This window comes from Atractosteus spatula, chromosome 1, assembly GCF_055471065.1.
Source record: "Atractosteus spatula isolate fAtrSpa1 chromosome 1, fAtrSpa1.hap1, whole genome shotgun sequence".
In the NCBI taxonomy this organism is placed as follows: Eukaryota; Metazoa; Chordata; class Actinopteri; order Semionotiformes; family Lepisosteidae; genus Atractosteus; species Atractosteus spatula.
This window is the reverse complement of record NC_142706.1, coordinates 57,712,719-57,851,954: the sequence shown is the minus strand read 5'-3', so window position 1 is coordinate 57,851,954 and position 139,236 is coordinate 57,712,719. Positions and strand designations below refer to the sequence as shown.

General features: G+C 46.0%; 7 protein-coding genes and 1 long non-coding RNA gene across 13 annotated transcripts; 5 read left to right on the top strand and 3 right to left on the bottom strand.

Moving 5' to 3' along the window:
• Positions 1 to 5,740: 5,740 nt before the first annotated feature.
• On the bottom strand, positions 5,741 to 11,810 carry wnt1 (wingless-type MMTV integration site family, member 1). The gene is made up of 4 exons (XM_088912240.1): positions 11,710 to 11,810; positions 7,979 to 8,232; positions 6,675 to 6,940; positions 5,741 to 6,232 (listed from the first exon to the last, which is right to left on the bottom strand). The coding sequence occupies exons 1-4, from the start codon at positions 11,808 to 11,810 to the stop codon at positions 5,741 to 5,743; spliced, it is 1,113 nt and encodes a 370-aa protein (XP_088768366.1).
• An 8,050-nt stretch (positions 11,811 to 19,860) lies between these two features.
• Positions 19,861 to 30,573, top strand: wnt10b (wingless-type MMTV integration site family, member 10b). Its single transcript, XM_088912229.1, has 4 exons — positions 19,861 to 19,934; positions 24,889 to 25,151; positions 26,393 to 26,802; positions 27,594 to 30,573. The coding sequence occupies exons 1-4, from the start codon at positions 19,861 to 19,863 to the stop codon at positions 28,062 to 28,064; spliced, it is 1,218 nt and encodes a 405-aa protein (XP_088768355.1). The 3' UTR covers positions 28,065 to 30,573.
• Positions 30,574 to 39,808: 9,235 nt separating this feature from the next.
• Positions 39,809 to 50,347, top strand: LOC148841348 (ADP-ribosylation factor 3). The gene is made up of 5 exons (XM_088912276.1): positions 39,809 to 40,276; positions 42,712 to 42,968; positions 44,420 to 44,530; positions 44,656 to 44,780; positions 45,363 to 50,347. The coding sequence occupies exons 2-5, from the start codon at positions 42,821 to 42,823 to the stop codon at positions 45,522 to 45,524; spliced, it is 546 nt and encodes a 181-aa protein (XP_088768402.1). The 5' UTR covers positions 39,809 to 40,276; positions 42,712 to 42,820; the 3' UTR covers positions 45,525 to 50,347.
• A 12,598-nt stretch (positions 50,348 to 62,945) lies between these two features.
• On the top strand, positions 62,946 to 77,896 carry LOC148841347 (5-aminolevulinate synthase, non-specific, mitochondrial-like). 2 transcript variants are annotated; one of them, XM_088912178.1, is made up of 11 exons: positions 62,946 to 63,053; positions 63,220 to 63,308; positions 66,694 to 66,853; positions 68,096 to 68,206; positions 68,393 to 68,615; positions 69,784 to 69,968; positions 70,066 to 70,245; positions 70,880 to 71,044; positions 73,082 to 73,350; positions 75,875 to 76,037; positions 76,601 to 77,896. In XM_088912178.1, exons 3-11 carry the CDS (start codon positions 66,718 to 66,720, stop codon positions 76,657 to 76,659), a joined length of 1,491 nt encoding a protein of 496 aa, XP_088768304.1. In that variant the 5' UTR covers positions 62,946 to 63,053; positions 63,220 to 63,308; positions 66,694 to 66,717; the 3' UTR covers positions 76,660 to 77,896. The 2 variants fall into 2 exon arrangements, with proteins under 2 accessions (XP_088768304.1, XP_088768313.1); XM_088912187.1 differs by lacking the exon at positions 62,946 to 63,053 and having other exon boundaries at positions 63,062 to 63,308.
• Positions 77,897 to 80,643: 2,747 nt separating this feature from the next.
• On the top strand, positions 80,644 to 99,628 carry LOC148841346 (butyrophilin subfamily 2 member A1-like). Its single transcript, XM_088912168.1, has 10 exons — positions 80,644 to 80,951; positions 82,281 to 82,354; positions 84,484 to 84,831; positions 84,928 to 85,209; positions 86,505 to 86,612; positions 88,150 to 88,176; positions 90,054 to 90,092; positions 92,077 to 92,103; positions 92,212 to 92,238; positions 93,225 to 99,628. The coding sequence occupies exons 2-10, from the start codon at positions 82,285 to 82,287 to the stop codon at positions 93,809 to 93,811; spliced, it is 1,515 nt and encodes a 504-aa protein (XP_088768294.1). The 5' UTR covers positions 80,644 to 80,951; positions 82,281 to 82,284; the 3' UTR covers positions 93,812 to 99,628.
• LOC148841345 (uncharacterized) lies at positions 97,536 to 107,290 on the bottom strand. The gene is made up of 7 exons (XR_016090882.1): positions 107,120 to 107,290; positions 104,061 to 104,141; positions 101,835 to 101,885; positions 100,391 to 100,796; positions 98,960 to 99,229; positions 97,943 to 97,993; positions 97,536 to 97,832 (listed from the first exon to the last, which is right to left on the bottom strand). It is a non-coding gene; the product is annotated as an uncharacterized LOC148841345 (long non-coding RNA).
• Positions 107,291 to 109,576: 2,286 nt separating this feature from the next.
• On the top strand, positions 109,577 to 122,500 carry LOC148841344 (uncharacterized). Of its 3 annotated transcripts, none has more exons than XR_016090880.1 (5): positions 109,577 to 109,653; positions 115,950 to 116,297; positions 118,713 to 118,823; positions 121,379 to 121,446; positions 122,047 to 122,500. XR_016090880.1 is itself a non-coding variant. In XM_088912254.1 (5 exons), the coding sequence occupies exons 1-5, from the start codon at positions 111,800 to 111,802 to the stop codon at positions 122,062 to 122,064; spliced, it is 576 nt and encodes a 191-aa protein (XP_088768380.1). In that variant the 5' UTR covers positions 111,686 to 111,799; the 3' UTR covers positions 122,065 to 122,500. The 3 variants fall into 3 exon arrangements, 2 of the variants coding, with proteins under 2 accessions (XP_088768380.1, XP_088768388.1); XM_088912254.1 differs by lacking the exon at positions 109,577 to 109,653 and adding an exon at positions 111,686 to 111,830; XM_088912262.1 differs by lacking the exons at positions 109,577 to 109,653; positions 118,713 to 118,823 and adding an exon at positions 111,686 to 111,830.
• A 3,744-nt stretch (positions 122,501 to 126,244) lies between these two features.
• LOC148841343 (uncharacterized) lies at positions 126,245 to 138,431 on the bottom strand. 3 transcript variants are annotated; one of them, XM_088912217.1, is made up of 12 exons: positions 138,367 to 138,431; positions 137,722 to 137,767; positions 136,216 to 136,275; positions 135,977 to 136,026; positions 134,742 to 135,074; positions 133,169 to 133,453; positions 132,034 to 132,321; positions 131,451 to 131,723; positions 130,369 to 130,401; positions 129,132 to 129,164; positions 127,470 to 127,592; positions 126,245 to 127,200 (listed from the first exon to the last, which is right to left on the bottom strand). In XM_088912217.1, exons 4-12 carry the CDS (start codon positions 136,014 to 136,016, stop codon positions 127,187 to 127,189), a joined length of 1,422 nt encoding a protein of 473 aa, XP_088768343.1. In that variant the 5' UTR covers positions 136,017 to 136,026; positions 136,216 to 136,275; positions 137,722 to 137,767; positions 138,367 to 138,431; the 3' UTR covers positions 126,245 to 127,186. The 3 variants fall into 3 exon arrangements, with proteins under 3 accessions (XP_088768343.1, XP_088768326.1, XP_088768335.1); XM_088912200.1 differs by having other exon boundaries at positions 126,245 to 127,592; XM_088912209.1 differs by having other exon boundaries at positions 126,245 to 127,592; positions 137,667 to 137,767; positions 138,367 to 138,430.
• Positions 138,432 to 139,236: the final 805 nt, after the last annotated feature.

The following is a 139,236-nucleotide window of genomic DNA, read 5'->3' as shown; positions in this document are numbered from 1 at the left end:
TCTCCCACCTCCGCGTTGCCCAGGAGTGATGGGACGTCCCAGATCGGAATGCGAGAGGGGGCGGGAGGGGAGGAGAGGACAAGCTGAGGTGCTTCTGCCCAGCATAGTGTCGGCCGCGGAGAGTTAATTACGAGAGATTGAGGGGGCTTGTGGGCAGACAATAGCTGCCACCCCAGCGGAGCCCAGATTGCTTCCGCGGATTATTTTATTTCACTGAAGAGGCTGGGGATTTTTTTTTGGGGGGGGGGGTGTCTTAGTTGGGTTCCTGGACAGAGCGGCTCTGGGCCTGTGTTCCCACAGCCTGATGACGCCCACCTTTGACACCCCGACTGCCAGGCAAGGCTGGGAACCGCTGGAGGACAGGACTGGGACCTGGGACCAGGCTCAGGACACGCCGGCAGCACGAGGAGAGAGGGAGAGAGGACCTGCTCTTACCAGCTTCCTGCACGAGAGCGCACACACAAGATACACACACTGGGCATGCATAAAAACACAAAGTTTGCATGCGAAATACGTCTAAAAACACAGAGCACACAAACAACATATGCAGACACACAGAGCACGCACACAAAATACGCAGACGCACAGAGGATGCACACAAAATATGCACAAACACAACATGCACACAAAATACTTACAACACACACAGAGCATGAGCCGATTCTCCTCAGCCCCGTGTCTCCATTAGGCTGTCCCGTCGTCTGCTATTACATTTTCATTTCCTCTCATAACTCAATTCCGAAATTCCATCTCTCATATTTCCAGGAACGTCCAGCGGTCTCTCCGATTCTGCTTCGCTGTAGTTGTCCAGTTCAGTAGGACCTGAACTACTACAAGGTTTCATGGTGTTGCCAGTTACACAAAATGTCATCTTTGAAGGTCTCAGTCCTCTTATGACAGACCACACCTCTCAGTGTGTCTTACTCTACTTTTACCATAGTCTTATCGGTCTTTACTGCACTGTACTCTGCTTTTACCCTGATCTCACTGGGCTTTACTGCACTGTACTGTGTGTTTACCCTGATCTCACTGGGCTCTACTGCACTGTACTGTGTGTTTACCCTGATCTCACTGGGCTCTACTGCACTGTACTGTGTGTTTACCCTGATCTCACTGGGCTCTACTGCACTGTACTGTGTGTTTACCCTGATCTCACTGGGCTTGATCCTCTGTGCCATTGCTTGTCAGTGTCTCCCCCACTGACTCCAGTCACACACAGGTCCCCTGGCTCACGGGCAGAGCAGGGCGCTCAGTCTTTCAGCAAATTCAAACTAAATGAGCTTTTGTGGCCCGGCCGATGAGTTATTTTGGTGCCAAAGCAATAACACTTAGCCAATATTTAGAGACATTTACAACAAAAACTTGATTATTTGAGAGACTCTGCGTCCCTCAGGCTGTGACTGGGCTGCAGCTCTGTTGAGGCTGATCCTCCAGTAGGACTGGAGACTGCTCTGATTTTGGCAGGAGTGGGAATTCTGGGCATAGATCACTTATTTTAGGTTTATTGACATTGTTTAGAGATTGTTTTTGTTATGTAAGGTTTGTATAATCCCAGCGGTTTTCTCCCAGTGCGGCAGAGTGCATCTCTGTCTCTGCTTCTCCCTGGCCCCTGGTCTGTCTGTGTCCAGTTCCTATGTCCAGCCTCTGGTCATACCCAGGTCTGTCTGTGTCCAGTTCCTATGTCCAGTCTCTGGTCATATCCAGGTCTGTCTGTGTCCAGTTCCTATCTCCAGTCTGTGGTCATACCCAGGTCTGTCTGTGTCCAGTTCCTATGTCCAGTCTGTGGTCATACCCAGGTCTGTCTGTGTCCAGTTTCTATGTCCAGGCTGTCCTCTTTGAGCCTCCTTCATGGAAACCAGCAGGGGGCAGAATAGGGGCTGTTGCACAGTTCAGAATCGTCTAAGAAGACACTTTGCTAACAAAGTGAGAAAGAGGGAAAGAAATATTGAAATATACACATTTCGCTTTATTGTGTTGGTTATGTGGATCTTTGCTGATTGATCGCTGATGGAGTTTCTCCTTGTGGCCAATCTGCTGGGTATTTCCTGCCCTTAGCCCTTTCCACAGTCATTATTATTCTTGAGCACACCTAATAATGGTCATAATTACATTTATCACTTTTCATCCCACAGGATACCAAAGCCCTTCACACACAGGAGGGGACCCAGTTCCTCCCCAGTGAGGAGCAGCCCCTCCTGGGAGACAGACTGCAGCCCCTCTGCACAGCAGCTCAGGGCAGGAGAGAGACACTGCTGCTCCAGGGGGTGAAGGGAGGACAGACTGTACAGGAGCAGAGTGGAGTCGCACGTGGGTGGAGTATAGAATAATAAACACAAACAGAAGGCGAGTCAATGGGAGGTCCTCACACAGACAGAGATGTGTAAGTGTGAGTCAGTGTGTGTGAATTAGTAGGTATGTGTGAGTGTGTGTGCATGTGTATTTTGATGTGTGAAAATATGAGTGTGAGTATGAGTACCTGTGTGTGCATGTAGATTATGAATATGTGTGTGTGTCTGCCTGTGTAAATGTGTGCATGTGTATTATTATGAGTGTGTGTGTGCGTGCATGTGTATTATGAGTATGTGTACCAGTGTGTGTGCATGCGTATTATCATGAGTATGTGTGTGAGTGTGTCTACCTGTGTAAGTGTGTGCATGTAGATTATGAGCATGTGTATGAGTGTGTGGATATGTGAGTGTGAGATACTATAAGTGTGTGTGCATTTGTATTATGATGATTATGAGTATACAGTGTGTATGCGTGAGTGTGTTTGTATGTGTGAGTGTATATGCATGTACAGTATGGGTCTGTGTTCATCTGTTCTTCTGCACATATCCTCGTGCACGAGCTTGTGTGTGCATGCACACCTGTGGGCACTTGTGTGCGTGGGAGCGTTTGTGTGCCTCTCTCTGCTCCCCTGCGGCCGCTGTGCCTGCCATCCTGGCTGACCCCGCGTGGCCGCAGCACGGCGCACTGAGCAGGGTGAGGCCGGAACTCTGCCAGACTGCTGTGGCTGCTGCTGTCAGCCAGAGAGCTTTCTTTCTGCATTAAATAAATTAGAGAGAGAGGCCTGGAGTTATGCTGGGTGTTGTAGAAAAACAGTTTGCAGTGTCCAGGACTCTGCTGGCGTATGCCAGTATATGCTGGAGTTTATTGGTGTTTTAGTGGAATGTTCTGGGTATATAGGCATTAACTGGCATTTAAGTGGAATATTCTGGGGTATATAGGTGTTTGCTAGTGGTTTAGTGGAATATTCTGGGTACATTGGCATTAACAGTCGTTTAAGTAGAATATTCAGGGGTATATGGGTGTTTACTGCTGTTTTAGTAGAATATTCAGGGATGTATAGGTGTTTACTCAGGTTTTAGTATAATATTCCCTGGTATACAGATTTGTGATGGTGTTTTAGTAGGGTAGTTGAGTTAACTGCAATATATTTAATGTTTCTGAAACTTGGATTAAGTGTAATTTACTGAAGCTTACTAGCATTTCCTAGTACACACTGGGGTTTCCTGAAATATCCTAGGTCTACCAAACTGTTCTATGGTTTGTCGGCGTATATTGTGGTTACTGGAATAAATTGAAATTAATTAGCTACAAATATTGTTTTTCACTGATTCGGTCAAACCCCAATCCAGGCAGAGCAGAGATGAGGCGTGATTTGAATGGCAAGCCTTGTTGGGGTCCGACAAACCTCAACCTCCGAGTGAGGAGAACGACGGTCCGCCAGCAAAGAGGGGGGCCGTCACCCCACTTGCCCCACCCTTGCAGGAAGCTGCTGGTGAAGTTGAGATGGAGTCGGGGGGCAGGATGGGGTGCAGGAATGAAAGAGGAAGAGTCAGCAAGGGTGGGATATGACTAGATAGGCCGCAGAAGTGGGGGAGATCAGAGGTTCTGGGTAAAACGCCATCGCATCCCACGGAGAAGAGTCCAGCTCATTTAAATGCTTTAAATTTAGCTCCTGGACATAGACAATAAGGCCACTGAAACTGCTGATTCATATAAATATGTTGGCACTGTTTCTGATTCCACACTTACATGGAATGCAAATCTAGATTTTATTCACGAGACAAAAAACTGTTCTGCTTGTGTCAAGTGAGGCCATTTAAAACTGACAAAGCTGCTGCGACTTTGTTTTATAAGATGATCACACAGCACCTTAACTTCAAACATTGAAATGGTGCATATGGGGTTACTGGTTCATGCTAGGGTTACTGGCATTAATGGGATATGCAGGAGTTATTGGTGCAAATTGGTGTTACTGGAATATACTGGAAATATTAGGATATACTAGGGTTACTGGGACTCATATGAAATATGAATGCAAAATAGATCAAGGAACAAAAATGAACCCAAACGACTGATGAAGGGAGAAGACAAGACTCTTTGAAAATATAAATTTTATTGCTCTTTAACACTATAAAAACAACTTTTATTTTTTAAAGGACAACAGAAAAAAAAACTAGAGTATTTAATTTTCATAACACTGCTCCAATCTACCATAACATACAAAATCATAATAAATATTTTTTGTTTTGTATTTACAGAAATGATAATCCCTTTAACACATCAGTGCATGTTGTATACAGACAGTCCGGGGACAGAGTGCAGTGTGTGTGCATGATGGAGTGTGTGCTCAGTGTGTGATGCGGTGTGTAGTGCATGATCAGTGTGTGATGCAGTGTGCAGTGTGTGCTCAGTGTGCGATGCAGTGTGCAGTGCGTGATCAGTGTGTGGTACAGTGTGCAGTGTGTGCTCAGTGTGCAATGCAGTGTGCAGTGCGTGATCAGTGTGTGGTGCAGTGTGCAGTGTGTGATCAGTGTGTGGTGCAGTGTGCAGTGTGTGATCAGTGTGTGATGCACTGTGTAGTGTGTGGTGCAGTGTGTGCTCAGTGTGTGGTGCAGTATGCAGTGTGTGATCAGTGTGTGGTGCAGTGTGCAGTGTGTGGTGCAGTGTGCAGTGTGTACTCAGTATGTTGTGCAGTGTGTGCTCAGTGTGTGATGCAGTGTGTGCTCACACTATATATGGCAGTGTGCAGTGTGTGCTCAGTATGTTGTGCAGTGTGTGCTCAGCGTGTGCTTGTAGTGATAACTCAGACATGTATTTTTGGTTTCGGCAGCGCAGCCTGAGACACAGTTCAGTTCTGGAACCCCAGCGGCCGGCGGTCATGGTGGAGACGCTCCATGTTGCCTGTCACAGCCTGAGCCCGGTCTCCTGGTCCAGGGCGAGGGACAGGAGGGAGCAGGAGAGAGGCTGCAGTGGGCCCTGCTGGAGCGCCCTTCATCTTCCTGTGCTGCTCCTGGTTCCTCACTTGTGTCCCTCCCTTCTTATCCCACCTCCCCCCGTCTCTTTCCTCTCCTCCTCCCTTTCCCCCTCTCCTCTCCTTCCTCTCTCCTCCCCTCTCTCCCTCTCCCTCTCTTCCTCTCACGTTCCCTCTCTCTCTCCTCCCCCTCTCTCCTCTCCCCCTCTCTCTCCTTTCTCCTCACACCTCTCTCTTCTCTCTCTGTTCTCACTCCCCTCTCCCCCTCTCCTCTCTCTCCTCACTCCCCTCTCCCCCTCTCCTCTCTCCTCTCTCTCCTCACTCCTCTCTCCCCCTAACCTCTCTCTCCTCTCTCCCCCTCTCCTCTCTCTCCTCACTCCCCTCTCCCCCTCTCCTCTCTCTCCTCTCACCCTCTCTCCCTCTCTCCCTCTCTCCCTCTCTCTCCTCTCCCCCTTTCCTCTCTCTCCTCTCTCCTCTCTCTCACAAGCACTGGTGCAGGGTCTGTGTGCTGGTGCAGTTCAGGCAGCTCACATGGCAGCACCAGTGGAAGGTGCAGTTGCACCGCTCAGTGACCCGCTCGGTTCTGGTCCGGTACCCCCGGCCGCAGCACAGCAGCTCGCACCCATCCAGCGCCGGGGACGAGCTGTTGCAGTTCCTCCCGACGGTGCCGGGCGTGCCTGTCTTCCCGTTGTAGGAGCAGAAGTTGGGTGACTTCTCGAAGTAGACCAGGTCGCGGACGGAGGGCGGCTTGTGCGCGGGGTTCTCGGGCTCCAGGTGGCGGGGGTCCGCCCTCCGCGAGGCCCGGTTGCTGCCCTTGTTGCTGTAGACGACGCGCGAGGCCCCGTCGAAGCGGTCCTTCAGGAAGTCGCCCACTGCGCGGAAACTGGGCAGCCGCATCCAGCAGGTCCGCACGGTGCAGGAGCCCGACATGCCGTGACACTTGCACTCCTGCCTCATCTCCGAAAACACCGTCTGGGAGGGAGAGATGGGATCGTTATGGATCCACTGGAAGACCAGGAGACAGGGGGCGGAGACGGGGAAAAGGGAGATGCAGGGCAGACAGCATGGTGGCTCAGTGGTCAGCATTGCTGCCTCGCAGAGCTGGGGCCCTGGGTTCTGGACCTGGGCTGCAGTCTGTGTGGAGTTTGCACGTTCTCTCTGTGTTTGTGTTGGTGTCCGCCCACAGTCCAGAGACATGCTAGCGGGTTAATTGGCTTCTGAGAAAAGTGGAACTGGTTTGTGTGTATCTGTGTGTGTCTATGTGCCCTGTGATGGACTGGTGTCCTGTCCAGAGTTTACCCAGCTTTGTGCCTGTTGCTTGCTGGGATAGCCTCTGGCTCCCCCGCGAGCCTGAATTGGAAGGAGTGAGGAACCAGGAGGAAGAGGGAGAGGAGGGGAGGGGACAGCTGCTCACCGTCCTGCCGGCCTCGTTGTTGTGCAGGTTGATGAGGAAGCGCAGGTCGCGCCCCCTCTCGCTGGAGTCCACGAACTCGCGCCCGAAGGCGCGCCCGAAGTCGATGTTGTCGCTGCAGCCCCCCCAGTGCCAGTCGGGCCCCCCGGGGCCGCGCCGGCGGTAGTCGCAGGTGCACGACTCGATGGAGCCCTCGGAGCAGGAGCGCGCCACCGCGTGGGTGACCCCCGCACTCGTGATGGCGAAAATGAAGGCCGTCTCCCGGCAGCCTGCGGACAGCCACACGTTAATGAGTCCCGTTCAAGTCCTGTTCGTTTTTAAACCTCGAGCTACTGGCTGCTTTTCTCAGAGTGCCGATGAGAATACACTGAGGAAACTGGGGTTTATTCTAGATATGAAACAATCGAGAAAGTGTGATAAAATTTCAGCTATTTAACTCATGTCATTTTCATACTTTCTAAACAGTGACACGCAACCCATATTTTAAAGACCCCCATTGACAATGCATGGAGAAAACTTTTTTTTTCTTTGCATAAGTCAGTCAGTGGAGGCACTCTGAAATGAACAACTGTCTCACTGCAGTGTGTGGCCGATGGTGCTGGAGAACTGGAGCTGCACACCTGCAGATCTGCAGGAAAACCCCCAGCACCAGAGCCAGGGCTGGGGGGAGGACCAGCACCGCTCCGGCTGAGAGCATCGCAGGTGCTCAGGCCCCTGTTGTCAGGTTCTGACGTGTGTGCGTGTGTGAGGGGTAGTCACACAGCGTAAAGCCTACATCATGATGAATTCTCTGCATGTGAAACCTGTCATGAGGAATATTTGCAGAAAACCTAAGTGACGTTTCAGGGCTACTTTAGGATGAGGACATGCCTTTGTACCCTATATGGTAATATTTATGTTGACCTTAAATGTTAAACTGAAATATATACTGCTCCTAAAATGTGTGCTCGATAAGCGTCCAGATAACTGAGATTTATGGTAACGGAGAGCTGCTGTTAAAGGTCTACCTCCAGAGCAGGTAGGGAGAGATAATTGTACATCTCTGTTTCCTCTGGTCTCCAAAGAGTCATTGACATAACAGCTTCAAACTGCCCACTTCAAACCTTCGCTGAGCTGCGCTGGGACTTTTCGCAGGCCTGCACTACCCAGTCCAGCCACCGGTGGGCGCAGCTGCACAGCAAGCCCAGATTGATTGGATGATTGGCTGCAGACCCCCTCCCTTTACTGAGCCTGCGCTCTCTGGAGCCCCGGGCCCAGGCGGCCCTGTGACCCGGCAGCGGGTCCCGAGCCCTGCCCCGGACACGCACCGCGGTTGACGATCTTGCCGAAGACGTTGGGGCTCTGCGTGGTGGGGCAGTTCCAGCGCCGGCTGCGGAACTGCCACTTGCACTCCTTGATGGCGGCGTGCAGCCCCCCCGCGATGGCGTGCAGCACCCCGGGGTTCTGGCGGATCAGGCGCCGCTGCCGCCGGCTCAGCAGCTGCAGGCTGGGGTCCAGGACCAGCTGCACGTTCCGGGAGTCCGTCAGCAGGTTGGCCGAAGAGGCCACGTTCACGATCCCCCTGTCAGCACGAGTACAGCAGAGCCCCGGGTCAGCCAGGGGGAGAGGGAGGGAGAGAGGGGGAGTGTGATTGTGTGGGAGTGAGTGTGAGGGAGAGTGAGAGTGTGGGGGAGTGAGTGTGAGGGGGAGTGTGAGTGTGGGGAGTGTGAGAGTGTGAGTGTGTGGGAGTGTGAGGGGGAGTGTGATTGTGTGGGAGTGAGTGTGAGAGAGTGTGAGAGTGTGAGGGAGAGTGTGGGAGTGGGTGGGGAGTGTGTAAGTGTGAGGAGGAGAGTGGGAGTGTGAGAGTGTGAGGCGGAGTGTGGGAGTGTGAGGGGGAGTGTGGGAGTGAGGGAGAGTGTCAGGGGGAGTGTGGGAGTGTCAGGGGAGTGTGAGAGTGTGAGGGAGAGTGTAAGTGGGAGTGGGAGTGTGTGGGAGTGAGTGTGAGGGAGAGTGGGAGTGTGGGAGTGTGAGGGAGAGTGTGGGAGTGGGTGGGGAGTGTGTAAGTGTGAAGGGGAGTGTGGGAGTGGGTGGGGAGTGTGTAAGTGTGAGGAGGAGAGTGGGAGTGTGAGAGTGTGAGGGGAAGTGTGGGGGTGTGTGGGAGTGAGGGAGAGTGTCAGGGGGAGTGTGGGAGAGTCAGGGGGAGTGTGGGAGTGAGGGAGAGTGTGAGGGGGGAGTGTGGGAGTGTGAGGGGGAGTGTGGGAGTGGGTGGGGAGTGTGTAAGTGTAAGGAGGAGTGTGGGAGTGGGTGGGGAGTGTGAGAATGAGGGAGAGTGTGAGGGGGGAGTGTGGGAGTGTGAGAGTGTGAGGGAGAGTGTCAAGGGGAGAGTGTGAGTGGGAGTGTGAGTGGGAGTGTGAGGGGGAGTGTGGGAGTGGGTGGGGAGTGTGTAAGTGTCAGGGGGAGTGTGGGAGTGTGAGGGAGAGTGTCAAGGGGAGAGTGTGAGTGTGAGGGGGAGTGTGGGAGTGGGTGGGGAGTGAGAGAGTATGGGAGAGTGTCAAGGGGAGAGTGGGAGTATCAGGGGGAGTGTGACATACTGTAATATTTATTCTGCCCCCTGTATGAAAGCCCCCAGCCCGGTAGCAGGCGCGCTGGCCTGGCTGTGCAGCAGCAGCGCTGGTAGCGAGGTCTCAGGAGACAGACATTAATAATTATCCACTCTTTTTCAGCGGCTCCTGCCAGCCCTGGCTTTCTGGGAACTTTTTCTTCTTTTTCTTGGCCATGGTGGCGGGAGTAAATGAGTCTCGCATGTCAGCTCCCTGAGCAAGTGGAAGAGTTTTAACCAGCGAGGGGCTGGGACCCTAAACTCCCAGTTATGGCCCACTCTCCCTGCCACATTAAAATGAGCACCCTCTCCGAAAACAAATTCCGAACAGTGAGCTGTTACAATTTTCATGCTGCCCAGCACCGACGCAGAGCATAGGAGCTCAGCTGCTCTCCTGTTTTCTCCTGCTTTTTCCTCCGTGGCCGTTGATTTTAACCTCTAATCAGTTTATCGTGGTTAATTGCGCGACCGTCTCTCACTTCTTTTAACTTTGAATTAGTAAAAGTACCCCCGAATATGATCGGTTTACAAATAAAGCGGCGTTGTACTGAATAACCACGGCACAGCCTACGAAAAATCGAGTACAGTACTGAGCAGGCGATTTTGGTCACTGGCGCAGTTTGTCACCACCTGACCACGTTCCGTCACCCCTGCGGTGGGCTTCCTGTCGCGCGCCGCCACTGTCCCTGCAAGTCGGCAAATTGCGGGTTATGACGCCTACATTTAGTGCGGAGGGACAAAACGAAAACGAGTGCAATGCAATCCATCAAACAGACACACGTATACACGTGCATACACACATACTGTAGATAGGCAGACCTCCTTTGGTTTTACACCGGGCAATCAGGCTTTCACAGTGTGCAATTAAATAGGCACCGAATTCCAGAAAGCCCTGGATAAGCATAGTTTACGTTACACAGAATTTAGATTAAGTCAAAGTGCGCAGGCATTATAACTTCATCTAAGCTGTAACATTACGCAGTTTCACCATCCGCATAACCCCGCGAGCGACCTCGAATGGAATTGCGTTCAGCCATAAAATAAATCCGCATTTAATTTATCCCACATTGGACTGAAAAATGCTGTCCCGTGTTCAAGCCGCACTGTCGAAAGGCTGGGGCGGGGTAGGGGGGTGGGGGGGCAGGCGCGGCCCTTGAGCCTCACTGCACAGCTGCTGTAAATAAACACGGCTCGCGCAGACAGACACACTCCCGTTTCCACGTGTACTACTGCCCTGCCACGCGCAACCCACTACCGCTACTATCTCTCAGAATTGTATTACAAATCAGACCACTTTTCGTTATTTGCTCTTTTAAAGACACCTTATATATTTATTTTTCAGCAATTTGCTATAGATAGCCGAGGGACTCCCTGCTACGCGTAAAACGTCTTTTGGAATTGTATCGATAAGTGAGAAATGCCACCGGTGTAATTATGATCGAAATGTCTTGAATGAATATTTCTTATCTGAATTTAAATGCACGGCAGAATTTTTTTTTTTGGCGGAAGCAGAGCTGAATTCGGGGCAGTAAGACCGGCTCTAACGAGGTGGAGAGCGTCTCGCCCTAGCGCGCGGCTCCGCTTGCGTCAGTCCAGCGCTCCCATCGGTCCTGGTGTCCTCGCGCAGAACAGCCGCGAGGCTGCGGTTCGGCTCTGCTCAAAGCGCAGCTCGCGGCCCTCGGCGACCCTCACGCGGTGCGGCCGCGGGCGAGTCGAGACCGCCCAGCCCAGCCTGAGTCCAGCACTGCACAAGTGCTCTACCGAGCCTAGTAGTTTCAGGCGCACTGTGTGCGTGAGGCTTTTCGCTAAAACACAGTGTCAGTGAAACAGCACAGACTACATAGAGATCTGCTGCCCCGAGCGCACGGGCAGGTAACGCGAGTAATTCTGAGGCACAAGCTTGGGACCTCCGCGTGAGGAAATGACCCCACTCGAGGACAAGATCCCGCACTTCGAACAGCCTCTTAATGTGCAAATAATGGACTTGAGAAACTTCTTCAAATCAGTGGCGAACTAAAATCTTCTTTCCATTTCTTGGTCTCTTTCGTTGACCTGGGTTCCGATTAATCTTGACTTCAAACACAGTGTCACCGTATTTAGTCCGAGCTGTAACTGTCACAGTAATGAAAAGGTATAAAAAAATAATTGACCATGTTGAAATTGAGACTTAAATTTTTGGTCAAATCAAGAGACAAAATATGCACTTAAGATAAATAAAACAAACACATTGCTGTTTTGTAAATTAATTTCCGCACTAATTCACTACTGTCCGCGACTAAGCACAAATAGTTCTGCGTTTGATACAGTTCATTTGTAAAGGGCCGGGTGCCTGAATACATACATACGTCTGCAGACAGATTATCTCCATTTCGTAAACTATACATGTGGATCTTTCCAACGGGGTGTGTTTGTGCATTAATGACTAAACCGGAGAAATAATGAAGCTCGTGACCCACTCACCACCAGCGCCCGCTGTTGTTGACCGCCTCCGTGCCGGACAGCGAGGAGACCAGGAGCGCGCACACTGCCCTCACCGCCGCGAGCAGGGCGAGCACCCGCATCGTGTCGCGATGACCAAAAAGCAGCTCGTCGCTTTTCTCGCTTGGAAAAGGCAAGCCCAGCACAGCCTTGTGATAAGGCACAGAGAACAGCCCAGTGCCGCGCTTACAAAGTCTATAAAGTGACAGAGTCTGTGTTTAAATTGTATGTTCTTCTCTTCTTTTATGATTTGTTGCTTGCTTCGAGGCTAAATGGTGCTGTTAGTCTTTGGGAAATAATGTCCATATGCTTAGTAATTTATTTTAAAGAGTTGGTTTCTCCGTTCATTGAAAACAATCGGCGTGAACAGGAGACACCCGACAGTCTCCTGGCGCGTCCCAGAAAGACCTTCTCCTCCTTTCCCACTGCCCCGGTGCTCGGTAAGGGACAGGCTCAATCCGGAGCCACACTTGTGTATGGCGAGATTCTACACCAAGGTGTCAACGCGAGCCGCAGCACCGACAGAAAGAGACACGGCTCGTCCTCCTGGTCACACAGAACCTGTGTCTCTGAGCAGGTAGTTACATGCTCCGTGTGTACAGGGGGCTCTCGCGTCCCGTATTGAAATCAGCAAAAACCTCTGAAAAGTTTATTTTTTTCACAAAAATGTATTTTTCCCCCTTTTTTAAAAAAAAAAATGACTGCGCGACGGAAAAACCCAGAGCCGGAGAAAGACCGAAGTGTCCACGGCGCGAGCGTCAGCTCGTCAGTGTCCTGCCTCGAGCGCGGACGTGCTCTCCTCGAGCGCGCTGCCTCTCTGCTGGGGTGCCTCTTTGCAGACGAGCACAATAAGCGCGTGGGACAGGCGCTCAGACTTGATCCCAGCAGTGAGTGATAGGCGACACATTCTTCACTTATTGAGCGCAACGCGGGGACTCGGTGAAAAAAAAAAGGGATTTGCTACAGCTTGCTGTCCTCTGCCTTTTTGTTCGCTCTGTTGAGTGGTAGGAGGGACAGGTTAATTCCCTTCAGAGACCGCAATAAGGACTGGAGCAGAAAGAGAGGAGCGACAGATAGGCGGAAGGTAGGAAGAGAGGCTGGGAGGAAAGAACAAGGAAAGCGGGAATGAAAAGAGCCGCTTTGCGCCAATCCTACACGTGTTCCACAGTATTTTTAGGCTGGAGGCACCACATCCAAACCGCCCTGAGATTCTTCTCCTGGTTGCGAGGCTGCCTGCGTTACGCGCGCGCGACTCCCTCTGTCCTCTCTGTGTCCCTCGCGCGCTCCTGCTCTACCTTACAGCGAAGAGCAGGGGCTCCCTGAGCGTGCAGGTGGCGGTTCGGGTCCGCACTGTAGCAATGGGAGTGCATTCCCCCCCCCCACACACACCCCCAGCCTAGAAATCTACTGTACCTCGCGCCCGGAGCGCAGCGCGCTGATCTGGAACTCCGAGCGCTGCGCTGCCTATCCAAGCGGTTCAGTCTTCCTCTATCCCCCCACCTCTTCGTACTTGGATCTCCATCCCACACATTTTACGTTCTTTCCTCCGTCTGACTCCCTGGATCTTTGCCGCGGCCGCTCAGGTGTGCTTGCTGTTAGTGTGCGCGCACACAGGTGCACGCGGGGGCACACGGCCAGATTCACACTCTCTGGCACTCAAATACACGCGTGTGCACTCACAGGCACACTCGTCCCTCCGTATCCCCCCGCACCCAGAAGCCAAAATGTGAAAATATGACCCCGCCACACAAACCCCTCATTTGCACTGCAGTTACTGTTAACTGTTTGTACTGATGCAACTGATGCTAATTCTGCTCTTGCAAGAACCATGCTGCTGTTGATGCTACGACTGCTCTATTTCTGCTGATTCAACAGTTACTGCTCCACTAACAATATTGCTACTGCTACCACTACGCTTACTGCTGCCATTACTACTACTGCTACTATTTCTGCTGAATCTACTACAACTACTGCTTTACTAATACTACTTCTACTCTGCTACTACTACTGATAGTGCGGCCACTACTACTGCTCTATTTCTGCTGATTTCACTACAACTACTGCTCCACTAATACTCCTGCTACCACTACAATCACTGCTACTACTGCTGCAGCTGCCATTACTACACCCACTGCTACTGCATCTGCTGTCACCACTACTACTAGTACTGTTAGTACAACTCATACTTTTCTGCACTACAGCTGCTCTTCTATGACTGCAGTTATTAACAATATATTATTATTATTAGTAGCTGGAGGTGTAGCTACTGATGCCACAGCTGCTGATACTAGTGGACCTTCTAGTGCTTCTAGACCGTCCTGCTGCAGTCCTGCTGCTACAGCAAAAGTTGCAAGCGCTGCTACTGCCCTGTTACAACTACTATTGCAACTGCCATTACTATGGCTGATACCGGCACAGTTGCTGCTGCTGTTACTGCTAATATTGCTGTTACTACAACAACTACTGATAAAACTGTAATAACCAGTCGTTCCAATGAACTCCTCACCCTCTTTTGAAATCAGCAAGCACACGACTTCTTAATTAGCTAAGTGATGACTTGAAACGACAAGGAGACATTTTTTCGCGGTGTGAGAAACTTGAGACGCAACATTCTGGCAAGAAAATGAATAAATTATGCTGTTTAAATATTTTTTTTAAAAAAAAAGTCTTCGGCACATCTGGATCACAGGCCTCCTCCCCGCCACATCTGGCCAGTGGTGCAGCAGCCCGCGCGCCAGACCGCTCCCCTCTCTTCGCGCTCCACTGTTTATTCTGCGCTTTGGAGAGCTACCCGAGCCCGCCGCGCGGACACGGACGGACAGACCGACGGACGGACAGCTGGAAATGGCAATGTGGACATTTTCCATGCAGATTCCAAACGGTCCTGTAGTAGGGCACCCAAGGTCTAATTTCAGTTACAGGTGTTTTTCCACGGGAACTGTGATCACTCTCAGAAATAAAAATAATAATAATTATTATTATTGTAATGGTGGTGGCGGTGCAGATGACGCACTTATTCAAATGACGCACGGTGCGTGACTTATTGCCTAAAATGAACTAATGATGCGCAACTCTTTATTTCGGACAGAGAGAAATCCGAAGCTCAAACTCACAATGTTCTCAAGAAGATTAAGGCCCACCGACCCACGGAGAGAAGGAAGTCTCGTCTTTGTCTCCGTGTTTAATGGCGGCTCTCACGGCTGCTCGCTCCTCAGTGTATCGGTTTGCAAACGGTTTTGCCGGCGCATTCATGCGGTAAGGAGCAGATTAGCCGCCAATCCTGTTAAAGGCGCCTTTTATATACAAATCAACTCCAAATCACTTTTTAAGCCACTTAGTTCTACACGCCTAGGCAGAATGCTAATGCCGTGCAGCGGGGAATTAGAGCTGAAGCGAGCAGAATTGGTTGTCAGTGTGTGTAAAGCCCTGTGAGCGGAGTGTCTTTAAACTTCATTTAATTACACATCCGCTTGGAACAGAAGCCTTGGAACATGTGTATTCATATAGTGCCCGCCTGTCCACCGTCTGTCTCCCTCTGTGCATCTTTCTAGATCAGCGTGTCTTCTCGCTTCTCTGGTCTTCTGATTGACTGGAATTCACGGTTATTGTGTTCCATAAGGTAGCATGTACGTAATACAGGTTCTGTGTCAATCGAGCGTTCTGCAGGGTTGTTCGACATTTTAGTAACTTTCTACTCTACTGCTGTAGGCCTGCTTCACAGAACATTGCGGCCATGCCAGACTGAAGTAGGCGCCTTCTCCCCCTAGCCGTTGACTAATATTTCAGCAGTACTTCCTCGCCCACGCTACACACTACCAGCCCACAGCGTGAGCGTCTGTGTCAGGCCCTGCACGAGGCTTCCAGCAGTAACGCACGGGCGCGCGCGGGCATGCCCTCACGCGCTAGGCGTTGTTGTGCGCTTCGTGGACACCTGTCGGTCGCGCGACAGGTCTGTCCGCTAGTTTCCTCCTGTCTGTGGGTTTCTCCTCAGACCTGCCCTGGGAGATCACCGCGCAGGGCGCTACGCTCGCGTCGCCGCCCTGCTCTGAGGTTTTCGCCCTCCCGGCGATATCCGTGCGCTGTGGCCAGTTCTCCAGCTGCTGCGCTCCGCCTTTGCCGGGTTAGAGCACGGCACCGGGAAGAGGGGGCTCTCCAGCTTGCGTGGGGATTTTTTCTGGGAGTGGTGCGTGTGTGTCAGAGCCGCCTGCAGGGCGAGAGGGGGCAGCCCAGCCTAGCAAGTCCCGACACAACAGGAATTCACCCCGCCTGGGGGTCAACCGCTGAGAAAGGGGGAGAGAGAGAGGGAAGGAGCGGGACAGGTAAGCTGAGTGGGGGAGGAGAGGGGGCAGAGAAGGTAAGGAAGACCTGGAGTTCGAGAGCGCGGGGAATGAGGGAAGGACAGAGGTAAAATCGCGGCCGCTCAAAGCTCTGTGCACAGGTGTTCCTCCGGCTCCCTCTAGTGGCAGAACGTTGGAAACGACAGCGTGCGCCAGGTCTCCCCCGTGCTCTTCAGGCCGGTTATTCTGCAGCACTTCCAATTAGAGGCTCCATGAGAAACTACTGACTGACAGACTGACTACAATCGTTTATTTCCTTTCTGCTTGGAGAGTGCCTTTGTGAATACCAGACCTGGTAAGCGCTTGCATGACTGGCATGCACGGATATCTTTATCTGGCAGTAGGACTGATGCTGTGTTGGCGTATCCTCCATTCTGTGCATGTTGATGTGTCACAGTTGCATCGACTCTATGCCCAGGTTATGTTCTGGCATGCCTGTCTGAATACCTGTTGGGGCCTTTTTGGATATATAGTATTACATGTATAGATACATGTCTGTTTCACTGGTCAAATTGACACAGTCTATAGCTGCTAGCTGTGACTCTATGTCCTTGAGGAGGAACGGCAGACGGTTCTGTTCCCCAGCCCTGTGAAGACATGGGAGCTAACCAACGTTCACCTGTGCATAATTCGCAGCAACTGCTTGTTCTTGAAAAAACACCATAACCCCGAAGTTGTAAGAGATATATATATATAATTAATGGGGTTTGTTATTGAGCCAAGAGAAACACAAGGTAAGTCCCCACCTGTGCTGCTGACTCCAGGAGAGCTACGCTGATGATTAATGTCTGCCTCGTGCTGCAGGTGACCTGAGGTGTGGCTGGTAAGTACGCCGCTTGTCACTGCCAAGAAATTTTCATCACCACTTGGTTCCTGCCCTGGTCTGTGGTTTCAGCTGGGCTGCTTGCACACCACTGGGATGCTAGCCAGGGTGAAGGGTCCCTGCAGGTCAGGTCTGGATGGGCCATGCACTCCTGTACCCCCCTCTGGCCACTTTATTAGGACCTCTACGGAATTCTAGCACAGGGAGTTTACTGAGGAGTGCAGGGTATCAGGTACAGGGCAGCACAGGGAAGATACAGTACAGTCCATACAGCACAGGGCAGATACAGTACAGTCCATACACGGTACAGAGCAGACAAAATACAGTCCATACACAGCACACAGCAGATACAGTACAGTCCACACATACCACAAAGCAGACATAGTACAGTCCTTACACAGCACAGGGCTGATACAGTATAGTTCATACATAACACAAGACAGACTCAATACAGCACAGACCAGAAACATTATAATCCATATCTTGAAAAGAAGAGGCGCAGCACATAATTATTACTTCACAGCCAAATAATTTGTACTGAATTGTTTCTGTTATTCCGAGACTTATTTCCGATGAGACCACTGAACTTTCACACACTTCCACGCGCCAGTATGACAGACCATTTAAATAAAACCTTAAACAGAAACTTACCACGGTAAGAATCTATGATTCTAAGTTCAAAAGCTCGGTAACGCGTCAAACCTCAGCAAAAAGAGGAAGCGAAAGAGAAACCCGCGATTTTTCTCTCCTCGTCTCGGCCCGAGTCCGAACTGCTCGCTGCGGCCGCGGACCTCGCGACCGCGCCCTCGTGCTGCTGGCGCTCTGCGGGCGCGGGGCTCGCGCTCGCGCAGGTGGCCCCTGTTCGCCTTCCCGCCCTCACGAGACACCCCGAGGACTTGCGCCAAAGCCGGCTGAAGAGCCAGAGACGAGAAACCGGAGGCTGTGAGAATTCTGTCGTATGTTTGTGTAACTACAAGACTGCATACGTGCTGCCCCGCCTGGTACAGGCTTCATCCTCCAGAGTCCGTCACTGTGTCCACTCACTCGGTTGTTTTGAGGGGTGTTGCTCGCCAGCGCCGCAGTCCCAGCGGTATTGGGACGGAGTGGCATGACGGTTTGGTCGGAAAATTCTGAACTTGTAATAAAAATGGGCGGCTGTTTTGCGACAGCAGCGAAACCAGACAGGCCTGTTACTGGCACCCCCGAAGTGGCGATTTCATTCTTGGGGTGAAAGGACGGGAGAAAAGAATTCCGTTTTCTCCCTCTACCTTGTTCCCTGTCGGATCTCAGAGGCTCGGCAAGGCCGTGCCTGGGCAGTACCGAGATGCGAGACCTCCGAGGCTTGCAGCTGCAAGTGGTGGTGAGCCTGTAGGTGGCGCTCTTCAGAATTTCTGAACCAGTGAGCAGTGTGGCGATGGGGTACTCTGTGCTGTAGGAGGCGCTGTCCTTCAGATGACACATTAACCTGGTGTCCTGACTCCCTGCTCTCTGAAGATCCCAGGACCCTGCTTGTAAGAGTGGGGGTGTCACCCCGGTGTCCTGGATAAACCCCACTCTGCTCCTGTACAGTCTGTCCTCCCTTCACCCCCTGGAGCAGCAGTGTCTCTCTCCTGCCCTGAGCTGCTGTGCAGAGGGGCTGCAGTGTGTCTCCCAGGAGGGGCTGCTCCTCACTGGGGAGGAACTGGGTCCCCTCCTGTGTGAGAAGCACTGGGAGACCGTTGGGATGAAACAGGCTTTGTAAATTTTTAGTAATTATTATACTCAATAATGACAGCAACAATATAATATTAACAACACGAGGCTGCTACAACAGCTCGGTACGAAGTTTGAGCAGAATAAGTGAGACGGACGTTCTTGTTTCCCTGGCAGGTTTGTTATCGCGACGTTAGAACGTTCCCAGGATGTTTTCCACTTCCTAGTCTCGGAAAGACGAATAATCATTATTCGATACATAAAAATCGAAAAGTGAACACACCAAGAGACAATCAAATCGCAAGAACAAGAGAATTGGAAGTCATCGCTTTGATCTTTAACGCCTCCCAGCGTATATGAATGAGTGTTATATTGGAACGTGCGACCTAAGAACTGATTTGCGATTTTTAGTGGTGATGACAGATTGTCAGTTCCCTTGGAAGAAGAATAAATGAATTAACCAGAATAAATGCAGGTTAAATGAAAGGATTGTTTGTTTGGTGTGTTGGGAGGAGGTGGTGGTGGTGTGTGTGTGTGTGGGGGGGGGGGTAACAGATGACCACGCGCCTAGACTTGGGTATTGTTCCAGCACCGCGAGGAGACCCGCGCGCCTGCCTGCTGCTGCCTCCCTGTCATCCACCAAGAGCTCGCGGGAGCGTCTCTCTCGTGCTGTCGCTACCTTTGTTCACCCGCGCGATCGATCCATCCCTCAGCCGTCCCTCCGTCCGGCTCATCTGTTTCCTCGTGACCCCCGGTAACTGTCCGGAGTGACTGATTGCTGCGGAGACAGTAGGGGGGGGGAGGACGGGTGCACCGGGGGGTCATTATTTTTGTGTGTTGCCTTGTTCAGGAAAAAAGGTTTCTCACACGTGGATTTTACCATTTGAATATAGAATGTGTTCATTATTTTAATCCCCTGTTTACGGAATTCATCATTTGCACACAATAAAATCATTTCGGGGGAAACCCGTTTACTTGTTTACCAGTCTTTTTGAAGCGACCAATTAATTGCCAAGAGCTTTTTTTTCCATCTCAGCAACTTTAACAACAACCGCCTGTGGTTCTGATGTCTCTCCTCCCTCTCCCTCCCCCCTCGCTCCCTCTCTCTCTCCTGTGGAAGAGTCGTCCCGTCCTACGCAGATTTGTTCTCGCTCTCTACTTCTTTCCTGAAGCCCTCGACTTACCACAAGTGTGAGCGCACGCCTGCTCCGACACACACGTCGCTGCGCTGCCAGCCCGACCCGCTGTCGTACATGTCGCGCCGGGACAGACGCCTGGGACATGGGAATACCACACGGGCTCTCCTGGGGACGCGTCCTGATCCTCGCGGGGCTGCTGCGGTCACCTGCCTGCACGTAAGTGTGTGCCAGACGCGCGCTCCGCAGCGACCCGCGAGACAGGCTGAGACGCAGGAGGACGAGCAGTGAGGGAGGGCGGGAGAAGACGGGTGCCGTTTCGTGTCGCTCTGATCTTTGCCCTGCGGTGGGTGTGAGGAACGCGGCGACTCCCCCGCACGCGCGGAGAAGGGTTCAGTGGCCGCGGACGTTCGTGTTCGCTCCTGCACCCCTCCACACGCGCGCACAGTCGTGTTCGTACATGCGCACGTATGTGCACGTCCACACGGTCACACACTAACGCGTTCACACATGTGCACACACCATCACGCGCTAACGCTCGCCGCACACGCATGGGCACGCATGGACGCTCGCTGGCTAGTTTACACGCGCGTGTAAAACTACACAGTCTGCGATACAGCTGGCGTGCGCTTTGGAACGACAGCGTGCTTCGTAACACACAAAATGACCATAGGGAAAACAACAAATTAATTGTAATGGAAATATACTACTACTAATGAAACAGTAATGACAAGGAAATGTAATTAGTGTCATCACAGAGCTTAAAGATAAATTCGCGAACCAACAAATAATGAATCGATAACACCTGTTGTGATACTGCAGCCCACGAGAAAATCTGACACTGTGCTCGCGCTCCGCCTCAGGAAGACCAGCCCAGAAGGGGGGAATGAGGGCCGGTTCTGAAGGGGGGAGGACAGAGAGCCCGGTTCTGAAGGGGGTGACTGACAACCCGGTTCTGAAGGGGAGGACTGAGAGACCGGTTCTGAAGGGGGTGGACTGAGAGACCGGTTCCGAAGGGGGACGACTGAGATCCAGTTCTGAAGGGGGAGGACTGAGGGCCCGGTTCTGAAGGGGGAAGACTGAGAGCCGGTTTTGAAGGGGGAGGACTGAGGGCCCGGTTCTGAAGTGGGAGGACTGAGAGACCGGTTCTGAAGGGAGTGACTGAGAGCCCAGTTCTGAAGGGGGGACTGAGTGCCCGGTTCTGAAGGGGGTGACTGACAACCCGGTTCTGAAGGGGAGGACTGAGAGACAGGTTCTGAAGGGGGAGGACTGAGGCCCGGTTCCGAAGGGGGAGGACTGAGTGCTCGGTTCTGAAGGGGAGTGACTGAGAGCCCAGTTCTGAAGGGGGGGGGACTGAGTGCCCGGTTCTGAAGGCGAGGGAGGGTCCTGATCGAGCAATCACAGCTGAACCAACCAGGAGTCCGTCTGAGAATCTGTCAGCCCTGTCCGTCTGGGTGAAGAAAGCGTCTAAAAGTAGATTGAACTGACCCGAATCGATCAGATTGAGCGCAGATGTTACTCCCGATTACACCGAGTGGACGGAGCACAACGATATACTGTATGCGGAGTTTTTAAAAGGCCATTTCGCAGCGATGCCAGAAGCAATTTCCGCTAGATTGAGCGGTTCCGATCAGCGCCATAGATCAGCGGAGAAACGCTGAGCGCGGACTGCGGCTCTGGGATCTGCCCGAACCGGGTTCGACCCGCTGACCCAGTCCCTCTGTGACCGACCTCCTCTTCTTATATTCGCATCGGCCCCCTGGTTCGGTTCCTGAAAGACCGAGTCCAGATTTGCTCCTGGGCTGTCTGGTGGTGATGGGGGGAGGAGGTCTGGCGTTCACAAGTTCAAACATTTCTCCACAGTCTTTGGGTTAGAAAGGCGCGGGCTGGTGTCAAGCGCAGCCCCGGCAGGAAGAGATAGTTTCGACTTTGGGAACGAGTTACTGTGTTGCTGTCAGTCGGCGTCTGCGCAAAACGGTGTTGCTTTACTCCAGATGCGTTATTTAGCATAACCCCCCCCCCCCACCCCACCCCACCCCACTGAATCATGGAAGGCAGAATTTCCCCCAGCAGTAGGCTCTATGGGAGAAACGCTGGCCAGTCGTGCGGTCAGCCGTGTGGATCCAGCGCCGGGTCCAGTCACGGGGGTGGGATGGAGGGAGTTTCAGTCGATCCTGCCGTCCTGGATATGGAACCACGCCGGCACGTGAAGTCTGACGCGAACAGCGGAGCAGAACAAAGGGAAAGACTGACGCGAGGAGAATTCCCCTCCTCGAGGATTCCCGCAGGACACGAGCCAGCACGGGGCTCAGACGCGGCCAGGCTGACATTCGATGTGAAGGGTGCCGACACCCGAGGAAGGCTCCACAGCCGGAACGTTGTGTTTCCTCTCTTCTCTTTTCAGCCTGGAATAAACCTTACTTCTTTCTTTGCATTCAAATAAAGATTTCACCTGGACCTTGCTTATAGGATACAAAAGATGGCATTAACAGAAACATAAACCGAAATCCCACGGTCATATGGATAAGTTATATGTCAGGAACTGTTTCATTTTAAAGTGGCCCAACCTATAGAGGACTTTGTAACGCAAAGGCGATGTTTCGTTTACAATACAGGGGGTGTTCAGTTTTGATCCATGATTCTGCGAATAAGGAGTGAAATGAACAGGGAACACCTGTACCTACATTAGAGCTGTTTTGCAAATCCAGACATTTCACCTAAGTACCGCACAGGAGCATACCGAGAGCCCCAAGGCTCTGCCAGGGCGGAGAGAACATGCTGAGGGCTCTCGTGTCATTATTGGCCACCGGGACGCCGACGCCAGACTCTTCAGAAACCGCCCTGGCAGCCTGAAGCGACTGCAGAGCGAGCGAGCGAGCGAGGATTCCCTGCTTCCCCGGGGCGGGGGGCGCGCCCGCGCCCGCGCCCGCGCCCGCGCGCCCCCCGTGCCGGCCGGAGCTGCGCCCGCGCGCGCGCGCCCCCGCGCAGTGTTAGTATTCCGCCGGGGTCCGCGCGCAGGCGGCGGGGCTCATTCCTGCGCGGCTCGCGCCCAGACAGCTGGCGCTGAGCGGCGGTCCTGACGAGTGGCCTCAGTCCGACGTCGCATTGCAGGAATAAGATCCCCAGTAGTCGGTGGGGAGGAAAAGGTGGGCAAGGTCCCACCGTTCTGTGCCCCAGGCCTGGGGGCAACTTGGACTGGCCGCCGTTTTCATTTCATACCGGGGTTTCTGGCGCATCTGGGGCCGAAATGACGGCCATTGCAACCGACTCCTGGCACCACGCGCTATCAGGATCATCGTTTTTGTAACACAAGTAACCGACTACGACGTCTTCACAGTAATAAAACCTTGTTTCAAAAGTAAATGAAGGCAAAAGCTCTACCAAAAAGCGAAGAGTGAAGCCATTATTCCCTTCCGACGAAGTGCGGTGAGGAGCACGGATAGAGCCGTCACTCACGCACCCGGGAGGTATCTATTATTTACACGCAGCTCGCAAAGAGCAGGCCGACCTTCTAGATCCCGTCTCCGGGGCCTGGCGGAGGGATTGAAGTGCCTGCCAAGTCTCAATTTGATTTGCAATTCAGTAACCAAAGCTGGAGCTCTAACCCTCCGCGCTGCTACCTCGATCTCACTGTCGCCGTCAGTCCTGTACAGTTCATAGGCTGCACAAGATACCAGCGATGATTCATTCACCTGCACGGCAATTCTTAAGGCGATTCACAGGGATTATTGATGATACAGATAGGAATAATCGCCCATTTAATGTTGCCAGACTATATTGTTTTTGGAGATTGGTACTGCTATTGATACATTGATACACTGCAAATACATGCTATCGATACATCATGAAGAGAACACGCACTAGGGGACACAAGTGGAAACCGCGGGAAAGTGCATTTAAAACCGAGGACAGGAGGCAGCGCTTTACACAAAGACTGGTGGGGGTGTGGAACAAAGCCACCCACTCATTTAGCTGAAACCAATTCCCCGGCTTCTTTCAAGAAACAGTCAGATGCGGCGCTGCTCAGATCAATTAGCCAATAACTACCCGTCGGGCCTCCTTTCGCAGCCCTTCTCGTGCTCTGGTCTTCTAATACAGACCCGGTCGCGCGCCTGTCCTGTCGTCGCAGTGAGCGACCTGCCGAGGCGGCACGAGGACGAAGCTCGCGCTCGCTGCTCGCAGGAGCCCGGGGCCTCGAGGGCGACAGCGCTGCCGACACCATACCAGACAGAAAGCCCATGCTCACCTAGTTTCGAGACCGCAGAGGAACGAGTTCAGGTTTATTCCCTCCTGAAAAGAGAAGAACAGAAACACAACGTTTTGGCTGTGGAGCCTCTTCGGGTGTGATCAAGTCTGAAACGTCGTGTCTCTTATCTTTTCCTTTCAGCATGGAATATACCTTTATCCGTTCCTTTGCAGCCTACGCATGCTGACGCAGCTCCCTGCACAGTATAATCTGTGCGTATACAGCAACTGTTCTCGAGCGAAGTGTGAGTCTCCAGGTGACCCGGCCGGGCTCAGGCTGCGAGGAGCACTGGGAGCCTGCAGCCGGCAGCTTGGCGGCGGTGTGGATTTGGCTGGGTGTCAGGGCTCCTGTATGTGGTGTGTCTGGCGTGATGACGGCAGATAAGTTTATACAGAGCGCGTGGGGCGAGCTGCACAGACCTGCCTCGCAATCAGCTGCCAAATCATTGTCGTTAATCAAAGAAACCACGTCGAATGCACGTCCTCGCAGGCAGGAGACGCCACACTGCAGCGGTCTAGCTGTGTCAGGTGGCGATGAGGTGCGAGCTGCTATTATCCGACCTGTACACGGCGAAGCACTGCGTCGCCCGCAGCAGGTGAGCTAGTGTCGTCAGAATCCAGTGCGAGAACACGCTGGGATAATAATTCAGGCCAAACCTACAAGGAAACTGTTTAGAAAGTTGAATTCTCCAGATGAGTCTTTCAAACTTGCTGGACACGTGCGGTCTGTGCCCATCACGTCTGTGTAACTCCCCGTGAAACGCCCTTCACAATTTCAAGGCGCTGTACAGAGTGACAATGATAATGAGCTGACTGTGCTTGGATGTGCCGGGACCGCAGTTCTGACCCGGACGCGCGGTACTAACTCGTGCAGTCCGAGAAATCGCTCGAGCCACTGAGGGACGCATTGCGCGGCTCTTCTCCCTAGGGTGCTCGGCAACGACATCCTGGGCCTGAAGATTCCGCGCGACCCGGTCCTGACCCCCAACACGGTGTGCCTGGCGCTGCCGGGCCTCAGCAAGCGCCAGATGAGCCTCTGCGTGCGCAGCCCTGACGTCACCGCCTCCGCGCTGCAGGGCATCCGGATCGCGCTGCACGAGTGCCGGCACCAGCTGCGCGACCAGCGCTGGAACTGCTCCTCCCTGGAGAGCCAGGGCAAGCTGCCCCATCAGAGCGCCATCCTCCGGCGGGGTGAGCAGCGCTGCCTTCTCCGCCTGGGCGTGGTGGGGGTGGAGAGGGGCTGGAGATGTGCACCTGCTGTGGGGTACATACAGGAGGGAAAGAGGGGCGATGGGAAGGATTGCTGTAGGGTGCGTCATGGGGGTATTAAAAGGGTTTGGGGTAATAGAAGGGCTTCTGGCCTAGTGATGAGGAGGAGGCAGTGAGGCAATCAGGGGGAAGGGCAGAGAAGCGTGATGATGAAAGCATTCATTTCTCCATCCATCCATTCCTCCATGCATACATTCATCCATTCATCCTTCCATTCATCCTTTCATCCTTTCATTCCTCCATACATCCATTCATCCTTTCATCCTTTCATTCCTCCATCCATACATCCATTCATCCTTTCATCCTTTTATTCCTCCATCCATCCATTCATCCATTCATCCTTTCATCCTTCCATTCCTCCATTCCTCCATTCCTCCATCCATACATCCATCCATTCATCCTTTAATCCTTGCATTCCTCCATCTATCTCTCCATCCATTCCCCCATCATTCCTCCATTCAGCCATCCAGCCATGTTCAATATCCGCTTAGTCCTGGACAGGGTTGTGTCCAGAGGCTAACCTGGCTGACAGCAATGGTCGCAAGGCAGTAGGCACCATGCTCCATCGTTTAGTGCACACACACAGTCACACACGCGCACACGTGCACATGCACACACATGCACACTTATGCACACTCATGCATGCAGGGGTCAGTTTAGAGACACCATTTAAATCAGCTGGAGGAGGCTCTCTCACAGTTTTATTGCCTGTTTCATTACAGTGGGGCGTGCTGATCACACAGGCAGAGAGAGAAAGGGCAGGCATCCACTACACGCCGAGGAGGGATTCATGTTGTTTATTGTAGCTGATTACTTTAAGTCTGTGACCACTGTTATTTGTTTTAGTCAATGTTATTTTAATTAACTTAAAGCCAATGTATTGTTACTTTAATTGCCATATAAGGGAGGGTTACTTGTGTCTTTTAACCTTACAGGCTATATACCATAGTACATTATGTGACTGTATAGGGGTGGACTTGGCCATATGTGAAAGTGATTATTGGTGACGGTTCTCTGCACTGAACCCTCGTGAATGTCGAGACCCTACAGTACTGATTGACCTAACAGCCGAGAGGAACAGCAGGGGGCGGTAGAGAGCTCCAGAGAGACGGGGGCAGAGCAAGACAGGCATGTTTCTCACAGAGTGTCCCCCGGCGTCGCAGGCTTCAGAGAGAGCGCCTTCACCCTGTCCCTGCTGGCGGCAGGCGTGGCGCACTCGGTGGCCTCGGCCTGCAGCCTGGGCAAGCTGCGCGGCTGCGGGTGCGAGGCCAAGCGGCGGCTGGACGACGACAAGATCCGCCTCAAGCTCACGCAGCTGCAGCTGCAGACGCTGCAGAGGACGCCGGGCCTGCGCGGGCCGCAGCCGCCCTCCCATGTGCCCCTGCACCCCTCGGCTCTCCTCAGCCCGCTCCCGGAGGACGCCCCCTCCCTGCAGGACACCTGGGAGTGGGGGGGGTGCAGCCACGACACCCGCTTCGGCGAGCGCTTCTCCCGGGACTGGCTGGACTCGCGGGAGTCTCCGCGCGACATTCATGCCCGCATGAAGATCCACAACAACAGGGTGGGCCGGCAGGTGAGTGGCTGAGCAGCGGCCCTGAGGAGCTCGGGGCCCTGCTGTATCGGAGCGGTGCAGAGTGGACAGTAGGAAAGCACAGAGTATAGTGTGCAGTGTGTAATATAGTGTAAAGTATGCAGTGTGTAGTATTGTACAGAGCCTAGTGTATAATGTATAGTGTGTAGTAAAGTACAGTACATGGAGTATAATGTACACCATAGTGTTAGTATAGTGTATGGTATGCAGTGTGTAGTATAGTACAGAGTATATTGTGTAATGTATAGTGTGTAATATAGTACAGAGCCCAGTGTATAATGTATAGTAGTAGTATAGGAGTAGTATAGTGTATAGTGTGTGGTGTAGTACAGAGTACAGTGTGTAGAATAGTGTATTGTGTGTATTGTATAGTATAGTGTGTAGTACAGTGTATAGTGTGTAGTATAGTCCATAGTGTGTAGTACAATGTGTTGTGTGTAGTACAGTGTATAGTGTGTAGTACAATGTGTAGTGTGTAGTACAGTGTGTTGTGTGTAGTACAGTGTGTAGTGTGTAGTACACTGTGTTGTGTGTAGTACAGTGTATAGTGTGTAGTGACTGCGGACTGGCTTGTAATTCATGAAGTCTGTGATGCAGGCTCATGGACTGGCTTACTGCCAGTGGGCCGGGAGTGTCTGGACTGGGCTGCGGTCTGGGTCACTGTGCTGCTCAGAGCAAGCGGTATCCCCTGCAGTAATCCAGCCCTGCGCCTGTCGTCCCCTGCAGAGGGGTGCTGACACTGCTCCCCGCTTCTGTCTCGCCTGGCCGCGCAGGTCGTCACGGACAACATGAAGAGGAAGTGCAAGTGCCACGGCACGTCGGGCAGCTGCCAGTTCAAGACCTGCTGGTACGTCACGCCCGAGTTCCGCCTGGTGGGGGCACTGCTGCGCGAGAAGTTCCACTCGGCCGTCTTCATCAACTCGCAGAACAAGAACACGGGGGTGTTCAACCCGCGGGCACAGGGCGCGGGGGGCCGGCGGCGCGTCTCCCGCGAGCTGGTGTACTTCGAGAAGTCGCCGGACTTCTGCGAGCGCGAGCCGGCGCTGGACTCCCTGGGCACGCAGGGGCGCATCTGCAACAAGAGCAGCGGCGGCATGGACAGTTGCAGCTCGCTGTGCTGCGGCCGCGGCCACAACATCCTGAAGCAGACGCGCAGCGAGCGCTGCCACTGCCGCTTCCACTGGTGCTGCTACGTCATGTGCGAGGAGTGCCGCGTCACCGAATGGGTCAACGTCTGCAAGTGACCTCTGACCCCTGACCTCACCCTGACCCCGGGCCCCATTGCCACCTCGTTCCGCTTCCCTTCCCAGCTCGCACCAATCCTTCCCCCACTTCCATCGTCTTTTCCCAATCCTGTCAGCCATCCCTTCCCTCTTTCTCCGGTTTTCCCAGGCCGGCCTGAGCCACCGTCGTTCCCCAACTCCATTTCCTCAGCACGTCTTACTCTGGGGCACCACTTGCCCTCATGTCCTCCCTCGGTCCTGGACATTTGCCTTCCCTCCATACTGAAAGTGACGGTGTGACACTATAAAGCAGAGACTGGAAAGTCTTGGAAGGCAGAGGGCACTTAGCTGAATGATTTCTCTATTGGTCAGGTGACCCATCCCTTCTCGGACATATGATGCTGTTTCATTCCTCTGTTTGATTTTTGGACTGTCAGGATGTTGGTTCTCTCATGTGTGGGAATGCCGTCCTGTCGCTCTACAGAATGAGCAACAACAACTGCTAACAGCTCCTGCAGGAAAGAAAAGAAAGAGGAACGAGCTGGTAATTCAGACACAGAGCCCTCTGTACTGTGGACATGTTATTGTGATCACTCAGACACAGAGCCCTCTGTAGTATGGACATGTTATTGTGATCACTCAGACACAGAGCCCTCTGTACTGTGGACATGTTATTGTGATCACTCAGACACAGAGCCCTCTGTACTGTGGACATGTTATTGTGATCACTCAGACACAGAGCACTCTGTACTGTGGACATGTCATTGTGATCACTCAGACACAGAGCCCTCTGTACTGTGGACATGTCATTGTGATCACTCAGACACAGAGCCCTCTGTACTGTGGATATGTTATTGTGATAACTCAGACACAGAGCCCTCTGTACTGTGGACATGTCATTGTGATCACTCAGACACAGAGCCCTCTGTACTGTGGACATGTCATTGTGATCACTCAGACACAGAGCCCTCTGTACTGTGGACATGTTATTGTGATAACTCAGACACAGAGCCCTCTGTACTGTGGACATGTTATTGTGATCACTCAGACACAGAGCCCTCTGTAGTATGGACATGTTATTGTGATCACTCAGACACAGAGCCCTCTGTACTGTGGACATGTTATTGTGATCACTCAGACACAGAGCCCTCTGTACTGTGGACATGTTATTGTGATCACTCAGACACAGAGCACTCTGTACTGTGGACATGTCATTGTGATCACTCAGACACAGAGCCCTCTGTACTGTGGACATGTCATTGTGATCACTCAGACACAGAGCCCTCTGTACTGTGGATATGTTATTGTGATAACTCAGACACAGAGCCCTCTGTACTGTGGACATGTCATTGTGATCACTCAGACACAGAGCCCTCTGTACTGTGGACATGTCATTGTGATCACTCAGACACAGAGCCCTCTGTACTGTGGACATGTTATTGTGATAACTCAGACACAGAGCCCTCTGTACTGTGGACATGTTATTGTGATAACAGACACAGAGCCCTCTGTACTGTGGACATGTCATTGTGATCACTCAGACACAGAGCCCTCTGTATTGTGGACATGTTATTGTGATAACTCAGACACAGAGCCCTCTGTACTGTGGACATGTTATTGTGATCACTCAGACACAGAGCCCTCTGTACTGTGGACATGTCATTGTGATCACTCAGACACAGAGCCCTCTGTACTGTGGACATGTTATTGTGATCACTCAGACACAGAGCCCTCTGTACTGTGGACATGTTATTGTGATCACTCAGACACAGAGCACTCTGTACTGTGGACATGTTATTGTGATCACTCAGACACAGAGCCCTCTGTACTGTGGACATGTTATTGTGATCACTCAGACACAGAGCACTCTGTACTGTGGACATGTTATTGTGATCACTCAGACACAGAGCCCTCTGTACTGTGGACATGTTATTGTGATCACTCAGACACAGAGCCCTCTGTACTGTGGACATGTTATTGTGATCACTCAGACACAGAGCACTCTGTACTGTGGACATGTTATTGTGATCACTCAGACACAGAGCCCTCTGTACTGTGGACATGTTATTGTGATCACTCAGACACAGAGCACTCTGTACTGTGGACATGTTATTGTGATCACTCAGACACAGAGCCCCTCTGTACATGTGGTCACTGTTTTTTCAATTTTTTATGTTGCAGTTTCTTCCTGTCTCTCATGGTGCTTTGCATTCCATGACTGGATTGCCCTCCCACCCCCTCAGTCTTCCCATTTGAAATTGCCAAAATTTGGAAAACGTTTTAGGGATTGTGCTGTGGGATTATTGTTGGACTAAACCAGCATTTCTGAACTGCATGTAACTTCAGGACAACGTGCTCCTCCTCATCCTCGGATACTGTAAATCCTTCCAGTCTTTATCTCACTGTGCTGTGGACGCTGTCAGAACCAGCTGTGTAACACTCAGAAAGAGAAGAATCCACAAGGCTGCTTCATCACTGCCTGATAATCAAATGCTGCAAATAAACAAAACGACTGAAGATGAAAAAAAAAGAAGATCAGGGCTGTTAAAGAAGGCTTTGGGATAATCTGAATGGGGTTTGGTCAGAATTAAACCATCCAACGATGGGACAAGTGTGAGTAAAGGCAGCCACGCTCTCTGCAGATTGTACAGAACTGCGCATACGATTCCAGGGTCAGAGGTCAGGCTCTGCATGAACTAGACATAAAGGAACTTCTTTCTAGAAAGAAAGAGAAGGAGAAAGTGCAGGATTTATAACTGCTGTTGTGGATGTTGGTTCTCTGAGACCTTTTAAAGAACTTCTGAAGCTCTAAGCTCCCGGTTCAGTTGTGTACCACATGTTTGGAGCACCTGTCCGGGTTGAACCTAGCGTCATCTCAGTCTCTGACATTCCTCAGGCTCAGCGTTGTCTGGAAGAGCGAATGATGACTCCCTGAGGTGTTACCGTAGAAATACAAAGGACAAACATTGTCATTGTTATTGTAAATGTGATTTTGGTTAGTTGCAAGTGTGTGTGGGACATTGTTTGACACATATTTGAGCTGGACATATAGTTGCACTGCTGTGTCAACATGTAACATCTGTATATGACTTACTCTCCAATATCCCGCCCTTACCACCACTCATTTGGTCTTTATTTATCTGTGTCTGATATGTGGTCCGTATCACATGCAATAATAAAATAACACTATATGACCTGTTATTAGCACTGGGGTTTTGTAGCATGGGTCAGCCTGGGCAGTCCGTGGTCTGGTGTCAAGGCTGAGGTGTTCTGGGGTGACAGGCTGAGTCTGTGTTCGATCCTCTGAACGGTCCTGATGTGTGCAGGATCTGTGTATAAATCTGTTCTTCAGCTGTAGCTATAGGAGAGGAGGCAGATGCACATGTGCAGAACAGATTTGATCCTCACTGCTCATGGTGGTCAGTCCAGAGCAGGCAGAAACCTGATGACAACTCCTGTGAGGTACCACACGGAGGAGGCCAGGAAGAGCCACAGCACAGCAGAGCTCTGACAAGAGTTACGGCACCTTTCAGCGCATTTTTCCTCCTGTGCAAACGTAGCCCCCTTGTGCTTATTCTGAAATCCAAATAAACTAATTTAGTAAATTCAGGTTTCGAGTTAAATATAATTTCCTGTTACTGTTGCAGGACTTAGGTAGCCACATTTAGACTGGCACAAATCAGCCATCCAGCCAACAGGCATATCTGCTGTGAGGCTCCAGCATTACAGAACTATGGCTACCTCAAACACCAAGCCTAAAACAGAGCAGGCACAAACACACACTGTCTCCGGTATCTGAATACAGCCACAGATGGGCTCTCAGGGCTCTCTGGTGTCTATGCCCCAGGTGGGGAATGCGACAGGGCTCTGGGCACAGATGTGTACATGTGTCAGGGGGTGTCACTGGAGTCAAGCTCCAGTGTGTGATGCGATTTCCCCCCGAGTGTCCTGGGTTCAAGAAGAGGTCTTGCTTGTTCACCTGCCGAGTCGGTCGGGATTTGCCCGGTGCTGGAGGGCACGTCAGCTGGCGGGGGGGAGTGGGCGAATGGCCTTACAGGTGTGTGTGAACTGAGGTGTTGGTGCTCTCTGTCACAGACTCCAGAAATCACGCCGTGCCTTCCCCGCCCCACAGCGCCGCTTTGCGAGGTTCTCGTGGCCTCATTCCTTTCCTTCTTGTTCTGCTCTGCCTGCTGCCTGCAGCGCCGGCGAGGGGAATTTCCTGTAACTTGTGTCACACAGGCCGCGCGGGCTCGCGGCGGACTGCTGTGTCACTGCCGCCTGCGCACGCTCGCACGCGCACGCCGCCTAATGAGGACCAGACCCTGCACCGAGAGGGGGAGGGGGAGGGGGCGCGCAGAGGCAGGGAGAAGGTGAGAGGAAAGGGAGAAGAGGGCAGAGGGGAAGAGAGATTTGCGCGGCTCCCGTCCCTCTTGGCCAGACAGACGCTGAGGCGCTCTGGCGCGCTCCGGACTTGTGTGACACGCAGGGCGCCGCGATCCGCCAGCTCCTGGCAGAAAGAATGGAGAAGTGGGAGAAAAAAAAAATTGCACAAACACAAAACATGAAACAACATCTGTACAAACAAACAGCTGGAAACATCTGCTCACAGCCACCTCCCTGCCTTCTCCACCCCCCCTCCCTCCCCACAATTTTCTGTCCCTCTCCCCATCTCCCCAGTGATGTGGGAGAGAGGGAGATTGCTAGCAGCTAGCTACCCAGAACATCAAAGCTCTCTTCCCAACATGGAAGCCCTCATTAGTTCTGCAGCTTGAAACCACAGGCTCGTGTTTCTGCATCACTGGGGCGCAGCTTGGCAGTCACTTCAGAGCAGGGCTTCTTTCAATTAGAAACCACCCCAGCGCCCCCCTCCTTCCTCCCCCAAGGCCCAAACACGGCGCTCTCTTGCTCCCGGTCAGCCCTCTGGCCCCCGTCTCTGCTCCGCACCTTCCCAGAGGCCCACATCTGCCCCCCACGCCCTGCCTCAGCTCCCACGCACACAGCCCTGCACAGGCACAGCCCCGCACGGGCACAGAGCAGGGGCAGGAGAGCGATGGAGGGCACAGAGAGAGCAGGGGCAGGAGAGTGATGGAGGGCACAGAGAGAGCAGGGGCAGGAGAGTGATGGAGGGCACAGAGAGAGCAGGGGCAGGAGAGTGATGGAGGGCACAGAGCAGGGGCAGGAGAGTGATGGAGGGCACAGAGGGAGCAGGGGCAGGAGAGTGATGGAGGGCACAGAGAGAGCAGGGGCAGGAGAGTGATGGAGGGCACAGAGAGAGCAGAGGCAGGAGAGTGATGGAGGGCACAGAGAGAGCAGGGGCAGGAGAGTGATGGAGGATACAGAGAGCAGGGGCAGGAGAGTGATGGAGGGCACAGAGCAGGGGCAGGAGAGTGATGGAGGGCACAGAGGGAGCAGGGGCAGGAGAGTGATGGAGGGCACAGAGCAGGGGCAGGAGAGCGATGGAGGATACAGAGAGAGCAGGGGCAGGAGAGCGATGGAGGATACAGAGAGAGCAGGGGCAGGAGAGTGATGGAGGGCACAGAGAGAGCAGGGGCAGGAGAGCGATGGAGGATACAGAGAGAGCAGGGGCAGGAGAGCGATGGAGGATACAGAGAGAGCAGGGGCAGGAGAGTGATGGAGGGCACAGAGAGAGCAGGGGCAGGAGAGTGATGGAGGATACAGAGAGAGCAGGGGCAGGAGAGCGATGGAGGATACAGAGAGCAGGGGCAGGAGAGTGATGGAGGGCACAGAGCAGGGGCAGGAGAGTGATGGAGGATACAGAGAGAGCAGGGGCAGGAGAGCGATGGAGGGCACAGAGCAGGGGCAGGAGAGCGATGGAGGATACAGAGAGAGCAGGGGCAGGAGAGTGATGGAGGGCACAGAGCAGGGGCAGGAGAGTGATGGAGCATACAGAGAGAGCAGGGGCAGGAGAGTGATGGAGGGCACAGAGAGCAGGGGCAGGAGAGTGATGGAGGGCACAGAGAGAGCAGGGGCAGGAGAGTGATGGAGGATACAGAGAGAGCAGGGGCAGGAGAGCGATGGAGGATACAGAGAGCAGGGGCAGGAGAGTGATGGAGGGCACAGAGCAGGGGCAGGAGAGTGATGGAGGATACAGAGAGAGCAGGGGCAGGAGAGCGATGGAGGGCACAGAGCAGGGGCAGGAGAGCGATGGAGGATACAGAGAGAGCAGGGGCAGGAGAGCGATGGAGGATACAGAGAGAGCAGGGGCAGGAGAGTGATGGAGGGCACAGAGAGAGCAGGGGCAGGAGAGCGATGGAGGGCACAGAGAGAGCAGGGGCAGGAGAGCGATGGAGGATACAGAGAGAGCAGGGGCAGGAGAGTGATGGAGGGCACAGAGATAGCAGGGGCAGGAGAGCGATGGAGGGCACAGAGAGAGCAGGGGCAGGAGAGTGATGGAGGGCACAGAGAGAGCAGGGGCAGGAGAGTGATGGAGGATACAGAGAGCAGGGGCAGGAGAGTGATGGAGGGCACAGAGAGAGCAGGGGCAGGAGAGTGATGGAGGGCACAGAGCAGGGGCAGGAGAGCAATGGAGGATACAGAGAGAGCAGGGGCAGGAGAGCGATGGAGGGCACAGAGAGCAGGGGCAGGAGAGCGATGGAGGGCACAGAGAGCAGGGGCAGGAGAGCGATGGAGGGCACAGAGAGAGCAGGGGCAGGAGAGCGATGGAGGATACAGAGAGAGCAGGGGCAGGAGAGTGATGGAGGATACAGAGAGAGCAGGGGCAGGAGAGCGATGGAGGATACAGGGTGCAGAGAGAGAAAGCGGACGATGAGTGAGGGAGCGATGGAGGCCGAGAGACAGAGGCTGTCCAGGAGTCACAGAGGGAGAGAGAGGGATGCAGCAGTCTGTTGTTCCTGAAGCAGCTCCCGCTGCAGCCGGCCCAGTAAATGAGTTCCAGACCGTGTTTTAAGTGGCTTTCCGCAGGAAGACGTCCCATTTGGAGATCTGTCACTGCGCCGCTGTCATCCGGGGCTGCTGCCCTGTGATGTGGGCTGGCTGGGACGGGGGAGGGGCGGGTGGGGGTGGCGGCTGGATGGAATGGGACTCCTGTCAGGAAGGATGAAGGGAATGTGGCTCCCGGGCCGAGGGAGAGAGAGAGAGAGAGAACCTGCGTGGCCGGTGAGTCATGCAGAGAGAGAAGCCCAGGGACGAGAGGGAGGCCAAGGCCTGCAGATGGAGCCACTTAGTCTCGAAAGCGGACGAGCAGCTGGGGAATGTGGGGGGGGGGGTGGGGGGGCTCGTCTGAGCTCCTGTAGGGGCTGATTCACCACGAACGCAGTCCTGGAGTCCGGAGAGCTCAGCAGAAATAGAGAGCTCACACAGCAAGGCCTCACGGCCTCGTGCTCGGGTTTGTGTGAGGAATAGGGTTAGGCTTTGGGCTGGACGCCTAAATTGCTTTTGTTTGCAAAGGATGTCAAAGCTCTTCACACACAGGAGGGGACCCAGTTCCTCCCCAGTGAGGAGCAGCCCCTCCTGGGAGACACACTGCAGCCCCTCTGCACAGCAGCTCAGGGCAGGAGAGAGACACCGCTGCTCCAGGGGGTGAGTGGAGGTCACTGATGTTAACACACCTGCTCTGACAGTGTCTTTGGATCTTTAATAATCCAAATAGACCTTTGTTTAATGTCTCATCTGAAGGATGGTACTTCTTACAGCACAGTGTCCCTGGTCGTCACACTGGGGTATTGATTTAGAAATTCTGGTTTTGGTGAAACAGTGCCCCCTTCTGGGGCAATAAGTCTTGAGACAGTAAAGGAACAATAAGGAGGATCTTGTTTCTTAAGTTCCAGCTCCACTGTGAAGACATTTTTTTATAAATCCCATGTCTTGAGAATTATTCAATTACCAAAATAATTATTCACAGGTCTGATCTGCAGCAGTTTGTTTAAATCCTAATAAACATGAGAGAGAGGACATATGCAGCTCGCCTGGTTGAGGAAATACAGCGCCTTGCAAAAGTATTCACCCCCCTTGGACTTTTTCACAGTTTATTGTGTTACAACATGGAACTATGACATATTTAACTGGATTTCTTTTTTCACTTTGACATTATAGAGTACTTTGTGATGATGAGTGGCAAAATATATCAGTTAAATACATCATGGTTCCATGCTGTAACACAATAAAATGTAAAAAAGTCCAAGGGGGGTGAATACTTTTGCAAGGCGCTATAAGCAGCCTCATCAGAAGGACCGGGCTGCTCAGACCCCCCCTCAGACCGCGAGGATTGAGCCAGGGAGCTGCTGCAGGGGTGGCGGGAGGGGTACGAGAGAGATGCACTATGGGAGTGCCCCTGGGTGCGAGACTAATGTACACAGGCAAGCGGAAGTGTGCGAGATGAGGATCCAGCCTTCGTCTCAAAGTTTTGTTATAACTTTGCTATAATTCAATGTGTGACAATGGTATGTTTTTGTTTAATTGTGATTTGCAATTGCAATCCACCCATTTTTCAACCTCTTCTTCCAATACAGGGTTGCAGGAGTCTGTCCCAGCAAGCCATGGGTGCAAGGCAGGGTACATCCTGGGCAGGACGCCAGTCCGTTGTAGGGCAGACAGACACAAACAGACACATCACACCACCCAGTTTTCCCAGAAGCCAATTAACCCACCAGCATGTCTCTAGACTGTGGGCAGAAACCGGAGCACCTGGAGGAAACCCACACAAACATGGGGAGAGCATGCAGACTCCACACAGACAGCACCCTAGGAACTGAACCCAGGGCCCCAGAACTGCAAGGCAGCAATGCTGACCACTGCGCCACTCACAATGTTATCATTTCATAGAATTGCCATATTTAATACAACCTAAAGTTTTCAAACAATTTTTGATTCTCAAAAACAATTTGTAGTACTGTCTTGAGGCAAAACAGGGTTTATGACCTCTATCCTGCCACAGTGACAGACAGTGAGCTGGGAATAATCAGCATGCAGCAGACAGAACACTGTCACTTTGTTCTGTATAGCACAGCATTATATTAGAGACAGGCCAATAACTGCAAGGTCTCAGAGTACAAAAGATCCGCTTACCAACGCAGAGAACAATATTTTAATTAAACTCACCAGGGCAATAAAATCAATCAATTGCACTGAACTGGCAATACAAGTGTTTTATTTTGCACATACATTGTCTTGACCCCCAAGAAATTAACCGAAAAGTTTCTAGAGAGAACTGGGGCATTTCTAAGGAAATAGAAATAGGCCATCGCTAGGTTATTTTTGTCATGGGATTCTGGTACTAATACTAAGAGAATTAATCTTGCATGCTTGTTTTTATAATAAGGCATATTTATAATTTACAAGCACTTCAGCAACATATGTTCAAAACAGATAGGGACAGCTCTCGAGAGCAACTCATCTCTGTAGAAAGATAACCAGGAAAGAGGTTGAGGACCTGGTAGTATGGTGCCAGGACAACAACCTCTCCCTCAACATCACCAAAACTCAGGAGCTGGTTGTTGACTTCAGGAAGCAGGGTGGAGGCCACGCCCCTGTCTACATCCATGGGGCCGCTGTGGAGATGGTCAGGAGCTTCAAGTTCCTGGGCTTCAAGTTCACATCACCAACAACCTGACCTGGTCCCATCTCATGGGCGGAGAGTAATAAGCCAGCGCCTCAGGAGAATCAGGAGATTCGGCATGTCTTCACGTACACTCGGGAATGTCTACGGATGCATTATAGAATGCATTCTCACTGGATGCATTGCAGTCTGGTATGGCAGCTGCTCAGCTCATGAATGGAAAAAACAAGGTGGTGGAGACAGCTGAGGCCATCACTGGTGCAGAACCCCCTTCCATCCAGACCAGCCTCACCGCACACTGCCCCAGAACAGCGAATAATACAATCAGGGATCAGACTGCCCTGGGATGCACGTTTCTCTCTTCTTCCTCCTGGCAGAAGATTTAGGAGTATAAAAGCTTGGACCTCTAGGTTCAAAGAAAGCTTCGCCCGCACAACTGTACGACTCCTAGACTCCTAGACTCCACCTCTAAAATCCTCCCCCCACCCACTTAGACCCCAGTGCTTTCTGCACTGAGCTCAAGTTACTGTCTTTACTTGAATTCACACATCGCTGCTATCTGAATGCTGTTTAAGACGAGCTGCTACCATGTTCCTGTTTTCAACAATTTGTGTGGCATTTCTTATGTAATTTGTAATGTTAATTTCTATGTCATCAGTATATCATCTTTTATGTTATCTGTTGTGTCATTCGTCATATGAGGAAACATGCAAGTAAGCATTTCATTGTGCTCGGGTACATATGATAATAAACTTGATCTTGAACTTTAGATTCAGAGATTGAAATGCACTGGTATTGTCCCAAAGGCATGATCACAGTCAGTGTGTCTGCAGGGTGTCCAGTCCTGGTCCTGGGGGGTCAGTGTATCTGCAGAGTGGCCAGGTGTCCAGTCCTCGTCGTGTGAGATCAGTGTAGCCTTGGTTGCTGCCCTTGGAGTTCACTTCTTGAGTCTGCTTCTTGATTTAAAAGGCATAGAAGTTTTACCCTACTGCAGTTCACATCCTTAACAGCTAACTGCAATGCCTCAGACTCACTGCATGTCTGTACTATGCACCTTTTGCATGGTCTACCATATTTTTAACATATTTATTTTTCTGCTGTTATAATTTATTATGTTTGTGATGTACTATCTACATTGTGCGGTAGATGTCTGTTGTCTGTTGTACTGTTTCGTCTGCTCCACTGTGTACTGTATATCCCGAGAGATCAGCCCGAATAAGAATTCCAATGAACGAGTAACTGCTCTGCTCCACTCTCTACTCTATAAATTAAGATGAGGACTAGAGAGTTGTCTAAGACTGCAAAATCTGTTTACAATACAACACTATGGAATGTCTTGAAAAATAAGTAAACTGCTGCCCAGAGGAGTAAGCAAAAGACCACTCCTTCTGAGGAAGACGACAGCAGCTGATGACAGAAAACTTCACCCTGCCGCAACACAAGAGCTCAAAGCTTACTGCACACTTAACCAGGGAGTCGATCAGGAAGAAGGGGGACATTCGGAACTGGTCAGGTCAGTCTCCTGATCTGAATCCTGTTCAGCACACATTTTAATAGTTGAAAAGGAAACTAAAGTCAGAAAACCCCACAAAAAGCAAGAACTGTAAGAAGCTGCAGTTAAGGCTGGGCTCAGCATCTCAGCGGAACATATCACAATTCGGGTGGTGCTGATGGACCGCAGGCTTGAAGCAGCCGTTGTATGTAAGGAGTATCCATCCAAATGCTCTTTACACCGGGTGAATATGCTTGAAGGCAATTGGTCCAGGTACTGACCTGAAATAGGGGGACTGAACACAACAAACGACTGCATTCTAACATGGCTAAACAGGTGTGCAAAATAATGCCCAGAAATAAAAGCTGAAATTCCATTCGTTTTCCTCATATTAACATTTGAGCTGAAATACAAATTTGTATCAGCACACAGCAAAAATGTTAAATTATCTTCACTGTTCCAAATACTTGGATGATACACTATTCGCCACATCATTACGGGTATTATCACGGCAACAAATAATAAATATGTTTGTTATAGATAATAAATATGTTTAGATTTTTTTTATTATTCTCTAAACCTTGATAGCTGTGGCACGGTGAGCTACAGAGCAATGTGTTGAGCTACGCCAGCGTGTGAAAGGCAATCACAGCGCACCACACACCACTGTGCTGACAGCCGGGGGCGTCCGGTAAAAGCCGTATCGCTGAACAGCCCGGAGGGGGGGGGGTATCACGTGACAGGAAAAGCGCTGTCAGGCGATTGAGCTGTTTTCTGTGTTCGCCCTTACCCGGAGTTTTTTATATTAATTATTAACTCGTGGCCATGTGGCCCATAGTTGCGAGCGGTTTTTACATTTTTAAACGGGTTCTCTTGTGTTAGCTCCCGGGAAAAAAAGGGATTTATTTTCTAGGCCATATGGGTACTAGAGGAACAGACAGCGATAACAAGACAGGGAATTTTGTTTCTAAGATGAAAACCACAAAAAAAACAGACACACCCAGAGCGCACTGATGTATACGTGCCTTAAAGAATCGAAATGAGAGATTACTTTAATTCTCATAAATATTATTAAGACGGTCGTCGTCCGTGCTGCTAGTCTCGCGAGATCTCGGCATGCCTCCTCCCTCTCCCAATCAACAGGGCTGTCCAAGTCTCGCGAGAGTGCGTCTCCCTGCCTGATTTCGGCTGGTGTCACCGTCGGAGGTAAGTGCGGCTCTGCGCAAAGGGATTGAATTAAACAAAACGAAAAATATGCCCATATTTTCAAAAGCGAGGGACAGAAAATAACAGACCGCGCCCTCAGACTACCAGCTTGTTTGCGACGGCGTCCGAAAACCGAGACGGTTGTCGTGACACGGAAAGGAGCGAAGGGTTTTCACTGATCCTGTGTCGTGACTGGCGAGAGAGGAGCAGGGGAGCGGAGGGAGTTTAAGAAAATAACAATAAAAAAAAACGAACGCGGTCGGGAGAATATTTGCTTCTCATAATATCGGGTATACCGGGTTTTTTTTTTTGCGCGCGTATTAGAAATATGTTGTACATTTGCCTGCGACATACGCGGTAGGTGTGAAAACCATTCATCTATCCCCGGTAAGACAATAAGGCAGCCGGAGCTCACGGAGACGCGACAAAGGCGCACAGCTGCCTGCCCGTGGCCCGTGGCCGCGCACACGCGTGTTCGCAGCACAGCGGGGATCCGGAGCCCGGGAGCCGCTCCACCTGCGCGGTACGGCGCACCCGCCCCGCGGTGCCGCTTCGGTCACGGCAGCGGAGGACAGCGGCGCCGGTCTCCACGGCGGGAGGTTCTGACGAGCAGGGGAGTCGTGTGTAGCCCGAGGTGACAGGTGCTTTCGGAGCCTGTGCTTGGCGCACTTCACTTTCCCTGCGGAGGAGTCGGGAGTCGGGGACAGGTTTAGGCGATCCGCGGCCCGGAAGTGTTGAGTAATCCCGCAGTCTGGAGAGGTGTGAAGCTGCGCTAATGGAGACGGACAGCTCCTCGGCGTCCTGCCTGCCTGCCCGCCCGCTTCATTAAATCTTCGCAGCCTTGTTTCAGCTGGACCCGCAGCCGGCGCGGCGGCGCAGGGCCTGACGCAGATGCTCGCACAGAAGGGTGATGGGTATCGGTGGTGGCGTGGGAAAAACAAAACGGGACGGTGCTCCCTTTCTAGTGTGTGTGAGGCAGGAGTGATGGCTACTCAGTTGAAAATGCCTTCCCTCTCCCTTGTGTGGCTGAAGGTGTGAAGACTGGGGTAGTGTGTCGTGAGCGCGGAGTGGCCCAGTTGAACTTACTGTGCTCCTGTTTCAGCCCACGCAAGAGGGCGGGGTGTGGGCAGGCGCCTGCGACACCTCTGACGGCTGAGCCATCGCGGCTCGGGGGGCCGCGGGGCAGGAAGTACACTTGCTGCCGAAGAGCCCTTTGAGCTGTTTCTGGTTTTACAGAAGCACGGGGCTGAGGCGGGGCCGTGGGCAGTGCATGCCAGAGTGGGGGCTCCATTCCCGCTGGAACTGGAGTGGGGTGCCTTTAAAGAAAAGGCACCCCACTCCAGCATGCAACTCTGCTGCATGCTGGGAAGCAGGGCCTACCTGTGCCGTGACAGGCAGGGCTGCTCAGTGCCGTTCAGACCTCATTAAAAACCTGAAACGGACAACACTGCTGTGGAACAGGGGCCTCGTTTCCAGCTCCGGCTCCGTTACTGATGTTTGACTCCAGGCAGAAAACGCAGCGGGCGTTTGTAAGAGCGCTCCAGTTCTGGGGAGCAGGCTGGACAGCGTGGCCAGTTCCGCAGACGGACACCGGCAGGATGGTCTGTTCGTCTGCGGTAGTATTTTTCTTTGTGCTTGTATGTCAGCCACTGCCCAGCTAGGTTAGGCACGTGCAGTAAGACTGCGAATTGGTTCCTGCGCCGGTCCAGCACAGCCAGCTGGACCCCTGTGGGGCCAAGCGGTGCCAGTCAGCCAGCAGGAAGTCCCCAGCGAGCTGCACTGTAGCCCTCGCTCGTTCCTGCTGCAGGGTCGGGCATTGCGTCTTCAAGGGGAGTCCAGACAGGACGGCTCATCCAGCCCCCCCCCAGAGGAGCCTGGCGCTGGGACTCTGTCCTCTCCAAGAGGGACTCTTCAAGAGCCACGTCTCCCCTAGACCTCCGCGGTGCTGGGTGTGTCCCCTGCGCCTCGGGGTCCAGTGTCGATCACCTCTGTTCTCCTTGGGGGGCGGCGGCTCCCCCGAGGTCCAAGCCGTGTTCTGGGAGAGTCTCGGGAATTTTCCTTTTGGGCTCCGGACCCGGCCCTCGTGGTGGCAGAAGTCGAGCCCCAGCAGTGACTTACCCAAAATAAGGCCCTCTAATACGGTAGATGGCAAGAGCTCTCTGTTCTCTTCGGGGCCTGGTGCCATGTTGAAAGTTTGATCCACTCACACGTTGCAAAATACAGTCACAGTGCCCGGCGATCAATGTCTGTTTGACAGAGACTGATTGGTTCTGTGTTGCCGGATCCTGTTACTAAGTGCCACATGTCATTTCTGATCGAGTTTTGAATCCCTGCAGAGATCTAAGCCCAGACTTGACGTGTCGTTATATACAGCACACGCGTGAGATTCAGTGATAGTGCTCTTTCTAACTGGCCTGGTTCTGTCTCTCCCAAAGTCTGCGATCCCACTGGACGAGCCAGGCGCCGCCGTGAACCAGTCACTCATCCAGGAGCTGCCAGTGCCCACTGCTACCAGCACCGCCCGCTGAGGGAAGGACAGCCGCCATGGGGAATATTTTCGGGAACCTGCTGAAGAGCCTGATTGGGAAGAAGGAGATGCGAATCCTGATGGTGGGGCTGGACGCGGCCGGCAAGACGACCATCCTGTACAAGCTGAAGCTCGGCGAGATTGTCACCACCATCCCCACCATTGGTACAGCACGCTGTTCTCAGCCACTTCCAGCCTGCCTGGGTGTAAACCACAGTCCCTCTCGTCAGATTGTTATCTGGATTGGCTTCCTCTGTAGACCTCAGCATGTGGTTATGTGTTTTTCAAGCTTTGTTCAGTCCTTGAAACTCGCTTCAGCCTTATTATTCTGCTTGTATTTGCTTCTGGCTTAGTACAAAACGTGGATTGTGGGTGACCGTCAGGGCCGGCAGTATGGAGCTGTTCACCCATTGTAGCACCGGTGCGCCCACCTCTGTGCAGATAAATTAGCAGTGATCCAGCAAGGCTAGAGCTGGGAGCTGTCACTGCGTGGGCTGAAGGGAATCAGTAGAGGTTCCAAGGTTTCTTTTCACTGTGCAGCGAGGAATTAACTTCGGCTTGTCACCTGAAGGGAGCAGAGTCTGGGCATGGTGTTCGCGGTGTGGTGACAATTTACAGTGCTCAGTGTCAGTGCTGGCGCATCGGTGGTGCCCGGTGTCAGGGGAGAGGGCTGGCGTGTCGGTGGTGTCATGTCGGGGGAGAGGGCTGGCGTGTCGGTGGTGCCCGGTGTCGGAGGAGAGGGCTGGCGTGTCGGTGGTGTCGTGTCGGGGGAGAGGGCTGGCGTGTCGGTGGTGCCCGGTGTCGGGGGAGAGGGCTGGCGTATCGGTGGTGCCCGGTGTCGGGGGAGAGAGCTGGCGTGTCAGTGGTGCCCGGTGTCGGGGGAGAGGGCTGGCGTGTCGGTGGTGTCGTGTCGGGGGAGAGGGCTGGCGTGTCGGTGGTGTCGTGTCGGGGGAGAGGGCTGGCGTGTCGGTGGTGTCCTGTCGGGGGAGAGGGCTGGCGTGTCGGTGGTGTCCTGTCGGGAGAGAGGGCTGGCGTGTCGGTGGTGTCGTGTCGGGGGAGAGGGCTGGCGTGTCGGTGGTGCCTGGTGTCGGGGGAGAGGGCTGGCGTGTCGGTGGTGCCTGGTGTCGGGGGAGAGGGCTGGCGTGTCGGTGGTGCCTGGTGTCGGGGGAGAGGGCTGGCGTGTCGGGGGAGAGAGCTGGCTTGTCGGTGGTGTCATGTCGGGGTGTCATTTAAGTGTGTGTTTCACTGTTACGCAGTTTATAGAATCATGATTTTTTGTGGTTGGGTGGAGAATTAGTATAAAAAATCGCATTGAATAATCACTATCAATTGTTCATGTGTTGACTGTGTTACCAGTTGGTGTTTGGATTGAGACAACCAAACCATGACTGAGGAGTTAATATTACAGCCTAATATATGGGGTATCCAAATATTTCTTGTGTTACTTAATGTAAGTCAATCAGTAATCATATCCATGTTGGAGTATTTCAGCATTTGCTCGCTGTGTGCCGAGTCACGCTGAGAGTGTGGTTGCTGGAGGCTGGTGCCAAGTCGTGCCGGAGGTGTTGGGAGAAGTCGTGTGCAGCGGCTCAGGCCTGTTCTCTCGTCCGTCGCAGGGTTCAACGTGGAGACTGTGGAATACAAGAACATCAGCTTCACGGTGTGGGACGTTGGCGGGCAGGACAAGATCAGACCCCTCTGGAGACATTACTTCCAGAACACGCAAGGTGAGGCTCTGTGTTTCCCTGGATGAGGGTAAAATACCATCCGGGGCGCCAGATGTGTGTTTGAGACGGCAGGACCGAGCGCCCGTGGCGAGAGAGTGACCGATACTGTCTGCTCCGCTGCCCAGGGCTGATCTTCGTGGTGGACAGCAATGACCGGGAGCGGGTGAACGAGGCGAGGGAGGAGCTGATGAGGATGCTGGCGGAGGATGAGCTGAGGGACGCTGTTCTCCTGGTCTTTGCAAACAAGCAGGTACGCCCCCCGGCCCCTCGCTCTCTCACTGAGCCGGAGCTTGAAGTACTCTTTCGCTAATACTCTTTTCCTTATTTCTCTCCTCTCTTCCCTCCTCCTCTCTCCTCCATCTCTCTCTCCCCCCTTGTCTAACCTCCCTCTCTCTCCCCCCATCTATCCTCCTCTATTCTCTTCTCCCTCTCTCTCTCTCCTTTCCCTCCTCCTCTCTCCTCCATCTCTCTCTCCCCCCTTGTCTAACCTTCCTCTTTCCCCCCATCTATCCTCCTCTCTTCTCTCCTCCCTCTCTCTCTCTCCTCTCCCTCCTCCTCTCTCCTCCATCTCTCTCTCCCCCTTTGTCTAACCTTCCTCTCTCCCCCCCATCTATCCTCCTCTCTTCTCTCCTCCCTCTCTCTCTCCTCTCCCTCCTCCTCTCTCCTCCATCTCTCTCTCCCTCCTTGTCTAACCTCCCTCTCTCTCCCCCCCATCTATCCTCCTCTCTTCTCTCCTCCCTCTTTCTCTCCTCCCTCCTCCATCTCTCTCTCCCCCCCCATCTATCCTCCTCTCTTCTCTCCTCTCCCCCCTCCTCTCTCTCTCTGTCTCCAGGACCTGCCCAACGCGATGAACGCGGCGGAGATCACCGACAAGCTGGGCTTGCACTCGCTCCGCCACCGGAACTGGTACATCCAGGCCACCTGCGCCACCAGCGGCGACGGGCTGTACGAGGGGCTGGACTGGCTGGCCAACCAGCTCAAGAACAAGAAATGAGAGGGTGTTGTCTGGTGTGGGGGGGAGGTTGAGGGGGTTTGGAAGCATCACTGCTTCAGACCCCATCACCCCCGCCCCCGACTCCAGCCCCTCTGCCTCTCCCTCCTCGCGCTCGGCTGTCGGTGTCTGTACTCAGCCCCCCTTCTGCAGCACGGTTCTCATCTGGCCACGCCCTTGTCCCTCGGCTCCCCCTTCTCAATGACCCGGAATTCGAATCGGTACCTTGGTGTGTGTGCTTGATGGGTTGTGTCCCATCCCTTCCCCCAAACCTGTAACAACCAAGTCAGTGCTCCCGCATCAGGGATCCCCCATCTCCATCTCTTTCCCCCCTGAGCTCCGAGGAGATGGGGGCTCCCTGTGTTGAAGTGCTTTGAAAGAGAACACAGCCTGTGCTCTGTTTGAGTGGTGTGACTACACAGCCTTGCAAGCCAAGCTGTGTCAATCTGCTCTGCTTTCTGCCCACCCCGAGACAAGAATTAGGCTTGTATATGATGTCAGTGCTGCACACTGGGGAGGGGGTGAGTACAGACACTGGTCTTGAAAAGAATCAACAGCAAGAGAAATCCTCTCTTTCCACAGTCTGGGTGCAACAGGCCCAGCTCTCCTCCCCTCTCCACTTACAGATCTTATAGTCACCCAATTAACCCAACTACCACGTTAATTGTTACTTATGTCGCTGTTCCACAGTTTGCTTTCCTCTCCCTTGTGGTTACTTGTGTGTGTTTCGGTATTCTGGAGCTCTGTCTCTGAACGCTTTGAGTGTAGGGGACAGAGTTGTGAGCCGGCAGAATCCATGAAGCTGGAGCTCCCAGATTTGTCGTTTTGTCTCTAGGCTGACCTGACTCGAGGGCATTTCTGGGTGTGGTTACGGATCTCGCAGAACTGAGCTCCTTAAATTGCAGAATACACACAGACGCCAAGGGCAAGGAGACACAATTTCAGACGGGAAGCGTTGGCCTATCTGTGTCGGAAACGAGCTCATTCACGTGATCAGCTTCATGACCCCTTACAGAAAATCACACAAGTTTAATCGCTTCGCGAATGACCTTGTTTCAGATACATGGTGCTAATTCTTATGTCTGCATCTGTAAGTAAGGTTGTATATATTTTGTCTTTTCGGTAGCACGCAAGTTTAATTCAGTCATTCCCAGCCTGTGTGGAAGAGTTGCGAAAATTGTACAATTTGTCAGGAATGCGTAGTTCCTCCTCCTGCGCTGACACCCTGTAAGAATTCCTGCCCGCTTTGCAACAGGCCCGCAGCAGGAGACTGAGCCATTCCGACCCCTGAGGTCACAGAAAAGAGCCGAGCTCTTTCGCGGTAGTCCACAGCATCCCGCAGCGCCTCCGAGCTCCGAGTCACAGACTGGAGCACCTTCGTGCTGCAGCAGACCAGGACTGGGAGGGCGTTTTCTGGGAGGCCTGCTGAAGCACCGGTTCTGAGGGAACAAGTAGATTCACCATTTCTGTTTTCTTGTACACTCTGTGACTTATTGGACCATGACCACATTCACTGCAGTGTGGCATTGAAGACGTATCGGAATCGGTGACATGCTGCTGGGGGTGTATCCCGCCTTGTGCCTGTTGCTTGCTGGGATAGGCTCTGGCTCCCCCGTGACCCTGAACTGGATGAAGAGGGATGGATTAATTGGAATAGCCTCTCCCTAACGCAGGAATTTCGGTGTATCCATGTCTCCCACAATGACTTGTTCTTGTAGCCTCCCAGTAAACGAAGCTCCGGTCCTGCGTCGTGCGGCTCTGCTGCCCTGTTACTGTCTCTGTGGATTCGGGATCAAGCGGGCTGCAGTGTCCGTATCGAGGCTGTCCCTGGGGCTCTGCCTGGATTTGAACGGCACGGATAGTCTTGTCATAGGAAGAGGGACCATTCTGGATTAAAGCTCAACTAATGTCATAACGGGAAAAACAAAATCCCGATTCTCGTATAGAGCCTTCGAGATTTGACCTGTTTGACAGGGGAAGAGTGTTGAGTGTGTTGCTCATGAGATGGGGCTACACACTCCTTAAATCTCGCTGCATCGTGAATTCGGTGTGAGCGCGAGCCTCAACCCTGAAGCTGAGGAGTGTTTGTCATTGTGATGCAAGCTTTTTTTCAGCACAATGCCCGTGATTTGCATTAGATTCAATTTAAAAACATGATCTTTAACTGACGGACATAGGTTTTCCGATAGAAAAGTCTTTGCTTCAGTTGTAGTCACTGTGTGCCAAAATGAGCTACAAAGATGCCACACTAGAATTAAACAATTACTTTGGATTTGCTAGTAGTATATTCCATGTTGATGCTATGTTGAAGAGCAGGTTTGGCTGTAATTTCCGATTTCCATGGGGACAGGAAGCAGAGCTACGGAGCTGGAATCGGGCTGTTCCTGTCTCGAGTCAAGTGCTCTGCTTAGCCGACCTGTCCAATGAATTCCTCTCCATTTGTTTCCTGGGAGTGCTTTTTGTTGCGGGCAGCAGTGTGAGGTGATTCCCAAGGACGACGTTCCTTCCTCGTGTCCCGGAAAATGCTTGGAGAGCGATTCCCGAATTTCCCCAGAAAGGACCTGATGGTTACGTTGCGCATCAGCCATTAGGTGGGCTTTTTTCCCCATGTTTGATTGTAAATATTTTTCACTATGAGGCTCTACTTAGCTGATGTACTTTTTGTTACTGTTCTTTATTGATTATTGATTATTGATTTGCTGCACTGGGTCTGTTGGACAGTTATAGTCTGTAATCTTATGTCTCAAAGGCAGGGTATTTTGTTTTTTTTTAAGATGAAAAGATGAAGTTGTTTATTTTATGAAATATTCCGCCCAAAAATCAAAGAAGATTTTTTATTCCACTCGTTCCACTAACTGTCCATGGGTGTTCATGGACTCTCTCACACCACCACAGTTGTCACAGCTCTACACGAGATGTGGGTAGTGGGTCAGCAGCTTTTTTTGTGGCCTGATCGGACTTCCTCTGGGTGTTTTTTTTTTTTAATTTGCCAACCACTGCTTGTGATCCCTGGATGCTGCCTGAGCTAACACATTAGCCGGGTCTGCTGTTGCCTTCGGGAGCTTACCAGTGTCACTTGGCCACAGCCATGCTATTTGACAGGTCATGTTCCCATAGCATGGCACACTGAAGAAAAATCCTGGTTTTGCGCTCCTGTACACTCTGCAGGAATCATGGGACAACCCAAGTGCTTGGTTGTTCCTGCTGCTCTGGAGGGAACGAGTCAGTTCTATGAAACATGCCATTCTGTAGAGTTCTGCAAGGCTGAGGAAGATAAAGTTGGCTACAGTTTCTTTAGTACACTCTCTTTGGGCTTGTCCGATCCAGAGCCTGTTTTCAGCAGATCGTTTAAATGAGTGTGCCTGGTGAGAATAGGAATGGCAGACTTCTAAGGGGGAAAATGTAAGTGGCATTGGTGGACCAGTAGGTGGTGCTCTTCCATCTGGACTACAATTTACAAAATTTCCCTGTGTGATGGCAAGGGACAAGGTGCTGTCCTTGGGAAGTGATACTTAACAAAGGTCCTGGAGATGTGAGATCCCAGGACACTCTTTGTAAGAGTAGGATTGCCACCCCATGTGTCCTGGCTGGATTCCACTCTGGCCTACCTACCATTTCCCCTTCAATTTGATCACTTCTCCTCTGATCTGCAGTGTCGTGGGGCTGCTGTGGGTCACGAAGGTGGGTGGATTAAGCGGGACCCCTCCTGTATGTTAAATGCTTTAGTATCCTTTTGGATGGAAAGTGCTGAATACATCCAACAGCAATAACAGGACTGCTCCTGAGTCTGCGCTCATCTCTCTGTCGATCAGGGGCGGAGGGGATGGAAGACCCCTCTTGCTCTTGCACGGGAAGAGAGTGAAAGGAGTGCTCTCGGGACAGGGGGTTTGGAAAGGCCCTGTGCTGGACTGGCGTCCCGGCCAGGGTGAACCCCGCCTTGCACCTGTTGCTGGTAGGGATAGGCTCCGGCTCCCCTGCAACCCTGAACTGGATGAAGCAGCTAGAAAAACGGAGACGTTGGCATCTCCCAGTAAAGAGGGAGAGACGAGCGCAGACTCGATGAATGGGTCCCGGTGCGACAACAGAGGCCAAGCCTACTGGCCAGGGCTGCACAAGGCAATCGTGTTGCTTCTTCTCTGCAGACATTTTGCACTGGTAACATGAAGAGTAGCTGCATGTACAGTATGCACACACGTTAATTCCAGGGTGTACTTCCTCATGCTTCGCGAGTAACAGCCTTGAAAAGAGAGGTGAAGAATGGGCCTCTGGCCACATGACACGGCTGTTCACCCGTTGCCACGGTTACTGCCACAGACAGGGAAGCGGTTACCTGTACAGAGATCACCCAGCCGAGCCGTCACCTGGATTCGCTGGGGTCTAGAACTCGCCTGCGATTTTACATTGACACTTGTACTTTGAGCCATTTATTTGTGTGGCCTTATAGCAGTTTTGTTGATGGTATCAGTGTTTTGAGAATTTCAGCTTCTGTTTTTTTTACGTTGGTTTAAATGTGAATTATTAATGAAAAGGGATGTAGTTTCATATTTCTCTCTGTTCACTTCTAGGTTTTTATGACATTTTTGTCCTTTTGGTCAGCTGTTTTATTTATTCTTTTCTTTCTTCGGCTCCTGTGTTTTTTTCCGGGAATGTGCTTGATTATTTTGTAGTAGGGTTAGTGTTTCCAGTCAGTTTTTCGATGGATAGTGTAATATTAATGCTACGTGGAGATCTGGAAGTCACAGTTTCCCCTGTGTCGGGGTGCACTCAGTTTGTGGCTGTACGTCCTGAACGTGATCAGAATAAACCTGTTTTGCGTATGAACTGTCCCACTGCCTCGGTCTTCACTCTGTCCCCCTCCTGTCTAATTACTGGCGTCTCCAGGCCGCCTCCGGTTTGGATTTCTCACCTGAGGAGCCCGTCGGGGCTGTCGGTGTCCATCACAGCAGAGGAGAGTTGCCGTCAGGTAATACGCTCGAGCACTGTCCGAAGTATTGGGAACCCCCCAGTCTACTGAACCCACTCTCCCAGTGGGGGTGCCGGAGAGAGACTCCCGTCACCTTCCCTGGCCAGAATAGTCCCCTGACCTCACTCCCGCTGGACCTGTCCATTTCCGTCCCCACACACCACCACCCTCCTCACAACCCCAGCTGAAGGCTGTCCTGCTGAAAGTAACGGTGTCCTGTTATCTGCAGCCCTTCTGCCTTTAACAGTACCAGATCTGCTCTTGCTGGCCAAAATACTAGGAACCCCCGTTCAATAAACAGATCCCTCCAGTAGCAGACTGTGTGTGTGTGTGTGTGTGTGGTGGGGGGGGGGGTTCCTGCTGGGAACTAGTGGGACCAGTGGATCTGTGCTGTTAGGCTAAAGGTTAACACTAACGAGGTTGTGTGAGGCAGACAGGCAGCAAGTGTAGGTGATACTGCTCCAGCACATGGTGCCCTCAAGTGATGATGGGCAGATGAGAACAACTGGGATACAAGTGCAGCATCCGTCCAGAGCCCTGCCCCCTCCTGCTGAGACAGTGCTGGCTTCATCTTTAAAGATGGAAAAGATTTTTCAAGGTTTCAGAATGGGTATTTTAAATGTTTGATAAGGAAGCAAATAAGGGCATTAAAATAGGTCCTGCATGGAACTGACATTATTGTATTATTCTTGACTGTTGACTGTAACCAACAGCTGACATATAGCATCTTGATAGTTAATGCTTTATTCTAAAAAAGATACACAATGTGAACAAATCAATTAACCCACCCTTACTATCAAAGAAAACACACTTCAGAAATAATTTTAAAACCCTCCTTCCATACCACCTCCATTAATAAATGGTAGTTACTGTATCTATTCTCACAAAGCCTGAAGTTAATGTTAATTGATTGCAGATAAGAAGTTGATCCATCAGTGTTTAGACATGTTTAGAACTATCAGAATGAGGAATTACTTGCATTAACAGCAGGAGGAAGTCAGGTTCTTCTGAAGTTCTAGTCCTGTTTGTAGATCACTGGATTTCAGCCCTTGTCTTGGGGATCCCCAATACTGAGTCACCCTAAATCGCTTATTTGATTGTAAATGCTTGGCAGTTATTGATCACGTAATGTGTTAATGAAACTCTGGTCTTAAAGAGCTTAAGGGAATTCTGACAATGTTAACCAATGAGTAATGGATTACCAGCTGGAATCACTTTTGTACTATTTAAAGAATATGTTGGTTTTACGTTAGCGTAGTTAATTTCATACAAAGCACCACTGAAACGGGAGAATTACACAGCACTGAAATAACTGAGAAATCTACAATTTCTCACTGCAATGTGTGCAGTGTCAGGTTAGTCACACAGTACAGAAATAGCAGTGAGAATTATACACTGTGTGCGGCGTCAGGTCACAGAGTACAGAAATAGTGAGAATTATACAGTGTGTGGAGTTGCAGGTCTAGTCACTAGTAACTAGTCTTTCACCAGAAACACAAAACCTCACTCGAGGCTAACACTGAACTAATTTACCCCCCTGCACAGCGCAGCAGCTGCTCCTAATTCAGAGATCTACACAGCCTGCTGCCAGGATGGAGCGGATAAGGAACGATGGCCTTGGCTTCACGGATCCGGTTCTGTTTCAGGCAGGTTAAGTCATTCCCATTATCCAGGGAGCTGGCTCTGGGATCGATGGCCGTACGCTCCAGGTTTCCATCCCAAGGGGCAGCAGTTCAAGTGCCCCACCCCTGTAAACTCCATAGAGGACATCCTTGGCAAATTCCTGCAGGAATCTGGACAGGCCAGAACGTGTTCTCCCAAAAGAGGAGTCCATATTGGACTGAACCTGCAGGATTGGGAGTTTCCAGACCAGGTGGATGAATCTGCAAGTTTCGGAAGAGGTTGGGGAAAAAAAAAATTGGAAAAAGTTAAAGGCATCTTTTTGGAACAAGGATTGCCAAAGGAGGAAGATAAGCAACAGTGAACACTGGAATTTAAATCAAAGTGATTCGTGTTGGTTTATGGCTCAGAAATGTATTGCCATGGACTGCCTGTTAGAAAATGCAAAATGTACTGTCATAAACCAGTGGTGTCTAGTCCTGGTCCTGGGGGGTCAATGTGTCTGCAGGGTGTCCAGTCCTGGTCCTGAGGGGTCAGTGTGTCTGCAGGGTGTCCAGGCCTGGTCCTGGGGGGTCGGTGTGTCTGCAGGGTGTCCAGTCCTGGTCCTGGGGGGGTCAGTGTGTCTGCAGGGTGACCAGTCCTGGTCCTGGGGGGTCAGTGTATCTGCCATGCTGGGAGAAGCAGTTAAACTGGTAACCAGCTGGTTTAGCTCCGTAAGGGCTGAGATGTAATGAAAACACAGACACATCAGCCCTGCAGGACCTGGATTGTTCACTACTGGTGTAAACAGCAGTTTAAATTGTTTCAGAGATGTTACAGCTTCAATAAGGTATATTTATAAAAGAACACCATGATCTGTGTGTGGCTGAGCCTAGGTTCAGGGGTATATTAACAGTACGAGCCTGTTAATCCTGAACCATGAATAGGGTTAGAATGCCACCTAGTGGCAGAGCTGCAGATCAAACTATGAGTAAAGACCTAGAGATGTCCGAGTCCACATCAACCTTTCTGACCTACAGATATCTCTAAAAGGTGATACTCGGAAACAAAATGACTGAAATATGACTAAATTAGTATAATACATGTCATAAATAATTAATTTCATCTGCTTTTGCATACTTTTTAATAGAAAGTGTGTTGTGTCTTCAGACCTGCTCCCATGGCTGATGAATATGACAATTTTTGTATTCCCTTTTAATTACTTTGCACCCTAATTACAAGTTTTTCCAAGTATTTATTTTCTAAATTTAGCGGGACATAATTTCAGTAAGGTGAAACTGTTAAGTTGAGAGACGAGTGCAGTTACAAATCGTGGATATTGGTGAATTGGATAAAATGACAATCAGGCAACAGAGGCAGGATGGGTGTGATTGCTATAATTGCTAATTGCTTATATGTATATACCGCTATTCTGGACACTCCACTCAAAGCGCGTTACAGGTAATGGGGACCCCCCTCCACCACCAGAACCCTCACCACACATCACCTGTCAGTGGGGAGGAAAACAGAATGATGAAGCCTGCTCAGAGATGGGGATTATTAGGAGGCCATAGTTGGTAAAGGCCAATAGGAAATTTGGCCAAGACGCCAGGTAACACCCCTATTCTTTTAGAGAAACACCCTGGGATTTTTAATGACCACAGAGAGTCAGGACCTCAGTTTTACATCTCATCTAAAGGATGAGGATTTTTTTTACAGTATACTGTACCCGTCACTAAACTGGGACATTAGGACCCACACAGACTGCAGGGAGAGCACCTCCCATCCAGGTCCTGACCAGACTCACACCTGCTGAGCTGCAGTGTGTTGTCAGTTATGAGTTGCAGGGTGATGTAGCTGCTGGTGAACATGTGGACTGTCTCCCCTCATCCCACTGTGAGAACTGTCCCACTGTGCACACCTTCTCCCCTTGTCTGTCCATGGGCTCTGTCCCACTGTGAACACATATCCCTCTGTCCCAGTGTGGAGAGTATCTCGGGTCTCTTCAGAAGGTCCAGTCCTCAGTAAGTGCAAGACTGAGTTAGATGGAGTATAGAAGGACAGGAGAAAAGAGGGAACTGTCCCATCACCCTCGCCCTCGCCCTCTCTCGCTTCCTCCCTGAACGCTCTTTAGTGCCAGCAGACTTACATTTCAGAAGCTGTGGCTTGTCCGTGCTCTCCAGCATGGTCCAGGCTGTAAGAAAACAAAAGCACACAGCTCAAAATATAAATATGCTGCAAAGAGGCATGCAGAAACTCAGGAATGCCGACCACCCGTGTGGACAGCAGAAAAAAAGTCAGTTTGTATTTCAGAACCTGGGGTTCTCTGAAACAGCCCTCTGGAAATCTGGTGCTCTTGGGCTCCAAATTAAGTGTGCTGTTTTCAATGTTTAGCCAGCATCAAGTGCAATAGGTGCTTAGTTTATCAATGAACTGATAGGATCAGGATACAAGGATTTGCTGTGGTCAGATCAAGAAGATAAACTGGCATAGCAAATGCATCCAAAGCTGTCATTGGAGACACAGGCAGGGTTCGTCACCGGAAAGACACCGGGACAAAGCACACAGGGGAATCCACAAAAAAGGGTCAAAGTAACAAAGCAAAGTTCTTGGCAAGGAGAAAAACACAAGGGAGAATCCAAAGCAAAGTTAACGCAAGCCAGATCAAGTCCAGGAATAAACAACAAGCGGAGGACACTGAGATAAGAGGATGGAAATCTGTCGTCTAAGCGAGACTGTGACAAAGCCTGGTGTTAAATATCTGTTCCTAATGAGGCAAGGGAGGTCATTAATTATGCGCAGGTGGAACCGATCTTCCGTCAGATCACGTAGTAACAGCAACCGGCTGATTGACAGGACAAGTAGGACAACTCTGCCAGTTGCCATGGAGTTTCTTGTGCAGTGCTCCGATAGGAGTGAGTGTGACAGCCGGAATGAGGATTGTCCTGCTGGAATGTTGTCACTTGGACGAGCATGTAGAAAGAGCAGCAAGTCAGATTCCAGAACTTGATCCATGTAGCACCAAGCTGTCAGCTTGCCTTCGGTAGCTACAAGTGGAGCTCTGGAGCAATCAGATTCTCCGGCCCAGTCCACCACACTTGGGCCTCCTCATCAACTGGCCTGTTGTGCGCAACAGTTAGAGTATGGGTCTTCACTTCTGCAGCGCACTTGCTGATACCCGTTAGAGTGGTCGACACAAAACCTCGACTCATTGGGCTCCAGGCTGAGTGACAGTGCCCTGACCAGTGCAGAGCCCCAGACACAGGGGGCACAGAGGCATCATTCTCTGGATAAACTCAGCATATTGGTATTCTGTATTTTTCTTTCTTGAATTTTACTGCGCTTGACATTGTCTTGTGCTCTTTATTTGCACTGCAGGAAAAATCCAAAAATCAAAGCTATCTTCATGCTCTAACTGCATTTCATCAGTGTCCTCTGTTTGCCTGTGACTGTCTCTGAATGGGATTAACTGCTGTTCGGACATCATCTGTTCTTCCCGAGCTATTTTAACATTCGCTGCTGCTTTCTGTGTCCTCATCGGCAGTTCTGCTGTTACTCATCACTGCAGCTCCATCTAAAGACGAAGACAAAATGCACAAATCAGGAATCCCAGGAAGAAGCTGAAACCCCTCTATTAATGGCAGTGTGGAGCAGTGGGGGGGTTCTGGTCTTAAAACTGGAAGGTTGTGGGTTTGAATCCCTGGTTTGACCCTCCTGTTGTAGAACCACTAGAGAAAGTCAGGGGGCTTTTCAAGCAGGGAGGATATTATCAGAATCGCAAGAAGAATTTTATACCACAGTCAATAACAGTATTACCATTTAATAGCTATCACGACAAAACAGGGTACTGCAGTTTTTTAGCTGCAGTTGTGTTGTGAGGGGTAGTCTCTGTAAAACAAGAGCTTTAAAATGTGCCTTTAAGCATACAGAAGTGGCATGAAATAAACTGGTAAATTAGAATCATGTCAGTGGGATAGAACGAGAAAAGTTACTGGACAGTACTCTAATGCCTTTTGGCTGGCAGATCTACAGGGACAGGTTTTTCAACCCAAAACATAGCTAGGTACTGTCTACGTATTTTCTCATGAGGTGACTTGACTGCTTGAGGGAAAGGGACTCATTTTCTCTAAAAACGAATGTTACCCAGGTATGTCTACTTGTAGTGTAAGTGTTACAGCTCTTCCTTGATCTGTGCACAAGAGTGTGTGTGTGCACAAGAGTGTGTGTGTGGAAATGCGGAAAGTACAGTCATTTTTGCTCGTATACTCGGACTATACCCAAACCACAAGTTGTCACAAACGTGAGTGACACAGCTATGATAAAGGGATCTGAAACTGCCACAGGGTGGTGATCACAGGCCTGTCTCTTCCAGTTGGTCGAGCTCAGTGTTCAGCTGTGTGGGTCAGACATCAAGCTCTCTAGCTGCATTAGCAGTAGGAGTGTTGGTGAACTCTCACCAGACACTTAAATGAGCAGCAATAAAAGTGTACAGTATAATTTTCTGAAAAAAATCAAAACATTGACGTGGGGTAATAATAAAGGATTGTTAATTTTAAAAAGTCTGCAAAAACTGGTAGTTTTCATGGGTTGTCAGTGATAAATCTCTGCATTATCTGCAATGAATCATTGTTCATGTGCTGTGTAGGAAAGTATTAGGAAAAATTACTTATTGAAACCTTTTTCTTCAAATACCAGTTTTGTGACTAGACTACAGGTGTTGAGCATCGGTTTTCATTTTGCTTTGTATGAAAGTGTTAGATTTCAAAATCTCTGTTTCTGGAAACGCAGCTCCTGGTTTTGAATCTAAATAGAGAACCACCTGAGTGGAGTTGCATGTTCTCTCCATTAAGTAAATCAGAACGTATCTGCTTGCTGTTCTCTGGATTGATTCCAATCTTCTCTGGATTGATTCCAGACAATATCATGCTTTATAATACAGATAATTATAAAATACTCTACCTCATATTTTGATCAAGATAAAAGTTCAGAATTTAACTTTTAGTAGTCCTTCAATCACGTCAGAAAATTATTATCCTACAGTCTGTAAAAACCAGCTATTGTTAAATGCTATTTATCATAGATCGAGAAAGGATTGTTCTCTGTCTTGCTTAAAAAGAGAAGAGGCACGTTTTTATACCATTCTGGGCTGCAAGCCCTTTTTTCAAAACCTCAGAGTATCACTATTCATACTATTATTTCTGATCTGATTGATTTGCAGTGCATTTCAGGTCAAAGTTGTTACACCGCGGCTGTACATGAAGCAGAACTGCTGTGGGGTTAGGTCAGAACCCAAGGGCAAGAGACCTTCCTGAAGAGCCCGAAGAGACCTGACCGAGGGAGGATCGAGCATTCTGGAACACCAGAGGGAAGGTGATGAGGAAATTGAGATTGAAGTGAATTAATTGATCTCCGGCTGGTGGTGCTTAGATTGCCCCAGCTGGACATCATGTAGAACAGGGAGCCTGGCACTGGAGCTGACAGACCGGGCGCTCACCATCGAGATACATAATGAGCAGTGGGCAGTCGGGTTGAGTGCAGGAAGTCCAGGAAAAAGGAGGTGAAAAGTCACCCAGGTCTGGAGCTGTGCATAGTTCCAGGGCGCAGTGAGGGGCCGAGAGGTCCAGCAGGCAGGCCAGGCAGGGAGCTCAGGTCGCGGCCCCTCTGCACGGATCGCGTGCTCTTTCGGGGGTCTCCTCCCGAGCCCAGGTCAGCACGCCAGAGTCTGAGCAGACAGTGATAACTGCCGAGACCGGGTCCGAAGAGAGGTCCCGGTCTCTATTCCTCTCGCAGCAGCCTGGAATCACCCTGGACTGCACAGCTGTGGGCAGAGCTCCCAGACTGACCCCAGGAGGGAGAAAGGAACAATACAGGGTAAGCGGCGCATGAAAACCTAGGGTCTGATAGTCAAGGCAGCCCGGGAAGTGCACCAGGAAGCTGGGGTCCCAGAGGAATACAGACTACAGAGTTCTAGGACTGCGCAGAGTGACAGGTGAGTCAGCGGCTGGGTGCAGGCAGTCCAGGGAGAGCTCTAGGACTGCGCAGAGTGACAGGTGAGTCAGCAGCTGGGTGCAGGCAGTCCAGGGAGAGCTCTAGGACTGTGCAGAGTGACAGGTGAGTCAGCGGCTGGGTGCAGGCAGTCCAGGGAGAGCTCTAGGACTGCGCAGTGACAGGTGACTCAGGAGCTGGGTGCAGGCAGTCCAGGGAGAGCTCTAGGACTGCGCAGAGTGACAGGTGAGTCAGCAGCTGGGTGCAGGCAGTCCAGGGAGAGCTCTAGGACTGCACAGAGTGACAGGTGAGTCAGGAGCTGGGTGCAGGCAGTCCAGGGAGAGCTCTAGAACTGCGCAGAGTGACAGGTGAGTCAGGAGCTGGGTGCAGGCAGTCCAGGGTGAGCTCTAGGACTGCACAGAGTGACGGGTGAGTCAGGAGCTGGGTGCAGGCAGTCCAGGGAGAGCTCTAGGACTGTGCAGAGTGACAGGTGAGTCAGGAGCTGGGTGCAGGCAGTCAGGGAGAGCTCTAGGACTGTGCAGTGACAGGTAAGTCAGGAGCTGGGTGCAGGCAGTCCAGGGAGAGCTCTAGGACTGTGCAGGGTGACAGGTGAGTTGACAGCTGGGTGCAGGCAGTCCAGGGAGAGCTCTAGGACTGCACAGAGTGACAGGTGAGTCAGGAGCTGGGTGCAGGCAGTCCAGGGAGAGCTCTAGGACTGTGCAGAGTGACAGGTGAGTCAGGAGCTGGGTGCAGGCAGTCAGGGAGAGCTCTAGGACTGTGCAGAGTTCCTAGATTCTTCTCATAATCATCCTCTTTGGCACTTTGGCTTTCCAGTTTAGCAAGGAGACTCATGCTTCCTTCCTGCATCTTCTGCTATCAGCACAAAAAAATGGGTAGGAAGTTAAAGCTCTGATTTTGCCTGAGTCTGACCACAAAAAAAGTATTTTGGTTTTAATGCATGGTGAAATAATGATAAAATGTATTAATGTATTAAGTATCAAAACCATTTATAATATAGAAATCATTCATAGCTCCAAAAAATTCCCAGGGTTATGAGGAAAATGAAATAATTGCAGCATGGACACTGAGATTTTATTGAACACATATGACTTGTAAATTCACTCTGCTGCTCAGTATTTATAACTACCAGGGCTGATCAATAGGGGGCGCTCTATGAAAGTCAAAGGTGTGTGGTGTGTGTGTAGCCACAACAGGAAGAAATGCAGGCTCTACCCCTGTGACATCAGTGATTTTAGTGTGATTCTGTCCCATTCCTCTCTCAGAGCCTGGACAAGCTTGTGACTGATCTCTGGTCTCTGAGCCCACGATGTCACATGTTTGTATAACATCTGACATCTGACATCAGTTATTGCTGAAGTATTTCAATGTGCTTTACTGCTCTCAACAATCTCTTTTAAGAACAGAAGAAACGTCCTGAATAACAAACGGCCATTCAGCCCACTGGTCTTTATTGAGAACTAAATCACAGCAGAATTTCCCATCCCAAAGTTAAAGATGCCTGAATTGAGTGTGATCAGAAATCTTACTCATTAAAAGTAAGCACGCAGCATGAACAGTTTACTTCAACACACAGACTTATTGTGGGAATTTATTTTAATACTTTTGTGCCATGTCAACAGCTGATTGGAATTAACCCACTTAAAAACAACTGCCCAGATAAAAACCACAAGGACAAGAAAAACACATATTACACTTACACATACTGTACAACATATTGAGGTGCCTAATGGTCTCTGGATTTTGGAACCGAGCAGGACCACAATTGATGCTTTGAAACTCCCCAAAAGGAGAACTATAAAAAAAAACAGCTGGAAGGATGGAGGAGTGAAACCCATCTCAAAAAATTTCACCTGATACTGAACACAGGTACAGTACCAGCAGTACAGTGGGCAGATACCTGATCTTACAACTTACCTCCACATGTGTCTCTTATGTGTGGGCTTCTCCATCTCCATCTGCGGCCTTCGCAGGTCCAGACTGCTCTGACCTTTTATCAGTGCAATGCTCTAACCTCTAGTTTTCTCCAAACCCTGAGCACATGGGCAAACTACAATAGAAAATTACTGTGCAGGGAAATTTTATTTGAGAAAGTTTTTCTCTGTAAACCAAAAGAACCACCTACAGTACATTAACAACCCAACACCAACTCTCACCATGAGTCTTTTTACATATTGGCAGGCTAAAGGGCTTCTAGGAAACCTGGCCCTGGTGTGACTGTGTGTCTGTATTTATGTCCGTCTGCTCTGCGGTCTGTGATGGGCTGGTGTCCTGTCCAGAGTGTCCTCTGCCTTGCGCCTGTTGCTTGCTGGGATAGACACCAGCTCCGCTATGATCCTGTCTTGGATAACAACTTGTTAAGATGTTTACTTTTGTATTCCACCAAACTGCTCAGATTAAGATAGATTCTCACACGGCCCAGAGTCAGTATGAATACTTTTTTAAAAGCATTTTTCAGCAGTTAAAGTGTTTGCACATTGTTGTCCAATTAGTTTTTTTTGTGGTATGCATGTCCGTTTCCCGAGTTGCATCACATTCATAGCAGAAATGCTGAAGTCGCACACATCAAGCTCGACAGCTGAATCACTCCCTCTCCCTCCAGCATGGCTGCTTCTTGCTTCATAGATGACGTGACACAAGTTGATATCAGTCCTGTCTTTCTCTGAGCTCTGGGCGCCTATTTCAGAGGTGGCTGGTGACTGTCTGAAGTTCTGCTGGGTTTATAGAGCTGTCTGTGGCCCAGAGTGACTGGAATAGAGTGTGTGCTTCTGGTTCTGACTGGCTGTGAGTTCGTAACATAATAACCAGTTAACTTCCAGACAGAACAAAGGACTCACTCAGACACATGAAGGGAACTGAGTCTTTTTAGTCCATATTTTTTGACATCCTCAGAAGTACTGTCCAGGTCATTCTGGGGGGACATCTTTGATATGAACTCCTGATATGATGTCCTGAGAGAGATTCCTGCACTCCATGAGGCTCTGAGGAATGGGGCAAAGCACATCCTTCTGTAAAAGCAGAAATCACACTGCAGGCTATCTCCTCACATCCAAGCTTAGAGTTGCAGCATGTTTTTTATCAGTCTCAGCCAATAAAAGCTTTCTGAAATTGCAATGACTACAGCATCCCAGCAGAGTGCAGGAACAAACAGCTTCATTTTATTTCCGGTGTGTGATGTTGTGAAATCTGTGCAAGAGCCCGTACAGTTGTTTGTGTGTGAATCATGTTAGGTGGGTAGATCATAAATTCATTGTAACATTTATCTTACCTTGTGCAATACAGAACTCATGTCCAAATTGCTTCTTTAGTCCTGCCTTTCTCTGTGCTTGAGGGAGCTCCATCCATCTGTGCTGTAAATTTCTCCATAGCAAGGGCTAATGTAGTCTTTCTAACAGAATAATAATAATAATTGCTTATACTTATATAGCGCTTTTCTGGACACTCCACTCAAAATGCTTTACAGGTAATGGGGACTCCCCTCCACCAGCACCAATGTTGCAGAGTGATATGGCTGCTGGCTAAAATTAAAACCCATAAGATTTGAAATAAGGAAAAGGTTAACTTCTTTATTACATTCTTGCTATTATGTGGTGTCCTCCGCTGTTTCATAATGGAACTGCTAGCTGTGTTTACTCAGTCATGTTTCCACTCTGGATGCTCTGACAGCAATATCATATACAGCACCTATTATATCATCAGCTCAAGGTAGAGTTTTCAAGTGTTACAGGCTAGAGAAAAAAATGATGGCACACATCTCTGTGTTTCAGAGCACAGAAACAAGAAGAACTCTTCTCGTGGCTCATAAGACTTTCTCCCAGTCTCCCAGTCAACCTCCGATTCTATATGGCTTGCTTGTCTCTACCTCTCATCTATCAGCTCCATAGATAGCTTCAGTTTAAGGCTGTTTGGCTCTCCCACTGAGCCCCTGTATGTACATTTGCTTCCTCAGCTTCTACCTCCACATTCCTACTAGAAAGAGCAGTAGATCTGTACAGAGAAAGCTGTAGCAGCCACCTTTCGGGGTAATAACTTACAGCAGCTGAGGTCTCTCAGGCAAATACTAGCTGTCAGCCTGTCACACACAGGTTCCTGTCTATAGTCTATGGTCATCAAACATTACTTCAAGCACTTCCAAACACTTCTTCTGTTTTTAACAGCTTTGTTTTAAAATGCCAAGTTCATTGCAATGCTGACTTCCCCGAGCAGCCATCTTCAGCATCTTCTCTCTGAGCCCTCTGAATACTTACTACTCTTTGAGAATCTATTCACCCAAATTCGAATCCACATTATCCCGTACAGGGCTGTGGGGGGAGCTGGAGCCTAACCCAGCCAGCAGCAGGCACAAAGGGGTTATGCCCTGGACAGGATGTGTCTTCAAGAGTGACTGTGATTGTCATGTGTAATGAGGTAGACCATTACAAACATTGTAGTCAGTGTGCGTTTAACCCAGATGTTATTCATTCTTACCCCTGTAATCTCCAAGTGAACGATCAACTATTTGTCAGATTGAGTCAAATATTTTATTACTCTTGTTGGTTTGCTGTGCGTATTTTAGTTCGTATATTCTGAAGCAGTGTGCAGTAACTTCTAGTTATTGTATTCCATCCAGTTGATTCCTAACAGCCATCAAAAATCTTGCAATTTACTAAATGTTTCAGTAAATTAAAACTCTCACATTACTACCTGCCAAAGAGCATCTCTGAAAAACAATGAGTAAATATGTAAAATACCTAAAAAAAAGAATTCACACACGATGAGGTCCTACCCTCAGTCACTCAGTGACATCAGATATCCATGCTCATCAGTGGGTTGTGGCTCCTCTCTGAGAGACTCTAGAAGGAAGTGAGAGAGGCTGCAGCTATCGAGTGACCCTGAAGCCACAGGAGCAGAAAGGTGGTTTAGTTTGAACGCGGAACAGAGAAAGTCTGCTTACAGTTCATCACTTCAGAGCAGAAGTAACGGAAACGGTAACAACTTTGTTTGTGTTGTATACAGTGGAAAGAGCTTTTATTTTCAAAGTGGTTTAAATAAGAAACCAGCTTAGGTCTGCAACTAAAGATAAAAATGACTACATCAAGATCAATTAGGGCTCAGAAGTGATCTAATCACTATTTTGTTTAATTTCCAATGTAGTATGCATAGTTTTGGACAGGTCGGGGGCAGTTTGCCTTGAAGATTAAGAAGACACAGAGGGCACAAGTATTCCTGCTTCCAGAGCCCAGGTAAGCTCTTCCTCGCGTGTGCGGTGACAGAGGAACTGTAGAGCGACTGCACAGTTCAACGGACAGACATAGTTCCAGCTTCCTCTTAACTTTCAAAACACATTTTAGATGAGAAAAGTTAAAATAATTAAGAATCCTGTTATTGTTTTCCTCCCAAGAAATACACATTTTAAAATGGTACTGTATATGGTGGAAATGTAAGACTCTATGGTTTATTTGGGCATATTTTACTCCTCTTTATGGACCTGCATTGATTCGCATTGGACCTGCATTGATTTTTCACCTTAGAAATAATGCCTGCATTGGGCAATTTCTATCAACATCTGACGCTGAGTGCCTGATTCATGTATTTATAATATCAAGGGTTGATTTCTGCAGCTCTTTACTCTGTGGGCTCCCGAACACTCCTCTCAGTTAATGTGAACTTATATTGTTGGTGTCTGTGCTGCTCCTTGACAATCATTAGCCCACAATTTACCTAGGTACACTAAGGGAAACTTTATAATTTTCCCACCAGACCTCAGCAAACATCCTGTCTGCTTTGAAGCTACAGTAGAAGTGTTTATTCCATGTACAAGCAAATGTAGTCAGTGTGCTTGTTTCATGCCCTATATATTTAATGTGGTTTAGTAATACCAGTCCTCCCTGCAGAATTGCTTTCCTTATCATTATACCAACAGCAGCAGAGAAAACATTCCCACTTCTCTTATTCATAGGAGCAACAATGGAAAACACTCACTCCTTGGTTACACAAGAGCGTATATTCCTGTTGAAAGCTTTCAGTTTCGTTGTGTCTCAGAAGAAATGAATTTCAACAGCATCCAAAGTTACAGCAATTTCTATCAATGCCTGACAGCAGCAGAGAAAATGTTCCCACTTCTATTAGTCATAGGAGCAACAATGGAAAACACACACCCCTTGGTTACACAAGAGTGTATATTCCAGCTGAGCAACAGTTGAAAGCTTTCAGTTTCGTTGTGTCTCAGAAGAAATGAGTTTCAACAGCATCCAAAGTTACAGCAAGTTCACATGTCATGCGACTTCTTTTTCAAATTGGCTTGACTGTGGACTTTCCCCCATCAGTTGATGATCATGAGATAAAACTCAGGAGAAAAGGGAATTCACCACAGGCTAGAATACACGGGAATTCACCACGGGCTAGAATACACGGGAAATCACCACGGACTAGTATACATGGGGAGAAGGGAAAAAAGTTCTAGCCCACTAGCAATGACAGTTTTCTTGTGCTCCTAAAATCCGTAATGTAGTATGTAGAGTGATTACACAGCTAGAAGACATTCAGTGCAGTGCTCGTGCTGTAGTGTACTACAGTATGTCCGTGCCTTGTGTTATTGCACACTAATCATTCAGGTTTGGAAAACTGGGGCTGTATCATGCCAATCTCACCAGCTGCTTGTTTAATTGGAGATCTTTAATTTATTTACTAGTCCTTTAACTTCTGTCACTTACTGTACAACAGCAAGAGGGGTGGTGATGTTACTGACTTGTAAGCACAGGTTAACCAGTGACAATTTTCTTTTGTAAGACATACAGTACCAATGAGCATAGGATATGTCCCATCACTCTTCTCCAGACTGATACCAGCAGCAGTATTTTTACTGGTGCACATTCTGGGGTCCAAATTTTGTACACTCTTTAAATGAGGTCTTACTAGTGCATTGCACTATTTAACATAATATTCCCTTCATTTAAACTGTATATATTCTAACATTTTGCTGTCTGTTTAGACTTCCTCCAGGACAGGAGTCCCTAGCCCTGGTCCTGGAGATTCCACTGTCTCGTAAATCTCCTGCGAATGGCTCTTTCAAAAGACAATTTGTTTAGGGGAATTCCAGCACTTTAAGCCTGAAAGATCTTCACATTCTGATTCAATTGACCTCATAATTATGTCATAAATTCTACGTTTTGTCATTTAGTCATAATGGCATCTCTGTGGTAGACTAGGTCTGTTTCATACCGGTATACAATACAAACATACTTTGATTTTTTCACATGTATCAAGACTAATATGAAGTGGATTTGTAGTAAAAACCCCTCTGGATAAATTGATACTATTCTATCTGAATAGGCATATGCAAGAATAATTAAGAACCGTGTAGATCCAACAGGCTTCTGGCTTATCATGAATGACTGTTATTCCGGGTCTTGGGAGTAGAGTAAGGGTTGCTAAAGTAAAAATGGAAAAGCCGGACTCAAGGAAAGTAAAACTCACGTACTGGTCAACAAATCCATTGGTTCATTTGCTTTGAGAGTTTGGGGGAAAATGACCAAATCCTGTCACAGCGGAAGGCTTGGGTGCAAAGATGGTAGATTACCTGGCAAAATCCAAAGGAAGTCAGAGACACAGGGTTTCTGGAGTAAGACCGTGTAATACTATTCCCCAGGCTGCAGGATCACTGATTTCCCAGACATGGTTGTGCCAATGGAGTAGCATGGTGACACAGTGGTCAGCACTGCTGCCTCACCGTGCTGGGGCCCTGGGTCAAACTCCTGGGGTGCCGTCTGTGTGGAGTTTGTATGTTCTCCCTGTGTTTGCGTGGGCTTCCTGTGGAACACCCACAGTCCTAAGAGTGCAATTCATGAATACAATTTGTTCTTGGGTTTTGTACGATATTCAGTGTTTTTGAGGCCAAAAAAACGTAAGTAAATTTAAACAGTTGCTCATGGTTAATGGAAGCAAAATAGGTGACACTGGGGTTTTCAGGAGGTAACTAAGAGTTTTTTGTGTTTTTTAGTAGTAAAATTTGATTTAAGCATTTGTTGTTTAATTAATTTCTTACACTTAAATAGTGCTTTTCTGGACACTCCACTAAAAGCGCTTTACAGCTAATGGGGTCTCCCCTCCACCACCACCAATGTGCAGCCCTACCTGGATGATGCAACGGCAGCCATAGTGCACCAGTACACTCACCACACACACCAGCTCTCAGTGGGGAGGAGAACAGAGTGATGAAGCCAATTCATAGATGGGGATTATTAGGAGGCAATGATTAGTAAAGACCCAATGGGAACTTTGGCCAGGACGCCAGGGTTACACCCCTACTCTTTACAAGAAACACCCTGGGATTTTTAATGACCACAGAGAGTCAGGACCTCGGTTTTACATCTCATCCGAAGGACAGCACCTGTATACAGTGTAGTGTCCCCGTCACTATACTGGGGCATTAGGACCCACATAGACCACAGGGTGAGTGCCCCCTGCTGGCCCCACTAACACCTCTTCCAGCAGCAACCTTAGCTTTCCCAGGAGTCTCCCCTCCAGGTCCTGACCAGACTCACACCTGCTGAGCTGCAGTGGGCTGCTAATGGGGAGTTGCAGGGTGACATGGCTGCATATTGTTTAATTTATCTCTCATTATTTCAGCACTTTGCTATTGGACGTCTCCAGATGTTCCTCCAGAAGGCAGTCAGGTTCCTGGTGGTGTCCCCTCAAAAATGTTCTGTGTTAGTGAATCTTGCTTCCAGACCTTTTTCCTGTCCTCTGTGTACATCAGCTGCCAAGAAGATTACGCAATCTGACAATGGTGAGTAAATAATCATAACCCCCCAGTTTGAAAAGATTTTCCCGAGAATGTACCCGAGTGGTTGGTATAATTAGAGGCACGTGAATTCTTTATTCTCTGGCACAGCTTTGATGAAAAAAGTAATAATTCAGGCACACTTGGTTAAACAGATATTTATTAACAATGGCCATGCACACACTACACTACACACAACATAAACGTACAACACACAAGTTTCCTTACGTGCAAGTTTACAGACAAGGTGTTTCAGAGACCCCAAAATCCCCAGACTGCTATCAAGTATTTGACTGTTAAATAATGCCTACAGAGGCCAAAAGAAGACAGAAGCTTAACTTAACTAAGTAGAAACAACCTACAATTAAATATCTTGCTAACCCACTAAACAGGAGAGGCTGTTTTAAACCGAGGGATTCTTCACTCAGGAACTTTGAGTTCCCTAAAAGCCACAGAATAACAAGTTCACCTAGCAAGGTCTAAATACTTAGATCCAGTGGGTTATTTTCAGATGATCTTGAACAAGGACCTCTCGCCTGGAACACACTTCATGTTCTCTCCTCCTGTCTCCCTCTCTTTCCTATGGTAGGGCTTCCCCCTTGTTCTGTCCTCTGTCTTTTATCCTACACTTGGTGCTCTTAATCATGTACCCAGAGCTAAATTAACTACGCTAAAGCAGACGATTCTTTTGATCAGTGTGTCTCACACCCAGCACAACTAAGTAAACACCCCTTTGTTTGAAGCTCTAGGAAGTGGTAATATTGATACCAGTTAGGTGTTCCCATTGTGTCCTGATTCCTAGAGACCCCTTTATTGCCAATTACCTCAGCCTGTAACTTTAATACATTTTAAAGTTACATATTTGAATACATTTCTTCATTGGTAAATTGAGGCCAGTTTCTATACACCGTAAATATATTTTATTACAACTCATGTGCATGGAAGCAAATTTGTTAAAGTAGAGAACAAGAGGACTTCTTTACACAAAGAGTTGTGGGTGTCTGAAACAAGCTACCCAGCCATGCTGTTGAAGCAGACACCTTGGCTTCTCTCAAGAAACAGCTGGATGAGATCCTGAGATCAGTTATCCACTAACTCCTAGAAGAGCTAGATAGTCCCTCATTTGTAACCATGCTCTATAATTTATGCATTTAATATTTTATTAGTAGAAACCTGTCATCTAATTTTTAAGAATACTGTATATTTAACACGTCTGCACATCTTCTTTCTTCATGGGTGTAATTCCAGCTATGGTCCGCATTGCCAGAGCTGGTGGGAAGTATCAGAACTGTCTGGAGAATTTATCACAGCTGTCACCCACCAGAGTCACACACCTTCTGCAAGACAACATGACCAAAAGTAAGAAAAGAAGGCTTTATGAATACAGTATAATTTTAATCATTTTAAAGGGAAATGCTTCTGGAACATTCCAAGATAAGACCTTATCTCAAACTTTCTTTTTACACATGACTGTGAAAAGCTATTTATAAAGCTTGTGTTCCACAACGGCTATCACATTGCTTTTAATCTCATTTTGCGTTGCAGCCAGTCCTACCTTCAACTATGACAAATTCTTTCAAAAGAAGGTTGAGGATAAGAAGAGTGAGCACACGTACCGGGTGTTCAGGACGGTGAACAGGAGAGCAGAGGCCTTTCCCCTGGCTGATGAGCTCTCCGGCCTGCAGACCCCGGAGAGAGAGGTTTCCGTCTGGTGCAGCAGTGACTGCTTGGGCATGAGCTGCCACCCCCAGGTTCTTCGCTCGATCTCGTGCGTGCTTTAGTACTCTACTCTACGTATTTCCAGATGTCCAGAATGTATCATGATTCAAACCACAGGGATGCAAGAAGTCCCAGCACAGTTCAGCGAAGGTCTGAAAAGAGGTTTAATCTGTTACAGAAGCGCCTCTCCGGAGAGTGGTCTCTCCCTCTCCGGTCTCCATGCAATGCTCACAAGCAACGTCCATCCATCCAGTTTCAAACCACTTCCTCCGAAACACCCAGAGGAAAACCACAACAACACGGAGAGAACATACAAACTCCACACGGATAGCACCTCAGGGCCAGAATTGAGTCCAGGGTCCCAGCACTGCAAATCAGCAATGCTAACAACGGTACCACCACGCAAGTAGCTTATATGCTGTAAAATATCTCCATCAATTGCCGTAAATGTCAGTTAGAGAACACACATTTCAGGACCGTTCATTTAGAATGAGGGCGGCGTCAGCATGGCTGTCTCGCGGTACTGGAAAGCTGAGCGTGACTCCTGGAGTGCTATCTGTGTGCAGTCTGTATGTTCTCCTCATGTTGTCATGGGTTTCCTCCGGGTACTCGGGTTTCATCCCAGAGCTCAAAGACATACTGGTCGGATAATTGGCTCTGGTGTGAGCGTGTGTGTCTGTGTCTGTGACGGACTGCTGTCCTGTCCAGGGTGAATCCTGTCTTACGCCTGTTGCTTGCTGGTACAGGCTCTGGCTCCCATGCAGCCCTGTACTGGATAAAGTGGTTTAGGAAGTGGATGGACCTTTAGAATTAATCTTTGATCCTTTGCAGAGATTTCCATACAGTATGCCTTACTCAACTTACTCAACTGTCACAGAAGGTCTTTGTAAATACAGTACAGCTGGTGTTTGTCTCTTAGCTCCTGCCCAGCATTTTCACACCACTCAAAAAATTCCTCACACAAAAGTCTTACAAAATGTATTAAGCTATTACACACCCTTCCCTCAGTGACACCTGTCTTTCGAAACCCTCTCCATCCCTTCTCACCTCTCCTCCCCTGATCTCCCTGCCTGTAGAGCCTCTTTCTGACCTGTGAGCCCATTCTCACCTGCTCTGTCCTCCGTTCTGCTGTGCTTCATGTTCCTGCTACCTCCCTCACTCCCACACCTGAATAAATCTTTACCTGTTCCGGTATTGCACGTTATTTCTGTCTTCAGGGATGCTCTATGGCAGCACGGAGCGGGATCGGGAGGCTCGCGGAACATCTCCGGGACAAGCAGGTTCCACGTGGATCTGGAGCAGGAGCTGGCCGATCTCCACCGCAAAGACGCGGCTCTGCTTTTCTCCTCCTGTTTTGTGGCCAACGATTCCACACTTTTTACACTGGCCAAGATGCTGCCAGGTAGAACATTCAGCCTGAGCCGGCAGACCTTCAGAATTTATTCGCCGCAGGACGGGACCTTACACTCCGCTGAGTTGTTTGTGTTTTAAATCAAAAGGCTGTGAGATTTACTCAGACGCCGGGAATCACGCCTCCATGATCCAAGGGATCAGGAACAGCGGCGTGCCCAAGTTCATCTTTCGCCACAACGATGTTAATCATCTTCGAGACCTGCTGCAGAAGTCCCACCCCTCCACTCCCAAGATCGTGGCCTTTGAAACCGTTCACTCCATGGATGGTAGGCGGCCATCTTCTCCTTTCAAGACGTTGCCTGTGCTCGGTCTCCCGGTGTGTAGTGACCAAGCTCCTTGTTCCGAACCCTAACCCACCTGGCTGTGAGGATGAGGAGGCTGGGACCCCCATGCAGAATGAGGATTGACCAAGGGGGAGTGTTATGTTGGCACAGTGTTAGTTTGCGGTTCCGACGCCATTGTGTTAATGTGTTATTACACTAGGGAGTCTTGGCAGCTCGTGTCCATTTTCTGGTAGTTCTGTGAAGTGTATAACAAAGGGCAGACATAGGTGTCCACTGCAGTCCCTGCCTTTTCTGTGATACAATAGGGAGCTGCTTGGGTGGCAGTGGGGTGGAGGAGGGATGCAGAAGAGGAAAACAGTAGGAGAAAAGTGGCATTTACGGTTTTTCCAGATTTAGGAAACGATGTTGGGAATGATTACAAGTGAGAGGTGAGGCGAACGGAACTTGGCTGGCTGTCAGCTCTCCTGAACTGTCAACGTGCCCTCCAGTTAGCCCCGAAGAAATTCAAGAGCGAAGCTTTGACCACCGTCCACGTCCGAGTTTTACCAATGCCATCTCTGTTCCCGTTTCTCTGTGGTATTTGAGGTCTCAAGTGGGAGGGTGTCTTCCCGTGCAGGTGCTGTGTGTCCGCTGGAGGAAATGTGCGATGTTGCCCATGAATTTGGAGCCATCACGTTCGCTGATGAGGTCCACGCGGTTGGGTTGTATGGACCTCGAGGTGGAGGAATAGGTGACCGAGAAGGAGTCATGTATAAGACAGACATCATCTCTGGGACACTAGGTAAGGATTCCTTGCTGTAACGAAAAGTCCAAGTGGCTTTAGATCCCTTACGATATTATTACACAGGCAACAAGGATGGACGTTTTCATGAACTTATTCTAGGGCACAATAACCATGCTGTCAGTTAGTAGGGCTTAAAGGGGAACTGCAGTTCCATTTTCACAGACTGGTTATTAAATCTTGAAACTGTAGAGTCTCCATTGTTTTGCAAAGCACTGGTCTTGCCACCAGGGCAAGAGCGAGAGATTGCGTAAATTGTGATCTGAAGAGGCCTTTCCTGCTCACTAGTCACTGTAATGACTAAAGTAATGCAGTGTACGAGCGAATAAATACAGGTTGTGCAAGAGACATTTCACCGCAGAAGTGTTCCAACGTGATCTGCATGCAGAGTTAACAAGTAGGTAGTATTTGTCTTGAAGTCGAGAGTAGTATTTCTATTGGATTAAAAGAGAATTATTCACAAGCCTGCTTGTTTACAATGTCATAGAGCCGCTAAACCTCACTGGAAGTTTTGTTGCCTCGTTCTGAATCACAGACACTGAATCATGACGCTGCACATACCTGGAAATTACTTCTATTTTACGATGTAAATTGGAGGTTTTACACGTTACTGTCTACATTTTACTTTCATTGTGGTCTGAAACGCACTCATCAAAGCCGATTCTTTCAAACCCCGAAATATAGAAATAGCGTTACAGCTCCCCTTTTTAATGGCATAACTGGACCCCTAGCTAGGCTAATAACCTGAAACTGCACCCCATTCTCCTCATTCGTGGTTTCACATACTCGAGGTGTCGGCCCAGTCCTGCCCTGAGAGGCATTCCTGAAGCTTCTAGAACATTCTCAGAGGTTCCAACTGTCTTAGAAGCTCAATTCAAGATTCACATACCCAGTGTTTCCTCTTTGCTACCCACTGCATCTCTCCTGCTTCCTCGCGTCCCTCACCTCTTGCCGGCTGCTTGCTGTCATTTCCTGCCTTTTGTTCACATTTTTTTTGGCGTTTTTGGAATCTCCGACACTTACCATGAACACATCACCAGGTATATTTCTGCACATCATTGTAGTTTCATCACAGAATTCCGAAACATGCAATATTCCTTTTCAACTGTAAAATTCTTTTTGTAGTTGTATATTCTTTACTGCCGTTCAGGCATTTTTATGAGGTCAGTAATGTTAAACCTCTTGGATGTCTATGTCAAATTAGATGCAGTTTATCAAGGAAATTGATAAACATATACACTGTATATTTTGATTAAGAAAGAATGTTGGTAATTAGAGACTGGAAAATTACTAATGTGTCCACTAATTTAATTAGTTTATTCAGACTCCTGTGAAAAGCCTGATCATAACATTCCTTTTATAGCTGATTATTTGGTTTTGATGGATGAGCAATAGTCAGTGTTGTGACTCATGCCAAGCTATAACACTATAATATGTTTTTTAATGGCTATAATAATGGTTTTAATTTTTATTTCATAAATGTGACTAATTTTCATTTGAAAAGGATATTTCTAGACATTTTCTTTTTTTAAGAGTTTTATTATTAAGCTCTAGTCATGATACTGTATGTCCTTGTGTGTAGTTTACCCATTTTTCCATGACTGAGATGGCACTTGGAATATTTATTCATATCAACAACCTATAGTCAGAACTACCACAAAAAAGAAAAATGTGCAAATGATCCTTTTGTAAGTGTGGTTTAGATTTTCTCACTTTTAATAAGAGCCCCCGAGTCTGAATTTACCACACTGAACTTTCGAGGTCTTGAGCTCTGGTGGATGTTCCCCTTGCGACTGCAATAATATCCAAAAGAGAATAAACCATCAAAATGTTGCAAAATATTCCATTGTTGATGTTACTGGACAATTAATACAATTCATTTGTAATGGCAGGTATTTATCTTAATCTTTTCTGAAGAAGGTGTGTTTATGCTTCTACATCATGTCAAGAAACAGGCCTTTATAATACTTGACTTAATCTATTAGCAGGGCTCTCAAACTTAGTTCCTTAGTTCCACTTACAATGATCTCTTTTCAGGTAAAGCCTTTGGCTGTTTTGGAGGTTATATAGCCAGTACTGCCGCCCTTGTGGACACAGTACGCTCTTACGCAGCTGGCTTCATCTTCACCATTTCCCTGCCACCGATGCTCTTAGCGGGTGCCAGGAAATCCGTTCAGATACTCAAGAGCGAGGAGGGACGTACCCTGAGACAGAAGCACCAAGAAAATGTCCAACTGCTCACGCAGATGCTGATGGAGGCTGGTCTGCCTGTGGGACACTGCCCAACTCACATCATTCCAGTCAAGGTAAGTCAGAGAAATCCTGCCCAGTCCATACAAACCTGCCTAGCCGCTTCGTTCATGTTACTGGTTTCTGCACTGCCTTCTCTTGTTAGAAATTACACACAGAGAATAGGACACTAAATGTATGTCAACCCAACAAAACCATACAGTTCAAATGCCCCATAAAAGTTTCCAATGACTGACAATTTGTGGGAAATTAATAACATTAGTTGTGCCCATGTCTGAACTGTCTTCAATGCTACAGTATGCGCATGCCTGACTGTCCTCATTCCTAGAGCATGCTTATGTCTAACTGTCCTCATTACTAGAGCATGCTTATGTCTAACTGTCCTCATCACTACAGCGTGCTCATGTCTAACTGTCCACATCACTACAGCGTGCTCGTGTCTAACTGTCCACATCACTACAGCGTGCTCGTGTCTAACTGTCCTCATCACTACAGTGTGCTCGTGTCTAACTGTCCACATCACTACAGCGTGCTTGTGTCTAACTGTCCACATCACTACAGTGTGCTCGTGTCTAACTGTCCACATCACTACGGCGTGCTCGTGTCTGACCTTCCACACCACTACGGCGTGCTCGTGTCTGACCGTCCACACCACTACGGCGTGCTCGTGTCTGACTGTCCACATCACTACAGTGTGCTCGTGTCTGACCGTCCACACCACTACGGCGTGCTCGTGTCTGACCGTCCACACCACTACGGCGTGCTCGTGTCTGAACGTCCACACCACTACGGCGTGCTCGTGTCTGACTGTCCTCATCACTACAGCGTGCTCGTGTCTGACTGTCCACATCACTACGGCGTGCTCGTGTCTGACCGTCCACACCACTACGGCGTGCTCGTGTCTGACCGTCCACACCACTACGGCATGCTCGTGTCTGACTGTCCTCATTACTAGAGCATGCTTATGTCTAACTGTCCTCATCACTACAGCGTGCTCATGTCTAACTGTCCACATCACTACAGCGTGCTCGTGTCTAACTGTCCTCATCACTACAGCGTGCTCGTGTCTAACTGTCCACATCACTACAGCGTGCTTGTGTCTAACTGTCCACATCACTACAGCGTGCTCGTGTCTAACTGTCCACATCACTACAGCGTGCTCGTGTCTAACTGTCCTCATCACTACAGCGTGCTCGTGTCTAACTGTCCACATCACTACAGCGTGCTCGTGTCTAACTGTCCTCATCACTACAGCGTGCTCGTGTCTGTCCACATCACTACAGCGTGCTTGTGTCTAACTGTCCACATCACTACAGTGTGCTCGTGTCTAACTGTCCACATCACTACGGCGTGCTCGTGTCTGACCTTCCACACCACTACGGCGTGCTCGTGTCTGACCGTCCACACCACTACGGCGTGCTCGTGTCTGACTGTCCTCATCACTACGGCGTGCTCGTGTCTGACTGTCCACATCACTACAGTGTGCTCGTGTCTGACCGTCCACACCACTACGGCGTGCTCGTGTCTGACCGTCCACACCACTACGGCGTGCTCGTGTCTGAACGTCCACACCACTACGGCGTGCTCGTGTCTGACTGTCCTCATCACTACAGCGTGCTCGTGTCTGACTGTCCACATCACTACGGCGTGCTCGTGTCTGACCGTCCACACCACTACGGCGTGCTCGTGTCTGACCGTCCACACCACTACGGCATGCTCGTGTCTGACTGTCCTCATCACTACAGCGTGCTCGTGTCTGACTGTCCACATCACTACAGCGTGCTCGTGTCTGACAGTCCTCATCACTACAGCGTGCTCGTGTCTGACTGTCCACATCACTACAGCGTGCTCGTGTCTGACTGTCCACACCACTATGGCGTGCTCGTGTCTGACTGTCCACATCACTACAGCGTGCTCATGACTGACTGTCCACATCACTACAGCGTGCTCGTGTCTGACTGTCCACATCACTACAGCGTGCTCGTGTCTGACTGTCCACATCACTACAGCGTGCTCATGACTGACTGTCCACATCACTACAGCGTGCTCGTGTCTGACTGTCCACACCACTACGGCGTGCTCGTGTCTGACTGTCCTCATCACTACAGCGTGCTCGTGTCTGACTGTCCACATCACTACGGCGTGCTCGTGTCTGACTGTCCACACCACTACGGCGTGCTCGTGTCTGACTGTCCTCATCACTACAGCGTGCTCGTGTCTGACTGTCCACACCACTACAGCGTGCTCGTGTCTGACTGTCCACACCACTACGGCGTGCTCGTGTCTGACTGTCCTCATCACTACAGCGTGCTCATGACTGGCTGCCCTCAACCCTACAGCACCTGTCTCTCACGGACCAACCTGAACAGCAGAAAATACTCTTTAATAGTTCCAGGTGTTAAACTGACTTAAGAAAATTATAAGTTAGTCTATTTTTTCAGGAGAAAAAAAAGACACACATTTGCAATTATGAAAATTATAGAACGTTGAAAAAGCTCTTTAGATATTTACTCTCTACATATTAATTTCATTAAAAATGTATTCTTATCTTATTCAAATCAACTCTTTGTCTTGATTAAGGTGGCAGATGCAGCAAAGACCAATGAAGTGTGTGACATGATGATGAGGAGGCACGGCGCCTACGTGCAGGCCATTAATTACCCCACTGTCCCACTGGGGGGAGAGCTCCTTCGAATCATCCCCACCCCTCGTCACACCCCACAGATGATGAGTGACTTCACTGGTGAGACACAAAATGCAAAAGAGCTCAAATGCTGCATCTTCTTTCTATTACTTTTACCCCAGCAACGCAGGATCTTTTCTGCTGTGACACTAATATCGGCTCCTGCGCATCAAATCACTTCTGACACATTAAGTAGCTCTGCAAATGTTGTTTGGGGGCACAGTGGTACAGTGGTCAGCATTGCTGTCTCGCAGTGCTGGGGTCCCTGGGCTTAATTCCTGGGCTGCTGTCTGCGTGGAGTTTGGATGTTCTCCCTGTGTTTGCATGGATTTCCTCCTCGTGCTCCAGTTTCCCCCCACAGTCCAGAGACATGCTGTTTAATTGGATTTTTGGAAACTTGGCCCTGGTGGGTGGGTGTGTGTGTGTGTGTGTGTGTGTGTGTGTGTGTGCCCTGTGATGGACTGACGTCTTGCGCCTGTTGCATGCTGGGATAGGTTCTGACTCCTCCGTGACCCTGTACTGAATAGAGCAGTTTAGAAAATGCATTGGTGTTGTTTGGTTTGAATCAATGTTTATAGAAGATGTTGTACTATGAAGAAAATTGTTTTTCATTCTGCCCACAGAACAACTGGTGGAGATCTGGAAAGAGATTGGTCTGGACCTCCACTCTACATCTCTGTAACATTCATATGCAACTTCATGGATTAATAAGACAGAGAAAAACTGACTTTATCCGAGCAATTGGATACTTCCCAGTCCTTTACATTCTCATATTTCCCAGTGTCTGTCTCCTCTCTTCACTTCTGATCGTGTTAATAATAATAAGTAAAGCTTTGAATCATTCTAAAATTCAGAAGACAGAAGTATAACATTATTAGATTTTTGACATTATCTGTAAATCATGCTGCTATATATTTTTTTGTTTCAGTGGGGGTACGATTTAATCATGAGACTCTGAGGGCACTGTACAGTAAGTACTTTAGCTCAACGTGGCACTCTTGGTACTGTAGTTGTAGTTCTTAAACAATGAATAAAATGTATTTAGTTTTAAAAGTTACATTTTAGAGAAAATTCAGTTGTTTTAGCTGGTTGATATATAAAGTCAGAAAACTCACAATATATGAAGTTTAAAAATATAAAGTTTACATTAGCTCACAATCTAATTGCACATCTCAAGGCCGTTCTCAGAACGTCTACAACAGTGAGTATCACCTGAAGGGCTTGTCCAGCTGCAGGTGAGCTAAGAGGCAGGTACACACTAATGAACAAAGGGGACTTCTTGTGGTTTACTCTGGTTAACCATAATAAAGGATAAACACTCAACAAGGATAAAATACGCACAAATACAGAGAGAGGACAGGCCAGCAGGGAGAAACAGAGACAGAGATGCACTTCCTACTGCACTGTGACAAATACTCAGGGATTAGACAAACAACAACTCCAATCCCAGAATTCCCACTCCTGCCAGAATCAGAACTGTTTCTAATCCTACTGGGGGAGGAAACTCAACTGAGCTGCAGCCCAGTATGAGATCTTCTGTCACAGCCTGAGGGACAGAGACTGAACTTCTCTCTCAATATTGTTTTATACTGTACTTTTCTTTTGTGATACTTTTGGGCCATATCGTAGGAAGGGAGATTTAGTTCTGTTCAGGATCTGTTTATGATGCAGTTTTTTTTCTCTTTGGGAACACAGTGTTTTCAGATTACAGAGGCGGAATTGTGGGTTTCTAGGTCTATAGGAAATAGGCCTCTGAAATGCGTTGTTACTAACAGTACAGTATGTGAGTAACTATTATATGTGTTAGTGTGTCGCATTATGTAATTGTCTTAAATATTTAATAACAAAAATTGTCTATCATGTTTGACTAATTACTCTGTCACCAGAACTGTGCTGGAGAATAAAGGGAACTCGTGTCATTTCTCACAGGCCTCACATTTTTACCTAACACTTGGTTCATTTTACTTAATCACTCTCCCGGTTTGTAACAATATTATAAAATAAGCCCCGGTTGGGATGTATCCCGCTTTGCGGCCGTTGCTTGCCGGGATATGCTCCAGTTCCCCCGCGACTCTGTATTGGATAGAGCGTTTTGCAAAATATCACAAAGTCAGTAATGTTCTATGTAGATACATTAACGTTTCGGGATGGAATAGTTGTGACCTGTAGATCTGCGAGTCTTTGTCTCACTGCGAGGGAAAAGGGTGTACCGGTTCCCCCATTGTGGAAAAACTATTTACGACCAAACACAGCCGTCAGAACTGGGGATTCTGTGAAAACGTTTTAAAGCTCTACGAAAAAAATAGATAATAACTACCCTGGTCCAACAGCAAGCGTATGCTAAATATATTCGTTACAGGCTGGTGATAAATAATGAGAACGCAACTGGGATGGATAGGAAAACGGCACAATAACGCCTCATTTATTCTGTTCTTAAACAGAAAACAAAACAGACACTTAACATGTAGTTCGTCCAGGACTGTCAGTCCGGAGTCCCCCGGAGTTTTTCTCTCGGTCAGTCGAAGTTCTTTCCGAAACTGCAGATTCGGGGTGTGTCCACTGTACCTTTCCTGGCTCTCTCACACACAGGCTGGCCAGAGGCGCTCGCTTCCACAGCGAGGTCGCCTTTCATCAGGAACACGACGACTGACAGCTGGCTCCTGTCAGGCAGGAACTCACGCTGACTACTAAAAAAGTCAACTGTTGATTCTGAATTTTAAACACCACCCACGAATCTGAGTTCGGGAGAGACTGATACTAATTCATCATTATTTTACCAAAGAAAACACACAATTATGGTAACAGAGGTGATGATGATGATAAACGAAATTATCTCTAACGTAATTATATTTAAATACGAGGCACATTATGTAGAAAAAATTTAAAAATACAATTATTATTATTTTATGATAGGCAACCGCAGCCTGCACTACTTGAATGATCACCTTAGTTGTGCCTTCACAGCAGACACGGATCAAAATAAGTTACAGTAAAATGATAATATACTGTATACTTTGATAATATATTTATTTATAAATATATAAATATCATTATTTTCAGTGTCAAAACTTAAGATTCGTGGGCAAATTACCAGTTATTTAAATCTATACTAAAATAATAAAACAGGTTAATGTGATTTTTAAATTCGTGATTTTATTGCTCAGCAATAAATTAAGTTTTTTTTATCCAACTTCGTTTGTAAAAAAAGAAAGTCTAATTCAAGATTTAAGTATTGAATACGCGACCGAACAGTCCTTTCAATCTTCCGGCATGCTCCACACTTGGAACCCTTTCCCTCTTTCTGACTGCTTGGATAAAGCAGGCAAACTCCTCCGTGTCCGCCCCCTCCGTGTTACTGTTAGAGAGGGGCAGTAACACACACACACACCGTGTCTGGCTCTTCCCCTCTTCTTCGGCGCCTTCTCCGCTGCTGAAGTCCGAGGTGAAAATTACAGTCCTGCGCCGATTCACGAGCGTCTACCGGGCTCTTCAAAGGAAGCGTCACAAGCCGAGATAAAGGAGGAGGTTGTCTAATATATTTAAAGCAAATAGTGACCCACAAAACCGTAAAAGCTCTTTTTTTTTCCTCCGACATTCTCGGGAAACACAGTTTTGTGGTGATGATTGATTATCTTAATTTTTCATCATCAGAAGGTGTTTTCGGCCTCTGGTGTAGAAGTGTCGGGTGAGTACATACCCATGGAAAAACGTATTTAAAAAAATAAATATACAGTAATACAACAGTATAATAGACTATTACGGCCATATATATATTTTAGGTATGTATCGTTGCATAGCAACCAAATCAGTACACATCCTGGCCATGTGGATATATCCAAAACCTTACGTTAAAAAGTCAGGACGGACCATTAAAAATACCTGGCTAGATTAGATTAATACAACTAACACAAGAGAAGAGGGCTTCAATTTTTCACCTTAATCTCAACCGCCCTCTTTTTAACAGGTGGTATCACAGATTTTGTTACAACACTTGTTTAATGATCAATATTTGCGAGTTTTCAAGACCAGAGCTGAGTTTTCTGGGGATCTACTGTACGCTAATTCGCCAGCAGCTACATCACCCTGCAACTCCCAGCTGGCAGCCCACTGCAGCTCAGCAGGTGTGAGCCTGCTCAGTACCTGGATGGGAGACTCCTGGGAAAGCTAAGGTTGCTGCTGGAAGAGGTGATAGTGGGACCAGTAGGGGGCACTCACCCTGCGGTCTATGTCCATGTGAGTCCTAATGCCCCAGTATAGTGACAGGGACACTATACTGTAAAAAGGCGCCGTCCTTCGGATGACACGTTAAACCGAGGTCCTGACTCTCTGTGGTCATTAAAAATCCCAGGGAGTTCTTAAAAAACAATATGGGTGTCACCCCGGTGTCCTGGCTGAATTTCCCCCTGGCCTTTACCACTCAAGGCCTCCTTCATTACTCTTTAAATTGCTGAAATAAAACGCAGAACTTGTTGGATAAAAACAATAGGAGAACAAGAGAAATAGCTTAAAGCTCAAGTCTCCTCACGGACACACCCATAGCTCCACACTCCCCAGCACCAGGTGCGGACAGCAAGCGCGATCACGAGCTGGGTGTTCATGCAGAAGGAAGTGAAAGACGCTGCGGGCTGCAGCGAGCAGCGAGCCTGAGACGCCGGGAGACGCAAAGGGTGGTTTGAACTCAGAACGGGGAAATCGGCTAATAGTTCTTCACTTCAGAGTGGCAGGAGACCTTGGAAACGGTAGCAAATTCGTGCCGTATGGAAACAGTTTAAATTTTCAAGTAGGTTTAAATCAGAAACCAGCTTAGGTCTGAAACTAAATATAAGAACTACAACACGTTCACTAAGGACACAACAATACATTTATGTTGCGTTTCGAAACCGATTGCGCATAGTTTTGGACACCTGGGGGGCCGTTTGCCTTGAAGATTAAGAAGACCCAGAGGATATAAGCATTCCTGCCTCCAGAGCCCAGGTAAACTCTTCCTCATGTCCTTCCTTTGAGCTGCGATAGACCCTCAGAGTTCCCGAACAGTTACGGACACCGATATCCACGGAGGTTCTGAATTGGTACCCCTATAAAACACGTTTTGTTCAGTACAGTGAGAAAGATAAAATAATTCTTTATAACCTAATCATCGTCTTCCCGAGAAATATAAAGTAAAAAACACCTGTGGAAGAATTCTTGATTGAAAAAGGTGCATTTGTTTAAAAATAAAAGCAAATCTAGTATAAATGTACTTGTTTTACAATGTCTTGTACTACACAAAATAATATTTAATTTGGTTTAATATCTCCAGGCCTCCCGGCAAAACATTTTATTAACACGAACTGTAGAGAAAACGCCCCCCCCGATATTATTCATCAGAGCAACACTGGAAAACCCTGACTCCGTCGTTGCACAAGTGCTGACGAAAGAAAAAAACCAACACGTTTCAGCCAGTGTCCGTCGTGGTTAAGACGAGGTTCAGGAGCTGAATCCAAGCATGAACTCTGTCAGGTCGCCCAGACGGCCGAACCCGTCTCTCCTCTAAACGTTTGCTAACGGGTTTGTCCCAGTTCCAGCCGATGAGCGGCTCCACTGTTAATTAGTTGGTAATTAGTAATTCTTCCCAGCTCTGGTTGAAGAGCAGTTGCTAACTACTGTTTGTCCCGAGTGCCCCGGAAGTGGAAGTGGACCACAGGACAAGAGTAGTATACTGTAAATAGCCTACTATAAAAATGGAGTCCTTTTTTTATCTCTTCTGTGTAAAACGGGACTGCAGTGCATAACCCCCCTGTGAGGTGATTGGTGCAAATGCAAGATTATTTTCTTTTCTGGGGGGGGGGGGGAATCCTGGAAAAAGAAAAAGGAGTTTTTTTTTTTAATTCTCAAGAAAAACAAAGGCATCTTCTTTCTCTGCTGAGAAAGTGGAAGCTGATTTTTTGTTACTTTTGCAGTTTCTTTCGCTTCCCTTATTCACTGGTACTGTATAGAGAGAGTGGAGCAGGTGCTACAACAGGTCACCTGGATGTCCCCGACCCAGCACGAGGCTATCAGGGTCCAGCAGGAAGCCACGGGGGTCCAAGAGGGAGCGATCTGGCTGCATCTGGAAGATCAGCACCTCAGCCAGCAGCTAATGTGGACTGAACTGCAAAGGCTGAGCGTAGTGCTGCCAAACTTCTTAAAATAATAGCTGAAAGCCATTTACATGAACTGACTACACTTTAACGTTCGCTTCATTCCTAAATGGAGGGCTGAACACCTGCTCTGCACCTGTGAATTGTGAAGGTATTTTCAGTGATTGCTTGTTGTCTTTGACAGTGACATGGGCAGATTCCTGAAGAGGCTGTGTCTTTTCTTCCTCAGTTTCCTGCCAGTCATTCTGACACAAACAGGTGAGAGAACTGCTGGTGATTATTGCTGGCATAGTGGTGCAGTAGTGAGGATTACTGGGGCCTGGGGCCCTGGGTTCATTCCAGTCCTTGGGTGTTATCTGTGTGGAGTGTGTATGTTCTCACATTCACATGGGTTTGCTCTGGTTTCCTCCCGCAGTCCAAAAACACGCTGGTGGGTTAACTGGCTTCTGGGAAGACAGGCCCTGGTGTGAGTGTGTGTGCTCTGCAATGGACAGGCCTCCTGTCCAGGGAGAATCTTGCCTTGTGCTCGTTGCTTGCTGGTGTAGGGATGTGAGGGTTTTAATTCACCGTGACAATTAGAACTTGGAAGAGTAAATTGCGAGAGTTCTTGACAACTGTGAGGAATCAAATCTAATCATTGACACTCTCACACGCAGTATACAATTTATTGACACAACCCGAAAGCCATGATCTTTGAACTTCCCTCTGAGAAGGTGGAGCTGGCTGGGCTGGTCCCTGGTCCGACCTGGCAGCTGCTTGCTCTGTGCTGGGAGTGTCCCAGGCAGAGAGAAGAGAGAACACAGACTAGTGTTGCTGAGGACCACTCTGCTAGAAGTCACTGTCACTGTATTTTGGTTTTTAAAAACAGTTAGGCTCATTCCAGCTATAACGTTTGCTAAATATACTTGGATATTCAGGATGTTGTCAAAAAAAGAGTCCAGCTGCCTTATTTCTTTGATCAGGCGAAAATAACAGTGGGTTCACAAACACAAGATTTTCTTCTTGTGCATAAAAAATGTCTCGGTTAGGATTCTGCTTTTTACTGACTCTGTCTCAGCCCGGCATCTTGGAGAGCAGTTTAAGTCCTGACTCGGACTTCTTGCAGTCACGTGGTTGGAAAAGGCAGGTCACTAGTTCAGATGGAGAGAGACAATGAGCAGTGAGTTGAGGTGGGTGTTAGCTTTTAGGTGCGATGGCTCAGGATGCTATCATGTATAGTCCTGGTACCCACCCTGCTGGTCCCTCGTTGGTGGATCTTCCTCTGGGTGATGTACAGTGACCTTTGGCCCATTTTCTTGGGGAGAGACGGACTACAGACTGAGTGGAGCCTATCTGTGCTTTATATCATTAGATGGTTCAGTATTGGACACAGATTTTCAAGGTCTCTTATAGGAGGGTCCTCTTAGCCACATTCCTTTACATTTACACAGAGTTCCTAGCCACCACGTCAAGCAACAGAACGATTTTTAGAAATCTTAATACTTAATTCTGAGTGAATAATGTGACTTGCTGCTACAGTTGAATAGGCTCCAGCTCCCCTGCGACTCTGAATTGGATGAAGCAGAAAGAGAATGGATGTGTGTATTGATATGATTGTTTATTGATCCCTGATGCCCATAAGCAAATGTCCATTTACAAACCTGAACTCCAGCTTTGCACAGAACATTGTACTGAATCCTTTCTGGGCATTTTCAGATTTTAAGAAATATTTGATGGAAAATAAAACCATTGCTATGTCAGAGTGTTCTGTTGCATGTGCACAGTGCCTTTTTTGACAGTATTCACTCCCTTCTAATGATCTCATATTCTAATTGCAAATGATGTGCTCACTTTTGTACAGTGAATATTTGTAATTACATTCTCGAATGCTTAATATCTTTATGAGTTGCAGAACTCAAATGTCAGCGAAAACTAAAAAATACAATTTTTCAGATGCATAAGATACAAGTATATAAAGGTAAATGAGTGGCATCTTACAGAAAAAGCTGTAATACTGATAAAAATACAGGAAAATAAAAATATAACAGGAAAATTACGTGAGACAAAATGGCCAGATGTTAAAATATATCGGAGATAAACATGACTTCTAATAATAATTTTAATTTAGTCTCGTTGTATAATAAATATATTATTTGTCTCCTTGCTCTTTCTGTGCAGAGACATTGCTACTGTATAAGATGAGAACAGTCTGTATGTCAGAGGGAACCATTTAGCCTGTCTTGCACATTGGTAGTTTAGCAGTTACATCAGAGTTAAAATTTCATTCAACTGTTTCCTAAAAGTGTCCAGAGTTTAGGCTTCAAGCACCTAGCTGGGAGGCCTGTACCAGACACCCACCCCTCTTTGAGCAAAGAAGTGTTTCCTATTCTCTGCTCTGTTTCTTTCAGTCAAGAGAGTTGTCATTGGCTCTAAACAGCCCCTCCTTGCCTCTCCTGGTGGTGACGTCACCCTGCCCTGTCACATCTACCCCAGAGCCAGTGCTGTGGACATGGAGGTGAGGTGGTACCGACAGGTCATCCAGACTCCTGTCCACCTGTACGAGGATGGAAGAGACCGTACTGACGTTCAGGATAGGGATTACAGGAGTCGCACTTATCTTGATAGAGCTGGGCTGCACGATGGGGATCTGTCTCTTAAACTGAACAACCTCCAGGTCTCTGACAATGGGCTCTATAACTGCCTAGCCACTGATGGACTGTGGTATGGAAGAGGACAGGCTGAACTGGTTGTAAGAGGTCAGTATTGCCTTGATGACAATTAAAATCCAACCCGCTGGCACCCAGATGTGTGTCAATAAGTGGCAGATTAAAAAAACGGTGTGTGTCCTGCAGCTCTGGGCTCCCAGCCCACAGTGACTCTGAATGGGACCGAAGCAGAGCAGCCCCGCCTCCTGTGCCGATCTGAGGACTGGCACCCTCCGCCCGCGCTGACCTGGGCAGATGGGCACGGAAACGATGTGACGGCACTGTCCAGCACCGCAGTGGAGCGGGACAGCCGGGGGTTCCTCCGGGTCAGCAGCCACATCCCAGTCAGACCGCAGTCCGGCGTCTTCGCCTGTCTGCTGAGAAGCACAGCCCCCGAGTCTGACGGGGAGACCCAGGTCCATGTATCCAGTGAGTACTGAACAAGCTGAAATTCTGGGCAATGGCATGTACTTTACAATCTGATCATAGGTTTCTAGTTTGTTTATTACATAAGAACAAAAAATGTACATTTACTGTAAACACCAGAATCCATGTTGTATTTGAATACCATGTTATAGTTGAAAAACAGCCCTCAGTTATTAATTTACATTTTTGTTCGTAGCACTACAATCTAAAGTTGGAGCCCTGAATCCTCGAGATGTATATGGAAGTAGAGGAAGGAATGTGATAGTCGTCCAAAATATCTTGAAACGAAGGGACCATGCTTGTTTGGTAGTTTACTAGATTATCATGGGTGGGAAGCCTACTTTAGACTTTCACAACTCTTTGTATAATGTTTTTCTGTTCTCTTTCCTCAATTTCATTTCAGTTTCCATTTGTGATCCTGTGTTGTTGTTTCATCTCCTGGTGAACTAGCCCCCTCCGCAGACCCTAGATACAACCCTTTTATTATAGGATTTTATATACTTAAATCACAGATTAATTTGTGAAATTAAGAATATAAGCAAAAGAAGAAGTGGTTTTTGTGGGAGACTTCAATTTTCCACACACAGACTGGGAAATATCAGTAGCAGAAAATGAAACGGTAGATGGTTAATGACAGCTTTCTTTAATTAATAGTTCATTGGCAATATATGCTTTGCTCATCAATCATACATATGGTGGTAACGTAATTTACACTAAGGATAAGCCCATCTGAGGAAAACCGTTAACATTGCAAGATAATAAGCCAAACAATTGCATGGTATCAGTAGGTACTCATGACATCCCTCGCACAATACATTCTAAATGCTTTGATTGGACTTATCATTCTAAATATGAAGTTTATTATTTTTGTCTAAGTACAGTGAAATGCACATTGATGTCAAAGTCCAGTGTGTTTGCATTAGTTGGGCCAAGAGGAAGAAGGGAGATAATCCTGTCCTTGGGAGACATACAGTATGGACAGCAGGCCAAATCCCGATGCCAATCTGACTTAATTAAGGCATCGCAAAGCTGATTCCCCTGAATGCATCCTTCAGCACTCTTTACTGAAAAGCCCAACTATACCACTGCAAGTCAGGAACTGTCAAAACCCTAAAACCCTGGAGTGCTTTGCTTGTTTAGCCCTCTAAATAAAATTATGGTAGAACCAATGTTCAATGTTTAAAACGTGCAATGTGAACTTATTTGTAAGTTATCCTGTCTCTCCTTGATTTGTAATGAGCCGGATTACAGATCAGGAAATCCAATGACGGGAGGTTTCTTTCTCTGTGATTTTCCAGAAGATTTTTTCCCTGCAGTCTCAGGATGGGCGGTGACTCTGTTCATAATGCTGGTTCTTGCTGTGGCAGCACTCCCCCTTCTGGTGATCCAGTGGAGAAGGATGAACAGTATGTGAACCATTTATGTCCATGTATATGGCCATACCACCCAATCCTGCGGGTCCAATCTTGTCTAGTATTAACAGAGTACATCATGGTTTAGAATTGTGCTACTCTGTGATCAGAACAGTTCAGAGTACATACTAAGCACCCTGCATACTAATAATATATGAAAATGGCTTTGCCTTAGAACCGGAAGCTCAAGAGACTTCACTTGTCGGTGTGACTTGGGTCTCCTGCCCTCTCACTGTAGCAGTTGAATACTGTGATGTTCAGGGTTCAAGGAAACTCTTTGCCTCCATTAGTGAAGAAGCAGTCCTCAGCCATGCAGCTGCTACGATTTGGTTTCCGTCAGGCAAATCCACATGGTGACTTTTGACATAGACTGTTGTCACTATTCTTCACCATTATATATCTGAACTAATGTCGTTAAGATGTTGGGGACACAACTTGAGCAAGTTTGGAAAAAGTGTTGTACTTGGCGTTTCGTGTACATGGAGGTGAGCATCAGCGCTGAGACCTTTTTATGATATTTTATCTTTGCATCTGTTCAATAACTGCATTAACAATCAAGCACAACTCATCCTCTCCTCAGGGGAAGATCAAATCAGCAAGTGTCTGATTAAGATGAGTATGTTGAAAATGTTGATTAAAATGACAGTATCTTTAAAGATTCGTAAGTTAAGATAAAAGTAGGTGTAAGGATAGAGTACAAATAGGCAGGCCCAGGAAAACAGACACACGAACACAGCAGTGAGGTACAAAACCTTGTGAAACCCGTGCTCTTTATTTACAGTGCAGGGAAACGCAAACAAAACAAAAGCCCTAAGCTCCTTTTAAAACTCCTGACTGACCTCTACAGCTTCCTAACCAGCCCACCGGGCATCTAAGTGCTTACCAGCCTCAAAACAAAACACATTTTAAACTGCAGTCTCTCCCTCAGACTTTTCACAAAAACCCCCAGTCTCTCCCTGAGGCTCCCTCGTCCCCCAGACAGCAAATCAAAGCTGAGGGCTTGTGAGGCCTCTGGGCTCTGGGTGAGAGAGGCGTATGGAGGCTAGGAGCTCCAGACAGGCCTGTGAGTGAAACTACTCATTGTGCGCTGAGGAGATAAGTATCTACTCTGGGCAGAAGCTAAAGTGTGATTGAGAAATAAAACTGGGGGCTATTGAGGAGTTTATTCTAATTTCCCTCCTGAGTCCCATCTCATGTCACATGAAACCATATGAATTTCTTTTACATGATTCTCTAATCATTGGCATGTTACTATGCTGAATAATATAAGTATTAAAACCACACACCACTGTGATACCACTATTAATAATTGCTCACGCTTATATACAGTAGCACTTTTCTGGGCACTCCACTTGAAGCACTTTACAGGTAGCAAGGCCTCCCCTCCACATCTGCAGGGCATACAGAATTCACTTTTAGAAGTGAAAATGGATGGATGGAATGTGACAGGAGATATGGTTCGTTTTTTGAGAAAAAAAATGTAAATAGAAAACTAAAATGTGTACTGATACATGGCTATTTTTTCTTTCAGAGCTGGAGAAAATTTGTGAAAGAAATGGTAAGTCAGTCAATAATAAAATTCTGAGGTTGTCTCTGAATTTTGAATGTCAGATATCAGACATATTCATGGAAATTATTCCAGGCTTCTGTTCAAACCTTAAATACGTTTTTGAGCTCATTTAGAAAGTCTGTGTAAAACAAACAGTGAAATTACAGGTCCATGTGTAAGGTGTTACTCAAAAAACTGTAGATGACTAAAAATATAGATGTAGATTCACTTTTTGAGAAATGGAGAAAAAGGCTGCCTGCAGTTGAAAGATGTTGTAGTTGGAGAATGGGGAATGCTGAAATAACATGTTTAAGTTGACTTCTTTCTAGGGTCATATAATGTATTTTGCAACACAACATATTTAGTCTTAACATAAAATTTAACATGATGACCTAGTGATACAGTGGTCAGTATTGCTGACCTGCATTCAATTATAGGCCTGGGGTGCTGTCTGTGTGGAGTTTGCATGTTCATTATGCTATCTGTCGATCACGTTTTTTATTTAAATTAATCACCATAATTGTGCTGGAAAATAAAAATAACTCGTTTTCCTTTTCATTTTACTTAACCACTCTTTCAGCTTTGACACTATTTTCAAAATTAACCAAATTTACAATCATAAGAAATACAAGAAAAGAAGACCTTGAAATTTTTTAAAAACACAATACCCACCTACTGTATGTTATAACAAAGTCTTGTAAAACATTTGTATCCTAATCTTCCTGTTGGTCTGTAAAACTGGGAACTAAACTTAATGTTTTATTTTCAAAAACTGTGTGTTAATGTTGTGTGTTATAATATCACACTGGGGCAGCCTATTCGCGCAGTGGTTAGTATTGCTGTGTGGAGTTTGCATGTTCTCCCTGTGTTCATGTGGGTTTCCTCTGGGTGCTCTGGTTTCCTCCCACAGCCAAAGACTGGTGGGTTAATTGGCTTCTGGGAAAATTGGCCCTGGTGTGAGTGTCTGTGTGCTCTGTGATGGACTGAAGTCCTGTCCAGGGTGTACCCTGCCTTGTGCCCTTTGCTAGCAGGATAGGGTGTGGCTTGCCCATGACCCTGTATTAGATCAAACTCTTTTCATGCATTACTGATGACTTTTTCCTGTTGATACAGTTCTGATCTTTCATGATCTGTCCTGTAGTGACCAGCAGTCATACGATATATGAAATGTAAGCAGGGTGATAAATACAGCATTCAGCTGGGACTTGTTGGAGAAATTGTTCCGCTTCCCCTTAAAAGAGTCATTTTTTATTTTTATCTATCATGCTTCCCTGTGCAGATTGGCAGCATTCCAGCATCACGCATATCTTCCTCTTCCCTATTTGCCAAATATAATGTCTTTTAACACCATTGGTTACTTAGTTTCGTAGCCATAGCATTCCTACTGTATATAACAGACTATAGAATTTCATAGAAGTCCTTGTGTCCAGCATTCTTCCATTCCAGTGCAAACCATCTGTAAAATACTGCAGCGCCAGCAGAAAAACTGTGTACAAAGTTCACAAAGACCCTCTCAACAGACTGAAAGATAAACGGTATTTTCAGTGGGTTGTTTCAGTATCTCTGTACTCCAGAACATGTCTGTGGCTTCACACAACTGAGTGTTTTGTCATCACGTGAATGCATGTCTGGTACCCAGCTGTGTTCATTGAGCATCTTTTACCGGCCGTGTTCAGCATACAGTATGTTAAAGCAATTATTTTTAAAAACAAGAGAGTAACACCACAGCCTCCATTTTCCTTTTTAGATTTTGAATGTCTTTATTTATGGTTGCATTAAAAACTGTGCATTTTCTAAAGCTCATTCTGTGGTGTTGTTTATACTCATTTGTTAATTTTACTCTTGTTTAAGTGTGAAGGGTTTTCTAACACGTTTGGTTATTGCAGCCATGCATGCGGCCATTTTTATACTTCAGAAAGAACAGGGTAAGTGTTTTTTTAATGATTTTATTAATAATAATAAACTTTATTTTATATAGCGCCTTTAAAGGTGGCTTCTCAAAGTGCTTTACAGAATGACAACAACAACAATAAATAAAAAGAATACACAAGATAAAACACAATTACAATACACAGAGGAGACTGGGGATGGTGGTACTACAATAAGTAAAGTAGAAGCAGAGGGGTAAAGAATGGAACCAGTTAAGTAAAGGCTCTTCTAAAGAAGAAGTCTGGATTTGAAGGAGTTTAGAGAAGGTGACTCTGATATCCTTGGGCATAGAGTTCCAGAACTTGGGGGCATAACAGGAGAAGGCCCTGTCACCCATACAATGTAGACGGGCTTGGGGGACAGTTAGGAGACCAGAATTAGAAGAGCGAAGGTTGTGAGATGGGGAGCAGGGCGATAAAAGTTCAGACAGGTACTGAGGTGCCCAGCCATGCAGAGCCTCATAGGTGAGCATGAGGATTTTAAAGTCCGCACGGAATTTGACAGGAAGCCAGTGCAAGGACTCCAGGATAGGAGTAATGTGAGCACTTGCACTAGACCTGGTCAGGATTCTGGCTGCCGAATTTTGGACATATTGGAGTTTGTTCAATGTAGATTTAGATGCCCCAGTGAGCAGAGCATTACAGTAGTCAATTTGAGAGAACACAAATGTGTTGATCAGCTTTTCAGCCACAGTTAGTGATATTTCTGAGGTGAAAAAAAGATGTTTTGACAATATGCTGCACATGTGGGTCGAATGTTAAACCAGAATCGAATATCACCCCAAGGTTTTCTAATTTAGACTGAAGCTCAAGTACAGAACCATCTACAGATAGGGTTACAGGACTGGCTTTACGAAGTTGATGGGAGGTGCCAATAAGAATTACTTCAGTGTTGTCACAGTTAAGATGAAGGAAATTTTGAGTCATCAAAGTTTTTATGTCAGTGATGCAATTGGATAGAATAGAGACGCCACGTCAGTGTCAGGTTTAGTATGGATGTATATTTGAGTATCATCAGCATAGGAATGATAGCTGAGGTCATGTGATCTTAAAAGCTGATCAAGTGGAATCAAGTGGGTGGTGTATATTAAAGACCGCTAGAATAAGGATCCTTTTTAACATAAGGCATAAAAATGAGAGTAAATCCGCAAACCCACCTAAAAAGGCTTCGCTGGGTTTGGGTGGTCTATAAACTATGGCAATGATAGTTGATTGGGGGATAGAGACATTTATAACAAGGGACTCAAAAGAAGAGGGGGGAGGTATAGTAATAGGACTTAAATTGTAAAAAAGTTTGTAAATAATAATGATGCCCCCGCCTCTGCCTGAGAGACGCCGAAGATCAAACAAGCCATACCCAGGAGGGACTAGTTGGTTAAACAGCAGTCCATCGTTTTGTCTGTGCCAGGCAAATAATGGGCATTTTAAAAAATCATTGAATATTGAATCGTTTGCTTGCTAGATTCACAAATACACCTGTCTGTTCTTATCGTTATTGTTACTAGGTTTAAAGCATTGTGAATATTTGTTCCAACACATAGTAATGTTGTCATTTCATTGGAGTTCTGAAGTAAATATGCAAAAAATCCACTCTAAAGTGGGGAAAAATAGGTTCGGGGACAAACAAAATATTGAGTTTGAAGTCAATTATTTAACAGAGGTCTTTTACATTGATTTGTACAGTATGGGCACTAGTTTTTATACAGAGTTCATCCTTCAAAACTGCAGGAATCAGTTCCAATGAGTGGACTTTGGTTTACAGTATTAAAGTAATGAGTATTACAGGAGGCAGAGAGGCAGGGAGACAAAGCAGTACAGAGAGAAAGGTTTGAAAAAAAATTTATAATTTAGTGAAGAAAGCTGAAGTTGGAAAATATAGGAATAGAACGGAAAATTGTGTGCTACGATGACCTGTTAGTTTGTAACTGCTAAGTAGTTTTTAAAAAGCTCAGGTAATGATGCTTTACTTTCAATTTTACAGATGCAGTTAGACATACTCTTACATCAGGTAAGTAAACTGTGTGGAAAACGCAGCCACTGATAAAGACTAATATTTGCCATCTTATTGAGAAGCACTGAGTGCTGTGAGTTTACACGGTCCTTCTCTCTGTTCCAGAGTGGCAGTGGCTGTGCAGTGCAGCAGGTAGGACTGTTTCCTCCCTCGATGATGATGATGATGAAGACAGTCATTGCTGGTCAATTGTGGCACACGGGGGCATTTTTTCAAAGCTGGGGGTTCTGGGATTATAGAGGGCATTGCTGTGCAAGAGCAGTGTTCTAATGAAATCTGTAGTTCAGATCCACAAATGAATATGAGACGGGAGTATAGAATCTCAGCTCATGTCATTGGGTATTCTTTTACATCCATGTTTAGCCATGTTAAACAATGTCATTTATTGAGTTCAATCCTCTCATTTCAGTTGTGCATAAATGCATAGGTGCTTTTCAGTTAAACAGCTTAAGCTTTTACGAGATTAGCCAGGTTAAGACAAGTGAAATTCTTTTCATCATGATGAACTTCTTGGAGTTCCACCTGACTTTGTTGTGGATTCCATGTTTTGATTTGTCTGGCCTAGCAATCCTGGAGGAGAAACTGCAATATTTACAAATTATCACTTACATAACTCAGAGACTGATGTGTTGAGCTCAGCTTAACCCTTAATGCACAGTTCTGCATCTTTAACTACTCTGGGCTTTTTCACAAAGCAGGTTTAACTAATTCAGGATTTTCTCAAGTTATCTGGAGAGAATTAACCCAACAACTGAGCTCAGGTTAACTCAGGTTTAAGTTATCCGATTCAAGCAACAAAGGTTTAAATAATCTGACTAACTGTGCCTTTACGCCCTGCTTTAGTACACAAGGTGGGTTGAGTATCAAATCCTTCACCTGTGCCAAAGAACCCGCCTCTTAACCCAACGATCATGAAAATTAGGAAGATCTTTTGTAATAGTAAGGAGCTATACTCTAATCACTGCCGAAGCCAGAGAAGACTTCTGGCAAACAATCACTGACCAGTTGAATGTCTAAGTTAAGGATGTTAATGGTGGATGGAGGGAAGGCTGGCTGGATGAACGGCTCTTGAGTGCTGGTGTTTAGCGTCCGATGTTTCCTGGTTTTGCTCCCCACAGCTGCTGTGACTCTGGACCCCGACACAGCGCACGGCGAGCTGACCCTGTCTGAAGACGGGATGAAAATGAGAGTGGGCGGGTGGCACAGTGTCCCCGACAGTCCACACAGGTTTGATTACTGGGACTGTGCTGTGAGCAGGCAGGGCTTCACCTCAGGGAGGCACTACTGGGAGGTGGAGAGCAACAGCATGTGGACCATAGGAGTCAGCCGAGAATCTGCCGAGAGGAAAGGGATGTTCAGCTTCACTCCCCAGGAGGGCTATTGGGGTCTGGAAACGGATTCTTCTTCTTTCTGTGCTCTGACTGCCCCTCAAACCCCCCTCCCCCTCCGGCTGCTGCCCAAAACTCTGGGGGTCTGTGTAGACATGGAAGAGAGGCAGGTCTCCTTTTACAACGTGGAGTCCAGAGCTCATATCTACACCTTCGCCGCCATGGACCTGAGAGAGGGGGAGAAAATCTATCCGTTTTTCCGGACCCTGGATTGGAACAAAGACCTCGTGTTACTGTCTCCTCAGCTCTGCACATCAGACTGCCCACTGACTCCTGAGGCAGCGAGTGCCGATAATGACAAAACACTGAAAGAATAGGTATCATTTAAGTAAGCAAGTGCAATTTATTATAAAATGGAGTTTTACAATACTGTAAGTTGCGTTCTGGCGCACTATGGCTGCCGTCGTATCATCCAGGTGGATGCTGCACATTGGTGGTGGTGGAGGAGAGTCCCCATTACCTGTAAAGCGCTTTGAGTGGAGTGTCCAGAAAAACGCTATATAAGTGTAAGGAATTATTATTAATATTATTATTAAAAACCTGCACGTGGATATTGTAACAGAATGGAACATGGTCTTGTTTTAACAAGGCCTCCCTCTAAACAGATGACTCCTGAGGCACAAGCACATGAAAATCGCAATGCACAGCAAAGATATTGTGCCAAGAGGCTTTATTTAGACAAAAGCATCTATTCCCAACAGAGGAACAAGTAATAGGTTTATTCCATGCTGAAAAGAGAAGAGAGAAAACACAACGTTGCGGATGTGGAGTCACACTGGCACCCTTCCAGCCACAGGCGCAGATCCTTAGCCACAGAGCCACCGCACCGCCCTGTTACATACAGTATTACTTAAATTGAAGCAAATAGGAGATTCACCCTATATGGCTAATATGTAAAGTTTGCTTTCTGCCAGTAATTCAAACTTCTGTCTGTTTCTGTCTGTTTCCCCTTATTGTTTCTGCAAGCGGAATCCTCTCTGGTTTCATTTTTTTCCTTCGATTTCTTTACATTATTAGTTTTTTTTCTGAATTGTCTTTACCGGGCTGGCCGGCCAGCCATACCCCTTTTTTTGGTTTCGACTAGGAGCTTCATTTTCTCCACCTGCCCACATCATATCTCCCTCTCTGAATCCCCTGATCTAGCAGCAGTTTGCTGTAGTATTAGAAGCAGTAGCTCTGACAGTTTGCTGTAGTATTAGAAGCAGTAGCTCTGACAGTTTGCTGTAGTATTAGAAGCAATAGCAGTAGCTCTAACAGTTTCCTGTAGTATTAGAAGCAGTAGCTCTGACAGTTTGCTGTAGTATTAGAAGCAGTAGCTCTGACAGTTTGCTGTAGTATTAGAAGCAGTAGCACTGACAGTTTCCTGTAGTATTAGAAGCAGTAGCTCTAACAGTTTCCTGTAGTATTAGAAGCAGTAGCTCTAACAGTTTGCTGTAGTATTAGAAGCAGTAGCTCTAACAGTTTGCTGTAGTATTAGAAGCAGTAGCTCTGACAGTTTGCTGTAGTATTAGAAGCAGTAGCTCTGACAGTTTGCTGTAGTATTAGAAGCAGTAGCTCTGACAGTTTGCTGTAGTATTAGAAGCAGTAGCTCGGACAGTTTCCTGTAGTATTAGAAGCAGTAGCTCTGACAGTTTGCTGTAGTATTAGAAGCAGTAGCTCTGACAGTTTGCTGTAGTATTAGAAGCAATAGCAGTAGCTCTGACAGTTTGCTGTAGTATTAGAAGCAGTAGCTCTAACAGGTTCCTGTAGTATTAGAAGCAGTAGCTCTAACAGTTTCCTGTAGTATTAGAAGCAGTAGCTCTAACAGTTTGCTGTAGTATTAGAAGCAGTAGCTCTGACAGTTTGCTGTAGTATTAGAAGCAGTAGCTCGGACAGTTTGCTGTAGTATTAGAAGCAGTAGCTCGGACAGTTTCCTGTAGTATTAGAAGCAGTAGCTCGGACAGTTTCCTGTAGTATTAGAAGCAGTAGCTCTAACAGTTTGCTGTAGTATTAGAAGCAGTAGCTCTGACAGTTTGCTGTAGTATTAGAAGCAGTAGCTCTGACAGTTTGCTGTAGTATTAGAAGCAATAGCTCTAACAGTTTGCTGTAGTATTAGAAGCAGTAGCTCTGACAGTTTGCTGTAGTATTAGAAGCAGTAGCTCTGACAGTTTCCTGTAGTATTAGAAGCAGTAGCTTGGACAGTTTCCTGTAGTATTAGAAGCAGTAGCTCTAACAGTTTGCTGTAGTATTAGAAGCAGTAGCTCTGACAGTTTGCTGTAGTATTAGAAGCAATAGCTCTGACAGTTTGCTGTAGTATTAGAAGCAGTAGCTCTGACAGTTTGCTGTAGTATTAGAAGCAATAGCAGTAGCTCTAACAGTTTGCTATAGCAGGAGTTTGCTGTATTATTAGTAGCAGTGGTATTCGAAACAGACTGTTAACTCTGGGTGAGATGAGAGGCTAGAAGTCTGTTTACATTATTTTATTTGTTTCAATTGCTACTTTGATCTACTTCCTAGTTTTTGCTGGGCATTACAAGTAACCCTTTTAATGATGTGACAGGGTGGCACTGCCTGCTATCTGCAGTCATGTCAGTCCAGAGGCATTTCTTAATCAAATCTGCATTCAGAGATGCTCTTATACCAGTTAGGAATGATATTACTCTCACAGCCTCAGGCTTAAAGTAGTACTGTTTCAGTTTGTATAGAATAAGATCAGCATGAAGCCATAAAAGTAATATTAAAAGCGTTCACTGTTGTGGCAGGCGGGACTTTCGAGGGATTGTAATAACACCACTCTGCCACTAGAGGCCGCCAAAGCGCCTCTATTGCTTCTAAAAGCAGATGATGAGTTATTGCTGAAGGGGTTACTTTTCCCATTTGTATATTGTAAAAAAACGAAGTAAATCTACCAGGACCCATAAGCATGATTCAAGGATTCTGAGTAGATACTTTAGTTGGCAAATTCACTAATAAATCGAAGACATTCCTTTAGCTTGGTGTTGTGTGCTCGAACCTTACTTTGCAGATTGTCCAGGAAACAGATAGGCATTGGGACACTTTGTGAGGCCTTTCAGGAGTTAGAATTTTTGCATCAAGTCCCATTGTAGTCTTCTCTGCTCACAGCTTTTCTCTGGCCTAATTCCAGAGCAGTAATACCTCTTCTCTAACACGACAATCAAACGGTACACATTATTCTAAATACAGCCTAAAGAGTGCATTATACAATTTTACAATTACATCCCTCGATTTAAATTCTACACTTCTGACTAGCATCATACTTAGTTTGCCTTTTTTTATCAGGTTGTTTCAGAAGTAGTCTTTTTGAAAACGATTGAATGGCCTCTGTCCTAGTAGTGGTCCACATGATTTCAGAGTAAATACCCCTTCAGTATCTTTGTAAGTTCCCTCCATCGAGTGGTCAAGGTGAATTTCAAACAGACATTCAACCATGAAGACCAAGGACCTTTCAAAACAAAAGCAAACAGTCTGTCCTCCTCAGCTTTGATCAAATGGTTTGATCATTGATTTCCTGTAGTTTTCTATGATTTCACTGTGCTTTACTACTGTACATTGAATAGTCTATATGACAGCCTATGACAGTCTGTACCTTCAGAAACCTGATGTATTATGATGTTACAGGTTGTGAATCTTGCGAAGTGCTATTATTGGTCAGAATATTTCAGATTTCACAGATTGTTGTACGTGTGAAATGTTTCACATGTGGATGTTTGCCCATGATGCCTTACGGCATGTAGGAGCACCAACATCGTGTTGCTGTTTCCATTACATTCGTTTTTTACAGGAAAAGGTTGTTAGCCTTGTGCCCAACTTCCAACATGGAGGACCTGGCACCCGATGTGGGACACGAACCCTCTACCCTGAGATTATGAGTCTCATGCTCTACCAACGGAGCTAGTCGGGGCTCATTATTTCACATGTACAATGTTTAAAATGTAGTTGCACACAAGCATCTCACGGAAAAAGAAAATACAACAGCTAGTTGAAGTTAAAAAAGTTTTCAAAGAAGAGCAAAAAAACAAAATGGCTGAACTCAGGTAGATCAGAAAGAAAGACTATGCAACTATTTTAATTGTTTATAGATGAGCGGTTTACAGGTTTACCAGGTCCAGGTAAGTAATTGAGCTCATCAAGGTGACGAATTTCCTGGGAGAACGGTAGAAATAGTACAATGCATGTACTATTGGGGGATAGCTGATAATGTTATGGTTTCCGGCATCACCTCCCCAGAAAAGAGATGCTCTCTTCTTATTAACCAGAGACAGAGCAAGGCAATTACCAACAATAAGAAAGAGATTCCAATGATGATGCATGAAAATTCTCGAGATCGGCTATTTCTTTCTGAAAGAAAAAATACATTTTTTTACAAAGTCAGTCAGTCTCATATTGAGCAACTTTTAAAAAAAATATAGTGTTGATGTATGGCATATATTTGTTTACATGCTACTTACCTTGGTTACTTTTTGTCTCCTGAGCTTTATTATCTGAAGGCTGACCGTCACCTGCCAGTAGATCAAATCAGTTACAACTGCAGGACCTCAAGTGTTTGAGAGAAAAGTGAGCTTTGCAACACTGTGGGTCATATGTGTGGGATCACAAAACCCATATTATATAACATAAATACCACACATTTTTTGCAACATTTGATCATTTCACACAAATTAAAAGGACCAATGAAGGGGGAGTAAAGAGATAAACCTAAGACTGATCCCAGTCAGTCTTACTGTGTTTGTTAATTTTTGAAATATGAATAAAAAAAATAAAATACTTATTAGTTCAACAGTTTTCAACTTAAGATATTGCACAATATCAGTCTAAATCCCTTTATGTATTTTTCTTAATTACCCCACCTCATGCATGTTCAAAATAAGTATGAATGATTATATAATGATTAAGATGGCATGAAATATCTTGCCAAATGATTTAATGTTTATTTCCTTCATTGATAAGCCAAAGACATTTTGTTCCCTCTAAATGAGGAGTATTTCACTGACAAGGTTCAGGGCAAAGCTGCTTAAAATTGAGTTTGCTGGAGCATTCTGGGATAAAATCCCAAGAAGACCCCTCAGTTACTTCATCCCTTTGCTGGTACTACAAGATCAGTTATCAGGAAGCCTTAATGAAAATGATTACACTTACCTGACAATGAAAGAAGGAAAAGGGAAAGGTAAAGTGCATACAGGGACAAAGAATTCATACAGACAAATGTTGAGTTCTTAGGAGTGTATATATACATTTAAATTTCAATATAAGTAGACATAATTTTCTAATTATTAGGTCTCTCTTAGATCTCAAATTTGTTTGAAGAAATGGCCAGAGATCCTACTCATGAGATACAAATAAATGGACATTTTTATGTTACAATGGCATTTTATGAGCAATATCTGATCTGTGAAAGAACTGACCCACGACCCACAGTGTTATCACACCAACAATACAAGGTTTTTTGAAATACAGGGGGATCTTACCTTCCACAGTGAGTGACACAGTGTTGATTGCCTTCTGACTGTCAGAGCACTTCACTGTGTAGTTCCCTTGGTCGTTTGGCTTGACTTTGTGTAGTGTCAAGGTCTTATCCATCATGGTGAAACGCGTATTATATGGGTTAGTGCACAGATTCATCCGGTTTGTCACATTACATATGAGATTGTGGCTGAAAAACACTTTGACGTCGTCTCCTGTGAACAGATTCACAGTCAAGTCGCCTCCGCTTGGTATCTTATGGTGTTCAGATCGACCTGAAATTGAGTTAAAAGGATTAATTAGGATATGTTTAATAATTAGTATATGAGGTTTAATTATTTTAAAATTAAAATGCATTGAGCAACTTGCTAACATTACTTAAAGGGGAACTGCAGTTCCAGTTTCTCAGACCGGTTATTAAATCTCAGTAACAAAATAAACAAATTCTGAATTAAGCACAAAATTGTGAACTTTGTGAATGTACTGCATAGTCACCATTTTGTCGCAAAGTACTATGTAGTTGTGCGAGCGAGAGTTCCCATGAATTACGACGTGACGCGGCCCTTCCTGCTCGCTAGACACCGTAATGACTAATGTAATGCAATGTACGAGCTCATAAGTACAGCAACGTTATTTCACAGTATTTCTATTGGATTAAAAGAGATGTATTCACAGGCCTGCTTGTTTACAATGTCATAGAGCCACTAAACCTCACCCGACGTATTGTATCACACATAAGGCGCTGTGCTTACCTGGAGGTTTTGTCTATTTTGTGATGTAAATTGGAGGTTTTACACATTACTGTGTACATTTAACTTTTATTGTGGTTTGAAAATCATTAATACTGATTCTTTCTAACCCCAATGTATAAAAACAGCATTGCAGTTCCCCTTCAATATAGAAGTTTGCAGTCTGCTGTTTTTGAGGACATTCACTTCAAGCAGTGGAACGGAGTCATAAAACAAATCATCTTTGTGGAGTAAAGCTTTTTTATATTGAGATAAAGCATTAACACTAATACTATTAGTCTGCACATTTTCATTCGCTCTTACAAAAACTCTTCTAGGGACAGCATGAGCTAGTAATTGAACACGCTACAATATATAGTTTCAGAAGGAACCTATCACTTACTGTATAAGCATAACAAATTCACAAGGTTATTAGCAATAATATTATGAAAATGTATGAATATCCTATTGCTGTCATGTTCACACAAAGTTGAGGACGAAAGAAATCCCAGGCAAGTCTGTGGCCCTTGTTGACTGTAGAGTGATGCTTATGGACTGATGTGTCTTACTTGGATCTCCTCACTTCTGTATTCAAGTTAATAGAGCAAAGTGCTCAGTATGAGTTCTGTGTCCACCTGAGACTCCTGATACCTTACAGCCTCATCACTGCCATGTACAAATACAGAGATTAGGTTACTCTGTGCCTACCTTGGACAGTCAGTCTGATACTTGCACATTTCTTCATGTTCTCTGCTTCTGTTCTTTGTATGGAGCATTCATAGTTGCCTTCATCAGAAAACTGGACTGACTCGATGGTCACGGAAAAGTTTCCTTTCCTAAGATGTTCTTCTCCAAAGGTCAGGTTTCTTTTATTCTTGATGACACTTCCATTATAGAACGTAAAAACCTCCTCGCCACGATATTTCCATAAACTATATACATCATGCGAGGGGTGTTCTGCATCACATAACAGGGTGGCTGACTCTCCAAATTTCACGGCCGTTGTTGTGTCATATGGCTCCGAGGAGGCTAAACACAAAACGGAGACTGCGAGACAAGATGGACAGATCCTTCTCGCAAGAGAATTAAACATTGTATGGAGTGTGTAATGAACCTTTGGAAGGGATGACAACAACAAAGTTCAATCAGACTCAGCTGTCAGTAATTAGCAACACTCTTAACGTCATTTCCTCTCCTACAACACCATAAACACTATACATGATCCCCTTCTGTCCCTCGCATCCCATCCACATCTTTACATCCAGCTCATCTCCATTTGTAAGTGCCCCTTGGGCACTCCTCACTCTGCAGGGGTGTCAGGAGGTTAGCACTTAGCCAGGCACTCCAAACACTCCCTAATCCTTTCAGTACACTTAATTCCTGGGTGTTGTTATTCCTACTGAACATATATACATTCCATACTGCATACTGTATGTGTAAGACTGATAACTCAGCCTGAATTACTCTACTAAAACATTGGATATTTTAAGACATTGGGAATGAAAGCCTTATGTCTTTTTACACCACTGCAAAATTGTGAATTCCGCCAAGTGATTAGACAGTGTGGACACCAGGTTCACCAGCACTTCAACTTTTAAGAACTGACATCCACTGTTGTACTAAACTGATGCCTAACTAGCAAAAACCGACGGCATTACTAGCATATCCTACTGTCTGGAGAAGAAACAAAATAACAAGCCCTGGATTCCCATTTGATTTGAAACAAGTGACAGAAACATGTAAGAGTGAAAAGCAAAGCTATATTAATATCCAATTTCAATATCTGAGCCACCTCAGCTCAGTTGACTCTGGTTCCCATGGCGATAAGAGACCATGTGACTGCTCCCCCCTGGATGGGATACTGGTCCATTGTAGCGATGTTGGGCCCTATTTATACAGCTGGGTGGACTGGAGCAAGTGGGGTAAAGTATCTCACTCAAGGTACACCTGCAGTGTCTTCAGCTGGGACTCGAACCCACAACCCAGCCAGAGACTTACCCACCACACTATAGCACACCTCTGTTAGCATTAACACTCAATGCTAATATTAAACAAATCACATTCCAGTTATCCAGATTCCAAAGTATACTTTGTGAGCCAAACTGTGGCGAACAGTAACTTTAATTTCATTTCAGGGTTTGACAATATTTACCTGAAAAAATGAAGCTCAGCAAGATCCAGGCTAGCATTGTCCCGAAAACATCTAAAGACAAAATAATAATAATAATAATAACGGTCACCACTCTATAGAACAGATCTGAACTGGAATCTGTACAGAGAAGAGCAACCAGATACATTCCAGGGTTGATAGGAGTGTCCCACACTGACAGGTTGAAGGAACTGATTCTCTTTAGTCTGAAGGGAGTGTCCCACACTGACAGGCTGAAGGAAGTGAGTCTCTTTAGTCTGAAGGGAGTGTCCCACACTGACAGGCTGAAGGAAGTGAGTCTCTTTAGTCTGAAGGGAGTGTCCCACACTGACAGGCTGAAGGAACTGATTCTCTTTAGTCTGAAGGGAGTGTCCCACACTGACAGGCTGAAGGAAGTGAGTCTCTTTAGTCTGAAGGGAGTGTCCCACACTGACAGGCTGAAGGAACTGAGTCTCTTTAGTCTGAAGGGAGTGTCCCACACTGACAGGCTAATATTGCATACTAATATGACTCCAGATAGAAGTTGTCTAGGAAGAAGTGAGACTGAATAATAAAGTACACAGCAATAACGGACAAGAAAGTAAATCAAGTGTAAATCACTTCATCTCTCGAAAATTGATTTGTAAACAGATCTTTCTATTACTTCTTTAAATACTAACACATGTGTGAAATGAGTTAAGCTACCAAAACAGCTTTTTCCAGATTTAGAAAATAAAGGTGACAAACAAGAGGAACCATGTGGCCCATCTAACACATTTGGTACTTAGTAACTAATTGATCCCAGGATCTCATCCTGTTTCTTGAAAGAAACCACAGCACAGGCTTCAAGAACATGGCTGGGTAGCTTGCTCCACACTCCCACAACCTTTTGTGTAAAGAAGAGACTCCTCTCTCATTTTTAAGCACTTCCATATTGTTTCCACTCTTGCCCTCTGGTTTGTGTTTCAGTGTTCATTCTGAAGAAATCCACTGGGTTGACTTTGTCAGTGACTTTGAGGATTTTGAATACTTATATACTTGAAACTCAATTATCTCTGTTCAAGACTAAAATGTTTCAGTTCCTTCAGCCTATCAGTGTAGGACACCCCCTTCAGACTAAAGAGACTCAGTTCCTTCAGCCTGACAGTGCGGGACACTCCCTTCAGACTAAAGAGACTCAGTTCCTTCAGCCTGACAGTGCGGGACACTCCCTTCAGACTAAACAGACTCAGTTCCTTCAGCCTGTCAGTGTAGGACACTCCCTTCAGACTAAAGAGACTCAGTTCCTTCAACCTGTCAGTGTGGGACACTCCCTTCAGACTGAAGAGACTCAGTTCCTCCAGCCTCTCAGTGTATGGCACTCCCTTCAGACTGAAGAGACTCAGTTCCTCCAGCCTCTCAGTGTATGGCACTCCCTTCAGACTGAAGAGAATCAGTTCCTTCAGCCTGTCAGTGTGGGAGCTGGTTTGGTGAGAGAAGGGGACGAATAGCCCAGGGAGGAGGAGGAGGAATGAGGAAGAGATCTAGAGAAAGATTTAGCAGAAGGCATAGTGGGTCGCAGCAGAAGTGGGTTGAAGTAGTTCAGGTGGGTAGCTGTGTAAGCATGCGTAGGCTGTCAAGGAACAAGTAAAGGTTTTTTCCATGCTGAAAAGAGAACCTTCTTCAGGTATGACACACCTGAAGAAGGCTGCATAGCTGAATTGTTGTGTCTCTTTTCTTCTCTTTTCAGCATGGAATAAACCTTTACTTGTTCCTGTGCAGCCTACGCATGCTGACACAGCTACCCGCCTGAACTACTGATACAAGATCTCTGCTTCATGCATGTGGGCCTCCTGCAAATGAACAATATGAATTTTCCGTCCATTTTTAACTATCAACAGAGTTGCAGGGCATCCAGAGCCTATTCAGACAGGCAACGGGCGCAAGATGGGTCACACCCTGGGTGAGATGCCAGTCCATCTCAAAGGCATGCACACAGAAACACACATGCGCACGCTCACACCAGAGCCAGTTTTCCCAGAAGCAAATTAACCCACCAGCATGTCTTTGGACTGTGGGATGAAATCGGAGCACCCAGAGGAAACCCACATGATCATTGGGAGAACATACAAACTCCACACACATATTTGGAATTGAACCCAGGGCCCTGAACGGGGAATATTACTAAAAAAATTGGCTTGCATACGCAGATACGGAAAAAAAAACAGTAAACAGGTCCAAGCACTCAGTTTCAGCTTCTGATGTTCTTACCCTGCCGACTGGATAGTATTCCTCGACACCGTTGCCCAAACCTTCACCTCAGCAGGGGAGGCTGGCTGGATTCTGCAGCACCTAAGGAGCACAAGAAAACCCACAGATGTAATGAGAGCTGTGCAATACAAAGTAGTCAAGAAACACCAAAAGTCTGGTAAGCCAGTACGCAATTTTCCATTGGACATGAGAACATGAAAAGCTGGCAGGAGTCCGCCTTCCTTCCAGGGAACTTACGAATGTTTCCCGGCCTCTTATATAACCTCCTCTCCCAGAAGGCCACTCTCCCTTAAAAGAAAGTTGCCCCTTTGTGCAATAGCAGCCAAACAAACCATCCAAATATAGCAAGGTGCCGAAGCAATTAATATTTAGCATCATTTTTGACAATGCAAATGAACTATTAATTATATATGTCCTAGCAGTACCCTTTCAGCTTATGGTCAGCAGCCATTTCATCACTGCTGATGTGGCAATTTCAGTGTCCTTAAACTCTGACAGGTTATTAGGTTACTGGCAGCCATCTTAGATTCTCCACCTGGACTCAACTGGGAGACAAAACCTTTGTCTCCGGCACGACACAAAACTTCAAGGATAAAGGGAACATGGCAATGATTTGTGGAAAAAGGAAAAGGTAGCACCCATATGTCATACGTATCTCATACACGCATACAAAATTATAGGAAGGACACAGGAAAGGCCTTGAATCTCATAACAGAGAGGAGGTACACTGTCACAAGGCCTTTCAGGAAACTACATAAACATTCACATTCTTCCCATGTGTAGCTTCCATGCTCATGCAATATGTACAGTATATCTTTTTAATACCGGCATACAAAGTCACAAAGTCAAAGTCACACACCTGAAGATGGCTCCACAACCAAAACATCGTGTTTCTATTCTTCTCTTTTCAGCCTGGAATACGCCTGAACTTGTTCCTTTGCTGCCTACACATGCTGACGCAGCTCCCTGCTTGAACTTCCACAAAGTCATTTAACACTTATCAGTGTTGAATTTAAATTGCCAAATGTCAGCCCAGTCCATGATGTTTTCCAAGTCTCTTTGTATCTCCCGTGATGCTTGTTTCTGTTTGCCTCTCCCCATTTTTTATCTTCTGCAAATTCACCTAGTTCACTAACTGTGACAGAATTTAAATCAGAAGAAAAGACCGAGTAACATCCTTATAACGGACTCCTGCAGATCCCCTGCTTATATCCACCCATTCAGAGGCTATGCCCCTTCCAATGAGGATCAGTTGACTATTTGCTGACCAGTTCTCACGTAGCACGAGTGTATGTACAGTCTTTCTGCCCTGGGTTGAAAGACTTTATCGGAAGATTGCGGTACAGTACGTTGAGGTGTAAATTCTCTTCACTCCCTCCTACAGGACTTCCGTCCTGGCCTGAGCTGGCAGTGTGCTGAGCATTACTGTGTTTATCACCCTGATTTCAACTGTTCTGATCTGCACCCCCGTCTGGTCCTCCCACGCTGACCTCTCCCTCATTTCCCCTGCACAGCCAGAGAGGGTTCACAGCCACAGCAGTTTGTTATTTTAATAATGGGCAGCCCGGTGGCGCAGGGGTCAGCATTGCTGGGGCCCTGGGATCAATTGCAGACTTGGGGTGCTGTGTGTGTGGAGTTTGTATGTTCTCCCTGTGTTTGTGTGGGTTCCCTCCCACAGTCCACAGTATATACTGACAGGTTAATGTGGTGTGAGTGTGTCTGCCCTGTGATGGACTGGCATCCCATCCAGGGTGTACCCTGCCTTGCTCCCTTTGCTTAGAGAGACTTCAAGTGATTAGGAAATGAATGAATGAATGAATGTAGAATCCTATTACTCATAATAATAATAATAATAATTCTTCAAATGACTTTTTCCATCTCATTAACACGAACATCACAAAATATGATTAACTATATTGTTACAGTACCATTTTTTTAAACCACTGTCGTTACATTACCTGTGACTCAGGTACAGAATTTGCTAATCATTGATAACATGATTTGACAGAAATGCCATTAGCTGCTAATAATCATATGAGCAGAAAATACAGAACAGACTCCTTTCGTTTTTTGTGCTTCATGTATTCTTATTATTAAACAGTGCAAATGTTATCTTCAGGTTTCGAGTTCATATAACATGTTTATACAAATTCTTGCTTAAAGATAAATATTTTGAATATAAATAAATCAATATCAGCTTCTCTAATATTACAGATGTAAAACAAATATTGCAGTTCTTGAAGTTATTTTTTTAATCCGACTATTTTCATTATTTCTAATATGTTTTCTTCGATTCCCCCCACCCCATGGAAATCTAATCTTTTCCACTTTTATGCTACTTGTTACACAAACCAATATTATTTTAATAAAATAGTTATTTTCGGTTCTTTGTGACATGAACGCGTTAGTTCGAAGAAAGATTGTTGTCTTTCTTTTTAAGTGAAGTGAAGCTAAAGCACAAATGATTCTGTTTTATCATTCTTCTCCTGAAGTCCTTTCTAGAAAGTCCAGCATGTGCTTACTACGGCAAAACATCGACGCCTTCATTTTTTATCAGAGCTACTGTAGGTAAAGCTCGAGTAACGCGGGTAAAATCGGTGGTGCGATTTGTAATGACTCCAAATGAAGATTTTTCATACGTGAAATTAATAATATTATATAAGTATATATCATTTTAATACATAAGTCATTTGCCCCCACACTGATTCATCTACTTTCTTTTTCAAAAGGGAGCGGTCAGTGCCTTCACATAACTTAAACTGTACACAAAATAACATTTTAAAAATAGTACATCGTATAATGATAAACCGCGCTCAATCTGGATATACCATGTCACGTTTAACATATTTTGGCAAATCTGATCTTTGTTGGCGTTTCAAGTATAGCGAAAATAAAATAACGTGCTGTACCTTTAGGGGAAACTACAACGCCACCCAAAAGTTTAAAAGTTTTCTTGATTCATGAATTTATCTAAATATTTCCTTCATTTCACAGCCCACGCTGAAAACTAGATATCTTACATAGCATACTCTCCTCTCACTCAAAAACAAAACCCATACCGATTTTCCCATCTCTCGTCCTTGGACAGTACGTCCGGAAAAATACAGTAAATTGTCTTCTTTATGAGACTTCCATCCGGCTTTATCCTAATAAGATTTATCCTATTTCTTCTGTTTTACACTTTTATTATGCTTTCACCTTCTCCTGAGTATTTGTAAGCAGCCAGCGATCTTGTAAAATACAAAAGGAAGTAGAGATGTAAAAAATGACGAACGTATTTTAGACACCGCCGTGAGGCATTTGCAGTCTTGACTATTGACTACAACGTTAAACATTGTTATATACATAATACTATATGCCAAATATAATTTCAGTTCTGAAACAGGACACATTTCGCAGAGCGAAAAAATGTTTTCGTTGAAATTAAATATATGTTTAGGGTTAAAATAAGAGGGTAAATCGAACAGGAACGGCAGCTGCTGTAAATTGGAGTAAAAAAATAGAAATCGGGAAGCATACTGCGCTGTGATTGATGTCTTTCTTTTTAAAGAGAATTGAAGCTAAATCACCATTGATTCTGCGTTAATTACACGTACAGTAAGCGAAGCTTAAAATAAATGTATTAACCCAGGTGACAGGTAACCAGGCACAGTGGTGCCATCGTTAGCACTGCTGTCTCGCAGCACTGGGGTCCTAGATTCAATTCCTGGGCAGCCATCTGTGTGGAGTTTGTATGTTCTCCCAGTGTTCAGGTGCTCTGGTTTCTGTCTGTTGTAAAGACATGCTGGTAGGTTGATTAGCTTCTGTAAAACTGGCCCTGGTGTGAGAGTGTGTCTGTGTGTGTCCTATGATGAACTGGCGTCCCATCCAGGGTGTACCCTGCCTTGCGCCTGTTGCTTTCTGGGATAGGCTCCAGGTCTCCCGTGACCCTGTACTGGATAAAGCAGATTAGAAAATGGAGGGAGGGATGAAATCAATTTACCTTTGATTAAGATGTTGGAAATTCAGGACCACGGTTGGGAATCATTGAGTTAAGGAATGAAAGAGTTGACAATAGCTTCTTGTGAATCCGAGCTACCACCTGGTCCATAACTTCCTCCTTTGTTCTTATGCTGAATTTCTTTTGCTCAGTGAAGCACGACCCAGTCCATCCTGGCTCTGTCACGGGAGATATTCAAAGTCTTCACCCTCTTCTAGAGGTGTCTCATTTTACAAATACAGTATGTAGATGTGTGAAAAAAGTGAATTACAAATAGTGTAGACACTTTTTTTTAAAGTTAATATTTTTAATCAAAAACTTGAATTAATTGTAATAAAAAAAACCTCAGGCACTGACACTAAACTCAGCAGATTTCTTCAATATGATAGTGAAACACAAGCCGGAAGGCACACGTGGAAACTATGTGGAGGTACAGTACAATGCATTTACAGTAAAATGGAAAATGGACACATTTCTTTACCCACATCTTTCTGGAAGTATGGAGCAAGCTACTTAGCCCTGCCGTTGAAGTCAATACTGTGGCTTCTTGGCTAGATGAGTCTTAATTAACTGCTAACTGACCATCTGTCTAGACAAGTTGAATGGTCTCCTCGTGTTTCTAATCCTTCTTATGTTCTTATAATATACCTCTAACAAATTAAGCTCCCTGGGATGATGTAATAATAATAATAATAATAATAGCTTACACTTAAATAGCACTTTTCTGGACATTCCACTCAAAGCACTCTACAGATAATGGGGACTCCTCTCCACCACCACCAATGTGCAGCACCCACCTGGGTGCGGCGATGATAGCCATAGTGCACCAGAACGCTCACCACACACCAGCTATCAGTGGAGAGGAGAGGAGAGTAATGAAACCAATTCATAGATGGGGATTATTAGGAGGCCATGACTGGTAAGGGCCAATGGGAAATTTGGCCAGGATGCCGGGATTACACCCCTACTCTTTTCAAGAAACACCCTGGAATTTTTAATGGCCACAGAGAGTCAGGACCTCGGTTTTATGTCTCATCCAAAGGATGGCACCTGTTTACAGTATAGTGTCCCCCTCCCTATACTGGGGCATTAGGACCCACATAGACCACAGGGTGAGCGCCCCCTGCTGGTCCCACTATCACCTCTTCCAGCAGCAACCTTAGTTTTTCCCAGGAGGTCTCCCATCCAGGTACTGACCAGGCTCACACCTGCTGAGCTTCATTGGGTTGTCAGTTGCAAGCTGCAGAGTGATATTGTAACGAACAGTTCTTTCCGGACTCTATGCGGACGACACAATCCAGAATAGTGAGGAAGGAATACACTAGGGAAAAGAAATGCAGGAACAGGGATGAACAGGGGGGCGTGTCCATACGGTGCTGGTGATCCGGGGAGGTGTGGCCAAGGCAAATAAATCCAAATGGGGGAATCCAAAAACGAAAGCAAAAGGTCCAAGGCTGAGAAATCCGTCCGAACAGGAGATTAAAATCAGGTGCCGGGTCGGGACCGGCGGGGGGAACAAGGACAGGAGCAGGAAGTTAAAAACATGACGGAGCCAGGCACAACCAGGTCCCGGGCTCGCACGATATGGAAATCAGATGCAGAGCCACGAGTAAGGTGCGTGCCTGGCTTATAAAGGCGAACTGAACCGGAGAGAAACAAGGAACAGGTGGCGGGAGGGATGCAAATGAGGAAGGGCTGGAGCGCCCTTAAGAGGAGGGGTTTGCGATCGTGACAGATATGGCTTATGGCTTCTGGCTGCTGGCTGTAATTTTCACTCGTTCTTCTTTGCTAACTTGCTCCAGCTCAATCAAGCTTGTCTGGGGTTGTTGATGGACGTTTCAAGTTTGGTCTTCCTTGGGGTGCTTTTCGAGAACTCAAGGCTTTGGGTTCAAGCCAGGACTTTTACTGGACAGTCACTTTCTTCCTATGAACCCAATCCAATTTGGTGTTGTGATCTTGGCATTGACCTGCTGAGAAATGAGTCTTTAACAGACTGAAGCAGGTTTTCTTCGATTATTTGCCTGAACTTTGCTCCATTCATTTCCCCTTCTGTCCTGATAGGAATCCCAGCTCCATGACACCCCCGGTGCCTTTCCTGTCATTAGAGTCTGTGTTGTTGGGCTTGTGCCAAACATAACACTTTGCATGTAAAACGAAATGTTTTAATTTCGTTTCATCAAACCACAAACGCTTTTGTCATGTTTGCAGCATATTTGAAATGCTTTCTTGCAAACTGCATGTGGGATTTCAAGTGGGTTTTCAATATTCCACAAAGGTTAGCATGGAAGAGTGCCAGGGATATTGTTAGCCCATCTTCTCTCATCTCAAGCACTGAACTCTGTATCTCTTTCAACGTCAGCCTTGGCCTCGCACTGACATCAATCACCAGATTCCTCCTTACCAGGTGCTCTGGTAGGAGAGACAGACTGATATACAGTAGACTGTCTCTGGGTGCCTTCTAGTTCGTATTGATTTACATCATCATGCACAGAGATATATTCTTTGTCTTTGAAGTATTTCTACATCCTTCTCCTTATACAACTTTATCCCAGAGTTGTTTTGACAGATCCTTTGTCTTCATGGTTGAATCTCTGTTTGAGATTCGCCATCTAACTGAGACACCTTACAGAGGCCTATACAGAGTATAACAACAATACACCGTGGGGGTATCTACTTTTTAAAATTGTGCGCACAACTACTATGACAGGGCATTAACTAAATGTGTCAACGCATTGCGTGACTCATTGAAGTAATTTTGTGCTAATGTAGGTTACCCTTAGCAAAGGTGCTGAATACTTACGCAATCAGCCTGTTTTAGTTTTTGATTTACTTTGCAGTTTCTGCTGACATGTAACCTCTTTCACCCATACCTCTGCTCAGGTTTTGATGGCAATATTCACTTCACAAATGTGTGTGCTTTTGAAATACAGCAAAAATGAGACATCATTGACAGAGGGTGAATACTTTTACAAAGCACTGGGAATCACTGTTAGCAGTGATGAGTGACACTCAAAACATGATTAAAACAACTTTACAAACGAAGTAAGTCTTGTTCTTCAAACTATCAGAATGTTGTGCTTTGTGAGGAATTTTAAAACCTCACAGTACCTCTTAAAACCTCACATATGCTTTTTTAAAATTCTTCTATAGAGCACTTTAGATGGGATGCAATGTATTTCAAGAGTGTAGCAATCTACTGTAAATATGGGGATGGGTGTCTGAGATTCTTTGCAAGACCTCTAGTGACTCATGTACTGTAGGAACTCTAGAGGGTGCTACACAGTCTCTTTGATGCTAAAGGTACAGATATTTACAATAGTTTCTTTAATTGGATTTAATTGGGTTTGGTTTTGTACTTTAAAACATAAGGACAATTGAAAGGTTGAAGTAAATGATTTGCTTTGAACTATCAGGTCCCTGTTGGTTTGTTAACAGCTCAAAGAGAAAACCGCTAATATTCAGCATATTTTAGACGTTTTGGTTTCTGAGTGGTTGTGTAGTGATCAAATGAAGAGGACTTTAAATGGCATTATTCCGAAACGAAACTTAACGTGCTCTTCCTGTTTGTCATTGAAATAATATGCAGTAATAGAGCAGATTTGATTTCATATGCGCAACCAACCGATATGTTGGTAATGAACAGTTGCACCTTTTTCGCCTCATCAGCCCACCTCCCCACATTCGCTCAGTACCAGTGTCAGCACCTACTGCACCTGCCCCTGTTAGATTCGAAAGCGGAGCTTCTCTAACTTAGTCGGAAATGAAGATTGTGCTTCTTCTCTTCGTGTTTTGTAAGTTTAGTATTTTATTACGACCTTGCTTACATCTATTTCTTCGCGAAATGTTGCTTAAACTATAATAATGGATGTAAACGATTTACGGAGACCACATCTTTTTGTAAGATTCAAGATACTTTGAGACAATATGGAGTTTCTAGATCTCCCTTGATATGAAAGAAAGGAACGCGTAAAACGCTACAAATTTGCCAAAACAAAAATACCGTATCAAGTGCGGACAATGTGAGTCAGGCTGCTGCTACGAGCGAATTGAATTTCCCTGGGACAGATTAAATGACCAGAAGATCGAAATGTCTAACGTGTTCAGAAGGGAATTCCAAAGCACTCTAAAAACTGAAAATAAAGTGTTTGGTTTTTTTTTCTCCAATAATACATATACTGTATATACAGTGTACAGGTTAGTCCCCTTTTGCGTTTTTTCAGTATTAAATAAAAACTAACAACTATACAATTTATCAATAGTATGGTTGATTTATTCTTCTCGTGTGCTGTGCAATACGGTTAACTCAATATCTTGGTTATAATTATTTTGAAAAAAATATCTGGGGATTTATTGACTTTAGGAGTTCCTCAAATAAAATTAAATTAGTTGATCATTCAGAATGTACGATACTACTTTCACAATAGAGCAAAGGTCATCGTGGGATGATAGACACAGTACAAGTGAAATTCACAAGGAACCTCAAATGTAGGCACTGCTTCCCAGACAACACTTAGTTACCTCCGGATTTTATTAACATAGTAATGTCTTTTACATATAATAATGATAATTCATGCAAATATTACTATCAAATACCACCCAAAGGTACTGCAAGTATAACATGCAAACAGTATTCCCTGAGGGCTCCCATCCAAGTCCAGCAGGTTTTGAGTAACAGTATTTAATCCCCCATTGCTAAATATCTGGAACAGGTTTATTGAAGTTGAACAAGTGAGTGATTTGTTAATATAAGTTTTGTAAGGATCATTTGCAACTACAATGCGAGCACTGTTCAGCCCTCTAATCTCTTAATTGAACACAAGTCAGTAACAGTTGTTTTCAGTCGTTAGGAGCAGGTGATCAATAGGACTAATGAAATTGGGGCTCTCAAAGACCAGGGCTGGGGGATCCCCTGTGCTGAAGGGTTCCCAGTGAGTAATAATATTATATTAATCAAGGGTGTTCTGTCAATCCAGTGTAGAAATAATTAACAAATAATAAAGGGTACTTGGAGAGTGGATCCAGCTGGCCAGCCATGTTGGTGAAGCCGTTACATGGCTTCTTTCAGGAAATGGCTGGAGAAGAATCTTCAAATAATTAGCTTCAACTACCAAATGGGCTAAAAAGGTTAGAGATGAGGGGAGGCCATTTGGCCTCTTATGGGAGGTGGGCCTACACGTCAGGCAGGATGCTCATCTGTCACTGAGTAAATACAGTATAAATTATATGTAAAGGAGAGCACCACGACAGTGTGGAGGTATGAGTTCACCCAGACAGCATGCCTTTGGAATGTGAGAGGAAGAATTGAGACAAAACCTGTGTGGACTTTGGAAGAACAGGTAAACTCCACACAGAATCAAACCCAGGGCCCAGGATTGATGAGGCAGAAGCATTAACACCCATGCCTTTGTGATGATTCATGAAAGATTGTTGAGGTTTTTAAACATATACTGTACACAATGGTGCCATATGTAGCATTACTAAATTAAGCGGTAATTACAAAATGACCAAAAAACTAAACTAGAATTGTGCAACATACTGGCATGATCTGTCTTTCAGACCCCTTCAGGATTCTAGGTCTTTCACGTCAGTCCCCTTCAAGAGAAGGCTTCATGATCATCTTCCTTCTCAGTTGCTTTTACAATTTTTGATTCAACACTTTCACTGTCATGTTTGCCGAGTTACAGCTGACTTCTCATGCAGAAGAGTATAACTCCTATTAGTAGGCAATGGATAATTAACTTCATGTCACAATTGCAAAATTCTTGAAAACAACTAAGCACAGAGACCCTAGGGCACTGTAGGCATTAAGGATAAAGTAGTTTTCCGATCTTAACATTGTTCATTACAGCAGGACTTGTGTTATTCACAGAGCATCACCACTAGTTTCACACAGTAACAACTTCTGGCTGAACCTGTTTGGCCAGGAACACTGCTCTTTAATCAGACGTGATTCACTGACTGCAGCAGCCAGTTCTCTCCAATTACACATTTTAAGAGTGTGACCGTAGTGGTTCCGAATGGGCTCATGGCCTCCCTGCTCCACCCCGCCAGCTCGTCTCACAACACCTGGGCGCGAACCCAGGTCTCCAGTGTAACGCCAGAGGGAACCAGCCGAGTGAGCTAAAGGAGACTTCACTCAACCCAGGCGGCTGAGGTCCCTGCTACGCGCAGGGTGGGCAATGACGTCACCATGCTCAAACTAGCTCCGCCACACGAGCACCTGTTAATTTCAGGGATATTCAGGATTCAATCTCTTTTAGACTCCTACCAACAGTCACTTAAGAGAGGACCATACACTGCCACATGCATATAGCATAGTCCAACTACTGTACTTCAGGTCTAACATCTAGTTGTGTCATATAAGCTTCACCCTTTCCGCCTTCAGCCTCATACCCAGCCTCTACCCATCAGCCAGCTATCTGGCTCTGGCTGCTCTCAGAAGCCTCTTCATGAGCCCAAGGTGTCACTAATTCCACACAGGTCCTATCGGATCAGCTCCTTTTCCCTCATGTGGAAATTCCCTCCCTCTGAGCTCTTATTACTCAATCCGGTGACCAGGTGTTCCTGATTCCACATGGTAATCCCATTACCGGGTTGCTCCCTTATTTCTTGTATTTGCTGATATTTATGCAGCATCATACAGGCTCCACTGACACAGTAGAAGAATACCGGGTCATTAGAGCCGTCAAAGGGAGCTGTATAGATCCCGGTTTAGCATCATGACTTTCCTGGGGTGGTAAGAGTGCTTTGTATAGTCTACCATCACATTACAACATAATATAACCATACTTTTTTGTATTTGGAAGGAAACCAAATTTTTGAAAGTGAAGTTCTGAAACCATCGGGAGCATTTAGTCATTATAACATTATTGTTAGGTCACTTATGTTTCAGCAACATTGTATATCATTTATCATTTTAAAAACATGAAGTGTTCTTATGTTACAGTACACGTTCACATGGTGTTTTTCCATGCTTTCATTTTTAATAAGGGCTGAGGTAATGTTTTTGCCCACTTCCCAATTTCTTGCAATGTGCCTTAATTGGCTCACACATAGTACTTGAAAGATATTAACCGTGTTTCTAGTTCAGCGTTTCTCTTCTTGATGTCATAAATGATCTAGAGAAAGCATGAAGAAAATTAAGGAACACAGTGTTTAAACTGCAAATTAAAATTCCTGATATGCAAATGTGCATGTTTTCATGAAAGAGAAGCACATCAATAGTGTTAGCCTATTTCTATTGATCCATCTTCCTTCTGATAGATTCTAAAATTTATTTTAACTAATGTCTTCAAATGCCACTCAGCACTTGAATGTGTCTTTTGCTGATACACAGAAAAGGCTAATAAAATTCAGCTAGAAACATGGAAAATGATCTAATTTTAAACAAAGCCACTACCTCACCTGCATGAGTTTTGCTGCTTCAAACTCCTATTTTAAAACAATTTGTTTAATACTTTTCATCAATCCAACATCCAGAATATTAATTCTTCAGTATTAATAGGTATTATTATGGCAGATAAGAATTGCAAATGGTTTATATTAAAAGCAGTGTCTTTCAGGACTGACATACAAACATAAAACTGTGTTAAGCCCTAGACAACAGAAAGTATCCAAAGTATGCAAAGTTATCTTTAAACGATCAAGACATTATTTAGAGATATCTTTAAATGAACAAGAATTCATTTAAAGATATCTCTAAAAGGACTTCAGATAGATATCTTGTTTTAAAGAAATATGTTTTAAGGAAATCTCTAAAAGGCTTTGAATAGATATCTTTGATGCCATTAAATTCATTTGGGCCTACCTGTGAGTGGTACTTTGGCTTGCCATCCAAAACAACCACCAAAAATAACTCTAAACACTCATCAGTGTTCAATGTTTCCTATGTTCTCACTGTGTTCCTTCAGGTTCCAGTGTGAAGAAGATCACTGGAGCAGAGAAGCTGAGGGTCCAGCCTGGGGACACTGTCACCTTAACCTGTAACACGGAGTTCGAGGAGACAATGTGGTTTAGTCATCAGTCAGACCAGACTCCCGTCCTCATTAGTATATCCAAAATTCCTTTGACAATACGGACTATCTACCGAAACAATGACTACAGGTCTCGGTTTACTCCTGTGCTGAATTCCTCGGCTCCAACCATTGACCTGAAAATTGAGAACATAACTGAACAAGACCTGCTGAAACTATACTACTGTGGTGGGATGAAGGACATCCAGATGTATTTTGGACAGAGTTTCAGGCTTTTTGCCACAGGTGAGAAATTTATCTCATTATTTCCCTTGTACAAAACAATCAGAGACATCAGAATATGAGGGATAATATGTAATTTTACTAAACAGAAATCATTTTGATCATTACCTCCTCTAAGAAGTACAGAATCTTGCCAGCGAGCATACCATTGCGTTGCATATCATATGACATATTGTTGTTCGTGCATATTGTCACACAACCTCCTTTTTCTTCTCACGCATTAAGCTACCTCAGACACGCCATCCACTGTACTGTTTAAATGTCTCTCTTGGCAACTACTATCCTGATTAAATCGGATTAATGGAATTACCTGATTTCATGGACAACCAAAGCTGCCTCTGATTTCCTCCTCACAAGTCGCTGTGATAATTTTCTAAAGTGTGTCCAGAACTGTTTGGTGACATGTGGCCTCTTCTGTAAACTGTTCATGGTTAAGGACTGTACTCCACACATCATTTCAGAGTCGACACAGGGAACACGTGGCGATTTAGGGGTTTCTGCGTAAACCACAATGGTGGCTTGTTGACCACGGTGCTCACAAGACCCAAACTACCATTGTCTTAGACCTGCTGCTGCTTCAGACCTGCTTCAGAATTGCACCTTCCAGGTCACTGCAATACTTTATGGAGTTTATAGAGGACGTTCGGGAGGAAGCTTAGATCCTAAGCTCACACACGTCTGCTCACCTATGAATATAATTCTTGCACGACTTCCCTTTGTGTATCTCTTGCACATCTCCCCCGTCTCCCCATCTATACCCTTGAGGCAGCTCTCTAGCTCGTTCCTTTCAATAGTGAGGCGGGGTTTGGACAGTCTCATCCTGTCACATCAAATACCCTCCACACATTTCATCACCCTATCACATTCATTAGGATCCAACCCAACTACTGAAAGGCAGGGATCCAAACATTCCACTCACCTCGTCCAATGCTAGCTGCCTGCCAACAGTGAAATCACTGATACAATTTAATATATGGTAACTTCTGGGAATTCACTGGAAAACTTCTGTTTTCCTAGGTTACTTCCTGCTGCTTACAAAAAAAGGTGTTTGAGTGAGGGTAAGGAAGGACAGCTCATAATTGTGGAACGTTATCAAAGTGGATTGGGCTTAAATTGTTTGAAAAATCCAGAACTCCCATAGAACAGTAATTGGGATTCCCCAATGAGCACTGACGAATGTTGCACTGACTGAAGGAATGGCCAGAGGGAGTTCAGTGCCTTAGTTCAACTTCAAGGAGAGGTGTCAGAATCAGTTACCCACTATCAATTTATCGAGTTTTCAATAGAAGTTCAAGAGGAAGTTTAGATCCTACTCTCACCCACTTCTGCTCGCTTATGTATATAAATCTCACACTAAAGCACTTCCTTTCTCATCTCCCCTTAGCCTCCCTTTTACACTCTTGCAGCAGCTCCCTGGCTCATTCCTTGAAATAGCAGGATTGGGGGGCTGCCATTCCCTCAGCTTGGGGAGTCACTCCACCTACTTGGAACATATTTCGCCTCTCTAGCAGTCTGCACACTGATGCAGCTCCTGCACCTAGGCAATACTTTCTATCCCCACGCCAGGTTGTCGCACATGTGGGTGAATGTGCCCTGTGATGCTAGCTAGTTTATCATTCCACTGACAAGGCAGTTACAAAATGATGAAATAGGGACTGTGCTTCAACTCTAATGTTTGTCCCCACTTGCCAATACTTGAATCATACCTCACCTGAGCACAGACTGCCTCCAAACTTGGCAGATGGCCTTCTACTGACATTACAGTTAACGTGTGGAGAATTGGGATTATTGCACGAAACCCATGAGGTTCAAATCACCTCTGCCTTGTAACAGCTGCACCAGTTGACCAACTGGCAGATTTAATCAAACATGGTCCTGCTTGAGAAACGCACCTCCCATGTCCCGTACGTCCACACTGGGCTATCACCTGCTTGGCAATAGCTGTACCACCATCTTCTCTTCTTCAAAACCTGTTTGGCCAATGAGCACTAAACCCAGTGGTAACATCTAGTTTCTACTTTCATTGCTTGCAGTTAACTTACACTCTTTAAGTATGTAAGGTTTTGTTTCTGTCAGTCATTTTTAGTATTCTAAAAAGTGCATTGTACGCTTTGGCATGCATTGCAAATATGTACAGTATTATTCATATTTAATTGTACAGTATAACACTGGACAGTGTGAAAGGGTCTACATGTTCATCTAGTGGAGTCCACAAGTTTTGTTTTAACTTAACACACTGAAAACAGCCCACCTTGGAGTCCATCCACAGCCATGTCTAGGCTGAACTATTAAACTCATTTCACTTGTGAAATGAATCTACAGACCCAGGGCTCTAAAGCTAATGTACTTTTAAATGGGAAATGATTCTCTTGGTTTTCACAGTGTTTTAGAAGTAAAATTGTTCTTTTAAATTTTCAGAGGAGCAGGATGGATCCCAGTGGTTCCCTCTCGTCATGTTTCTTCTGCCAAAAGTTGCTGTATTAGGCATCCTTCTCGTGGTCTTTGTATCCTACTTCTCCTGCATAAAATGTACGTATGCTGTTTTAAAGAGGGGCTCGCACATTGCTGTGAAAGCTCAAGGAAAGTATTGAGAATTCTCAGCTTGTCACACTACTTTTATGAAAGAGTTACATAAAATTACATAAACCGCACTCCACCCAGACATGAATTACAATTCTACATCCTATGCTTGAGGTTGTTTTTGCATTTGATAAGTAACACACCAGTAACAAACAGGAAAGTGCATTCAGTGGCTCTGTAAGAGGATGAGACACTAAATGGAACAATGCAGGCTGTGGCCACTCAGCTGTTACAGGATTAGGGCTCATTACCTCCTAAGAGGGTTTATATGTTATGTCTTGACTGAATCTTTCAGGTGAAGAATTATACTTATATATGTAACAGTGAGATAAACTATTTTGGAAAATTGCACAGGTTCCATTAACACTCTTCACATCAAATGCAAATTCAATAATATTTAATATCATTCAAATAGTAACATTTAAAACATTGTTGGAAGGTAACGAAAATGAAAAATGATTCAATAATTCTTGTCACAGAGTGCGTGAACGGTCCTGTCAATCTGTTTTCAAATTGGCAGTTCAGTAATATTTATTACACAGTATATCATATATTGTACATACTATATTTAATGCACATTAAGTAGTTTTAATATTAGTATTAGTATATGTAATATTAGTTTTTAACTAATATTAAATATATTCAAACATCTGTAATATATTGACATAGAAGTATTTTAATGGTATTATCAGTGTTTTGAAACTAAAAGTTTCAAAGCAGAATAATAGCCTTGTACATATTAAACAAGGTTATTTTAGGCCCGCATCAAAATAATTTTTATTAGTCTGATTAGGTATTAAAATCATCAAAAGACTGTTCCATTCCCCAGAAATAAATTATTCCCCACTTAAGTGTCCAATAAAAGGCATGAAAGCTGAATTGTCTTTTTTCATATACATTTTATAATACATTGAAATTTTAATATTACAAGTTATCATTTGTTATATATATATAATTGCAAAAAAAACTAACATTTGTAATACACAGCAGCCAGATATCACCCCCACTGATCACAACATCACATTCGCGTTGCATTGACCACAAAACTAAATCTCTTGATCACGGTGTGCTTTAGGCAGTGTTACTGTTATCTGTGTGTAGTCATTTGCAGTCTACCAGTTTGTGAACAAAACAAATAAGAAAGTCACTTGCTATGGAGGTGTGAACTGACTCAGCAGCTCAGTCTGTACCCAAACTATTCCACCACCACTTTTGACAAGTAGTGGCAGTCACCCCCTTACATTTTAACCATGATTAATGTGCTAATTTGTTGACTCGAGTGGCTCACTGCTCTTTATCCATCCATTTTCTAACTGCTTCTTCCAATTCAGAGTTGTGGGGGAGCCACAGCCCATGGGTGGAGTGGTAGCTCTGTGGCTAAAGATCTACGCCTGTGGCTGGAAGGTTGCTGGTTCTAATCCCGTGGCCGGCAGAGGAATCCTACTCTGTTGGGCCCCTGAGCAAGGGCCTTAATCCCACTTGCTCTAGGAGTGCCATATAAATGGCTGACCCTGTGCTCTGACCCCACCTGTGCTCTTCTCTCCCTGTCTGTGTGTCTCATGCAGAGCAAGCTGGGGTATGCGAAAAGACAAATTCCTAATAGAAGAAATTGTATATGGCCAATAAAGTGATCTGATCTGATCTGATCTTCTCTATCTTATCCCAGCAAGCAATGGGCACAAGGCAGGATACACCCTGGTTGGGATGCCAGTCTATCGCAGGACACAAACAGACACACACACTCACACAAGGGCCAGTTCTCCCAGAAGGCAATTAATCAATCAGCATGTCTTTGGACTGTGGGGGAGAACTGGAGCCCTGGGAGGAAACCCACACGGACACGAGGAGAACATATGAACTCCACACAGATAGCACCCCAGGTCCAGAGTTGAACCCTGCACCCCACGCTGGACTTCATTTCATATGTAAATACTTCACTGTGGCATTGTGGCCTGGTGGCTTGCACCACTGCCTCGAAGCTGGGTCCTGTGTCCAGTTCTCGCTTGTTCGAAGTTTGCTCCATGATCATGGGGGTTTCTCTAGGTAATACAATCTCCCCCCACCTCCCAGAGATGTCAGTTTCAGTCAAACCATAAACCATGCAGGTCGACTAGATACTCCAAGTTAAGTGGATTCCATACTTGTACCTGTGTGTGTCGGGGGGACGGGGGTGGTCAGTCATTCCCAGGACTAAAGCACCATAGAGGAATCAGACCACCTGAGCACAAGGTGCTGAATGATCTCCTCTAGTCAATATTTTTTATTTTATACTGCTTTGGTTCATTAGAATGCTGTTAAAATTAAAATTAAGTGATTAGCAATGAAAAAGACAATGAACAATGCCATCTAACCCATGCTGTCATTATTTCCTTCTTCACAACTGAGATCTCTGGGGTGGGGGTGTATGTTACCAAAATTGAAAGCGACCACACTTCCAGTTCTCTGTAACACTATGTTCTTGATCATATGAGCTATTTCCTGTCTTGCAAACCGCCGCAATGCAGACACTGAGAAGCACAGAGCTCACCAGCAGCAGAGAGTGTGGAGGAAGAGAAGAGACTGCAATGTGGAGGTATTCTGGCATTCTGACTGACTCTACACATGCAGTCAAATCTGTATACAAGCAATTGCGATTTCTTTTAAATTTTGTTTGAAAAAATGTAGGATGACAGAAGTTCTATTGTAGTTGGCCACGTTCTAAGACTTTTACCGACTGATACCAAAAGTCCAGCCCAGTTGAGAAAATGAAACAACACTCAGTCTCTTTTATTGTCATTTCCACAAATATGAATATAATCATAATTTTATTCCTGGGTAGAAAACATTTACAATGGCACACATTTCCAGTCTGACTTGAGCCCTAAAAATGTTGAAAGAATGATTGAATGCTCAAGGACAACTCTTTCAAATAATGACATTGAATATGTGTGCCTAAAATAAATTTGGTTAATATGCACAAAGATATTATTCTGTTTTGAAACGTTTCATTACACAGCAATTACATAAGAGTTGAACCAATTTCTATTTTTCATCCTTGTTGAAAATTAATCTAGAGTAAGTTTCTAAATACAAGATTGACTCATTCTGGCTCATCTTTTTGCAGTAGAATGAAACTGGTTTGAAGCGAGTCTGTATTCATGCAATCCGTCCTGCATTTGCCGTGTTTCCTCAGGGGAAGCACAGAACCTGACCGGGTCAGAGAGCAGGAACACACAGTGTGGACTTCATGTGCACCAACAGGAACATCGGAGCGGAGGAGAGAAGCAGGAAGCCCCTTTCTTGTCTGTCCATGGCTGGTGGGACCAGGCCTCCCAGTGCTGGTGGTCTAGAGTTTTCATTCCCTGACGGACCTGATTTGTTTCTTTTTTCTGAACTGTCAAAGTATGTGTTCTGTGTACTATATGTTGTAGTTTTTTAATCTACAGTACAACCACTTCCAGGATGTAAATATTTTCAAGAGTATATTTAACTAAATGAGTAAATGAGTAATTCAGGTAAGTGAAACTAGAATAGGGAGAAATCGTTTAGGGCAAATATATTGTCAGGAAGGCAGCTTCTAGCAAAGGAAAAAATATTTTTTATAGGCGATGAAAATCACATTTCAAAGTGTTTTTTATTTTTTTACTGTGAGCAGGTTTGATCTAAAAGTTAATAAACACTTCTTTGTGCAAATAAAAAAATGTTTGAAAATGAAACATCTCTTCTTGTATATTTTATAATCTCTTATCATATAAAAAACGTGCATCCGTACAAACAAATCAGAGGGCGGTTAAGAATGTGGAGCTTCTTGTTGAGAGACATTCATACCTGAGGACGCAGAGCAGAACCTGGCAGAACTTACCTGGCAGGGGGCCAGCACCCGGAAGTTAGACAGCAATGTACCACAAAAGTCTGCATTTGATGTTTTGAGAATATAGAAAATTCTCTCTCAAGTGCCCAGCATTTGTCAAAAAGACACTAGACGACAGGCAAAGTTAAATTAGAGCTCGGGCACAAGGCAATATCATCTCCAATCTTTTTAAAGCCTCATCTTCTGATGTACAGCACTGAAATTACAGTATGTAGAACTCAGGGTCTTGTCTTTTATCCTATCACACACCATATCCTCCTTGTCAATATCTGTGTAAATCAATCATTTAATACTTCTAGTTTCCTGCTTGTCTTCTTTAATAACCAGTTTATATCCCTGAGATACTTTTCCTTCTTTTTTACATGCTCGTTTCTTATTATGATATTGAAGAAAGCCTTTAACATTAGATTCAGCCACCACAGCTATATTTCTTTCTCTCCCACTCCGCTTTTAGGTCAAAACCGTTTAAACCTAAAACCTTCCTGTTTCTGTTCAGAGTTTTCTCTTGATCAGCTCTTCTTCCAGCCTTGAGAAAGAGCGCCCAGAGTCCCGAGGTTGACCCCTGCTCTCCCCTGTGAGAACTACAAGAGCCAAAGCCTTTTGAGTTCATCTTAAAGGGGGAAATTTTGAAACTGCCGTCAGCTGTGCCTGATGTGGCCCCTGTGGAAAATCACAATGTGTCTTTGTTCTGCTTCATTAGCACCCCAGACCGCAGCGCAGCTTCTGCTATTTTGTCACAGCTAGCAGGTTATCAAAACCACACAGCACACCAACTTCCTATAAAATACCAAGAAGAGAATGTTGCACTATATGGACATTAAATGACCATTTCACTTTTCTAACTACGAACTATAAATGTGGATCTTCAGCGTGATAGCCCCTCTAATCATACTGTGAATGGCTAAGGCTTCTCTCACTCCCCTGACCTGGGTACACCGTGTGACATCCATCCATTTTCTACACTGCTTCATCCAGTACAGCGTCGCAGGGGAGCCGGAGCCTATCCCAGCAAGCAGTGGGCGCAGGGCAGGACACACTCTGCACAGGTAACCTACCAGGATGCCTATTGACAGCAGGAGGAAGTTGGAACACCAGGAGGAAACTGAAGTGAACACGGGAGAACATCTGGACTCCACACATGCCTTCTGTTTTTTGCTGCCTCACCTCTCTTTCCTCCTTTGTCCGCTTTTCTCTCTCTTTGATCTTTGTGAGGCGTGAGCAATTGGTACAAGTAATTAATAATAATTTATCTACGTGTTATCATCGTGTTTCCATCCTGTATACTGTGCTTTTCAGAATGTAACATGAATGACCAGATTTTTTTTAAACAGACCTTGTTTTCCAAAATTAAATGTTAATTTAAATGAGCAGATGATGTACTATATATTTTACTGAGAAACTGCCAAGCTACTGGACTTCTTGTACAGCCTATAGTTATTTATTAAGACACGATCTTAAAATAAACTGGAACTAGATCATTCAGTGCCTTATGTATTACCAGCAGTATCTTAGACTTTCACTGAAAGCCAGTTTGATCTGTTAATCTGTTTTGAAAATGGGAGTTAAATGCTGATGCGGAGAAGTTTAAATTTGCATGTGGATTTCAGAAATATGGAAATATTGAAGCATATTGTAACGCTTACGGCCGACAGGCACTGTGTAAGAGCCGGCGTACCAGAGCAGGTGACGTCACCGCCCTTCCCTGTGATAGCAGGACTACAGCTACTGGGCTGTAGAGAGATCTCTCTTGGGCTCACCGGGCTGGGTCCCTGCTAAGCGACGTGGGAGTCCCGGGTTCGAGCCCCGGACGGTGTGGGGGTGACCTGATGCGGCAAGGGCGCCTGCCTGAGCCCCCGTTGCATTACATTGGTGTCAGAAGCGGGGTGGGATAGCCCTTCGCCTGGGACGGCGATTTAAGCGGGGGAGAGTGTAACGCTTACGGCCGACAGGCACTGTGTAAGAGCCGGCGTACCAGAGCAGGTGACGTCACCGCCCTTCCCTGTGATAGCAGGACTACAGCTACTGGGCTGTAGAGAGATGATGTCACCTGCTCTGGTATGCCGGCTCTTACACAGTACTTGTCGGCCGTAAGCGTTACAATATATAGTACCTTACTGAAGATCTTAGCTTGTTATCTCTGTTATTGAAAATATCTACTGTATCTGGCTTGTTTGATAAAAATATTTTCTACTTAATTGTTTCAGATGGAGGGGCCTTTAAATTTGGGGTTTTCATTCGAGGTGTTTGCATATCTGTAAGTGAGCTTAAAGGCAGGTAAAACAGTGATAAAGGGGGTTTCTGGAGAATTGCTCTAGTAAAAGAAAGGGATAAACTTAACACAGGGTAAAAAGGGAGGAGGACAGAGAGAAAGGAAGGTAGCAGAAGGAAGACAGGAGAGGACAGAGATAGACCATCACACTCCTCTTCCTCTAAGCTTACTTAGGTGTTAATAAGGACTCAATATATCAGTAACTCTACAGCTTGTGTACTAATTGAAAGTACCCTGCATCAGCTGATCTGAAAGAATCTGTGCAATAACATCAGTAAATAGGAAAAAAAACATACAGTAGTTTTGTTCGGGTCTGCCTTTCACTTTATTTGTATAAAACATATGACCCTCTACTCTTACATATATCACTGTTATTTGCAATATTTAGACAGAAAATATGTATACAGAAAATATCAAACAGAAGCGTAGCTATCACAGACCCCTCAAGACGGGCATCATTTGGAATAGCCAATAAAGCCACACCCCATGTCAGAGGTTACTGTGGAGAGTGATTGGTTAAACGCACGAAATGATTATTCTGGAACGGCAAGTGATCATGTGAAACTACACCCTCTAGTTATCTAAAATCAGCTACAAAACAGATTAATTTTCTAACAGGAAATGTTAGTGCCTTCTGGGACCCACTCCAGTATTTCCTACAATTCAACAATGTTTGTGTTCGGCTCATTTCAGTTTCTCTTTAGATTCTAGCACAACAGATCCTGAACAGAATACAGCTTAAGACTAATACTCAAACTAAAAAAATATATAAAATATACAGTAGGAATGCAGTGAGTGATACATTTCATTATTAACAAAAATAGAATTTAACATGAGAATATCTGTCCCTTTAATAGTTTATCTTTTGAATTGTGAGTTACATAAGGAATGTTATTTCTCCCCTAACACACCTCCTGTCAGTGCATATCATCTTGCATTTTTCTTCTTCTCCTGAACTGTTCAAACATTAAAATTTGTTTAAAAATATTAAAATTAAATATATTAAAACAGGTATGAAAATAACTGAATAATATGTTAATAATGTGATTTAATAATATTATATTAATCATATACTAATGATTTGATCATTCAATCATATAATATTCATTTAATATTATATTAATCATATCTTATATGATTTAATGATTCAATTATATTATATTAATTTAATATTATATTAGTCATATCTTATATGATTTAATTATTCAGTAATATGATATTGATTTAATATTATATTAATCATATTAAAATAAAGTATTAAAAGAAATATTTGAAGTATTTTTGATTGATGCAAATAAAATAAAGCAGGTGAAAAGTTAATAACTGGATACTTCTAAACACTTGGACTACAAGGTGACTGCTTGACAAGGAATGATAACTTGAGATCAAACAGGCAGGCACAGTGCCACCTTAAGGTGCATGAGCTGTCCTTGGGCAGTTGTTAGCACTGGTGTGCTACAGGGACCTGGTTTAGGCTCACTGCTCTTCCTTACTCGTATCAACAACTGAGATCCCGATGCAGTTAGTAAACCTACTACATTCTGCAGACAACAACAAAAGAGTGGCGAACACAGAAACAACAAAAAGACTTGAAAAAATTATGACCCTGAGTTGCCGTTTCCATAATACAGTGGATATACAAATTTCTACCAGGATCTATACCTGTCACGTTCGTAAACCCCTTCTCTTAAGGATGCTCCAGCCCTTCCTTGTTCTTTACTCATCTCCCGCACCTGCTCCCTGTTCCAGACCCCTTTTCAGTTCCCCTTAAAAGCCAGACGCCTACTCTGTTCCGGGCTCTGCATTGGTTTCCATACCAGGCGAATCCGGGACCTGGGAGCGCCTGGTCCCGTCAAGCTTTTAAGTTCCTATTCCTGCCGGTTCCGACCCGGTTCCCGTTTTTATTCTGTTCGCCTTGGATGGACCGCCTGGTTTTGGATTTTCGCCTTCTCTTGGACGCCCCCTTGGACCTTCTCCTGGATTGTTTGCCTCGGCCACACCTCCCCCAAACACCAGCGCACCATGGACACGCCCCCTGTTTTGATTCCCAACTCCCACATGCTTTTCCCCCCGTGTTTTCCCCACTCATCCCCGGATTGTGTCGTCTGCATAGGGTCCTGAAAGAACGCTTTCGTTACAATACCCCTTCAGAATTTGTAGATTTGTATACTATAATTTTGGTGGGTAGCTGCGTCAGCATGCGTAGGCTGCAAAGGAACAAGTAATAGGTTTATTCCATGCTAAAAAGAAGAAGAAAGAAAACACAATGTTTCGTTCGTGGAGCCTTCTCATTTTGTATACTGTTCTTAATCTCCTTTACTCTTAATCTCCATTACACTAGATTGAAGATACCAAGCTCATTTAATCTTAATACATTCTTCATCATAAACTCTTTGGTGCATTTCATTCCCTGTACAGTTTCATTCCCTGCTAGGACTGATGTCATCCTCCAACCCTGTGGGAACTGGCAATTTACCATTAAAGTCCGACCACCTCCTTCTCAGCCCGATTGACAGCATCACCAGAATCATCACCACCAAAACACCAATAACAGCAAACGCTGCTAGAAATTTGGGATCGTGGAGCCGATTTTCAGAACCTAGAAGGAAAACAAAACAGGGGTTATAAAACTTAAATAAAACAATTATTACAGTCAGAGCAAAAATAACAATAAAAGGCTAGGGAGCTTGAATAGGGACCAGCATCAGTAAAAAGGATTATACAGACCAAGAAAAACAGCTACAAAAGGATATTAGAAAGAGCAAGAGCAAGCTAGAATATTGCAAAATATTGCTAAAACAGTAATAAAAGTTTTTTCTTACACGAGCAAAGGAACAGTAAAGGATTAAATTTTTAAAGGATGAATAATTTACTTAATTATTTTTTCCCCATTCTCTATTCTACCCTCTAATTTGTAACACTATGCTTGAGGAAGTGGATGGAGGATTTTAAGCAGGGTTAGATTGGGCTTGACTCACCAGGCTGAGGGGCAGCCCCCAGGCCACAGTGCAAGGAGGCCTGGACCCCCGCAGACGGAGGAGGTAGCCCAGGGGGAGCTCCTCAGGTGGACAGGGGGTAGAGGAGGGATGCAGAAAGCCGAGCATGAAGAAGAAAGAGGGGCTCGCTGCGGTATGTCTGGACTTTCAGGAAGTGACATCACAGGTGTTTGAGTAGTAGTGATGGAGACCTTGGTTGCTGCCATCCCTCCCAAGGACATTCACTTATAAACACATTAGTTTTTAGTTATTAAAAACTACTGATTTTGTTCTGTCCTTTTACTCCAAATGCTGTTTGACTTTGAGAGGCCATCTTCCTGGAAGCTGCTTCAAGGCCTGTGTTTGCACCACAAGTATGGCCTGGCATCAGAGCAGCCTGCAAAGATCCCCCTGGTTGCAAGAAGAATTGATATCGCCAGCCCAGTTCTATTGCATGTACAGTATATTTCTACACATATGTTGTTGCATAGAAATATAAATATCAGACACAGAAGAGAAGCTGGGATCTATCCTTTTCTTTCATGTTACGGGCCAAAGGCAAACACCCTGTATGGATTGTGTAAATTATCAGGCTTATGTAACTCAGCTGGACGACAGGTGGTACACATGTACTGTATATGCTGGAGAGCATGAAAACACTTATACAGATGAAGCCTGAACAATGATCTCATCTCTTTTTCTAATGGGTTCCTCTTACTGAGGGTCACAGTGGTAACAGGCTGAGCAGGGCTGAGCGGGGCCGAGCAGGGCAGGCCAGACTTCCTTTCCCCAACAGTTTCCAGCTCCTCCTGGGGGATTCCCAGGTGCCCCGAGGCCGGCTGAGACACAATCCCTCCGGTGGGGTCTCCCCACCAGCAGGAGGCACCCAGGGGGCAACCTCACCAGATGCCTGAGCCACTTCAATCGCGACTCTTCTCCAGGGCCCCCCCGGACCGCCGAGCTCCTCACCCTGTCACGGAGAGTCAGCCCAGCAGCCCGAGGGAGCGGGCGCGATGCCAGTCGGGTGAGGGGCATGAACGGGACTAGACCGGGCCAATGGAAACGGGCTGAAGAGTGACAATACTGCTTAACCATGCTCGGTACAATCCACTGAGGGGCTGGCGTCTTCAGCACAGAACAACAGTAAACTATTCTGTACTTACCTGTGTCTTTGCCACTGATCATTTTCTCAAAATCTGAAAAAACACGGAGGGGAACAATATTATGTTTAGTTACAAGATGTGAGCTACTGTATCTCAGTCAAATGGAAATCACGCCAACAGAGGGTCTTCAAGAAAGGACAGCTCATTTCTGTCATCATTTTTACAAATCACATTTAGGATTTTTTTAAATAGTTTGATGCAGCTGCCATTATCTCCAGGTCATTTTTGGGGAGGGAAGGGAAGTTTATGGACTCTTTTCCACTAGCCACTTGTAGATACACCTCAGCTGGGCCATCTAGCTAGGGAGCATGTAAAGATGGGTCTTCTTCTCCAGGTATGGCTCTACTAGGCCCATACTGTATCCAAATCAACCTCTTCGAACACCTCAGACCTCACTGAAACCATCAGTTACTCATCATGACTGCAATCAGACATTTCTAGCATCCATTTCTCACTCAATACAATGCTACATTCTAATTTGCATACAGTTTCCACCCACCAGTCTATCCAGTATATCTTATTATATACTGACTACCAGCACCACCAGAGATTTTAGTTTAGTAACATGTTTCAGGCCCAAAACTAAACAAAGGTTGAAACAGATTGATAAAAGAAATCTAAATGAGCTCCAATCAGAAAACACAAACTAAAACTAAAAGCAACTAAACAAAAAAAAAGTTCAATTGATTTACTTCCATGCTTTCAGCCATTTGTATTGTATTTGTATTTAAAATACCAATACCAATGACTAAAATGTAGAATTGTTAAATTTTATTAACGTGGAATTAATCTCAAGTTCTTGCACTTGATGCAAGGGCACTGTGCATTCACAAAGTTAAAAAAAAACTAAGAAAGGCTTCATGACAGCAGCTTGAAATACACAGAACATGAAGTAATAAAGCTAATTAAAACTGGAAAAAGAGACCAGCTGAACTTTGGACTAAATCTAATGACTAGAAAAACAATGTTTAGTCCAAAACAAAATGTTTGTGGGTGCGTATACAACACACGGTGGTCCTTCCTGAAAAGAAACATGTTTACAGGTATTAGTAAGCTTCTGCTTACTGGATCACGCTTGTAAACGAAATGACCAACTAAATGTGGCTTGTTGTGAACAATAGTATTATTTATTTTTTAAGGCCTTTCTTGAAAGATCTGTAACTATTCCTACATTCAAAAACTTGAATTATGACAATTGTGATCCTTTCTTTCTAAAAAAGTAGCAAAACAAACTCACATGGGCTTCCAAAGTCACTCAGTCTCTCTGTATCTGAAAAAGGGGGATAGGAACAAACTTCAAGGATTGGATATGATACTGTACAAATGCGTGCAATAGCTCTGCTGGATCACTGAAAAAGCAATCCCTACATGTTTTCCAGGATGTGGGAAGGGCACATAGAGTTTCCTTCAGACCTCTTGTCTGGAGACAAAGTTCAGAGTGATTATTTTTAAGCTTCCCAGCTACCCTGATAAACAGCTTTCTATCTATCTTTCTAGCTATCTCCCATACTTTCATTTCACAAGAATCAGGAAATAGCTTGTGCTGGCAAGTATCAGTTTACTTTGGCACAGAATGCAAAGGAGGTCCTTAAAGCTTTAGGGCTTTTGTTGTGTCAAAACAGAGCACAACCTGCTGTTTTGCATTTTAGTTCATACTGTACATGGTGTCATGTGTTTTCTTTCTTGTGGTTGTGCAAGTGGATAGCAACAAGCCCACAGTTCCTCTTTTTATGAACTTTTCTGTGCACTTATTGTACATAATTTGAATTTCTTGCACTCTCTTTTGTATTTTTGCTTTGTTGGAATTTTTTTAAGGTGCTGTTACTGCTGTTATTGGGAACTGAGATCTTACCGACTGGTTTCTCAGAATATACGTTGTCATCCAGAGTGTCAACAGACTCCTTGCATTTCCTCTTTTTCGGTTTGAAGATCTGCACGGCGCCTTGCGAAAGTATTCACCCCCTTCCAATGATGTCTTGTTTTGAAGGGGGTGAGTCCTTTTGCAAGGTGCCTGTATTTTTACAAGGGCATGTCCTTTACAACAATTTAGTGTGCTAAAATGCTTTTTTAGTGACTAACGGGAAGAGAATGTCTTGTGGTTCTGTCCTACAACCACTACTGTAGGTCCAAGTATAGATCCAACTGATTCCCATACATGGCATCTTTTGAGAGAAGTTAATCTTCACACAGGAGGGACGATTAACACATGACCTCATTAGCGTCACAGATTCAGCGGGGTCGAGGGATGTGTGTGGCTGCAGAGTCTTAGAGGCAGCTCTTTATGCGCGAGATCTCCAACAGACCTCAGGGCTCTCTTACCTGCCACAGTGACTGCTACCGTGTTGATATTAATTTCCTTGCTGACGTACTGCACTTTGTAAATGCCCTGATGTGCTGGTGTGACTCTTTTCAGCACCAGGCATCCTTTCTTCAGTAAAAAGTCCTCGGGGACAAGAACCTCACTGTGGTTTAGCAGAGTTTGGGGGGGCTGATGTCCCCCCGGGGGGAAAAACAGCACCTTCACTGGCGTATCAGTGTAGAAGCGGATAACGAGGACAGCTCCAGTCTGCAGTGTGATGTGTTCTTTGTGATCTAGGAGGGGATTGCAAGGATGTATACATTTGTAGTCATTTGTTCTGTTAGCAAATACATACTGTACACAGATGCTTTACATAAAGGTGTAAACGTGATTGCAGCCATTGGAATAAAATTCTATCTTAAAACACCTGAGGATCATTTATAAAGAAGCCGGTGGGAATAATTTATTCCACTGATTTTCAAAAACAGAACTCGAACAATAAAAACATTAATTTTAACATTCTTGGGAAAACTAATCTCAAATAGTTTAGCATCTGCATGGAGGGATGGAAATCATACTTTTTGTAGAGGCCAGCTTCCTTACCTTTTACTGTCAGTGACACATGGCTGAGGAGCACATTTCTCTCCCTGTGGAGCACTTCGAATTTCCCATGGTATTCTGGTGTTAAGCCACGTAACACCAGACCTTCCCCCTTAAAGGATATGGCATGCTTGTACTCATCGTGGCAGTCTGCTATTCCATTCTCTAGAGTACACAGTTCGAAAGAATCCCCGTTTCTACAAGGATGGAACAGCATCACCACTTTCTCCCTAGTGTACACAGGGATAGTCAGACTGCCTCCAGCTGGCAGAGTATGGTGCTCTCTGTACTCTGAGAGAAAACAGGAAAGGCTCAGCGATCACCAAAACCGTTCAGCAACAATGTTTAAAAAGGTACAATTAAACCATGGAAGTGCTTTTCCAGTAGCTATAAAAATAAAACTATATGTATTTATTATTTATTTATTTGCAAAGGTAAAAAAAATCCAATCTGGTAAACTGTTTTAAGATGGAAAATTATTTAACTTTAATTACTAAATATAAAGGCTGGCACAGTGACACAGTGGTTAACATTGCTGCCTCACAGCATTAGAGCCCTGGGTTCAATTCCTGGGGTACTATCTGTGTGGAGTTTGCATGTTCTCCCTGTGTTTGTGTGGGTTTCCTTTGGGTGCTGTGGTATTTTCCCACTGTCCGAAGACATGCTGGTACTGTAAGTAAACTGGCCCTGGTGTGACTGACTGTGTCTCACTGCTCTGCTTATTCAATTGCTCTGTAGACTGACTGGAGGACTGGAGGCATTATGTGAGCAGAGCAGTGGCTCTATGGCTAAGGATCTGCACTTGTGGCTGGAAGGTTGCTGGTTCGTATCCCGTGACTGGAAGAGGAATCCTACTCCGTGGGGCCCCTGAGCAAGGCCCTTACCCCCAACTGCTCCAGGGGTGCTGTATCAATGGCTGACCCCCAGCTTCTCTCCCCCTGTCTGTGTCTCATGGAGAGCAAGCTGGGGTATGTGAAAAGACAAATTCCTAATGCAAGAAATTGTATATGGCTAATAAAGTGATCTTACGCTCTGAGTGCAGAGTCTATGCCAAGCTGTTGGCATGTGTCTGAGTGAATGGTTTTAATCAGCCTCAAGGGTGCCCATGTTTTTTTTATAGGTACTAGCAATCACTTACCTTTCACATTGGCTGACACAATGTTGATGACATGCCCCAGAGTGTTCCGCACGATGTACTGACCCTGATCAGCTGGCGTGATCTTTGGCACTAGCAGTGAGCCATCTTGTACAGTGGCACGCTGTTGGTATTTGTCAATGCAGTTTATGTTGTTATTCTGAAGCTGACATACTTGGATAGAGCCTCCCTCTCCTTCAGGATCAAACAGCACAGACAATGGCTCACTGGAGTACAGAGACACAGAGAGTGTGTCTCCTGACTCCAGAGTTACTGCTTCTTCATATCCTAAGAGGAGGAACAATAAAGCCAGCATTATGGATGTGTCATGGCATATAGAAAACAATACATATACAATTTTAATTTTAAATATTTAAGTGCATTCAAATAAACTACATATGAATCTACATTAAAGATGTGCTGCATTTTAACAGTGCCGGATCCATTGAACCTGAGACAGTATGCAAAACAAAACTATATCAACTTTGTGGAAGTTGGGCAAAAGCAAATTCTTCTTATAAAGTTGAAGCATAGATATAGTACACATGAGCACAGATGTTCACAACTGACAAATTTCACATTAATATTCTGAACATCAAGTTTACATAATATTTCACCATACTCTTGTATTTGTAGACAAGCACAAATTTTCTAAAACCAATTTGCAATCAAATAATGTGAAAACACTGTATATTAGAAAACCCTGGGCCGCCATTTTATTTATTTTATTATTATTATTATTATTATTCATAATAATGCCTGCAGTCTATTAGAACTGAAATGAAGATCAATTTTACACTAATGGTAATGTACATCACATGACAGGATCAAATAAGATACAATAAAGCTTGAAACTTGGCCGTTTTTAACTGAGAAAGCTCTCAAAACAAATAATGCCTTACAGTATTCTACAACAGCAGTACATGCAGATATACAGGGTTAGTCAAAATGTTGCCGTCAAGTATAACTGCTAATTATTTTACTAAAGTTTTGTTTTCTCCTCCACAGTTGGTGAAGGATTGTAAGGTGACTGTTTGAAACTTTGATATTTATGCTTTCGTTTGAAACCTTTTTTGTTACAGTAACCCATGTAATTAATTTGTAATAAACTGTCAACGTTGTGGACAGCATTTTGACTAACCCTGTACTATGATGACCTGTAATGGCAGAAGTGATCTAAACTAAAACATATAATGTAGAGATGACAAAGGATTGGCTTGTACAGAAACAATGGCTCCATTTTACTTGATATCACATGCCTCTGCTATGGCACCTTACTTGGAAAAGGTCTTTTCATGTATGGACATTATATTGTAGCACTCTGGGGTTCACATGTGTATGCACCCTCACCACTGCCACCTCAGGTCAGCCCCCTACCATCAGGGACTTGAACCCAGGCCTCCAGCATCACTCAACAGGGACCCAGCCTCTTGAGCCAAAGGGAAATCTCCCATCAGCCTGGTGGCTGCGGTCCCTGCTATTCACAGGGAAGGGCGGTGACGTCACCGCGCTGGTTAGCCGGCTCTCACAACCTGCAATGGTGGCCGTATGCGTTACACTATTTATGTGTCCTCACCTGACACGTTCAGGTGAACTTCCTGAAGCAGCTCATTATGAAGATCTCTTCTTACAAAGCATTTATAGGTATTTGTGTCAGAGATCTGAGCATCTTGGATGGTCAGGCTGTAATTGCTTGCGGTGGGTTTGTCTCTTGACGTCTTAACTCTCTTCTCAAAGCCAGGGCCAGGTGCAGCCGTACCCCCGCAGAAGGTCAACACATTCTGGTCTTCTGCGTTTTGCCAAATGATGCAGAGCTGGTCTTCAGCAAACTGTGTGTCGACTGTTGCATTGCAGAATAGAGTGACTTCATCCCCAAGTTTCACTGACACTGTCTCAGCATCCACAGAAACTATACAGGTAAAAGGAACACAGCGCAAGACAGAGAGATTGAAGAAAACTACATCTGTTGAGTTGGTTTAAGAAGGGAAATCTTTTATATTAATATACAGTGAATATTTGCTTTAAATTCATCCCTTCATTTTCTAACTGCTTCATCCAATTCAGGGTTGCAGAAGAGCCAGAACCCATCCCAGCAAGAAACAGACACAAGGCAAAATACGCCCTGGATGGGACACTTGTCCATCACTGGGCACAAACAGACACGCACACACTCACACAGAAAGCGAAAATGTAACTGTGAGGGAGTTGATATTCCTGCAACTGTGTAGCTGAGGTGTCCCTACGCAGTTTCTGTAGGAAGTTTTGGCTCTGTGACTCCCCTTGTATGAGCAAAAATGGCTAATTCCACTGGAGACCTCCCAGGGGCACCACTCAAGAAAGTCCACTCAAGAAAGTCGACTCACTCACATACAGTACACTGCATATTTTGTTTTGTTGTCAACATTTGAGTAAAATTCTACACTATATTAGCTGAAATTTAACAAACAGGAAGATTCATGCTGATCTCTGTAGGATCCTGTCAATACCCATGGGTCACCAGCTCTACCTGGACAAGCTGCACATAGCTGAAACTAAGTGAACTCCAATATTTTTGTGATTTTAAAAAACAACAACTCTCCATTATTTAAATGCTGCTGTTCCAGTTCTTTATGACTTTTGTATTAAATTATGATGTTACTTTAAAGGAAAAGAAAAAGGTAAAAAGAAATCAAGTATAGTATGTACAGTACTCCATGGATGCTTAACCTGCTTTAATCCACACTCTTCACTTCCAGAAGTTGAGCACCGAAGGATGACATATTCTAATCTTCATGTCACATGTAATGGCACATTACACATTCTGTGACTTACCCAAGAACAGAGCAAGGCTCCAAACAGCGTAGCAAATCATGGTCAGTCAGCTGTTGAGAAAAGAAAGTCAAACTACATTCATTTTTAAGTATTAATAACTATCAATTCTTCCATTTTCAGTTTGCTTCTGTTGCGGATTGCAGTTATGACAGCATTGCCATTATTATTATTATTATTAAGCATGTCTTTAACCACTCCACTCTCCATGACATCACTGATTGAATCAAAGTACTACTCACTTTCCAAAGATGTTCTTTCACACCTTAACGTCCATTTTCCACTGACAGGTCTGTCTGCACCTTAAAATGAAATAAAGACTCTTTCTGGTCTACTGCAGTAAGGGGTTTTCCACTGCAATGCACAGTATCAGTATGATCATACAACAGAATGTCAGGTGATATGACCCATCACGCTCACTCCGGTTCCTCTCCCGGTTTCCAAGGAAGTGACTTTAAAAACATGTCTTGGCTACTTGTTGCAGATTTTCCACCACCTTTGGTGTAAAATATACTGTACATATCCTGTTCCTGGTCCTAAAGGCACTTCCTTGTGCTCACACTGTATGTTGTTTCTTGGTCGAAAATACTCCTTTTCATGGCTTTATCTATTCTAATCATATCAAGTCTCCTCATAATTAAGATCCTCAGAAAATTACAAATTTATGGGCTTCACAAAAATCATTAAATTAGCCAAAGTCTGTGAAGTGGTCCACTTTTAATCATTTTTGTAAGCTTATTCCTATGTATTCATGTAAGTACAATGTACTGTACATCATGGCATATTTCAAGCCTTAACTATGAACTGGCTTCATTACTCCACTCCCTCCCCACTGATAGCTGGTGTGTGGTGAGCGTTCTGGCGCACTATGGCTGCCGTCGCATCATCCAGGTGGATGCTGCACATTGGTGGTGTTGGAGGGGAGTCACCGTTACCTGTTAAGCGCTTTGAGTGGAGTGTCCAGAAAAGCACTATATAAGTGTAAGCAATTAATTATTAATTATTATAATTATTAACTAAAGGCTCTACAATCACATGTCAAATGGAAGTTCTTATTGGGAGGGATGACGATGTCCAAGCAAATTTAGTTCCCTTCTATTCTAAATGGTAATTATCGTCTATATACAGTAATTGACAATTACTTTCAAAACCAGTCAGGGATAAAGAAAATGAAATAATAATAATAATTAGGACCCACATGGACCACAAGTAAGCACCCCCTGCTGGCCCCACTAACACCTCTTCCAGCAGCAACCTTAGTTTTTCCCAGGAGGTCTCCCATCCAGGTACTGACCAGGCTCACACCTGCTTAGCATCAATGGGCTGCTAGTTGAGAGTGGTAGGGTGATATGGCTGCTGGCTTTATGCTACCACTCTGATGTCAACAATTTTGAAAGAGCAGTGATGGGAGACAATATCCAGGAGTCAGCATTATCCTGGTCACTTCACACAGCTGGCCAATAGAAAAGAGAAGAAAGTGTAGCGGAGCTAGTTCGGATACGGTGACGTCATCGCCCTCCCTGCGCGTAGTGGGGATCTCAGCTGGCTGGGCTGCGGGAGGTCTCCTTTAGCTCATGCAGCTGATTCCCTGTTCCGTTACACCGGAGACCCCGGTTCGCGCCCCAGGTGTTGCGGAAATCGCAACGGTCGCAAAGCTCCTCTCATATTTAGTACGTAGTTTGTAAAAAAGCACCTGACTGATCCTGCAAACTGTGATGGACTGGTGTCCGGTACAGGGCGTAACCCACCTTGCTCCCCTTGCTTGCCAGGATAGGCTCCAGCTCCCCTACGACCCTGTGTGGAGAAAAGAGGTTAGAAACTGGATAATTTGAAAGAATGTGGAAAAACATGTTGTAACTTTAACAAAGAAAAAATATTGCCTATTCAATTTTAAACATTGAAATACTGGCAGCTTCCTCATGATCTCATGACCAGTCACACCTCAACACTATTATTCTAAAAAAGTCTAAAGAGCTAGTACATTTGTTTTGTACAGTATACTGCTTAAATATGTATTACATATAAACGTAAGACATAAAACGTTGAAATGTCAAGAAAAACACAGTAAATCAAAATATTGAGGCTCAGGAGATTTTTCAGCCCGACTCCCAGCTTTTGGTTTATATGAAGTATGAGAAAGGATACTAATGAACTTTAAAAACGGGAGAACAAATCTGCTTCAACCTTGACTGTCCGTTAAAGTAACGCAAATATTATTTCGTTAGCAAATGGCTAAGCTAAATATTCATTAAAACAGAACTGTAATACCCATATTTTAAAGTACTTTACATAATGTTTACTTTTAGTTTCAAAAGCTTTGTTTAGCTTAATTATCTTTTGAATACTTTCCCTTCCGTCAATTTTATTATTAATATTAATACTGTATTATTTACCTGCGATCGTAATAGAAGTGGATTCGACCCTTGCGATTTAACAGAACAATAAACAACTGAAACTGAAAGCAGTGAACGCTGGGAGTGCTAAAAGGCGGTACTACAAATGAGACAACCATATACAGCGGTGTGAAAAAGTCCTTCCTGATTTCTTATTTTTTTGCATGTTTGTCACACTGAAATGTTTCAGATCATCAAACAAATTGAAATATTAGACAAAGATAACACAAGTAAACACAAAATGCAGTTTTTAAATGAAGGTCTTTATTATGGGAAAAAAAAATCCAAACCTACATGGCCCTGTGTGAAAAAGTGATTGCCCCCTAAACCTAATAACTGGTTGGGCCACCCTTAGCAGCAACAACTGCAATCAAGCATTTGCGATAACTGGCAATGAGTCTTTTACAGCGCTGTGGAGGAATTTTGTCCCACTCATCTTTGCAGAATTGTAATTCAGCCACATTGGAGGGTTTTCAAGCCTTAACCGCTTTTTTAAGGTCATGCCATAACATCTCAATCGGATTCAGGTCAGGACTTTGACTAGGCCACTCCAAAGTCTTCATTTTGTTTCTCTTAAGCCATTCAGAGGTGGACTTGCTGGTGTGTTTTGGATCATTGTCCTGCTGCAGAACCCAAGTGCGCTTCAGCTTGAGGTCACGAACAGATGGCCAGACATTCTCCTTCAGGATTTTTTGGTAGACAGCAGAATTCATGGTTCCATTTACCACAGCAAGTCTTCTAGGTCCTGAAGCAGCAAAACAGCCCCAGACCATCACACTACCACCACCATATTTTACTGTTGGTATGATGTTCCTTTTCTGAAATGCTGTGTTACTTTTACACCAGATGTAATGGGACACACACCTTCCA

Excerpts from the sequence above, each read along its gene's own strand:
- wnt1 (XM_088912240.1), bottom strand. The coding sequence starts at position 11,810 with ATGCGGGTGCTCGCCCTGCTCGCGGCGGTGAGGGCAGTGTGCGCGCTC. Across the intron at positions 6,941-7,978 it reads CGGCAAGATCGTCAACCGCG|GCTGCCGGGAGACGGCCTTC; the intron begins GTGCGTGTCCGG and ends GGCTGTCCGCAG. Across the intron at positions 6,233-6,674 it reads ACAACGAGGCCGGCAGGACG|ACGGTGTTTTCGGAGATGAG; the intron begins GTGAGCAGCTGT and ends TCTCCCTCCCAG.
- wnt10b (XM_088912229.1), top strand. The coding sequence starts at position 19,861 with ATGGGAATACCACACGGGCTCTCCTGGGGACGCGTCCTGATCCTCGCG. Across the intron at positions 19,935-24,888 it reads CTGCGGTCACCTGCCTGCAC|GGTGCTCGGCAACGACATCC; the intron begins GTAAGTGTGTGC and ends TCTTCTCCCTAG. Across the intron at positions 26,803-27,593 it reads ACAACAGGGTGGGCCGGCAG|GTCGTCACGGACAACATGAA; the intron begins GTGAGTGGCTGA and ends CTGGCCGCGCAG.
- LOC148841348 (XM_088912276.1), top strand. The coding sequence starts at position 42,821 with ATGGGGAATATTTTCGGGAACCTGCTGAAGAGCCTGATTGGGAAGAAG. Across the intron at positions 44,531-44,655 it reads TTACTTCCAGAACACGCAAG|GGCTGATCTTCGTGGTGGAC; the intron begins GTGAGGCTCTGT and ends TCCGCTGCCCAG. Across the intron at positions 44,781-45,362 it reads TGGTCTTTGCAAACAAGCAG|GACCTGCCCAACGCGATGAA; the intron begins GTACGCCCCCCG and ends CTCTGTCTCCAG.
- LOC148841347 (XM_088912178.1), top strand. The coding sequence starts at position 66,718 with ATGTTCCTCCAGAAGGCAGTCAGGTTCCTGGTGGTGTCCCCTCAAAAA. Across the intron at positions 66,854-68,095 it reads GATTACGCAATCTGACAATG|CTATGGTCCGCATTGCCAGA; the intron begins GTGAGTAAATAA and ends GTGTAATTCCAG. Across the intron at positions 73,351-75,874 it reads CTCACATCATTCCAGTCAAG|GTGGCAGATGCAGCAAAGAC; the intron begins GTAAGTCAGAGA and ends GTCTTGATTAAG.
- LOC148841346 (XM_088912168.1), top strand. The coding sequence starts at position 82,285 with ATGGGCAGATTCCTGAAGAGGCTGTGTCTTTTCTTCCTCAGTTTCCTG. Across the intron at positions 85,210-86,504 it reads GACCCAGGTCCATGTATCCA|AAGATTTTTTCCCTGCAGTC; the intron begins GTGAGTACTGAA and ends GTGATTTTCCAG. Across the intron at positions 88,177-90,053 it reads GAAAATTTGTGAAAGAAATG|CCATGCATGCGGCCATTTTT; the intron begins GTAAGTCAGTCA and ends TGGTTATTGCAG.
- LOC148841344 (XM_088912254.1), top strand. The coding sequence starts at position 111,800 with ATGAAGATTGTGCTTCTTCTCTTCGTGTTTT. Across the intron at positions 116,298-118,712 it reads TTTCAGGCTTTTTGCCACAG|AGGAGCAGGATGGATCCCAG; the intron begins GTGAGAAATTTA and ends TTAAATTTTCAG. Across the intron at positions 118,824-121,378 it reads CTACTTCTCCTGCATAAAAT|ACACTGAGAAGCACAGAGCT; the intron begins GTACGTATGCTG and ends GCCGCAATGCAG.
- LOC148841343 (XM_088912200.1), bottom strand. The coding sequence starts at position 136,016 with ATGATTTGCTACGCTGTTTGGAGCCTTGCTCTGTTCTTGG. Across the intron at positions 132,322-133,168 it reads TGTGTCAGCCAATGTGAAAG|AGTACAGAGAGCACCATACT; the intron begins GTAAGTGATTGC and ends GTTTTCTCTCAG. Across the intron at positions 127,593-129,131 it reads GATCAGTGGCAAAGACACAG|GTTCTGAAAATCGGCTCCAC; the intron begins GTAAGTACAGAA and ends TTTTCCTTCTAG.